At 37.2% G+C, this 144,179-nt stretch overlaps 6 protein-coding genes and 8 pseudogenes across 6 annotated transcripts in view; 2 read left to right on the top strand and 12 right to left on the bottom strand.

Annotated features, from left to right (window-relative positions):
* LOC113355483 (BAG family molecular chaperone regulator 7-like) overlaps nucleotides 1-2,215 on the top strand; it is a 3,518-nt gene extending 1,303 nt beyond the window's left edge. The window contains exon 3 of the mRNA XM_026598352.1: nucleotides 1,744-2,215. Coding sequence (XP_026454137.1) covers nucleotides 1,744-1,974 — 231 coding nt within the window. The 3' untranslated portion in view covers nucleotides 1,975-2,215. The remainder of the gene's footprint in view (nucleotides 1-1,743) is intronic.
* Nucleotides 2,216-3,543: 1,328 nt separating this feature from the next.
* On the bottom strand, nucleotides 3,544-4,950 carry LOC113361008. The gene is made up of 2 exons (XM_026604402.1): nucleotides 4,401-4,950; nucleotides 3,544-4,305 (listed from the first exon to the last, which is right to left on the bottom strand). Exons 1-2 carry the CDS (start codon nucleotides 4,680-4,682, stop codon nucleotides 3,778-3,780), a joined length of 810 nt encoding a protein of 269 aa, XP_026460187.1. The 5' UTR covers nucleotides 4,683-4,950; the 3' UTR covers nucleotides 3,544-3,777.
* Nucleotides 4,951-27,945: 22,995 nt separating this feature from the next.
* LOC113361007 lies at nucleotides 27,946-31,057 on the bottom strand (annotated as a pseudogene).
* A 3,928-nt stretch (nucleotides 31,058-34,985) lies between these two features.
* LOC113359127 lies at nucleotides 34,986-36,935 on the bottom strand (annotated as a pseudogene).
* Nucleotides 36,936-43,710: 6,775 nt separating this feature from the next.
* Nucleotides 43,711-52,593, bottom strand: LOC113355482 (annotated as a pseudogene).
* Nucleotides 52,594-56,814: 4,221 nt separating this feature from the next.
* LOC113359126 lies at nucleotides 56,815-65,915 on the bottom strand (annotated as a pseudogene).
* Nucleotides 65,916-69,916: 4,001 nt separating this feature from the next.
* On the bottom strand, nucleotides 69,917-78,783 carry LOC113355479 (annotated as a pseudogene).
* Nucleotides 75,573-77,404, bottom strand: LOC113355480 (protein DETOXIFICATION 16-like). Its single transcript, XM_026598351.1, has 4 exons — nucleotides 77,119-77,404; nucleotides 76,548-76,786; nucleotides 76,004-76,464; nucleotides 75,573-75,902 (listed from the first exon to the last, which is right to left on the bottom strand). The coding sequence occupies exons 1-3, from the start codon at nucleotides 77,148-77,150 to the stop codon at nucleotides 76,274-76,276; spliced, it is 462 nt and encodes a 153-aa protein (XP_026454136.1). The 5' UTR covers nucleotides 77,151-77,404; the 3' UTR covers nucleotides 75,573-75,902; nucleotides 76,004-76,273.
* A 4,244-nt stretch (nucleotides 78,784-83,027) lies between the features above and the next one.
* Nucleotides 83,028-91,806, bottom strand: LOC113355477 (annotated as a pseudogene).
* LOC113355478 (protein DETOXIFICATION 16-like) lies at nucleotides 89,288-90,587 on the bottom strand. The gene is made up of 3 exons (XM_026598350.1): nucleotides 90,225-90,587; nucleotides 89,656-89,894; nucleotides 89,288-89,572 (listed from the first exon to the last, which is right to left on the bottom strand). Exons 1-3 carry the CDS (start codon nucleotides 90,254-90,256, stop codon nucleotides 89,382-89,384), a joined length of 462 nt encoding a protein of 153 aa, XP_026454135.1. The 5' UTR covers nucleotides 90,257-90,587; the 3' UTR covers nucleotides 89,288-89,381.
* Nucleotides 91,807-96,132: 4,326 nt separating the features above from the next.
* On the bottom strand, nucleotides 96,133-103,534 carry LOC113359123 (annotated as a pseudogene).
* Nucleotides 100,513-102,111, bottom strand: LOC113361006 (protein DETOXIFICATION 16-like). Its single transcript, XM_026604401.1, has 3 exons — nucleotides 101,896-102,111; nucleotides 101,325-101,563; nucleotides 100,513-101,241 (listed from the first exon to the last, which is right to left on the bottom strand). Exons 1-3 carry the CDS (start codon nucleotides 101,925-101,927, stop codon nucleotides 101,051-101,053), a joined length of 462 nt encoding a protein of 153 aa, XP_026460186.1. The 5' UTR covers nucleotides 101,928-102,111; the 3' UTR covers nucleotides 100,513-101,050.
* Nucleotides 103,535-107,650: 4,116 nt separating the features above from the next.
* Nucleotides 107,651-110,084, bottom strand: LOC113361005 (annotated as a pseudogene).
* A 29,388-nt stretch (nucleotides 110,085-139,472) lies between these two features.
* LOC113355476 (3-oxoacyl-[acyl-carrier-protein] synthase 3 A, chloroplastic-like) overlaps nucleotides 139,473-144,179 on the top strand; it is a 4,815-nt gene continuing 108 nt past the window's right edge. Inside the window, exons 1-8 of the mRNA XM_026598349.1 lie at nucleotides 139,473-140,113; nucleotides 141,088-141,236; nucleotides 141,597-141,733; nucleotides 142,080-142,185; nucleotides 142,290-142,408; nucleotides 143,047-143,111; nucleotides 143,194-143,419; nucleotides 143,827-144,179. The exon at nucleotides 143,827-144,179 is cut by the window's right edge and continues 108 nt beyond it. Of these exons, the coding sequence (XP_026454134.1) occupies nucleotides 139,902-140,113; nucleotides 141,088-141,236; nucleotides 141,597-141,733; nucleotides 142,080-142,185; nucleotides 142,290-142,408; nucleotides 143,047-143,111; nucleotides 143,194-143,419; nucleotides 143,827-144,048 (1,236 nt within the window). The 5' untranslated portion in view covers nucleotides 139,473-139,901 and the 3' untranslated portion in view covers nucleotides 144,049-144,179. The remainder of the gene's footprint in view (nucleotides 140,114-141,087; nucleotides 141,237-141,596; nucleotides 141,734-142,079; nucleotides 142,186-142,289; nucleotides 142,409-143,046; nucleotides 143,112-143,193; nucleotides 143,420-143,826) is intronic.

Here is a 144,179-nt window from a genome sequence, read left to right as displayed (position 1 = left end):
GAATAAAATTGGTGTTTTAGTATGGCAATGATTAGTTGTCATAGGAATGCTTGCCGATTGATATGCATGGGTTTACAACTTTGCTTAGTTGGTTGCATTTTGTCACTATTGGTAGCTACAACGCGGCTAGTTTGGTCATGTTTGGTGTATCCTCAAGTCAGCGATAAAATGAGGTAGAGCAGGCCTTGCCGCCTAGTGTAGGTTTATGCGGTCAAATGTATGATATGTGGTTAGTATGCTTACTGAGTTGTTGGCTGTAGCATTAGCATCATTGGCTCTTAAGTGTCGGATAGCTATGTTGGCCAATACCTAGAGCTTACAGCTATATTTGTTCAATACAGAAACGATGTGTCCGTTAATCTGAGTACATTAGCTCTACCTTGTGTTGCTGAATAAACTACCTCAAGCATGTGCAGGGGTGCAGTTTTTCACAGCCTTACCTATAGCACAGTCAACATCAGCATGTATTAACCTTCAAAACCTGCCAGGACTTGGATCGTTGGAAAAATGGAATAGTCCAACCTTTAAAAAATGAAATGTTAGCAAGCACGTATTATGTCATTTTAAGGCAGTACATCATTAGACATTGATATTGCATTAAGAAATCATTGTTCTCAAACAATAGGCACTACTGCCTAAATTTGAATTGTGTAATGTCAAATGAACTAGTTTATGTGGGCTTTTATTTTGGCGCACAAACTGCCCTTTCATAGCCTTCTAAAAGTTATTTAGAGCTTTGTTAATAGAGCCTCCCGTTTTTCTCATGTAGCGCTCAGCTTTCCTTCTCATTGGAAGGTTTTCTGCATGAATCTGTTCTTGTATAGTTTGTTTTTTAATTTTGTTATGTATTTCAATTTTCGTTCCACAACTAATAGCGTCAGTATGTGTCTCGAGCTTTGTTTTTGATATTTCTCCTACTGTCATTATGTTGTTTCTTAACTTCATGGGGTTGAACCTTTCTTGCCTATCACTCATATGATTAGTCACAAAATAATGGTACATCAGCTGAAACTGAAAGGTGTAGAAGTGTTTGAACAAGCCTACAAACAAGACACACCAGTTCACAATTTTTCTTAGACAACTCTTATAAGTTCATCAAACTTTTATATGTAGATTGGTGCTTTTGACATTTCGGACATTCTGATTATATTGGCATTCACTCTAGCCTAAAGTTACTTTGAGATTAATAACGTCTCAGAGACAGACGTTGGTTGGTTCTTTATATATGCTTAGGGCACGAACCTTGTTGTTGTTGTTTTTTCAACTGTGTACAATGACACCTTGTTTTCAAGATTTTTGCCATGTCCTCAGGTACTGCCACTTGTTAATTTTAGTGAATAACATTAACCTCTTTTGTGTCCCTGTAATTAGTATATGCTCGTAATTTGTCATTGTTACAAGACTGGAATGCGGATCTAATACTTGTGGATACAACCGAAGATATTTAGGGAAGCCAGATAGGTCTGGTGGTTGATTTTAAGATTATCCAGATATGGAAAATAAACTTTCCAATATGACTTATACACGCTATCTTTTTTTTCTTCCTTCTTTTGATTTCACTATCACTAGGTAGGCTTCTGAAACTTGTGATAGAAACAAATATATTTGGAAACTTCGATTTCTTACATCAAAAGGGAACATATTTGTGTTTGTATTTCATATTGTTTTGTTAGTTATGCAACACAAGCATACACCCATTCTTATATGTTCTTCTAATTGTCGCTGCCCTTTGTTGTGTTGCAGGGAGCTGATCTTATGGTTCGAGCAGCAAGGAGGTCAATGGTGGATGAACTGGAAGCAATGCTTGAAGTAGTGGATCCCCAGCCTCCAGGAAAGTTGGGTTCAATGAAAAGGAGAAGGTTTGATCTACCAGAAGGTGGGTTCCAGAAGGAAATTGCAGAGGGTGTGGCGGAGGTTGTACACATGCTCAACCAAGAAGAAAGGAATGGTGGAACCTTTGAAGTGTGCTTGTGAGTAATTAACTTTTTAGAGGCTCCGTTAGGCTGTTGTCCTTCTCCCTTCGTTCCACGTTGTGTTTAACTAGATGTAGCAGGTTGCATGTTTGGCTTCCCCTTGAGTACTGGATGTTTTCTAATTAGCATGGACCTTTAGTTTCTTTGGTATGTCAAGACTTTAATGTTTGTAACTTTGAATAACAGATCCTCATTGACTCTTTCGTAGTCTCTACTTGGAGCTTACTAACCTTTTACTCATAGATGAATGCTGTGATTTTAGGGATTTAGATTAGTTCCTTCTTCCAATCATTTAAACAAGAAAAGCTCAAAAGGAGATTTTTTTTTTTTTTTTTTTCAAAATGCAGCCTTCTCTTCCTCCAATATAGAAGGATCTACATTTTTTGTCTTTCATATTTACAATTGGTGATAAATCCACATTGAAACAGGGACATCAAAAATACAGAGTACCCATATTCCTTCGGCCTAGCCGCAGGCAGCAGTTATGTTCTTTTATTCTCTTGGCCTGGCCTTCTTTGCCTGATAGCTGTCTCATCTATTTTGTAGTTGGAAATAATAATACTCGTAAACAATTCTCTCTTGCTCTGTGGTGGGTGTGGGGGGGTTACTTTCTCTTGTTCTTTGTTGCTGGTGAATACTCCTACTCCTAGTGAGAAACCTTTGGAGTCCAAAGTTCCCATCCTCTCTGTATTGGGATAGAATCCCCTCTAATTTGAACATTTTCCATTCATACTAATTTAACATTGGTCTTCTTCATGCTGTTCCCAATGCCAAAAAGTCCTTCCCAAAACCAAATTTAAAAACTAAGAAAATGACATTCCAAAAAAACAAACTTTTATTGTTGAAAACTTTGATGTTTCTTTCTTTTGTCATTGTTCTAGTTATATCCCTAGGTAGAAACAAAAGCAAAGAGAGGTGGGTCTTCACTCTTCACACAGCTTTCTATAAGATTTCAGAGTCCCAATTTTTCAACCCTTAGCCTGTGATGATGAGAGTGTGTCCCTATTCACAACCTCCCCTCTAGCTTTACAACACCTGTGCCCTAATACCCTTCCAACACCACACGACCAATCCTAAAATCTTTTTTCCCTCCAATTATCCAACCCCTGACAAAACATTCAATTTGCATTTATACATTATTCTTGCCTTCTAAGTTCTAATTTGAAACTTGCATAAATGCTCCTCTTTAATATCATCATCATCATCATCATCATCGTTGCAACACTAAATCCTATGGAGGTCAATAACAGAGATTTAAACTAACATATGTACAGAAATCAACCAACAGTTATGACACTGCATCCAACACACGCAAACGTCCCAAAATTTAATTGACACTGTGACATTGTTAAACTAGTAAGAACCCAATTGTTGCACTCAGAAAATAAAATTAGAGAATTCTGAGACATTAAGACACATTTGAAGCTTGGATATTAGACAGGGTACCCCCAAATTGATGAAACTTAGCTCAATTGAAACTAACTAAAATTTAACAAGTACTGAATGATAAATGAAATTACTGAAAAAATAATAAGAAAGAAAGTTAAAGTTTAAACAGACCCCCCCGCCATGAATTTACTGTTCTCTGCAAACTATATCCACAGAATTGAAAGAGAGAAAAAAGATTGTAATGGCAAAATATGAATCAAACAGGGACCTCAAAACAAAAAAAAAAGTTTCTTCTTCTCTACAAAATTGGAATGGAGGCAGTAATATACTTGAATCTCTCTATTGCTTCCCCCCCATCCAAAAAGAAACCATTAATTGACAAAAGAAACAGAGTAATAATACCAACCAAACATAATTATCCATAGAGAGGAGACCTTTGTGGAATACCCTTCCGACGATTCATAGCAGCAATTTCAGGTGATGAACAGTGATATTGGTTGTTTGAGCTTGAATTACCGGTTTTGCTACTCCTCTTCTTTCTCACAAAATCAGTTGTTGCAGTACTTAAAAGGGTTCTGCAATCGATTCCCAAATTACCACCACTAGCACTAGCAGTACTTGAACCAGAATGGGTACGGGAAGAAAGTAGAGGTGATTCAAGAACAGAATCAGGAGTCATCATACCATTATCATAATCAATTTCATCTTCTTCTTTACCTTCTTCTTCTTCTGATAATGGCAGGAAATCACATTCATAGAGATATCTTGAAACCCCACCTTCTAATTTTACTAGATGTTGAACCTTGCAATACAAAGAACAGAAAAAATATCTCTCTTGCAGACTTCTGTAACAGGTGCTGCACGTATTCCCTGAAACTCTAAATGGTCTTGACTGTGGCCTTTGATTTATGAATATAACCTTTGCACCATTACTTGTATAACTCTGCAAAATCAAAAAACAAAACCAAAAAAAAGAAAAAAAAAAGAGTTAATTTTGAGAAAACAGAGGTGATTCTGATGATTGATAGTACTACTTACTTGAACATGAGAACAATCAATGAGCTTCTGAATATCATCAAGCCTGAGAACATCTTTGTAAATATATCTTCTAACTTGTAAAAGCCGATGAGAATCATGAATAGAAGGACAACAATGAGTACAAACACTAGTACAACAATCTAAACAGAACACATTCTTTTCGTTCTTCCTTGCATCTTCATGAATGTAACATGGAACAAAAAACTTCTCATCAAGTAGTGATTCTAACCACTGTGGTAAACAAGCATAATACTCATGATGATGATGATCATCCTGCTCCATTATCTTGAATTTTCAGTAGAGACAGAGAAAGGGAGTTCACGGTTTAATTATACAGAGCAGAGCAGTGATGAAAGAAACAAAGAAAGAAAGGCAGACAGGGTTCAATCTCCATCAGGGGATATATTTTCTTTGTGCTTTAAATTCTTGTGGAGATAGAGAGAGATGGATAGGAAGAAACAAATGAGGAAAGGTGATGGGGAGTGAAGAGTGCAAGAAAAGGGAAACGGCGCCTGCTACTCGGCTGTCTGCCTGCAAACTGCTGCTGCTGTTGCAGCTGTGCTGACTGTTGGTTGTAGCAGTGAACCAAACAAACAGTACTTCATTTAAAGAAATGAAAAGAATGGATTACTGTTTTTTGAAAACTGAATTACCCAAAACCACAAGTTATTTATTTACACGGAAATGTAAAAACAATAAGAATTTACTAGAGGTGAATGATATATCCAAGTCTGCTGTCAGTCTACCAAAAAAGTCCACTGCCAGACTACCAAAAAGAAAAGAAAAAAAGACGAGAAGTTGGTTTGAATTTTTTTTTTTTTTTTTTTTTTTTGAGCTTCAAATTAATTTGGGTGTATAGGCACCACTACCTATAAATAGCACCACCCCCAAAACAATTATAATGAAAGTAAAATTAAAATTATGTTTGGAGGGATTAATGAGAAAAATACATAGGTTACTTCACTCACGTATGTGAGTCACCACTTAACTCTCTTCTTAGCGTAAGTATGACCATTTTGTTAATAGATTGTAGCAGTAGGATGGTTTTGTGAACCGCGTCCTAATACTATGACCATTTTGTGGATTTTCAAAAAATTAATTTGGGAACTCAAAAATCAAAATTAAGTGATTTAAGTATGCGATTTTTTCCTCCCTTTCTACTTCCTCTCCAAAAACATAAACGCCCTACTGATGTGTTTGGATGTCAGAAGTCAAAAGCAAAACATTTTGCTTTACAAGAAGTCGATTTTTGTTTCTTTTAGAAGTCATTCAAAAATTGTGTACACAAACTAACTTCGGACTACTTTGCTTCCAAAAATCAAAAATAACTTATAGAATGATATCCAAACAGGCTATAAAATTATAAGGGGCTAATCTGACTTCTGAGTAGAATCAATCTTCATCTCAAAATCTTTAGATTATCCGCTTTAACCTATGCAAATCTAGCTAGTTCTTGATTTCAACCTTTTTTTTCTTTAATCTTCATTTTTTTCTTCGAGTTTGTTTGATATAGTCTTTGGTTGTTTATTTAGGTATGGGTTGTGACCGGATGAATAGAAGACGTCAAGGCGTACAAGTAATTTCGTCCCTAACCTCCAAACTAGTCCCTACAATATATTCTTCTATGGTATCTCTGCGCATCTTAGTGTCTATCAGGCTACAAACGTTCTCTAACTCCTTTCCTTGGGTTGTTTAATGTCGGAAGTGCTATTCGTCCCCCACTATCATCCACCATTATCATCCCCCATTAGGTGGCATGATTTAGGCCATTAGATTCTGTCAAAATGTTTCAATAGAGATAGCAGGGGGTCCATTTAAAGAAATTGAGTCAATAATTAAGTGACACGTAATGGGGGATAGCTTTTGTGGACAATTATGGGGGACATGAAGCATTTTCGATAGTTATAGTCGGATCAAGTCTCTTTTTTGTTGTTGTTTCTAGTTTTTACGTTTTTTTTTGTTTATGTCTTCATTTTCATGTACGGGTTCTTTGATCAATTTATGCTTCAAGTTTGGTGATGCCTCTCCCTGGCAGATACATGGTCTTGATGAAGTTTGGATCCAAGTCTACTATCTAGGGAGATTTGTTACCCCATCTCTGATATTTTCCTTCTCAGTTAGGTTCATGAACACAGATAATTCTCCAGCGAGTTTTGAGTTTATCAACCAGGGAAGATTTTATCAGTTTAGGTTTTTTAGCACTTTTTCCGTGGAAACAAAGGAAACAACATTAATATCATCGACAAGTTTATCACCTGCAGTGACTTCAATGTCGATTCAGGCAGTTTCATCCTGACCCATACCTCAAGAAACCCGTTCTGAAAACCTCTGATAGTTAAGCTATAATTATATAAGACTTTGTTATTTAATTTTAGATGTAACAAATTGTTATTATGGAAACCTTAGTTCATGTAAACTAGATTTACACGTTCTTGAAAGCACAGGGTTAGATTTGATCCAAACACTACTATGTGCATCAGAAAAATTAGTTTCGTTTCAAAACTAGTTAGGCCATGTGATATAAATTAGCCCTATGAGAATTCTGAAACGTTTTTTAAGTACATAAAATTAGGATGGATAGTCAAGAGATGGTGGAAATACTATAAAATATAAATCTTATGATAGTGTAATGATTTTGAAAAATCCTGTAATTATTTCGATTTTCGAAATCGATCATCTTCATATATATCATTCCGAAGGTGTTCCTCTTTTACTAAAAAAAAGGATCACAAGGAACAAAAAAAAATCTATGAGTAAAAACGTTCCACTTTTTGTGAAGAAAATTATTGTTTAGGGTGTTTGGGTACACCTTACAAATTTCCTTTTTCGACTCGATTAAGTCGAAAAGTCATAATTTAGTTTGGAGACACCATTTCGAAATGACTTCAAGAAGTAAAAACTTAAATTTTTGTTAAGCTAAAAAATAATTATGCTTATAACTTCTGAAATTAACTTATTAAATACCCATTTTCCAAAATTTGTCCCTAAATTTTCGTCCTAACTATGCATAAATTAGCCATAAATTTTGTATGAGACTCATTGTTCCTAAAAGGATTCACCATTCATATGTCTAGTTTGGAGAAACTTTATATAAATTTTAAAGGAAAACTTTGAAGGTAACAAATAGAAATGAAAAAATATATCGGAGTTAATATGTTATTTAGACTATTATTTTATGGTTTTTAATTATGAAAAAAATATTTGACTTGAAATGAAAAAATGGTTAAAAGGCGGTAGGGCTGGCAATGGATAACCGATATCCGATATCCATTTACGAAATCCGACATCCTATAGGATTTAATCCGACATATCGGATAATGGATATCGGAATCCGATATGCTATCGGATATTTCCTCTTAACGATATCGATATCGGAATAGGCTGTTTCCGTTAGGTTAATATCCGATATCCGATAGTTTAGGGGTGTACTTGTAATTTCCTACCCCTAGGTATATGTGTCGCATGTCGGGAGAGAATAACCCATTTCATTCATTCTACCAAAAGTCCGTTTTTTCTCATTCTCTAACAGTGATTCACTGGTTCGTTATTTGATCGAGAGAGGGGGACTGAGCGATCGATTTTATCGTGATTTGGTCGAGAATATTGATGATTAGAGACTCTCAATCAAGAAGTAAGTCATTTTTTGTGTTTTCTATTATTGTTTCGAACTTTAGGTTTTTTTTCCCCAAATCGATTGCGTATTTAATTGTTTTTGTTGTCTATTATTGTTGCGAATAGCGGATTGTAGGTGGGTTTGATGTATATTTTGAATTATAAAATTGTATGATGTTTAATTTTTATTTTAGAGAGTTAGGGTTTGTGATGTTCTTCCCTAAATTAGAAATTAGGGTTTATAAGAAAAACTTAGAAGGGAAATAACTTTTTGATTTTCTATTGGATTTATATGAATTTGAAATTCTTTGTTGTATGGTATCAAAAAATCAAAATTAACATAGAGTATACAAAATTAACCAAAGCATCACAAGTTGGGAAGATAGTACTTTTGAGTATGTCAGAGAAATGGGGTTGAAAATGAGAGAAAAGTTTAATGCATACTGGAGTGAAAGTAACTTGATTATGAGCATTGGAGTGGTTTTAGATCCAAGATATAAGGCAAAATGGGTTAGGTTCACATATAAGATAATTTTTGGGGATAATGAACGTGCATCAGTTGAGTATGAGAAGTTCAGAATAGACTTGACCAAAATTTTCAAGGCATATGAATCTCAAAACAACACTTCAGCTCCTGCTTTCTTTAGCAACTCTGTCTCTCGCATGGATGTAAGAGTCCCAGGTACAACTAACCCAGATTATGCTACTTTTCTGTTGGAAAATGATGAATATGATGTTCAAAAATCTGAGTTAGAGACGTACTTAGAAGAACCAATTCTTCCAACTGTGTCACCCCAAGATGAATACAATTTTGATATATTGAGTTGGTGGAAGCTAAGTGCCGCTAAGTACCCAATTCTATCAAAGATAGCAAGGGATGTGTTGGCTGTTCCGGTGACCAGTGTAGCATCAGAGTCCATGTTCAGCGATGGTGGAAGGGTTCTAACAACACACAGAGCTTCATTAAGTCCAGAATTAGTCCAAGCACTTCTATGCTTAAGTGATTGGCTGCCAGGCTCCTTTGATGCAGGTAAATCTTCTTTTACTTTGCTTAGTTCTTTTCCTTTGCTTTTCTGTGATGCATCATGTACCATTAGCTGATCGAACAACAATTGAATCTTTCATTTTCTGCAACAACCAAGGAAAGCATAACCATGAGCATGACATGAGTACTGAGTAGCATGAGTATGGACAAACATGTATAAACCCTGTTGCTAGTATAACTCCACCTGCAAATGCGCTTTTATCATATTGTTTCGTTTGTTTCGTTTTGTTTCGCTTAAACCCTGTTGCTAGTATAAACCATGTTTGCTTCTCTTTTGTTTCGTTTGTGAATGCAGATATGGAAGTCATCGACTGAAGTTGATGCAATGATGCAACATATAACCAGGCATCCAAGGAAGATCATCACTAGCAAGTTGTTTGACATTATTGTTAAGTCTATGTACAAGAAGATATGGTTTTTTGTCTTTTGCTGTTGTGTACTTTAGTTTGCAGACTGTTTGGTTGGGTGTTTGTAGTTTTTTTCTTCATGTGTGATGTGACTGAGACACTGGAGTAGTGTTTGTGTGGGTTTTTCTGTCTTTCAGTTAAGCTAAATACTTGAAAATTCTGTTAAATTTCAGATTTTGCTTCTGTCCAACAAAACCGGATATTAACGGATAAAAATCCGATATCCGATAGGTTAACCTTAACCTTATCGAATTGGATTTTTGATATCCGTCGGATGTTATCGGATATCGGATATCCGATAACCCTTAACCTTAACCTTATCGGTATGGCCAATATCCGGCGGATATTTATCCATTGCCAGCCCTAAAAGGCGGCCACCGGGAATGAGTGGATTACATCAAGATGAAAACAAATCAAACAAATTGTTAAGAGAAAGGGCTATGAAGTAAGAGCTCTCACTCAATATGGAGAACATATATCAAATATGATCAATTTAGGTGCTAATATGGGTAGTGTGGATATGTCCGCTGTCACCCAATCCAAGTGAAAGAGTGTCCAACAGTCGAAATTAAGAGGTTGATTTCAGTCGCTTGAAAAAAACCCTGAAGCTATTGACGTTTAGCCGCTCAAACACTTTTTTCACTTTTTTTATTTATCTTAAACTGTTTGATGCCGCTCCCATGTTAATGTTATTATTAAAAAAAGTACATACATGGGAGGCACGTGATTCTCTCCGTGCGGCTGAACATCAGCCTTCTAGTCTTTTACTTTGTTATCCTACGGTCAGAAAATCACTCTTTCTCATAATCCCTCACTCGATTTGATAGTGAACAAATGTTTTTTACACTCATTCTACAGTCCATGCTCTAAGAATATTTTACAGTTAAATCCAATTTACAAACTAAAGTTGACATGGGAAAACGATCAAAATTTAGAGTGTGCAAAGCCCAATTAAAGAAGGTGCATTGGACTGCCACTATGAGTTGATTGATATTTTTTTAACCTGTTTGTTAAAGGATTGCTCGGTTAAATCCACCAAGCGTTGGTATGTCAAGTTTGGTTGTTACATTTTAGCTCCAAAACTCGAAGTTGCTTGATTATATCACTAGAGTCAACTTTGTTATATTAGACTAGGAATATTTAAAATATGGAGACTTGCACATGTTACTATAAAGAACCTGAAGAAGTATCAGCATCAAAGAATGCATCACCCTCCTCTTCAAGGTTAGTATTAAAAAATTGACTTGTTTCCATTTCTATCTATGTTTTTTTTTTCAAGTCGTTTAGATTGAAAACATAATATACGACGTTATTATATGTATCTCTAATATTAGTAACTTGATCATTCCATTATGATCAAAGTGTCAAGGAAGTATATACTAGTGTTTTACACAACTTTGGTATATTGAATTACGAAATACAACGTTTATGTTTTGAATTTCATAAACTTGACATGACACTGTCTTTGTAAATCGTTACTAGTTAGTAATTTGAACTTTGGGTTGATTCAATGCTTATAAAACTAAGTTTAACTACATGAGTTTAAGGAAGTAGACTTGCAAAACTTGTTTCATATTTAAAATAAATCAAATGGTCTATTCTAGGACAGATCCCTTAAACAAGGATCTTTACTAAGACCGATCCATATGATCTCTAGTAGGACCGATCCCTTAAACAAGGATCTATACTAGGAATTGTCTCAAGGATCTATTGCAGTTGCGATCCCTCCATAAATATCTCTGGCTAATCCCTTGATTAACCAATAAAGTGTTTTTTCGATTTCGGCTATAAACTTAGGGTTTGGATAGCTATCAGAAATACAGTTTGGTTAATATGGGAAGTTCATAATGTTGACATAATAGTTTGAACATGTGCTAAACTATTATCACTTAACCTTCAAGTATTTTCCTTGATACTCAAGGTGAGATCTAATTCAAAAGATGATCATGTGAAAATTACCTTTCGTTGGCAGTGGCGCCTTTAACGCGCGCCAGCGACATTGCGGCATGGCTGTAATAGCTCGTGCATGCCATTGGCACGGTGGCATGTCCAAAGATAGGATTTGGTGTCGTGGCCAAATTAGGGTTTGGCAGCACAACCAAAGGATTTGGCGTCGTGGCCAAATTAGGGTCTGGCGACCTGGCTGGCATGGCTCGTGCATGCCAGTGGCGCAACTGGCGCCTGGCGTGGCCAAGGCCACTAGATTTTGGTGGCTGGTTGTCTAAAAGTTTCCACAAGTATGTTAGTTTGGTGGCGAACTTGGATGGCTGAGATTGCATCTAAGGAGGAAGGGTAGCCGTTGATTATGGCTACCTTCTGTTGGCAGTGGCGCCTTTAACGCACGCCAGCGGCATGGCTCGTGCATGCCATTGGCGCGGTGGCATGGCCAAAGTTGGGATTTGGCGCCGTGGCCAAATTAGGGTTTGGTGTCGTGACCAAAAGAATTGGCATCGTGGCCAAATTAGGTTTAAGAGACCTGGCTGGCATGGCTCGTGCATGTCAGTGACGCAGTGGTGCAAGTGGAGCCTGGCGTGACCATGGCCACTGGATTTTGGCGGCTGGTCGCCTAAAAGTTTCCACAAGTCTGTTAGTTTGGCGGCGAACTTGGATGGATGAAATTGCATCTCAGGGGGAATGATAGCCGTTGATTATGGCTACCTTCTGTTGGCAGTTGGAAACTTTGTCTAAATTAGGGTTTGGCATGCTGAAACCCTAATTAGCATCCCTTAATAAAATCGTTGTAGAATTCTCGTACGAACTCGAATTTGATGGTACGCCCCTCCATTCTGATTGGAAAAGAATTTTCTATCTCCCACCCGGGAATATTTAGGTTTTGAGCTCGTTTAGTAGGTGAAAACAGCCCGAAAGTAAAACTCAGAAAGAATTCAGGAGGGATGTTGCGGGCCCGAGGTGGCATAGTTCGTGCCATGATTATAAATTAGGGTTTTGTCCACCGCCACTAGAGCATGACCGCGCCTAGGGTTCAGGCTAGCCAGGTTTAAAGTCCACTGTGAAGATGGTCACGCACGGAGAGTGGGCTGGCAAGTTTTGGCACGCTGACGCGGTATGTGGCGCATGTTTGGCATGCGCGATTGGCATGTGCGCCTGGTATGTGCGTTTGGAATGTTTGGCATGCTCGATTGGCATGTGCGCCTGGTATGTGCGTTTGGCATGTTTGGCATGCTCGATTGGCATGTGCGCCTGGCATGTTTGGCATGCAGTTTGGCATGTGCGCCTGGTATGCGCGTCCGACATATTTGGGAAGCCGACTTAGTAGGGCAACCTTTTGACACGATTTCCACCTCTTTCGAGGCTGCGGCATGTTTGGAGTAACCTGGTCGGTCAATGAAAGTAGGGGCCAGCCAAGCATGCTCGTGGCAGGTTTAATGCGACTTGATTGGTCGATAGGGAATAGGGCCAGTTAGGTAGCACGGGGGTGTGGCCAAGCGGCGCCGGCTGGCCTATGTCATAGCTGCGCCTTTGCTCCTACTCTGCGACTCCATTTTTTCTGATTTTGGATTAGTTGCGTAGTTGCTTTAAGCGTAATTTCGACCAACGGGGTCTAATATGCTGCGCAGGGCGCAAAAACCCCAATTTCTACAAATTAGTCATGTTTATGAGTTTTTGTGAGTTATCCAAGTAATTGATTGGATTTGGTATGCTGCCACACAAGAAATCCTTATTTTACAGAATGCAGTGTGATTTCCGTCTGAGCATTTTGTGCAATGGCCCTAATTTTTGGGTACTTGGAGGTCCATGCTAATCTGCTGCGAGTGAACATAAATCCGTCATGCCATACCGATATTAAGGGTTCTGTCGGAGGACGTAGCATAGGAAAAGTACTCAATGAGTCTTGTATTGGCGAGGTGCCGAAATTTACAGAGTATTTGGGATAGTTGCTGCATCCGCGAGTCTGGGTAAATTTCACGTAGACATATTGAACGACCTAATAAATGTGCTAGTGGAGAGGTTGGCACTCATGGATCCCGTTTCCTTACCGAGTAACGTCACATCAGATATAAGGTTTTACAATTTTAACCCTAATCTAAAAACCACCATCAACATTAAGTCCCCTGCTTAGCTCGGAACAACGGCGTTGTTGCGAGGTAAGCATGAGATGGTGACATACAAGGATAAAATCGAAACGGGAAGTCATGAAGAGATTGTCAGGAAGATTTGGCTAACCTTTTTCAGGAGGTAAGGAGAATCTGTGACTCTTGCATTGGTGGCTTCGCGTAAATTTGGCCTGGCCATGGGATGTTGGCATCAGTGATGCATCTTTGGCTACTGGTTGGCAGAGGTGGCATTGTAATTTGGTCCGCAAAACGGTACTCTGGATGGCTATGGAAAGGTGGATGGCGCTGCTTTTACTGGCTAAGGAATGGCCCATGGCGCTGCTGGCTAGGACACGGAGCGGCAGAGATGGTTGCTGGCTGGGACGAGGACTGTTGGCGTCGGCTTGGCCGTGGCGCTATTGGCGTCGGTTTGGACGTGGATCCATTAGCGTTGGCTTGGACATGGATCCATTGGCGTCATCTTGGAGCGGTGGAAACTGGCTTCAGTCCGCGGAATGGTGGAAACTGGCTTCAGTCCGCGGAATGGTGGAAACTGGCTTCAGTTCCGCGGAATGGTGGATACTGGCTTCAGTTCCGCGGAATGACGACAACTGGCTTCAGTTCCGTATAAATATGGCAACTGGCTTCAGTTCCGTGGAAGGATGACGAATGGCTTCAGTCCGCGGAATGGTGGAAACTGGCTTCAGTTCCGGGGTGGGATGACGACTGGCTTCAGTTTCGTGGAAAAATTGGAGATGACGCTGCAACTTTGGCCATGGACCAACGATGTTGGCGCTGCAACTTTGGCCACGGAGCGCTGATGATGGTGCTGCAATTTCGGCCACGAAATGTTGATGTTTGGCGCTCGGAGCGTTGACGCTGGATTGACCAAGGAGTGTTGCAGGTTGAGGGGTTGGTGTTCCTCGTGTTGGCGCGCTGCTGGTTCGGTCATGGATCATGAGTGTGGCGCACCCAGTCATTTATTCCCGTTCATGGATCAAGAAGAAATCCTTATTCTTTTCAAACTCTAGAAACTCCGTCCGGATGAAAAGAGGTATCGACCCTCTTCTGTTTTTTGTTGCTCGTCTGGATTCGTGCTTTCGTCTGCGGATTCTGGCTCCTCTTTGTCATTTTTTAGCGGCGGTAGAGTGAGTATTAACGGCAACAAACCAATCTCCAATAGTTATAATCAGCAACAAGATGGTCCAGGAGAACTCAAGGTAGATGCTCTCGCATGTAGCCACCCAATAGTAGCGTCGATATTCTCTAGAATGTGTAATAAGGTTCCGACTCCAGAAGAATGAGTATCTAACCTCTCCAGTGAATTTCGAAATTTACCAAACTCCATTGCACTTTTGGGATGGATGGCTGAAATAATGTAAGGGCTAATCTTGGAGATCGTGGTTGCGTTGTTGGTCCATCCTTAGCTTTAGGTTATTTGGTGTCTAGACTTTCTGATCGCTATGATGATATGCAGTGGATGCTTGTATGGTCGAAATCTTCATTGAGTAAAGTAGACGAGTTGAGAGACGTTCCGTTACCGATGTGCTGCTATCAAGTCTTCAAGGATTTCGTTCCAAGCGACATCCTTTGAACCCTCTTCTGAATCTTGGACTATTGTATGAAATGGAATGCGGTGAGCAGTCCCCAGTTATACTTGTATTAGATACGATGGCGTGGCCGGATATGTGAATGTGTCTCTGTGGGGTGCTTTTGGAGTCTTTGATGCACGCGTACGGCTTTAACTTGGTTGAGGGGACTGAAAGCATCCCATGCTGGTAGTCCCCATGGACGAAATATTCTGGACGATGAAGAGGTAGAAGTGAGAGTAATATGTTGTTAATCGTGGATTCCTCTGTTTCTTCAAGAAAATGTTTCAGCCGCGTCTCTGGAGTTATCTCATGAATCTTTGATGGTTGCCAGGATAGACTGCGATGAGCAGTCTCCAGTCGCACTTATCTTTAGTTTCTGAAGTTGTTTTCTCTGAGCAGGCTTGGGATACGCCACGGCCTTGTAAAGTGTTACAGGCGCCTTCTAGACAGAGAGGTGATGATATCCTTATGCTACACCCTTGATGAGTAGATGACCTTGTAGTGGCTATGACCTTTTGGTTGACTGTGTCTTCTAAACTTTGACAGTGAAGGAATTCCGTGTAGAGCCTCAGTACCCAAGTGTAGTTTACATATTTCTATCTTGTATGGTCGGTGAGTTGACCATGATAAATATATCACCATATTGATTTTGCACTGGTGACTTTGTTACTTCTTCCACGTGAAACTAAAATATGAAGGAGTACAAGTTACCTTTGTAGTGATTGTTGCTATGGTGAAGCTCTGGCTGGTATCAACAAACGAGCGGAAACAGTTATTGGCAGAAGATGTGATCGGGAGAGACTACATTATCATGGGAACAAAGTATGTTGGCTAGAATTGTATGGGCGTCCATGGAAGCAAAGGGATTGGCTGGATGCGTAAGCGAGTAAACTTTCCACGACCACGAGCTTCGGCGGGATGGACCAAAAGGTAGCCACGACTACCAAAATTGGATGTCTGTGATCATGATCCTTGACATGGGGAGTATGGCGGAACGACCCTTGGAATGAAGGAGTGGCGGCTATGGCACGATCCTTGGAAATAAGGAGTGGCGGCTACGACACGATCTTTGGAAGGAATGAGCGGCAGCTACGGGCACGAACCTTGGAAGGAAGGAGGAGTTGAAGCGGCTTCGTCTCTTGGAGAGGACGTTGAAATAGAGCGGCTGCTGGAAGCGAACGTTGAAGCAGAGCGACTTCCGGAGAGAACGTTGAAGCGGCTCCCGGAGAGGAACGTCGAAGCGGCTCCTAGATAGGAACGTCGAAGCGGCTCCTAGATAGGAACATCGAAGCGGCTATTGGATAAAAATCCAATGAGGGCGCTATTAACACTTGACTTCGAAAAACGACTTGATACGATATGGTATATGGGAAGACGATACAAATAGTGCTGGTCGGAAAGTCGTGTTTTCTCTCATGGGAAAGAATACGCTTCTTCTGTTTGATTTCCCTTGCAACTCTTAGAGACTCGATGGTTACAATGTTGAAGTTGGAGGCCGTGTCAATCAGCGTGCTGTCAAACTCGACATCCTTCAAGTGAACAGTGGTTAGGAGTCCCCAGTTCCATCTATCAATCGTGCTTTCCAGGAGAGGTTGGGGTTTGGGAACGGCTTCTCTGGATGAAAACAACTGCTTTCTTGATGAAGTGCGGTTGAGGGATGCAAATATGTCTTGACACTGCGCCTTGGGGAAATATAGAATCTCACGTAAATGCTTCATTATAGACTGCACGATTTTTTGGGTCAAGTCCTCAGAAATCATGCAGCTCCTGACGTGAAGAAGGTCTTTGTGAACTCACGAGGGTTGCTGATTTTTTCTTCCTCGATTTTGGAGAAGTCGTTCCTGATCTTCACATGTGATGAAATTGGATTGCTGATTCCCGTCTACTGGGTGTTCAAGAGCAACGCGAGCCTTTTCATCTATAAACGCGCGTCCTGCAGAAGTGCCTGCACCGGATGTTAAAAGTATTCCTTGTCAGCTCCATCTGGGGTTGACGTGACTCTTGTGGTGGCCGTTTCATTAGTGTCTTGCGGAAAATAGGTATCTCTTTCCGAGTTGTAGCCATGTCTGTCTGAGACTTACGAGAACCTTTTGTCTTTCCATCAAATCAAAAGTGGTAAGAGGAGGTCGGCTTATTCTGGCTCCTCCAGCCTCTCGTCCTGATGGTGGAGTAGCAGCAGCTCTGGTGACGGTAGGAGCTGTCACACTTGAATAAACGTTGGGGGGGGGGGGGGGGCGGAAGCAGCTCTGGCTCTGGTGATCCGAGGTGTAGCGCCTGAAGGGAAATTTTCCGCGTCGTCGGTGTTAGAAGGTGGAGCATTAATGCCATTGGAAGAAACGTTAACATCGAAGATGATTTCAACGCTAGTGTTTTCAAGGTTTGTTGCTGATCCGGACCTGAGTTCTATCATCTTGAGATCGGAATTGAAAAATGAAATTAAGAATTGGAAATTGGAAATTGATTTTTCAACCGAGAGATTAATCTCCCACTGTGGTCGCTAATTATTTGTGGGTGAAAACGGTTTCTACTGGTTTTGGTAAATTCGTGTGTGGATGAGAAACGAGTCTAAACCCTAAACAATGTACTGCACGAGAGTAATTTTGATTCGAGAGATCAATCTGTACAAATCCGGCCTAAACCAAGAAATGGTCGTTCCGGACTTGCTTCGGCAACAAAGTGAAGGAGAAGGGTTGGTATTAGGGAGGGAAGCGAAGAAAGTGTTGAGAACAAAATAGTTGATTCGGAAGGTGTGGTTATTATACGACTTGTATCAGAAAGTGAAACTGGCTAGCAGAATGGAAAGCTACCAGGTGATTTCTGAATGTTGTGGTGTTCTCCTGACCAAAAACTTGTTTTTGGTGGAAATAAGTGAGACATATTTATACAAGTCGCAACAAAACGTACCGGGTCTCGTAGGAAGTGGAAACGATTGAGTGGTGGAAGAAGGGAGTAACGGGCAATGCCTGGAATTGATGTTTGCATAATGAAATATACGTTTCACCAATACTTTTTGCCATTAATAATCGCCCCGCTTTATGACACTTTATTGTAACGGGCGTATTGTACGCCGCACGCTGTACACCGCCAGACCAATACCCTGATGAGTATCCCCCAGTTTGTGACATGTTTTGATGTCTCGAGTGTTTTCGTGGAAAACAATAGAACTTTGCTACGTGTGGAAAGTTGAAATTGAGAGGCTTGCCGCAGGTAAATAGTATGTGATGCTATTAGGCTCGTCTTGGCTGGTCGCCTAAAACTTGCCACAAGCTCACCGGCTTGGTGGCGAACTTCGACGGCTGGGTTCGCATCTTATGAAATAAGGGTAGTCGTGGATTGTGGATACCTTGTGTTGGCGTCTGGTAATGGTGTAGTGGAGTTCTGGTGTACACCAGTCGCATTGTAGCATGGCTCGTGCATGCCAGTGGCACGGTGGCGCTTGGCGTATCCATGACCACTGGATTTAAGCGGCTGTTCGCCTAAAAGTTTCCACAAGTCTATCAGTTTGGTGGAAAACTTGGACGATTGAGATTGCATCTCAGAAGGAAGGGTAGTCATCGATTATGGATACCTTCCGTTGGCAGTGGCGCCTTTAACGCGCGCCAGCGGCATTGCGACATGTCTGGCATGGCTCGTGCATGCCATTGGCACAGTGGCATGGACAAAGCTGGGATTTGGCGTCGTGGCCAAATTAGGGTTTGGCGACTTGGCTAGCATGGCTCGTGCATGCCAGTGCTGCAAGTGGCGCCTGGCGTGTCCATGGCCACTGGATTTTGGCGGCTGGTCGCCTAAAAGTTGCCACAAGTCTGTTAGTTTGGTGGCGAACTTGCATGGCTGAGATTGCATCTCAGGAGGAAGGGTAGCCGTTGATTATGGCTACCTTCTGTTGGAAGTGGCGCCTTTAAAGCGTGTCAGCAGCATTGTTCGTGCATGCCATTGGCGCAGTGGCATGGTCAAAGCTGGGATTTGGAGCCGTGGTCAAATTAGGGTTTGGTGTTGTGACCAAAAGAATTGGCATCGTGGCCAAATTAGGGTTTGGTGGCACAGCCAAAGGATTTGGTGTCGTGGCCAAATTAGGGTTTGGCGACCTGGCTGGCATGGCTCGTGCATGCCAGTGGCGTAGTGGTGCAAGTGGCGCCTGGCGTGGCCACTGGATTTTGGCGGCTGGTCACCTAAAAGTTACCACAAGTCTGTTAGTTTGGTGGCGAACTTGGATTGTTGAGACTGCATCTCAGGGGGAAGGGTAGCCGTTGATTATGGATACCTTCTGTTGGCAGTTGACAACTTTGTCTAAATTAGGGTTTGGCATGCTGAAACCCTAATTAGCGCCCTTACTAAAATCGTTGTAGAATTCTCGTATGAACTCAGATTTTGATGGTACGCCCCTCCATTCTGATCGAAAAGATTTTCCTATTTATCTACGCGGGAATATTTAGGTTTTGAGCTCGTTTAGGAGGTGAAAACAACCCGACAGTAAAACTCAAGAAGAATCACGAGGGATGTTGCGGGCCCGAGGTGGCATAGTTCGTGCCATGATTAGAAATTAGGGTTTTGTCCACCGCCACTAGATCATGGACGCGCTTAGGGGTCAGGCTAGTCGGGTTTAAAGTCTATTGTGAAGCTGGTCACTCACGGAGAGTGGGCTGGCAAGTTTTGGCACGCTGTCGCGGTATGTGGCGTGTTTGGCATGCGCGATTGGCATGTGCGCCTGGTATGTGCGTTTGGCATGTTTGGAATGCGCGATTGGCATGTGCGCCTGGCATGTTTAGCATGACGTTTGGCATGTGCGTCTGTATGCGCGTCATGCATGTTTGGGAAGCCGACTTAGTAGGGCAACCTTTTGACACGATTCCCACCTCTTTCGAGGATGCGACAGGTTTGAAGTGACCTGATCGGTCAATGAAAGTAGGGAGCCATCCAAGCATGGGCGTGGCTACGTACCCTTTTAGAGCGCGTGTCGGGTTTGACTTGACTTGATTGGTCGATAGGGAATATGGTCGGTTAGGTAGCACGGGGACGTGGCCAAGCGGCGCCGGCTGGCCTGTGTCATAGCCGCGCCTTTGCTCCTACTCCGCGACTCTGTTTTTTCTGATTTTGGATCAGTTGCGTAGTTGCTTTAAGCGTAATTTCGACCAATGGGGTCTAATATGCTGCGCAGGGTGCAAAAACCCTAATTTATGCAAATTAGTCAGGTTTATGAGTTTTTGTGAGTTATCACAGTATTTGATTGGATTTTGTATGCTGTCACACAAGAAATCCTTATTTTACAGAATACAGTGTGCTTTCCGTCTGAGCATTTTGTGCAATGACCTTAACTTTTTGGTACTTGGAGGTCCATGCTACTCTTCTGCGAGTGAACATAAATCCGTCATGACATACCGATATTAAGGGTTCTGCCGGAGAACGTAGCACAGGGAAAGTACTCAGTGAGTCTTGTATTGGCGAGGTGCCGAAATTTACAGAGTGTTTGGGATGGTTGCTGCATCCGCGAGTCTGGGTAAATTTTACGTAGACATATTGAACGACTCAATAAATGTGATAGTGGATATCTTGGAACTCATGGCTCTGTTTCCTTACCGAGTGACGTCACATCATATGCAAGGTTTTACAATTTTAACCCTAATCTAAAAAACACCATCAACAGTAGCGAAACAAGATATTGTGGAATCACAAAAGATGAAACGAAGATGTTTGTGACTACTTTTTATCTTGCCTACCGGAGATTAAATCTCGAGCAAATCTTAGAGAAGATAGTAATCAATACGATAGAATAAAGCAAGGTCAGAACATCCAATTACATAGAAAATAGTTGGGTCTGGCCTCACAATCCCAATGAAGTCTTCAAGTTGTTAACTTACATGGTTTTGGAAAAAACCTAAGGTTAAAGGAGAATCGACTCTAGTCGCAACTAGTATCACATAGGAGGTGTGGGGATTCGGTTTCCCAGTTGCTAGAGTCTCCCTCATATAGTTTTCAAATCAGGGTTTGCAATCAATGTTACCTTGGTAACAAAGCATTCAATATTTACTGTTAGATGAAAACCTGATTAGACTCAAGCTAATATCTTTCAATCATTAGATCAAACTTAGCTTGTTACACACAAATGTAAAGTGACTTCATATATATATGAGTAACCATACCTAAATGTGTACCCCTTGTTGGCTCAACAATAGTTAACCAAAGTTATCCATATGAACACTTTCATATCAACCTTATACATCTTAACGATAACTAGTTCAAATGACTCAAATGAAACTAGTTCTAGAGTTGTTCAATTGTGTATATTCTCGTAGAAGTATACAAGACACAAATGAAACAAAATCGATTTTGTTTCACTCGAACCAATTAATGAATATTATATCCACGGTTTGCAAAAGATTGCATTCTTTAATATATAAATGTATTATTTAATGAACAAACCGATTTTAGAATATAACCTACTCAAGTATGCAAATGGGTACACATACCTAAGTGGCCGGACTTAGTTTGGGTTCGCTAGTGCGCGAACGGGTACGCATACCTCCAAATTCAGTTGAATTTCTAGACATGAACTTTACGCCAATATGCATACGGGTATGCATACTAAGTTCGCAGACATTCATTAAACCAACCAGTACACATAGGGTATGCATACTATGGTTCCCGGACTTGGAATACCATGCAACAATTTAACATACAAGTACACATACTATGTTATATCCAATCATGGTTAATTTTTCTAAACTCCCATTATAATCATTGAAACTTTCTTAGAAGACGACAATTGCCGTCTCACACAAACTATTAGCTTCAAAGCAATTTTAAAGTGATCAAATGATCAATTAGCTTCAAAGCATCTTACATGATTTGTATGAGACAGTCATTTGATGTAGATTCGGAATTTTCAAGTGATCAAATGATCAATACGAAACATTTTGAATCTACATCAAATGACTGTCTCATACAAATCATGTAAGATGTTACCAGGCGATTTTCACATGATCATCTTTTGTCTTTCGTCAAGAATATAAGATGAACTTGGTTAAGCGAAAGCTTACCAACACATATTTCGAGAAATATGTAAGCGAGTTAAACTCAGCTCGAAATATCAAATATGTATAATCGAAGTCTATATAGCTATATGACTTTTGTCTCAAATAGGAGATATAGTAGATAGACGTTTGAGTGATAGATGAGTTCAAGTATCCACATATCTTTTGTTGATGAAGTTCCACAAGCTCCCCTTAGTAGTTCTGCGTCTTCAATCGATGAACGCCGTGAAGCCTAATGCTTAAATACACTTACTATCCTAATCAGAGACTTAGCTATAAGTAAACTAGAAATCAAGACTTATAGTTTTGGAAATTAAACTTGACAACAAGTTTGAGATAGCAACGCCTGCGAGTTCGACCGAGTAGTGCTCTAAAAAAATGTGAAGAAGTAACGACTAAAATGACGACTTCATCCTTCCACTTGAGGTTAGTAATACTGCCTTGAAATTGTTTCAAATTCTAACGTATTTTTCAAGTCGTTCTATATTGAAAACATAATTGTGAAGCTGTATATATTGTATATTATACTCTAATAGAGAGACATGATCATAACAGTATGATCATAGTATTAAGGAATTAGACTATGAAGTATAGCGCTTATCTTTTGAACTTCGTAGATATGAAGTCGACATAATCTTGTATATAGTTTTATGATTATGTGTGAATGGTTGTATGGTGAAGATTTCATCATAGGAAACAATGTTTTACATTTGTTTAAAGAAAGTATATTCATGAAATTGTTTCGTGAATCAAAAGAGAAACCAATAGGTTTACTAGTCTTGTTATTCATTGCATATTCTTTGGTGACCAATATGTGTGAGTTGGTAGAACCGATCTTAACTCCGGTTATGTATCTTGGTATAACCGATCGTATACCTAGACTTATGATTTGGTATGACCGGTCCTGGTAATTGGTGTAACCGATCCCAAGTAATCACCATGTGTTGGTATGATCAATCGTTGTAATTGGTGTGACCGATCATAAGTGGAGTGTGACCGATCCTTGTAATTTATGTAACCTACTCTAGTGACTGGTGTAACCGATCATAAGTATATACCATATATAGGTAGAAACGATCCGAACCCATGTATGTGAATTGGTAGGACTGATCACAACTAATCATTGTGACTTGGTACGACCGATCACATAGTAGTCTTGAAAGTACGGTTGAACCAATTCTAAACTTGTTTGGAAGTGTGGTACAACCGATTTCAAGATGAAAATCCATGTACATATGAAATAAGGATTTGTAGTGTAAAAATGTCAACACATTTTGAACACGAGCAGTAACTATTATCATTTATTGTTCAAAGATATTCCTTGGTATTCAATGAGATCCTGTGCCGAAATATATTAAGAATCTTTTAATTAAGATTTTTGATTTTATATACTTTAAATACTAATAATTAATGCATAGCTCTAGAGAATAAAAATTAGTAATGTGCATTTAGTAATTGGAGATTTTCTATTAAGAGATTTCAAAAATATTGGACAAGCATTTATTAGAAAAACCGAATTTTGCCATTCATTGCATATCTTGAGAATATTTTCGGTTTTGGAAATTCCTTGGTGTTCAAACATCCTTGGTCTATAAATACCTAAGTTTGCATTTCTAGCACACTATCCTAAGAGCCAGAGAAACTTCATTTTTGGAGTTGCCTAATCGGAGAGGAAAGTATCCTAATTAGGTGAAATCTCTTACGATCGCTCGTTTAAAGATTTTTGTGGGATCAAGAAGCTCTACGAGTACCATTGGTGGAAAACTAGATAATTGAAGTTTAATTAGTTTTCGGTTTGATTTGATTGAATAACGGTTGTTGAAACTTTAATTGCACCTTGTTTGTTTATTTTTGAGAATCTTCTCTTCCGATATAAGATTCTCAAACTAGATCGAAGTGTCGACATGATATTTAGAAATGTTTTTAGATCAAAATACATCTTGTGATAATCCATTATTAACAGACTCCGTTATGTGCGTGATTGATCACAAGAGATTCTACTGGTATTGTGTCGGTATTTGAAGGCAATAAAAGATTTGAAGACAAATAAGAGTTCTTATTGGTTTTAGTATCTTGTGGATTTAGTGCACAAACCTTGATCGGATGAGATCCAACTAGAATCGATATATCTTTGATAGATCTGATTGATTAGTTACATGAGATCGGCATTCTCTATATTTCTCTTTGAGGTCTATATCGATTGAGTGTGAATCTAAACTTGACTATTTTGGTAGCTATTGGATAGATTGATCTAACCAAACAAAAGACTTTATTAGATTAAACATAAAATACTTTGTCAACAACTCATTATATCTTCAAGCAAGATTGATTAAAGCGATCACCAAACAGATTATTCCTTTACTGTTTGGAATACGATTCAAAGGAACTTTCTATTCACGTGCATGAATCTAGAAGTCGAACGCGCAGGGATTCGAGGAAACTAAGTAGCTAGGGGTAGTCTATTTGGTCTCAACTATACGAAGTTGGTATTAGATTTTGTATAGCGGCTTAATTCTGATAGCATACAAAACTGGACTAGGTCCCGGGGTTTTTCTGTATTTGCGGATTCTTTTTTAACAAAATCTTGCTGTGTCTTTTACTTTGTTTTATGCATTATAATTGTTATTATAATTAAGTAAAATACACAAGTGTGTTAGCTTCATAACACTTGATATTCATCATGTAGAGTTCAGGTTATTACCGAACCTATTACCAAGTGCACTCCTTGTTGTCGTACTGTCTCGATCTCGTATCCATAGACAATCACACAAGGTGTGGAACCGAATTGTTGTACTGTCTCGACTTTGTCCGTAGACGATCACATTCGGAAGAGGACTTATAGGTTGAAACAAAAATATTGTGGTGTATTTGGGTACCCTCATCTTTTCATCTATATTTAATTAAGTGGAATGATCAGTATCAGGTCTAGTAAAAATAGTAAGACTAGTAGTGGCTTCAATTTCAGTGGAGTAGACTGTATTGGTATAATTTGAGCATTGATCTCTGTGATATGTTTGTGAGTGATGAGCTCTAAGCAATGAGACATGAGCGACGAGAATTAAGGGATGATATCTAAGCGACAAGCTGTAAGTAGTGAGTTTTGAACGATGAGCTCATTCCGGCCGCTGGCATTTGAGTAAGATGGGCACTCAATAGTATGAATTTCCAGTGGTGTTATTTTAGGTGATCTCAGCTAAAAGAATTATAAAATACTTATGACTCAGGTCATTAAAAGAGTGATCCAAGCAAGTCTACGATTTCACAATTTTTACTTCCAAATAATTTGAAAAGAATGGGAAATATCAAGTGGTATTTTTTTGGTTCATTAATCCAAATTTCTCCATTCTCTCTCTCTTCATACTCAAGCGATTTCCGACGAGTATTATCCGCTTAGATCTGCTCCACTTAGAGTAGATCTGGGAATTATTAGTTTTCATCTACTGTTTCCATAGACTAGAGAGTTAACGTTCAAGTTTTTTTAGTTTTTCGGTGTCGTCTCCGACGCTTTTCGTTGTTGTCAGACCTTTTAGTCGTGTCTTCATGACGTTTCTTGTGACGTGTTTCCCACGCTACTTCCTTGCATTTATGGAGATTCAACTTTGGTTGTTTGGTCTTGTAAGTATTTGGAGTTGAACTCTAGTCACTGGAATCTAGATTCTTCTGATCAAAAATTAGGCAGAAAACTCCTGATTTGAAATATCTCTTTTCAAAGAAGATTCAATATTAAATGATAAGACTATGTCTAGAAACTATCTCTTCCTATTTAATCGTCACTCTCATACTTGCATAGTTTATCGTTTCCTTATATGATCATTTTCTTTCTGTTGTCGGAATATCCGACTATATATTTTGTACAATATGTTCTTCATGTTTAAACAATAGTTTCTTGATGAACTTAATCACCTTATAATAGAGATTCATGATTAATGAAATGGAATCCTTTGATTAAAAAAAAAATTTCTCCATTGATGCTATAAATAAATGTTTTTCAAATATTTATACAACAAATTCACCGAAAAGTAATTTACCCTTATATTAATGGCTAGTCACCAAACAAATTATTCCTTTACTGTTTGGAATACCGAAAAGTATTTGGACGTTGAGCTCCGGTCACTAGAATCTGGATTCTTCTGATAAAAGATTAGGCAGAAAACTCCTGATCTGGATTATCTCTTTTCAAAGAAGATTGAATATCAAATGATAAGACTATGTTTAAAAACCATCTCTTCCTATTTAATCGGCACTTTTATACTTGCATAGTTTATCGTTTCCATGTATTCCTTTTCTTTATGTTATGGAAATATACGACTATATATTTTGTACAATAAGCTTTTCATGTTTAAACAATATAGTTTCTTGATGTACTTAATCACCTTATAATCAAGGTTCACGATTAATGAAATGGAATCCTTTCATTAAAAAAAATAAATCTTTCTCCATTAATGCTATAAATGTTTCTCAAATATTTATACAACGAATTCAGTGAAATGTAATTTACCCTTACATTAATGGCTAGTCATCCTTGACAAATCATTGCTAATAATTCACTCAGAAAGTTGGACGTTAAATAGAAAAAGATAAAACTATCATCTATTTTAGTTCAAAAATGAATGTACTCCAATAAAATTGTATTGAAAGAGTATTGCAATGGCTTAGCTTGAACCGGCTCATACACCTTCATTAAATTCTTTAGTGTACTTACAACCATGGAAGGGGTCGGGTATTAAGATCCTTAACCTCGTGGAGTTTGAAATTCTCCTATAGCAGCCTTGCATTCAAATTCAGTGCACAGAGTCGCAAAATCTAACTGCTGATAAGAAATAGGAGGTCTAATGATCTAACGGATAATAACAATAGTTCTGACATAATTCTATTTGTGAGATCCAACGATGGAATTTTAAAGTTTGGAGATCCAACGGTTATATCTACTTGAATTTTGTAATCCCTTATTACCGTTAAAAGGGGAGAGATGGAAGGGGCCGGGCAATGAGATCGCTAACCTCGTGGAGTTTGAACATCTCCTAGAGGGCCTTGCATTCAAAATTCAGTGCACTGAGTCGCAAAGACATGGAGATAACACTTATCATCTTTACCAGGGGATTTCTCCATGTGATGAGAAAGTCACAACACAGAGAGGATATGTCCAAACTTTAAATTTGTTTGCTTGAAGAATGTCCAAATCACAAATATACTCCGTATCCTAAAAATATCCAAATAAGTTTTTGAGTTTGATAGGCGGCTACGCGCCTACCACATAACGGACTCTCAACGGCTTGGCTACTCTGTCGGGATTAAATCATGGATTTGTGTTGCAAAAATGTGGACTATGATGATATTGCAGCAAACATAAAGCCCAAGTAACAGAGAATGAAACAAGAGTAACCAACAAAAATCAAGGTTCAAATTGTTCCAAACTCTGAAATAAAGAGGTTAAAACATGTTTTATTTGTTGCTCCCAGTCTATGCGTATAGTGATGACACGAAGCGAAAAACCTTGAACACCAAGTGTGCATACCATCCCAACACAAAGTCCCTGTTTGCGAATTAGCCTGGCAATATTATAGCAGGCGACGGTAAAATTAAAATCTAACGTCGCGTCCTTTCGTACAGTAGCGCTTTCCTTTGGGTTGGCGGGCTAGGCTGGAAATTGGGCCGGTCCACGTGACTGGGCCCCACCAGGGAAAAAAACAATAAAACAATACTTGAATTTAGTTTACAGGGGTGCTAAACTAGGTGATGATTATTAATTAGCTAAAGTCCACCCTCTAACACGTTAACCAATTTTATGTAATTTGTATTCCTTGGAGGATTGTAATTTTATTACTAAATAATACAAGATTGATCTTATGTTTGCATCCCTTGGAGGCGGAGAACTAAATCTCTTTCAGGCGATATTACTAATCTATCATGTAAATCATCGAAGAAATTTTTACACGAATAACTGCCGAAAATTCAAGTGCTTTATGACACCACAGTTACAGGAATTGCAGCATCATAAACTCTTTCTGACGCCCGTTTTTCCTGAATATACCAAAATGAGACAAGGAACCAGTCAGACAACAAAAACCAAGAAATTAATTGTTAAAAGATTTTTAAACAGAGAGGGTCAAGAATTGTTTTACTTCTTTCTCCCAGTCCGCGCGTATAGTGATGATAATAAGCAAAAAGCCTTGAACAAAAAGTGCGCATACCATCCCAACCCAAAGTCCCTATATGCGCAATTCCACATCAAGAAAACATCACCATCAGTCAATGTTGTGAAACGCGATCTAGGCGCACGAGTCGCGCAGGGGGGAGCATAGCTAATAGAACGTTTAAGGCGCCAAAATGTGAGCCATTAGTATTTTTTTTCTAGGCATGCCGGCCTAGGCGCCTCGTTTCACCTAACGCCTCACACAACTGGCATCAATATTGAAGTGATATTCATAATTTGACCAAGTATAATAGTGAAGAACGTTCTAACCATTCCTCCCACGTGTAGAACAAAAGCTAATAGAACGGCACAAGGAATTCCGACAAGGTAATAAGATCCCAGATTGACATAAGCTCCAATCTTTTGCCAACCACATCCTCTAGCCGTACCTGAAAGGACGACTTGGTAAATATTTCAAGCTGATAAATTGACACATAATTTACTGTTTAGCACTATTGATCGCAAAAAGAACCTGAAAGAACGTATTGAAGTCCGTAGACGAAGTTGGAGATGGAAAGTATTGGCATCATGACAGCTACATAGTGCACCACCTCTTTCTCATTGCTATAAGCACTGCCCCAAATATGGCGTACCAAAATCATGATTGTGCCTATTAGAATTCCCTGTGTGGATGCCAAAACAAACAAAACTTGTACTTCTAAACACGCAGCTTGAGGATGATCTGCTCCTAGCTCATTTGAAACTCTTGTGCTGTGAAATTTTAGAAAAACTTTACTGTAAGAGCTTTATACAATCATCCAGCATAATCATTTTTAGTTTGTTCTTTTGATTGTTTGTTTCAATGTTGTGTGAGGCGCTAGGCGGGGCGCCAAGCCCTTCACCTCGCCTAGCACCTAGGTGCCCTAAGGCGCCCAAGGGGACCAGAAAAATAAAATGAAAAAGGTAATGACTCACGTTTATGGCACCTGGGGCGCTTTATTAGCTAGGCGCGCCCTGTATGCCTTGGGCGCCTAGGCGAGCGCCTAGCACAACATAGGTTTGTTTTACAATGAAGCGAAAATGGTAATTCAGGGCAACTGACCTTACTGCACCACTGAGTCCAGATGAGATCATTGAGACTAATGAACCGGTGTTTCAGCTAAAAAATATGAAGGATTTAGCAAACAGAAAAGATAATTAATTTTTTTCTTTAGTTTTCCATAACGAGAGTACAAAATTACAGCGTTGTTGTTTGCATTTTGAAAACATTCATCAAGCCAGTTATGAAACAAGTATGGGAAAGGAGTTTACGAGATCGATAGCACCGAAGTTTCTAGCTTTGGGTTGGGAAGCAAACCCGATAGCAGAACCACCAGCTCAAAATACCACACTTCTAAGCTGTTCCAGTTGATGAAGTTAGACAATTGCTAAAATTATACAATAAGTCACTTAGGAAAGCAGGACTTACCAGACCATGATAGCAGAAGGAACTGCGAGTCTTATAAAGTTAAGAATGTCATGGAGTACTTCCTTTGAGAAACCAGTCCAAGTCCTTTCACATTTACCAGAGTACTTAACATAAAGTACGAGAAATGTCAGATTGATCCAACAAGATATGGAAGTCGCTATTGCAGCACCTTTATTTCCTAGGCCAGCTTTAAAAACCAGAACCCAAAACACAACAAAGTGCAGTAACGCCGTCATTGTCGAACTTATCATCATTGGGAAAACTATGTTTTGTGTCTGTAAAAACCTGACATAACACTGAAGAAGGGATCATATAACGAGCATAAACTCCTGCTTCGGCTGATATTTCAGGATCTTGTCCCACGGTTATGAGAATACGGCATGTGTTTGCCAAGACGAAAGCTACAGGAATGCTAACTAGTAAAAGAATAAACATTCCTCTTTGCATATGTATGCCCAACATATGATACTGTTTTGCTCCGTAAGATTGGCCTCATAGAGTGTCTAATGCACTTGCCATTCCCATCTAGTCCAAAAGATCAGAATGAACCATAATTAGATATGAACAACAAAAATCATATTAGTTCGATATCAAAAGAGGGTTTACTCTGAATGAAAAAAATTAATCATGGAACCATATTCGGGTTCTCCCATGGATTAAAATCAAATCTAACAAATACATAATACTCCATTTTCCAGTGTTACATATTCCGTCACCAAGGCACGCGGCACAAAACTAACAATTATCTTAAAAATGAATTAATTATCTCGACTTCTGAGTGGATTATCACACGCATGAGTGCACAGTGAGCACACACCTTTAAGCCATCAAATTTACTATATAGTATCACGTAAAGGCACATAAATAGATGTGAAATCTGACCACGACTTAGAGGAAGCAGCCATTGAAGCTGAAAATCGAATGTAATGGTAGAAATTAAGAAGAAGTTAACGATGAAAGTTGATTACCAGTAAGCTGAAACCAGTAACAGTTGCAAAAGAAGTAGCCATTGAAGCACCAGAAAGTGACAGTTCACCAAGATGACCAACAAACATAACTGAAATTAACTGTATACAAAACTGAAGGAGATTAACTGTTATTAGAGGTCCAGATAACCATAATTGTTTCTTCACTTCTTCAATAATGATCTCCGAATAACTACTATTCTTGTTATTTTCTTCTTCTTCTCTATTTCGTGATATTAATGGAGAATTCAAACTGCATTTTTATTCCTTTCTCTCCATCATTTCTGTGTTTTCTCTCAGAACACACACTGAGAGTACTCACTCACTCTAGTTGGAAAGAAAGAGACTCAAGAACTAGTGGGAGATTGACACCCTTCAACTATTTTCTTTTACGATTCAATAATTGTATCGCTAGGAAATCACCGTACTTTAACGCTTTTCTCAAAAGAGAAAGAATCCTTTTGGGATGAACGGTTGGCAAGAACCGAGGGCGACCGATCATATTCATGACTAATAGTTTCAAGTACGTACTTTTTGTTTTTCTTGGTTTGGACTGTTGACAGAGGCATTGCTGATTTAAAATAAGACAGATAAGGCTAAGTCCTTTTGTCCACTGGTGTCGTGTGGAACAGGCTTTCGTCATGCGCCTTTAGTGAACCAAACACACCGTGTAGATAGATGCATGGCTTTCGTCTACGCGAAACATTATAATCTAGACTCAAAAATAACCTCCACATGAAGAAAAAGATATGCAAATTTCTAGTGAGAGAATTACCAACTGTGAAAATAATGATAATTACCAACCGTGAACTGATAATGCAAATCTTTAGACTGTTAGGCTGTCAATGGATATCCGTTGTTATCCGTTAGCCGAATCCGATTATCCGGAATCCGTTAGGTTAAGTTCCGTTATATCGGTAATCGGATATCCGTATCTGATAATTTAATGGATATTTTTATCCTACCGTAAGGGTACCGGTTAAGGCTATTTCCGTTATCCTTATTTCCGGTAACGTGTGTTTAGCACGTGTAAATTCTTAAACCTAGGTAAATATACTTCGATTCATTCATTCTTCTTCAGTTTCAGTCGACCCAAAACAGAGAACAAAATAGAAGAAAAACTCACTCACCTCCTCTTCAGTTTCAGTTCGTGAAAAATCATCTTCTTATCTATACAAATAATGTGTGATTACTGATTAGAAAACTAGGGTTATCTTCTTCTGTTTCTTTTGAGTTTAATTTAAATCCTAAAAACTCAATTTTCAATTTAGGGTTTCTGAAATTAGGGTTTTCAAAACAGATTGAGATTTGTGAAATTAATCATGTCTCAAAGAGAAAGAGGAGCATCCAATCATGTTGGTTCATCAAGCAATCCCTCACCCTCACTTTCAGTTGCATCAAACCAAGTTTAAGGTTCAGGAAGTCATTCAACACCTGCTGCTGTTACACCTGCGGTTCATCCCAGAGAAGAAGCAGAAGATGAAATAGAAGTAGATGAAGATCCAATTATAGCTAAAAAAAAAAGAAAAAACTACATTCAATTAGGTCTGACGCATGAAATGATTTTGAAAGGTCAATTGGAAAGAAGATAGTAAAACGGAAGCAGGTTGGGATAATTTTAGCTCACTGCAACCATTGTAAGAAGAAATTTGAAGCACCAAGGAACCAGCCGCTTGCATCACCATGCTAAAAAGAAAATCCTGAGAATGAGAAAGGACAAAGAAAGATTACAACAATTAAAACAAGTAATGCACAAACTAAGTTAGCTAATTGGAAGTATGATGCTGATGCTACTAGGATACTTGTTGCTAAGATGATTGCTAAGCATGGTTATCCAATCACTATAGTTGAGCATCCATATTTTAGAGAGTCTGTTAAGTCTCTGAATCCTGCTCCTAAGCTTTACACTAGAAATACAGTTAGGGAAGATATCATGAAACTAACAACTGAGTTCAAACTGCAATTACAAGAACAATTTGACACAATTACATCTAAATGTAGTTTAACAACAGATATGTAGACATGTAAGCATACAAAAGATGGTTATTATTGTGTGACAATTCATTACATGGATGATGAGTGGAAACTGGTTAAGAAAACACTAGCATACACTTTAGTGCCATCACCACATTCTGGATAAGTTCTAACATTTGTAGTGAAATCAGTAGCTCTAGATTGGAACATAGATTGTAAGCTTTTTGCTATAGCTGCTGACAATGCTAGCTCAAACAATGTTATGATGGAAAATCTGAAGTCATGGCTTGATAGCAAAGATTGTCTAGTTCTTAATGGGGATTAGTTCCAAATGAGGTGTAGTAATCATGTATTGTACTTGATTGTGGGGTGTGGAATGAGAGTAGTTGCTCCATTTATAGATGAAGTTAGAGAGTGTGTGAAATATGTCAAGTCAAGTCAGGCTAGAAAAGAGAGATTTGAATGTGTTATTTTCCAAGTTAAGCTTCCTGCTTCAAGGTCTGTTGGTTTAGATGTGGATACCAGGTGGAACTCCACCTTTAAGATGCTTAACGATGCAATTTTTTTGAGACAAGCTTTTGTTAGGCTAGATGATTTGGACAATGACTTCAAGATACTACCAACTTCTCAGGAGTGGCAACAAGGAGTACATATATGTGAATGTTTGGAATTATTTGATGTGATTTCAACCAAATTTGTCGGGATTAAGTATCCCACAACAAATTTGTATTGTAATGGGTTAAAGAAGTTAATAGATGCATTAAGATCTGGGAATTAAGTGAGCATGAGTATATCAGAGACATGGCCAAGAATATGAGGACAAAATTTAATAGCTACTGGAAATAAAGTAACACTTTGATGGTCATTGGAGTTGGTTTAGATCCTAGGTATAAGGCTAGATGGGTGGAGTTTGTTATGAAGAGAGTATATGGTGTGCAAAACTATCAAACTCACTATAACAAATTTGAGCTTTCACTCAATGCTCTTTACTGTGCTTATGAAACCAACACTATAACTCCAGATTATTTTGATAGTGGAATGAATTCAGCTGGAATTGAGATCTGTGCAGCTACAACAACATCATATGAATTTGGTTATGATGATTTTATTATGGAAAACAATGTGTCTGAGGTTGAGAAATCAGAATTGGAGACATACTTAGAAGAATCAGTTCTTCCTAAAGGCACATCCACTGAAGAAATGAGGTTTGATATCTTAAGTTGGTGGAATCATGATCCTAAGTACCCAACTCTCACAAGGATTTCAAGAGATGTATTGGCTGTTCCAGTGACAAGTGTAGCATCAGAATCAATGTTTAATATTGGTGGCAGGGTTCTCACATCTCATAGGAGTTCATTAGCTCTAGAACTTGTTGAAGCATTGCTTTGTTTGGGTGATTGGCTGCCAGATCTCAGTCTCAGTGACAGTGATAGTTGTATTACTGGTAACTTTCCTCACATCTTGATATTTTATTTGCTTTTATATTTATTGGCTTATTGCACTGACATTGCAAACTTAACTAACACTTTTGATTTTCCTTTAAAAATGCAGAAGTTCAGGACTAAGGAGGAATACATTTGCAGTGCAGTTGGCAGTGGAGATGGAGGAATGCATTTGCAGTTGTTGCAACATATGGAGATAAAGTTCCTTTCATCCTTTGTCTTTTCTTTTGCAAGAACATGGTTTTTTTTTGCTAGAAGTCTAGAACATCTGAACATGTAATTTGGTGGCGTGGATTTAGAACATGAACATCTGTATGTTTTTTTTATGCGGCATGGATTTAGAACTGGTTTTCTTGGATTTAGAACTGCTCTGTGTTTGTTCTGTGAAAATATCGGATGGTATCGGAAAAATATCTGATATCCAGTAAGTCCGACGTAACGGTAATGAAATTGAATTTTAAATTTCCGTCGGAACTTAACGGATATCGATATCCGATAATTTTAATGGCAACGAAAGCGGCAGAACCAATATCCGTTACGTTTAGTGCCGTTGACAGCCCTATCTTTGTGTTTCTTTAGGTCAAACTGTGATATTGCAGCAAACATCAAGCCCAACAAGATTATGGTTGGTTGCAAAGTACCGTTCATATTTGTGATGTTGTATGCTCAGAAGTGCGAGCAATTTTTGTTTTCAGGTAAAACACTTTGTCACTTAATAAATTTGGTTAGGGAAGCAACCATTTTCTCAAACTTGCAGGCATCATTTCTTTCAAAATTAAAATTTTTGTGTTTCTAATTCTAGGATATAAGGATTACACAATCTACTACTATATCTAATGTAAATCATCCGGAAATACAAGTACTTTATGACACCACAGTTACAGGAATTGCAGCATCATAAACTCTTTCTGACGCCTGTTTTGCCCGAAATATGCCAAGTTACCGAAAATTAGACAAGAATGAATAACCAGCAAAACCAAGAAATTGTCGAAGACTCTGAAATAAAGAGGGTAAAAATTGTTTTACTTCTAGGGTAAAAATCATAAACTCTTTCTGACGCCTGTTTTGCCTGAAATATGCCAAGTTTTTTCATATAGAAATTGTTACACGAACAACTGCAGAGAATTCTTCTGTGCTTTATGACACCATAGTCACAGGAATTGCAGCATCGTAAACTCTTTCCGACGCCTGTTTGCCTAAATATGCCAAGTTACAGAAAGTAATCAGTTAGATTCATAACCAAGAAATTGTTTAAAAGATTGTGAAATAAAGACGGTAAAAATTGTTTTACTTCTAGCTCCCAGTTGGTGCGTATAGTGATGATAAGAAGCGAAAAACCTTGAACAGAAAGTGTGCATACCACCCAATCTAAAGTCCCTTATGGGAAATTTCGCATTTACAAAAGCATCATTATCCGTACTTAGTAATCTTGCAAAATTTACCAAGTATGATAAGAGAAAAACCATCTAACCTTTCCTCCCACATGTAGAACAAAAGCTAGCAGAACCGCACAAGGAATTCCGACAAGGTAATAAGATCCCAGATTGACATAAGCACCAATCTTTTGCCAACCACATCCTCTAGCCGTACCTGAAAGAACGACTCGGTAAATATTTCAAGCCGATATATTGACACATAATTTACTGTTTAGCACTGAAAGAACCTGAAAGAACGGATTGAAGTCCGTCAATGAAGTTGGAGACGGCAAGTATTGGCATCATCACTGCAACATAATCCACCACCTCTTTCTCATTGCTATAAGCACTGCCCCAAATATGGCGTATCAAAATCATGATTATGCCTATTATAATTCCCTCTGTGGCAGCCAAAACAAACACAACTTGCACAGCTAAACGTGCAGCTTGAGGATGGCCTGCTCCTAGCATTGGAAACTCTTGTGCTGTGGATTTTTAGAAATATCTTTATGTAAGAGCTTTATACAGAGTACCTGACAAAGCTACATTACATAATATAAAGCGAAAAACACAATTAAGCATAATCATAAATAATTCAGAAAAACTAATACATTTAGCGCAACTGACCTTACATCCCCACCCAGTCCAGATGGGATCATCCAGACCAATGCACATGTGTTAAGGCTGAAAAACATGAAGGATTTAGCAAACAAGAGTTCTTATTGGTTTTAGTATCTTGTGGATTTAGTGCACAAACCTTGATCGGCTGGGATCCAACTAGAATCGATATATCTATGATTGATCTGATTGATTAGTTACATGAGATCGGCATTCTCTATATTTCTCTTTGAGGTCTATATCGATTGAGTGTGAATCTAAACTTGACTATTTTGGTAGATATTCTATAGATTGATCTAACCAAACAAAAGAGTTTATTAGATTAAACATAAAAGACTTTGTCAACAACTCATTATATCTTCAAGCAAGATTGATTAGAGCGGTCACCAAACAGATTATTACTTTACTGTTTGGAATACGATCCAAATGAATCTAGAAGTCGAAGGCGCAGGGATTCGAGGAAAGTAAGTAGCTAGGGGTAGTTTATTTGGTCTCAACTATACGAAGTTGGTATTAGATTTTGTATAGCGGCTTAATTCTGAGAGTATACAAAACTGGACTAGGTCCCGGGGTTTTTCTGTATTTGCGGTTTCCTTGTTAATAAAATCTTGCTGTGTCTTTTACTTTATTTTATGCATTACAATTGTTATTATAATTAAGTAAAATACACAAGTGTGTTAGCTCCATAACACTTGATATTCATCATGTAGAGTGCCGGTTATTACCGAACCTATTACCAAGTGCACTCCTTGTTGTCGTAATGTCTCAATCTCGTATCCATAGACAATCACACAAGGTGTGGAACCGAATTGTTGTACTGTCTCGACTCTGTCCGTAGACGATCACATTCGGAAGAGGACTTATAGGTTGAAACAAAAATATTGTGGTGTATTTGGGTACCCTCATCTTTTCATCTATATTTAATTAAGTGGACTGATCAGTATCAGGTCTAGTAAAAATAGTAAGACTAGTAGTGGCTTCAATTTCAGTAAGACTTGGAGTAGACTGTATTGGTATAATTTGAGCATTGACCTCTGTGATATGTTTGTGAGTGGTGAGCTCTAAGCAATGAGACATGAGCGACGAGAACTAGGGGATGAGATCTAAGCGACAAGTTGTAATTAGTGAGTTTTGAGCGATGAGCTCATTCCGGCCGATGGCATTTGAGTAAGATGGGCACTCAATAGTATGAATTTCCAGTGGTGTTATTTTAGGTGATCTCAATTGAAAGAATTATAAAATACTTATGACTCAGGGCATTAAAAGAGTGATCCAAGCAAGTCTACGATTTCACAATTTTTACTTCCAAATAATTTGAAAAGAATGGGAAATATCAAGTGGTATTTTTTTTCATTCATTAATCCAGATCTCTCCATTCTCTCTCTCTTCATACTCAAGCGATTTCCGTCGAGTATTATCCGCTTAGATCTGCTCCACTTAGAGTAGATCTGGGAAGTATTAGTTTTCATCTACTGTTTCCATAGACTAGAGTTAACGTTCAAGTTTTTTTAGTTTTTCGGTGTCGTCTCCGACGCTTTTCGTTGTTGTCAGACCTTTTAGTCGTGTCTTCATGACGTTTCTTGTGACGTGTTTCCCACGCTACTTCCTTGCATTTATGGAGATTCAACTTTGGTTGTTTGGTCTTGTAAGTATTTGGAGTTGAACTCTAGTCACTGGAATCTAGATTCTTCTGATCAAAAATTAGCCAGAAAAATCCTTATTTGAAATATCTCTTTTCAAAGAAGATTCAATATTAAATGATAAGACTATGTCTAGAAACTATCTCTTCCTATTTAATCGTCACTCTCATACTTGCATAGTTTATCGTTTCCTTATATGATCATTTTCTTTCTATTGTCGGAATATCCGACTATATATTTTGTACAGTATGTTCTTCATGTTTAAACAATAGTTTCTTGATGAACTTAATCACCTTATAATCAAGATTCATGATTAATGAAATGGAATCCTTTGATTAAAAAAAAATCTTTCTACATTGATGCTATAAATAAATGTTTCTCAAATATTTATACAACAAATTCACCGAAAAGTAATTTACCCTTACATTAATGGCTAGTCACCAAACAGATTATTCCTTTACTGTTTGGAATACCGAAAAGTATTTGTACGTTGAGCTCCGGTCACTAGAATCTGGATTCTTCCGATAAAAAATTAGGCAGAAAACTCCTGATTTGGATTATCTCTTTTCAAAGAAGATTGAATATCAAATGATAAGACTATGTTTAAAAACCATCTCTTCCTATTTAATCGGCATTTTTATACTTGCATAGTTTATCGTTTCCTTGTATTCCTTTTCTTTATGTTATGGAAATATCCGACTATATATTTTGTACATAACATTTCATGTTTAAACAATATAGTTTCTTGATGTACTTAATCACCTTATAATCAAGGTTCACGATTAATGAAATGGAATCCTTTCATTAAAAAAAATAAATCTTTCTCCATTAATGCTATAAATGTTTCTCAAATATTTATACAACGAATTCAGTGAAATGTAATTTACCCTTACATTAATGGCTAGTCATCCTTGACAAATCATTGCTAATAATTCACTCAGAAAGTTGGACGTTAAATAAAAAGATAAAACTTATCTATTTTAGTTCAAAAATGAATGTACTCCAATAAAATTGTATTGAAAGAGTATTGCAATGGCTTAGCTTGAACCGGCTCATACACCTTCATTAAATTCTTTAGTGTACTTACAACCATGGAAGGGGTCGGGTATTAAGATCCTTAACCTCGTGGAGTTTGAAATTTCCTATAGCAGCCTTGCATTCAAATTCAGTGCACAGAGTCGCAAAATCTAACGGCTGATAAGAATAGGAGGTCTAATGATCTAACGGATAAAAATAGTTCTGACAGAATTCTATTTGTGAGATCCAACGATGGAATTTTAAAGTTTGGAGATCCAACGGTTATATCTACTTGATTTTGTAATCCCTTATTACCGTTAAAAGGGGAGAGATGGAAGGGGCCGGGCAATGAGATCGCTAACCTCGTGGAGTTTGAACATCTCCTAGAGGGCCTTGCATTCAAAATTCAGTGCACTGAGTCGCAAAGACATGGAGATAACACTTATCATCTTTACCAGGGGCTTTCTCCATGTGATGAGAAAGTCACAACACAGAGAGGATATGTCCAAACTTTAAATTTGTTTGCTTGAAGAATGTCCAAATCACAAATATACTCCGTATCCTAAAAATATCCAAATAAGTTTTTGAGTTTGATAGGCGGCTACGCGCCTACCACATAACGGACTCTCAACGGCTTGGCTACTCTGTCGGGATTAAATCATGGATTTGTGTTGCAAAAATGTGGACTATGATGATATTGCAGCAAACATAAAGCCCAAGTAACAGAGAATGAAACGAGTAACCAACAAAAATCAAGGTTCAAATTGTTCCAAACTCTGAAATAAAGAGGCTAAAACATGTTTTATTTGTTGCTCCCAGTCTATGCGTATAGTGATGACACGAAGCGAAAAACCTTGAACACCAAGTGCGCATACCATCCCAACACAAAGTCCCTGTTTGCGAATTAGCCTGGCAATATTATACCAGGCGACGGTAAAATTAAAATCTAACGTCGCGTCCTTTCGTACAGTAGCGCTTTCCTTTGGGTTGGCGGGCTAGGCTGGAAATTGGGCCGGTCCACGTGACTGGGCCCCACCAGGGAAAAAAACAAATAAAACAATACTTGAATTTAGTTTACAGGGGTGCTAAACTAGGTGATGATTATTAATTAGCTAAAGTCCACTCTCTAACACGTTAATGATCTACAATTATTGGATTAAACATTTTGTTAAAGTCCACTCTCTAATAACTTATATTCGTCGGAACTTATCAGGAAACTTCAAATGATAGTTACTACTGGTAGTACATAATGATCCATCAGAAGAAAGAGTTGACCTCCCAAACACTTGTGTTGGCAAACTATAAATAACAACAACAAAAAGAAACATCAGACTAAGTTAATTTCAGCAAAGTAAAGATATGAAGAGCAAAACACTCATGAATTTGTTCACTGTGTTTGCTATGGTTTTGCCAATCTTCTTAGCTTCGGTTAGCGCATGTTCTCAAGTCGGGGAACCTTGTGGAATAATATCACTATGGGACGCTGACATCCGTGTATGCTGTGGAGTTGGTGTTCTTTGCAATGATATTTATGTTTTGGGGCGTTTTTCGGGGATTTGTATCGATTGCGCCCAGGAAAATTGTTCCGAAAATTACCGTGCACCTTGTTGTGCAGTATAATGACCATACGGTGATTCAGCTTTGATATGAAGATCTATACCGATAACATTTGTGAAATTAATCGATTTGTTTAGTGCACTCTTTTGTGTTTTGCTTCACTTAATAACATCTTTGAGCTGCTATGATTAGCTAGCTAGCTAGGCACATGGTCAAGCGCGGCCGTTTCTAGTACTTAATCGATCAAATGCTCGCTCTTAGATCATTTCGATGATTGTGTGTTTTGCTTCGTAATGTTAATTTGTATGGAAAATGGGTCATTTGTCCAAATATTTTTAAAACATGGTTCAAATGGACGAGTAAAAATTAGTATGGATGAAATGGACACAAAAAAAAATAGCAAGGAGGAAACTGAATTTTTCCTGACTTAAACTTAAATAATAGTAAGGATGAAACTGGATGCATCCTGATGTAAATAAGAAAAAGTATTTAAAAATGGGTAGGATGAAACTGTTTACATCCTGGCTATTTTTACATTTTTGTCCATTTAAACAGTATCAATTTCTAAATGTCATTTTCACTCAGAAATTGTTGATTGCTAAGCATGGTTATCCAATCACTATAGTTGAGCATCCATATTTTAGAGAGTTTGTTAAGTCTCTGAATCCTGCTCCTAAGCTTTACACTAGAAATACAGTTAGGGAAGATATCATGAAACTAAGAACTGAGTTCAAACTGCAATTACAAGAACAATTTGAAACAATTACATCTAAATGTAGTTTAACAACAGATATGTGGACATGTAAGCATACAAAAGATGGTTATTATTCTGTGACAATTCATTACATGGATGATGAGTGGAAACTGGTTAAAAAAACACTAGCATACACTTTAGTGCCATCACCACATTCTGGATAAGTTCTAACATTTGTAGTGAAATCAGTAGCTCTAGATTGGAACATATATTGTAAGCTTTTTGCTATAGCTGCTGACAATGCTAGCTCAAACAATGTTATGATGGAAAATCTGAAGTCATGGCTTGATAGCAAAGATTGTCTAGTTCTTAATGGGGATTAGTTCCAAATGAGGTGTAGTAATCATGTATTGTACTTGATTGTGGGGTGTGGAATGAGAGTAGTTGCTCCATTTATAGATGAAGTTAGAGAGTGTGTGAAATATGTCAAGTCAAGTCAGGCTAGAAAAGAGAGATTTGAATGTGTTATTTTCCAAGTTAAGCTTCCTGCTTCAAGGTCTGTTGGTTTAGATGTGGATACCAGGTGGAACTCCACCTTTAAGATGCTTAACGATGCAAATTTTTTGAGACAAGCTTTTGTTAGGCTAGATGATTTGGACAATGACTTCAAGATACTACCAACTTCTCAGGAGTGGCAACAAGGAGTACATATATGTGAATGTTTGGAATTATTTGATGTGATTTCAACCAAATTTGGGATTAAGTATCCCACAACAAATTTGTATTGTAATGGGGTTAAAGAAGTTAATAGATGCATTAAGATCTGGGAATTAAGTGAGCATGAGTATATCAGAGACATGGCCAAGAATATGAGGACAAAATTTAATAGCTACTGGAAATAAAGTAACACTTTGATGGTCATTGGAGTTGGTTTAGATCCTAGGTATAAGGCTAGATGGGTGGAGTTTGTTATGAAGAGAGTATATGGTGTGCAAAACTATCAAACTCATATAACAAATTTGAGCTTTCACTCAATGCTCTTTACTGTGCTTATGAAACCAAACACTATAACTCCAGATTATTTTGATAGTGGAATGAATTCAGCTGGAATTGAGATCTGTGCAGCTACAACAACATCATATGAATTTGGTTATGATGATTTTATTATGGAAAACAATGTGTTTGAGGTTGAGAAATCAGAATTGGAGACATACTTAGCAGCAGAAACAGTTCTTCCTAAAGGCACATCCACTGAAGAAATGAGGTTTGATATCTTAAGTTGGTGGAATCATGATCCTAAGTACCCAACTCTCTCAAGGATTTCAAGAGATGTATTGGCTGTTCCAGTGACAAGTGTAGCATCAGAATCAATGTTTAATATTGGTGGCAGGGTTCTCACATCTCATAGGAGTTCATTAGCTCCAGAACTTGTTGAAGCATTGCTTTGTTTGGGTGATTGGCTGCCAGATCTCAGTCTCAGTGACAGTGATAGTTGTATTACTGGTAACTTTCCTCACATCTTGATATTTTATTTGCTTTTATATTTATTGGCTTATTGCACTGACATTGCAAACTTAACTAACACTTTTGATTTTCCTTTAAAAATGCAGAAGTTCAGGACTAAGGAGGAATACATTTGCAGATGCAGTTGGCAGTGGAGATGGAGGAATGCATTTGCAATTGTTGCAACATATGGAGATAAAGTTCCTTTCATCCTTTGTCTTTTCTTTTGCAAGAACATGGTTTTTTATTTTGCTAGAAGTCTAGAACATCTGAACATGTAATTTGGTGGCGTGGATTTAGAACATGAACATCTGTATGTTTTTTTTTATGCGGCATGGATTTAGAACCGGTTTTCTTGGATTTAGAACCTGCTCTGTGTTTGTTCTGTGAAAATATCGGATGGTATCGGAAAAATATCTGATATCCAGTAAGTCCGACGTAACGGTAATGAAATTGAATTTTAAATTTCCGTCGGAACTTAACGGATATCGGATATCCGATAATTTTAATGGCAACGAAAGCGGCAGAGCCAATATCCGTTACGTTTAGTGCCGTTGACAGCCCTATCTTTGTGTTTCTTTAGGTCAAACTGTGATATTGCAGCAAACATCAAGCCCAACAAGATTATGGTTGGTTGCAAAGTACCGTTCATATTTTGTGATGCTGTATGCTCAGACAAGTGCGAGCAATTTTTGTTTTCAGGTAAAACACTTTGTCACTTGATAAATTTGGTTAGGGAAGCAACCATTTTCTCAAACTTGCAGGCATCATTTCTTTCAAAATTACAAATTTTTGTGTTTCTAATTCTAGGATATAAGGATTACACAATCTAATACTATATCTAATGTAAATCATCCGGAAATACAAGTACTTATGACACCACAGTTACAGTAATTGCAGCATCATAAACTCTTTCTGACGCCTGTTTTGCCCGAAATATGCCAAGTTACCGAAAATTAGACAAGAATGAATAACCAGCAAAACCAAGAAATTGTCGAAGACTCTGAAATAAAGAGGGTAAAATTTTTTTTACTTCTAGGGTAAAAATCATAAACTCTTTCTGACGCCTGTTTTGCCTGAAATATGCCAAGTTTTTTCTTATAGGAAACTGTTACACGAACAACTGCAGAGAATTCTTCTGTGCTTTATGACACCATAGTCACAGGAATTGCAGCATCGTAACCTCTTTCCGACGCCTGTTTTGCCTAAATATGCCAAGTTACAGAAAGTAAGCAGTTAGATTCATAACCAAGAAATTGTTTAAAAGATTGTGAAATAAAGACGGTAAAAATTGTTTTACTTCTAGCTCCCAGTTGGTGCGTATAGTGATGATAAGAAGCGAAAAACCTTGAACAGAAAGTGTGCATACCAACCCAATCTAAAGTCCCTGTTTGGGCAATTTCGCATTTACAAAAGCATCATTATCCGTACTTAGTAATCTTGCAAAATTTACTAAGTATGATAAGAGAAAAACCATCTAACCTTTCCTCCCACATGTAGAACAAAAGCTAGCAGAACCGCACAAGGAATTCCGACAAGGTAATAAGATCCCAGATTGACATAAGCACCAATCTTTTGCCAACCACATCCTCTAGCCGTACCTGAAAGAACGACTCGGTAAATATTTCAAGCCGATATATTGACACATAATTTACTGTTTAGCACTGAAAGAACCTGAAAGAACGGATTGAAGTCCGTCAATGAAGTTGGAGACGGCAAGTATTGGTATCATCACTGCAACATAATCCACCACCTCTTTCTCATTGCTATAAGCACTGCCCCAAATATGGCGTATCAAAATCATGATTATGCCTATTATAATTCCCTCTGTGGCAGCCAAAACAAACACAACTTGCACAGCTAAACGTGCAGCTTGAGGATGGCCTGCTCCTAGCGCATTGGAAACTCTTGTGCTGTGGATTTTTTAGAAATATCTTTACTGTAAGAGCTTTCTACAGAGTACCTGACAAAGCTACATTACATAATATAAAGCGAAAAACACAATTAAGCATAATCATAAATAATTCAGAAAAACTAATACATTTAGCGCAACTGACCTTACATCCCCACCCAGTCCAGATGGGATCATCCAGACCAATGCACCTGTGTTAAGGCTGAAAAACATGAAGGATTTAGCAAACAAGAGTTTTTATTGGTTTTAGTATCTTGTGGATTTAGTGCACAAACCTTGATCGGCTGGGATCCAACTAGAATCGATATATCTATGATTGATCTGATTGATTAGTTACATGAGATCGGCATTCTCTATATTTCTCTTTGAGGTCTATATCGATTGAGTGTGAATCTAAACTTGACTATTTTGGTAGCTATTCGATAGATTGATCTAACCAAACAAAAGAGTTTATTAGATTAAACTTAAAAGACTTTGTCAACAACTCATTATATCTTCAAGCAAGATTGATTAGAGCGGTCACCAAACAGATTATTCCTTTACTGTTTGGAATACGATCCAAAGGAACTTTCTATTCACGTGCATGAATCTAGAAGTCGAAGGCGCAGGGATTCGAGGAAAGTAAGTAGCTAGAGGTAGTCTATTTGGTCTCAACTATACGAAGTTGGTATTAGATTTTGTATAGCGGCTTAATTCTGAGAGTATACAAGACTGGACTAGGTCCCGGGGTTTTTCTGTATTTGCGGTTTCCTTGTTAACAAAATCTTGCTGTGTCTTTTACATTGTTTTATGCATTATAATTGTTATTATAATTAAGTAAAATACACAAGTGTGTTAGCTCCATAACACTTGATATTCATCATGTATAGTTCCGGTTATTACCGAACCTATTACCAAGTGCACTCCTTGTTGTCGTAATGTCTCAATCTCGTATCCATAGACAATCACACAAGGTGTGGAACCGAATTGTTGTATTGTCTCGACTCTGTCCGTAGACGATCACATTCGGAAGAGGACTTATAGATTGAAACAAAAATATTGTGGTGTATTTGGGTACCCTCATCTTTTCATCTATATTTAATTAAGTGGACTAATCAGTATCAGGTCTAGTAAAAATAGTAAGACTAGTAGTGGCTTCAATTTCAGTAAGACTTGGAGTAGACTGTATTGGTATAATTTGAGCATTGACCTCTGTGATATGTTTGTGAGTGGTGAGCTCTAAGCAATGAGACATGAGCGACGAGAACTAGGGGATGAGATCTAAGCGAGAAGTTGTAATTAGTGAGTTTTGAGCTATGAGCTCATTCCGGCCGCCGGCATTTGAGTAAGATGGGCACTCAATAGTATGAATTTCCATCTCAATTGAAAGAATTATAAAATACTTATGACTCAGGGCATTAAAAGAGTGATCCAAGCAAGTCTACGATTTCACAATTTTTACTTCCAAATAATTTGAAAAGAATGGGAAATATCAAGTGGTATTTTTTTTCATTCATTAATCCAGATCTCTCCATTCTCTCTCTCTTCATACTCAAGCGATTTCCGTCGAGTATTATCCGCTTAAATCTGCTCCACTTAGAGTAGATCTGGGAAGTTTTAGTTTTCATCTACTGTTTCCATAGACTAGAGAGTTAACGTTCAAGTTTTTTTAGTTTTTCGGTGTCGTCTCCGACGCTTTTCGTTGTTGTCAGACCTTTTAGTCGTGTCTTCATGACGTTTCTTGTGACGTGTTTCCCACGCTACTTCCTTGCATTTATGGAGATTCAACTTTGGTTGTTTGGTCTTGTAAGTATTTGGAGTTGAACTCTAGTCACTGAAATCTAGATTCTTCTGATCAAAAATTAGGCAGAAAGCTCCTGATTTGGAATATCTTTTTTCAAAGAAGATTCAATATTAAATGATAAGACTATGTCTAGAAACCATCTCTTCCTATTTAATCGTCACTCTCATACTTGCATAGTTTATCGTTTCCTTATATGATCATTTTCTTTCTGTTGTCGGAATATCGGACTATATATTTTGTACACTATGTTCTTCATGTTTAAACAATAGCTTCTTGATGTACTTAATCACCTTATAATCAAGGTTCATGATTAATGAAATGGAATCCTTTCATTAAAAAAAATCTTTCTCCATTAATGTTATAAATAAATGTTTCTCAAATATTTATACAACAAATTCACCGAAAAGTAATTTACCCTTACATTAATGGCTAGTCACCAAACAGATTATTCTTTTACTGTTTGGAATACCGAAAAGTATTTGGACGTTGAGCTCCGGTCACTAGAATCTGGATTCTTCTGATAAAAAATTAGGCAGAAAACTCCTGATTTGGATTATCTCTTTTCAAAGAAGATTGAATATCAAATGATAAGACTATGTTTAAAAACTATCTCTTCCTATTTAATCGGCACTTTTATACTTGCATAGTTTATCGTTTCCTTGTATTCCTTTTCTTTATGTTATGGAAATATCCGACTATATATTTTGTACAGTAAGCATTTCATGTTTAAGCAATATAGTTTCTTGATGTACTTAATCACCTTATAATCAAGGTTCACGATTAATGAAATGGAATCCTTTCATTAAAAAAAATAAATCTTTCTCCATTAATGCTATAAATGTTTCTCAAATATTTATACAACGAATTCAGGGAAATCTAATTTACCCTTACATTAATGGCTAGTCATCCTTGAAAAATCATTGCTAATAATTCACTCAGAAAGTTGGACGTTAAATAGAAAAAGATAAAACTATCATCTATTTTAGTTCAAAAATGAATGTACTCCAATAAAATTGTATTGAAAGAGTATTGCAATGGCTTAACTTGAACCGGCTCATACACCTTCATTAAATTCTTTAGTGTACTTACAACCATGGAAGGGGTCGGGTATTAAGATCCTTAACCTCGTGGAGTTTGAAATTCTCCTATAGCAGCCTTGCATTCAAATTCAGTGCACAGAGTCGCAAAATCTAACGGCTGATAAGAAATAGGAGGTCTAATGATCTAGCGGATAATAACAATAGTTCTGACAGAATTCTATTTGTGAGATCCAATGATGGAATTTTAAAGTTTGGAGATCCAACGGTTATATCTACTTGAATTTTGTAATCCCTTATTACCATTAAAAGGGGAGAGATGGAAGGGGTCGGGCAATGAGATCGCTAACCTCGTGGAGTTTGAACATCTCCTAGAGGGCCTTGCATTCAAAATTCAGTGCACTGAGTCGCAAAGACATGGAGATAACACTTATCATCTTTACCAGGGGCTTTCTCCATGTGATGAGAAAGTCACAACACAGAGAGGATATGTCCAAACTTCAAATTTGTTTGCTTGAAGAATGTCCAAATCACAAATATACTCCGTATCCTAAAAATATCCAAATAATTTTTTGAGTTTGATAGGCGGCTACGCGCCTACCACATAACGGACTCTCAACGGCTTGGCTACTCTGTCGGGATTAAATCATGGATTTGTGTTGCAAAAATGTGGACTATGATGATATTGCAGCAAACATAAAGCCCAAGTAACAGAGAATGAAACAAGAGTAACCAACAAAAATCAAGGTTCAAATTGTTCCAAACTCTGAAATAAAGAGGCTAAAACATGTTTTATTTGTTGCTCCCAGTCTATGCGTATAGTGATGACACGAAGCGAAAAACCTTGAACACCAAGTGCGCATACCATCCCAACACAAAGTCCCTGTTTGCGAATTAGCCTGGCAATATTATACCAGGCGACGGTAAAATTAAAATCTAACGTCGCGTCCTTTCGTACAGTAGCGCTTTCCTTTGGGTTGGCGGGCTAGGCTGGAAATTGGGCCGGTCCACGTGACTGGGCCCCACCAGGGAAAAAAACAATAAAACAATACTTGAATTTAGTTTACAGGGGTGCTAAACTAGGTGATGATTATTAATTAGCTAAAGTCCACTCTCTAACACGTTAATGATCTACAATTATTGGATTAAACATTTTGTTAAAGTCCACTCTCTAATAACTTATATTCGTCGGAACTTATCAGGAAACTTCAAATGATAGTTACTACTGGTAGTACATAATGATCCATCAGAAGAAAGAGTTGACCTCCCAAACACTTGTGTTGGCAAACTATAAATAACAACAACAAAAAGAAACATCAGACTACAAGTTAATTTCAGCAAAGTAAAGATATGAAGAGCAAAACACTCATGAATTTGTTCACTGTGTTTGCTATGGTTTTGCCAATCTTCTTAGCTTCGGTTAGCGCATGTTCTCAAGTCGGGGAACCTTGTGGAATAATATCACTATGGGACGCTGACATCCGTGTATGCTGTGGAGTTGGTGTTCTTTGCAATGATAGTTATGTTTTGGGGCGTTTTTCGGGGATTTGTATCGATTGCGCCCAGGAAAATTGTTCCGAAAATTACCGTGCACCTTGTTGTGCAGTATAATGACCATACGGTGATTCAGCTTTGATATGAAGATCTATACCGATAACATTTGTGAAATTAATCGATTTGTTTAGTGCACTCTTTTGTGTTTTGCTTCACTTAATAACATCTTTGAGCTGCTATTGATTAGCTAGCTAGGCACATGGTCAAGCGCGGCCGTTTCTAGTACTTAATCGATCAAATGCTCGCTCTTAGATCATTTCGATGATTGTGTGTTTTGCTTCGTAATGTTAATTTGTATGGAAAATGGGTCATTTGTCCAAATATTTTTAAAACATGGTTCAAATGGACGAGTAAAAATTAGTATGGATGAAATGGACACAAAAAAAAATAGCAAGGATGAAACTGAATTTTTCCGGACTTAAACTTAAATAATAGTAAGGATGAAACTGGATGCATCCTGATGTAAATAAGAAAAAGTATTTAAAAATGGGTAGGATGAAACTGTTTACATCCTGACTATTTTTACATTTTTGTCCATTTAAACAGTATCAATTTCTAAATGTCATTTTCACTCAGAAATTGTTGATTTTGGCCTTTTTAACCAATTTTATGTAATTTGTATTCCTTGGAGGATTGTAATTTTATTACTAAATAATACAAGATTGATCTTATGTTTGCATCCCTTGGAGGCGGAGAACTAAATCTCTTTCAGGCGATAGTACTAATCTATCATGTAAATCATCGAAGAAATTTTTACACGAATAACTGCCGGAAATTCAAGTGCTTTATGACACCACAATTACATGAATTGCAGCATCATAAACTCTTTCTGACGCCCGTTTTTCCTGAATATACCAAAATGAGACAAGGAACCAGTCAGACAACAAAAACCAAGAAATTAATTGTTAAAAGATTTTTAAACAGAGAGGGTCAAGAATTGTTTTACTTCTTTCTCCCAGTCCGCGCGTATAGTGATGATAATAAGCAAAAAGCCTTGAACAAAAAGTGCGCATACCATCCCAACCCAAAGTCCCTATTTACGCAATTCCACATCAAGAAAACATCACCATCAGTCAATGTTGTGAAACGCGAGCTAGGCGCACGAGTCGCGCAGGGGGGAGCATAGCTAATAGAACGTTTAAGGCGCCAAAATGTGAGCCATTAGTATTTTTTTCTAGGCATGCCGGCCTAGGCGCCTCGTTTCACCTAACGCCTCACACAACTGGCATCAGTATTGAAGTGATATTCATAATTTGACCAAGTATAATAGAGAAGAACGTTCTAACCATTCCTCCCACGCGTAGAACAAAAGCTAATAGAACGGCACAAGGAATTCCGACAAGGTAATAAGATCCCAGATTGACATAAGCTCCAATCTTTTGCCAACCACATCCTCTAGCCGTACCTGAAAGGACGACTTGGTAAATATTTCAAGCTGATAAATTGACACATAATTTACTATTTAGCACCATTGATTGCAAAAAGAACCTGAAAGAACGTATTGAAGTCCGTAGACGAAGTTGGAGATGGCAAGTATTGGCATCATGACAACTACATAGTGCACCACCTCTTTCTCATTGCTATAAGCACTGCCCCAAATATGGCGTACCAAAATCATGATTGTGCCTATTAGAATTCCCTGTGTGGATGCCAAAACAAACACAACTTGTACTGCTAAACGCGCAGCTTGAGGATGATCTGCTCCTAGTTCATTTGAAACTCTTGTGCTGTGAAATTTTAGAAAAACTTTACTGTAAGAGCTTTATACATTCATCCAGCATAATCATTTTTAGTTTGTTCTTTTGATTGTTTGTTTCAATGTTGTGTGAGGCGCTAGGCGGGGCGCCAAGCCCTTCACCTCGCCTAGCGCCTAGGTGCCCCTAAGGCGCCCAAGGGGACCAGAAAAATAAAATGAAAAAGGTAATGACTCACGTTTATGGCACCTGGGGCGCTTTATTAGCTAGGCGCGCCATGTATGCCTTGGGAGCCTAGGCGAGCGCCTAGCACAACATAGGTTTGTTTTACAATGAAGCGAAAATGGCAATTCAGGGCAACTGACCTTACTGCACCACTGAGTCCAGATGAGATCATTGAGACTAATGAACCGGTGTTTAAGCTGAAAAATATGAAGGATTTAGCAAACAGAAAAGATAATTAATTTTTGTCTTTAGTTTTCCATAACGAGAGTACAAAATTACAGCGTTGTTGTTTGCATTTTGAAAACATTCATCAAGCCAGTTATGAAACAAGTATGAGAAAGGAGTTTACGAGATCGATATCATCGAAGTTTCTAGCTTTGGGTTGGGAAGCAAACCCGATAGCAGAACCACCAGCTCAAAAGACCACACTTCTAAGTTGTTCCAGTTGATGAAGTTAGACAATTGCTAAAATTATACAATAAGTCACTTAGGAAAGCAGGACTTACCAGACCATGATGGCAGAAGGAACTGCGAGTCTTATAAAGTTAAGAATGTCATGGAGTACTTCCTTTGAGAAACCAGTCCAAGTCCTTTCACATTTACCAGAGTACTTAACATAAAGTACGAGAAATGTCAGATTGATCCAACAAGATATGGAAGTCGCTATTGCAGCACCTTTATTTCCTAGGCCAGCTTTAAAAACCAGAACCCAAAACACAACAAAGTGCAGTAACGCCGTCATTGTCGAACTTATCATCATTGGGAAAACTATGTTTTGTGTCTGTAAAAACCTGACATAACACTGAAGAAGGGATCATATAACGAGCATAAACTCCTGCTTCGGCTGATATTTCAGGATCTTGTCCCACGGTTATGAGAATACGGCATGTGTTTGCCAAGACGAAAGCTACAGGAATGCTAACTAGTAAAAGAATAAACATTCCTCTTTGCATATGTATGCCCAACATATGATACTGTTTTGCTCCGTAAGATTGGCCTCATAGAGTGTCTAATGCACTTGCCATTCCCATCTAGTCCAAAAGATCAGAATGAACCATAATTAGATATGAACAACAAAAATCATATTAGTTCGATATCAAAAGAGGGTTTACTCTGAATGAAAAAAATTAATCATGGAACCATATTCGGGTTCTCCCATGGATTAAAATCAAATCTAACAAATACATAATACTCCATTTTCCAGTGTTACATATTCCGTCACCAAGGCACGCGGCACAAAACTAACAATTATCTTAAAAATGAATTAATTATCTCGACTTCTGAGTGGATTATCACACGCATGAGTGCACAGTGAGCACACACCTTTAAGCCATCAAATTTACTATATAGTATCACGTAAAGGCACATAAATAGATGTGAAATCTGACCACGACTTAGAGGAAGCAGCCATTGAAGCTGAAAATCGAATGTAATGGTAGAAATTAAGAAGAAGTTAACGATGAAAGTTGATTACCAGTAAGCTGAAACCAGTAACAGTTGCAAAAGAAGTAGCCATTGAAGCACCAGAAAGTGACAGTTCACCAAGATGACCAACAAACATAACTGAAATTAACTGTATACAAAACTGAAGGAGATTAACTGTTATTAGAGGTCCAGATAACCATAATTGTTTCTTCACTTCTTCAATAATGATCTCCGAATAACTACTATTCTTGTTATTTTCTTCTTCTTCTCTATTTCGTGATATTAATGGAGAATTCAAACTGCATTTTTATTCCTTTCTCTCCATCATTTCTGTGTTTTCTCTCAGAACACACACTGAGAGTACTCACTCACTCTAGTTGGAAAGAAAGAGACTCAAGAACTAGTGGGAGATTGACACCCTTCAACTATTTTCTTTTACGATTCAATAATTGTATCGCTAGGAAATCACCGTACTTTAACGCTTTTCTCAAAAGAGAAAGAATCCTTTTGGGATGAACGGTTGGCAAGAACCGAGGGCGACCGATCATATTCATGACTAATAGTTTCAAGTACGTACTTTTTGTTTTTCTTGGTTTGGACTGTTGACAGAGGCATTTCTGATTTAAAAGAAGACAGATAAGGCTAAGTCCTTTTGTCCACTGGTGTCGTGTGGAACAGGCTTTCGTCATGCGCCTTTAGTGAACCAAACACACCGTGTAGATAGATGCATGGATTTCTTCTAAGCGAAACATTATAATCTAGACTCAAAAATAACCTCCACATGAAGAAAAAGACATGCAAATTTCTAGTAAGAGAATTACCAACTGTGAAAATAATGATAATTACCAACCGTGAACTGATAATGCAAATCTTTAGACTGTTAGGCTGTCAATGGATATCCGTTGTTATCCGTTAGCCGAATCCGATTATCCGGAATCCTTTAGGTTAAGTTCCGTTATATCGGTAATCGGATATCCGTAGCTGATAACTTAATGGATATTTTTATCCTACCGTAAGGGTACCGGTTAAGGCTATTTCCGTTATCCTTATTTCCGATAACGTGTGTTTAGCACGTGTAAATTCTTAAACCTAGGTAAATATACTTCGATTCATTCATTCTTCTTCAGTTTCAGTCGACCCAAAACAGAGAAAAAAATAGAAGAAAAACTCACTCACCTCCTCTTCAGTTTCAATTCGTGAAAAATCATCTTCTTATCTATACAATAATGTGTGATTACTGATTAGAAAACTAGGGTTATCTTCTTCTGTTTCTTTTGAGTTTAATTTAAATCCTAAAAACTCAATTTTCAATTTAGGGTTTCTGAAATTAGGGTTTTCAAAACAGATTGATATTCGTGAAATTAATCATGTCTCAAAGCGAAAGAGGAGCATCCAATCATGTTGGTTCATCAAGCAATCCCTCACCCTCACTTTCAGTTGCATCACAATTACCTGCTGCATCAAACCAAGTTCAAGGTTCAGGAATTCATTCAACACCTGCTGCTGTTACACCTGCGGTTCGTCCCAGAGAAGAAGCAGAAGATGAAATAGAAGTAGATGAAGATCCAATTATAGCTAAAAAAAAAAAGAAAAAACTACATTCAATTAGGTCTGACGCATGGAATGATTTTGAAAGGTCAATTGGAAAGAAGATAGTAAAACGGAAGCAGGTTGGGATAATTTTAGCTCACTGCAAACATTGTAAGAAGAAATTTGAAGCACCAAGGAACCAGCCGCTTGCATCACCATGCTAAAAAGAAAAGCCTGAGAATGAGAAAGGACAAAGAAAGATTACAACAATTAAAACAGGTAATGCACAAACTAAGTTAGCTAATTGGAAGTATGATGCTGATGCTACTAGGATACTTGTTGCTAAGATGATTGCTAAGCATGGTTATCCAATCACTATAGTTGAGCATCCATATTTTAGAGAGTTTGTTAAGTCTCTGAATCCTGCTCCTAAGCTTTACACTAGAAATACAGTTAGGGAAGATATCATGAAACTAAGAACTGAGTTCAAACTGCAATTACAAGAACAATTTGAAACAATTACATCTAAATGTAGTTTAACAACAGATATGTGGACATGTAAGCATACAAAAGATGGTTATTATTGTGTGACAATTCATTACATGGATGATGAGTGGAAACTGGTTAAAAAAACACTAGCATACACTTTAGTGCCATCACCACATTCTGGATAAGTTCTAACATTTGTAGTGAAATCAGTAGCTCTAGATTGGAACATATTGTAAGCTTTTTGCTATAGCTGCTGACAATGCTAGCTCAAACAATGTTATGATGGAAAATCTGAAGTCATGGCTTGATAGCAAAGATTGTCTAGTTCTTAATGGGGATTAGTTCCAAATGAGGTGTAGTAATCATGTATTGTACTTGATTGTGGGGTGTGGAATGAGAGTAGTTGCTCCATTTATAGATGAAGTTAGAGAGTGTGTGAAATATGTCAAGTCAAGTCAGGCTAGAAAAGAGAGATTTGAATGTGTTATTTTCCAAGTTAAGCTTCCTGCTTCAAGGTCTGTTGGTTTAGATGTGGATACCAGGTGGAACTCCACCTTTAAGATGCTTAACGATGCAAATTTTTTGAGACAAGCTTTTGTTAGGCTAGATGATTTGGACAATGACTTCAAGATACTACCAACTTCTCAGGAGTGGCAACAAGGAGTACATATATGTGAATGTTTGGAATTATTTGATGTGATTTCAACCAAATTTGTCGGGATTAAGTATCCCACAACAAATTTGTATTGTAATGGGGTTAAAGAAGTTAATAGATGCATTAAGATCTGGGAATTAAGTGAGCATGAGTATATCAGAGACATGGCCAAGAATATGAGGACAAAATTTAATAGCTACTGGAAATAAAGTAACACTTTGATGGTCATTGGAGTTGGTTTAGATCCTAGGTATAAGGCTAGATGGGTGGAGTTTGTTATGAAGAGAGTATATGGTGTGCAAAACTATCAAACTCAATATAACAAATTTGAGCTTTCACTCAATGCTCTTTACTGTGCTTATGAAACCAACACTATAACTCCAGATTATTTTGATAGTGGAATGAATTCAGCTGGAATTGAGATCTGTGCAGCTACAACAACATCATATGAATTTGGTTATGATGATTTTATTATGGAAAACAATGTGTTGAGGTTGAGAAATCAGAATTGGAGACATACTTAGCAGAAACAGTTCTTCCTAAGGCACATCCACTGAAGAAATGAGGTTTGATATCTTAAGTTGGTGGAATCATGATCCTAAGTACCCAACTCTCTCAAGGATTTCAAGAGATGTATTGGCTGTTCCAGTGACAAGTGTAGCATCAGAATCAATGTTTAATATTGGTGGCAGGGTTCTCACATCTCATAGGAGTTCATTAGCTCCAGAACTTGTTGAAGCATTGCTTTGTTTGGGTGATTGGCTGCCAGATCTCAGTCTCAGTGACAGTGATAGTTGTATTACTGGTAACTTTCCTCACATCTTGATATTTTATTTGCTTTTATATTTATTGGCTTATTGCACTGACATTGCAAACTTAACTAACACTTTTGATTTTCCTTTAAAAATGCAGAAGTTCAGGACTAAGGAGGAATACATTTGCAGATGCAGTTGGCAGTGGAGATGGAGGAATGCATTTGCAGTTGTTGCAACATATGGAGATAAAGTTCCTTTCATCCTTTGTCTTTTCTTTTGCAAGAACATGGTTTTTTATTTGCTAGAAGTCTAGAACATCTGAACATGTAATTTGGTGGCGTGGATTTAGAACATGAACATCTGTATGTTTTTTTTATGCGGCATGGATTTAGAACTGGTTTTCTTGGATTTAGAACTTGCTCTGTTTGTTCTGTGAAAATATCGGATGGTATCGGAAAAATATCTGATATCCAGTAAGTCCGACGTAACGGTAATGAAATTGAATTTTAAATTTCCGTCGGAACTTAACGGATATCCGATATCCGATAATTTTAATGGCAACGAAAGCGGCAGAACCAATATCCGTTACGTTTAGTGTCGTTGACAGCCCTATCTTTGTGTTCTTTAGGTCAAACTGTGATATTGCAGCAAACATCAAGCCCAACAAGATTATGGTTGGTTGCAAAGTACCGTTCATATTTTGTGATGCTGTATGCTCAGACAAGTGCGAGCAATTTTTGTTTTCAGGTAAAACACTTTGTCACTTAATAAATTTGGTTAGGGAAGCAACCATTTTCTCAAACTTGCAGGCATCATTTCTTTCAAAATTAAAAATTTTGTGTTTCTAATTCTAGGATATAAGGATTACACAATCTACTACTATATCTAATGTAAATCATCCGGAAATACAAGTACTTTATGACACCACAGTTACAGGAATTGCAGCATCATAAACTCTTTCTGACGCCTGTTTTGCCCGAAATATGCCAAGTTACCGAAAATTAGACAAGAATGAATAACCAGCAAAACCAAGAAATTGTCGAAGACTCTGAAATAAAGAGGGTAAAAATTGTTTTACTTCTAGGGTAAAAATCATAAACTCTTTCTGACGCCTGTTTTGCCTGAAATATGCCAAGTTTTTTCATATAAGAAATTGTTACACGAACAACTGCAGAGAATTCTTCTGTGCTTTATGACACCATAGTCACAGGAATTGCAGCAACGTAAACTCTTTCCGACGCCTGTTTTGCCTAAGTATGCCAAGTTACAGAAAGTAATCAGTTAGATTCATAACCAAGAAATTGTTTAAAAGATTGTGAAATAAAGACGGTAAAAATTGTTTTACTTCTAGCTCCCAGTTGGTGCGTATAGTGATGATAAGAAGCGAAAAACCTTGAACAGAAAGTGTGCATACCAACCCAATCTAAAGTCCCTGTATGGGCAATTTCGCATTTACAAAAGCATCATTATCCGTACTTAGTAATCTTGCAAAATTTACCAAGTATGATAAGAGAAAAACCATCTAACCTTTCCTCCCACATGTAGAACAAAAGCTAGTAGAACCGCACAAGGAATTCCGACAAGGTAATAAGATCCCAGATTGACATAAGCACCAATCTTTTGCCAACCACATCCTCTAGCCGTACCTGAAAGAACGACTCGGTAAATATTTCAAGCCGATATATTGACACATAATTTACTGTTTAGCACTGAAAGAACCTGAAAGAACGGATTGAAGTCCGTCAATGAAGTTGGAGACGGCAAGTATTGGCATCATCACTGCAACATAATCCACCACCTCTTTCTCATTGCTATAAGCACTGCCCCAAATATGGCGTATCAAAATCATGATTATGCCTATTATAATTCCCTCTGTGGCAGCCAAAACAACACAACTTGCACAGCTAAACGTGCAGCTTGAGGATGGCCTGCTCCTAGCGCATTGGAAACTCTTGTGCTGTGGATTTTTTAGAAATATCTTTACTGTAAGAGCTTTATACAGTACCTGACAAAGCTACATTACATAATATAAAGCGAAAAACACAATTAAGCATAATCATAAATAATTCAGAAAAACTAATACATTTAGCGCAACTGACCTTACAGCCCCACCCAGTCCAGATGGGATCATCCAGACCAATGCACCTGTGTTAAGGCTGAAAAACATGAAGGATTTAGCAAACAAGAGTTTTATTGGTTTTAGTATCTTGTGGATTTAGTGCACAAACCTTGATCGGCTGGGATCCAACTAGAATCGATATATCTATGATTGATCTGATTGATTAGTTACATGAGATCGGCATTCTCTATATTTCTCTTTGAGGTCTATATCGATTGAGTGTGAATCTAAACTTGACTATTTTGGTAGCTATTCGATAGATTGATCTAACCAAACAAAAGAGTTTATTAGATTAAACTTAAAAGACTTTGTCAACAACTCATTATATCTTCAAGCAAGATTGATTAGAGCGGTCACCAAACAGATTATTCCTTTACTGTTTGGAATACGATCCAAAGGAACTTTCTATTCACGTGCATGAATCTAGAAGTCGAAGGCGCAGGGATTCGAGGAAAGTAAGTAGCTAGGGGTAGTCTATTTGGTCTCAACTATACGAAGTTGGTATTAGATTTTGTATAGCGGCTTAATTCTGAGAGTATACAAAACTGGACTAGGTCCCGGGGTTTTTCTGTATTTGCGGTTTCCTTGTTAACAAAATCTTGCTGTGTCTTTTACATTGTTTTATGCATTATAATTGTTATTATAATTAAGTAAAATACACAAGTGTGTTAGCTCCATAACACTTGATATTCATCATGTATAGTTCCGGTTATTACCGAACCTATTACCAAGTGCACTCCTTGTTGTCGTAATGTCTCAATCTCGTATCCATAGACAATCACACAAGGTGTGGAACCGAATTGTTGTATTGTCTCGACTCTGTCCGTAGACGATCACATTCGGAAGAGGACTTATAGGTTGAAACAAAAATATTGTGGTGTATTTGGGTACCCTCATCTTTTCATCTATATTTAATTAAGTGGACTGATCAGTATCAGGTCTAGTAAAAATAGTAAGACTAGTAGTGGCTTCAATTTCAGTGGAGTAGACTGTATTGGTATAATTTGAGCATTGACCTCTGTGATATGTTTGTGAGTGGTGAGCTCTAAGCAATGAGACATGAGCGACGAGAACTAGGGGATGAGCTAAGCGACAAGTTGTAATTAGTGAGTTTTGAGCGATGAGCTCATTCCGGCCGCTGGCATTTGAGTAAGATGGGCACTCAATAGTATGAATTTCCAGTGGTGTTATTTTAGGTGATCTCAATTGAAAGAATTATAAAATACTTATGACTCAGGGCATTAAAAGAGTGATCCAAGCAAGTCTACGATTTCACAATTTTTACTTCCAAATAATTTGAAAAGAATGGGAAATATCAAGTGGTATTTTTTTTCATTCATTAATCCAGATCTCTCCATTCTCTCTCTCTTCATACTCAAGCGATTTCCGTCGAGTATTATCCGCTTAGATCTGCTCCACTTAGAGTAGATCTGGGAAGTATTAGTTTTCATCTACTGTTTCCATAGACTAGAGAGTTAACGTTCAAGTTTTTTTAGTTTTTCGGTGTCGTCTCCGACGCTTTTCGTTGTTGTCAGACCTTTTAGTCGTGTCTTCATGACGTTTCTTGTGACGTGTTTCCCACGCTACTTCCTTGCATTTATGGAGATTCAACTTTGGTTGTTTGGTCTTGTAAGTATTTGGAGTTGAACTCTAGTCACTGAAATCTAGATTCTTCTGATCAAAAATTAGGCAGAAAACTCCTGATTTGGAATATCTTTTTTCAAAGAAGATTCAATATTAAATGATAAGACTATGTATAGAAACCATCTCTTCCTATTTAATCTTCACTCTCATACTTGCATAGTTTATCGTTTCCTTATATGATCATTTTCTTTCTGTTGTCGGAATATCCGACTATATATTTTGTACAGTATGTTCTTCATGTTTAAACAATAGTTTCTTGATGAACTTAATCACCTTATAATCAAGATTCATGATTAATGAAATGGAATCCTTTGATTAAAAAAATAAAAATTTCTCCATTGATGCTATAAATAAATGTTTCTCAAATATTTATACAACAAATTCACCGAAAAGTAATTTACCCTTACATTAATGGCTAGTCACCAAACAGATTATTCCTTTACTGTTTGGAATACCGAAAAGTATTTGGACGTTGAGCTCCGGTCACTAGAATCTGGATTCTTCTGATAAAAGATTAGGCAGAAAACTCCTGATCTGGATTATCTCTTTTCAAATAAGATTGAATATCAAATGATAAGACTATGTTTAAAAACCATCTCTTCCTATTTAATCGGCACTTTTATACTTGCATAGTTTATCGTTTCCTTGTATTCCTTTTCTTTATGTTATGGAAATATCCGACTATATATTTTGTACAATAAGCATTTCATGTTTAAACAATATAGTTTCTTGATGTACTTAATCACCTTATAATCAAGGTTCACGATTAATGAAATGGAATCCTTTCATTAAAAAAAATAAATCTTTCTCCATTAATGCTATAAATGTTTCTCAAATATTTATACAACGAATTCAGTGAAATGTAATTTACCCTTACATTAATGGCTAGTCATCCTTGACAAATCATTGCTAATAATTCACTCAGAAAGTTGGACGTTAAATAAAAAAGATAAAACTATATCTATTTTAGTTCAAAAATGAATGTACTCCAATAAAATTGTATTGAAAGAGTATTGCAATGGCTTAGCTTGAACCGGCTCATACACCTTCATTAAATTCTTTAGTGTACTTACAACCATGGAAGGGGTCGGGTATTAAGATCCTTAACCTCGTGGAGTTTGAAATTCTCCTATAGCAGCCTTGCATTCAAATTCAGTGCACAGAGTCGCAAAATCTAACGGCTGATAAGAAAAAGAGGTCTAATGATCTAACGGATAATAACAATAGTTCTGACAGAATTCTATTTGTGAGATCCAACGATGGAATTTTAAAGTTTGGAGATCCAACGGTTATATCTACTTGAATTTTGTAATCCCTTATTACCGTTAAAAGGGGAGAGATGGAAGGGGCCGGGCAATGAGATCGCTAACCTCGTGGAGTTTGAACATCTCCTAGAGGGCCTTGCATTCAAAATTCAGTGCACTGAGTCGCAAAGACATGGAGATAACACTTATCATCTTTACCAGGGGCTTTCTCCATGTGATGAGAAAGTCACAACACAGAGAGGATATGTCCAAACTTAAATTTGTTTGCTTGAAGAATGTCCAAATCACAAATATACTCCGTATCCTAAAAATATCCAAATAATTTTTGAGTTTGATAGGCGGCTACGCGCCTACCACATAACGGACTCTCAACGGCTTGGCTACTCTGTCGGGATTAAATCATGGATTTGTGTTGCAAAAATGTGGACTATGATGATATTGCAGCAAACATAAAGCCCAAGTAACAGAGAATGAAACAAGAGTAACCAACAAAAATCAAGGTTCAAATTGTTCCAAACTCTGAAATAAAGAGGCTAAAACATGTTTTATTTGTTGCTCCCAGTCTATGCGTATAGTGATGACACGAAGCGAAAAACCTTGAACACCAAGTGCGCATACCATCCCAACACAAAGTCCCTGTTTGCGAATTAGCCTGGCAATATTATACCAGGCGACGGTAAAATTAAAATCTAACGTCGCGTCCTTTCGTACAGTAGCGCTTTCCTTTGGGTTGGCGGGCTAGGCTGGAAATTGGGCCGGTCCACGTGACTGGGCCCCACCAGGGAAAAAAACAATAAAACAATACTTGAATTTAGTTTACAGGGGTGCTAAACTAGGTGATGATTATTAATTAGCTAAAGTCCACTCTCTAACACGTTAATGATCTACAATTATTGGATTAAACATTTTGTTAAAGTCCACTCTCTAATAACTTATATTCGTCGGAACTTATCAGGAAACTTCAAATGATAGTTACTACTGGTAGTACATAATGATCCATCAGAAGAAAGAGTTGACCTCCCAAACACTTGTGTTGGCAAACTATAAATAACAACAACAAAAAGAAACATCAGACTACAAGTTAATTTCAGCAAAGTAAAGATATGAAGAGCAAAACACTCATGAATTTGTTCACTGTGTTTGCTATGGTTTTGCCAATTTCTTAGCTTCGGTTAGCGCATGTTCTCAAGTCGGGGAACCTTGTGGAATAATATCACTATGGGACGCTGACATCCGTGTATGCTGTGGAGTTGGTGTTCTTTGCAATGATAGTTATGTTTTGGGGCGTTTTCGGGGATTGTATCGATTGCGCCCAGGAAAATTGTTCCGAAAATTACCGTGCACCTTGTTGTGCAGTATAATGACCATACGGTGATTCAGCTTTGATATGAAGATCTATACCGATAACATTTGTGAAATTAATCGATTTGTTTAGTGCACTCTTTTGTGTTTTGCTTCACTTAATAACATCTTTGAGCTGCTATTGATTAGCTAGCTAGGCACATGGTCAAGCGCGGCCGTTTCTAGTACTTAATCGATCAAATGCTCGCTCTTAGATCATTTCGATGATTGTGTGTTTTGCTTCGTAATGTTAATTTGTATGGAAAATGGGTCATTTGTCCAAATATTTTTAAAACATGGTTCAAATGGACGAGTAAAAATTAGTATGGATGAAATGGACACAAAAAAAAATAGCAAGGATGAAACTGAATTTTTCCGGACTTAAACTTAAATAATAGTAAGGATGAAACTGGATGCATCCTGATGTAAATAAGAAAAAGTATTTAAAAATGGGTAGGATGAAACTGTTTACATCCTGACTATTTTTACATTTTTGTCCATTTAAACAGTATCAATTTCTAAATGTCATTTTCACTCAGAAATTGTTGATTTTGGCCTTTTTAACCAATTTTATGTAATTTGTATTCCTTGGAGGATTGTAATTTTATTACTAAATAATACAAGATTGATCTTATGTTTGCATCCCTTGGAGGCGGAGAACTAAATCTCTTTCAGGCGATAGTACTAATCTATCATGTAAATCATCGAAGAAATTTTTTACACGAATAACTGCCGGAAATTCAAGTGCTTTATGACACCACAGTTACATGAATTGCAGCATCATAAACTCTTTCTGACGCCTGTTTTCCTGAATATACCAAAATGAGACAAGGAACCAGTCAGACAACAAAAACCAAGAAATTTTGTTAAAATATTTTTAAACAGAGAGGGTCAAGAATTGTTTTTACTTCTTTCTCCCAGTCCGCGCGTATAGTGATGATAATAAGCAAAAAGCCTTGAACAAAAGTGTTCATACCATCCCAACCCAAAGTCCCTATTTACGCAATTCCACATCAAGAAAACATCACCATCAGTCAATGTTGTGAAACGCGAGCTAGGCGCACGAGTCGCGCAGGGGGGAGCATAGCTAATAGAACGTTTTAAGGCGCCAAAATGTGAGCCATTAGTATTTTTTTTCTAGGCATGCCGGCCTAGGCGCCTCGTTTCACCTAACGCCTCACACAACTGGCATCAGTATTGAAGTGATATTCATAATTTGACCAAGTATAATAGAGAAGAAGAACGTTCTAACCATTCCTCCCACGTGTAGAACAAAAGCTAATAGAACGGCACAAGGAATTCCGACAAGGTAATAAGATCCCAGATTGACATAAGCTCCAATCTTTTGCCCAACCACATCCTCTAGCCGTACCTGAAAGGACGACTTGGTAAATATTTCAAGCTGATAAATTGACACATAATTTACTATTTAGCACCATTGATTGCAAAAGAACCTGAAAGAACGTATTGAAGTCCGTAGACGAAGTTGGAGATGGCAAGTATTGGCATCATGACAACTACATAGTGCACCACCTCTTTCTCATTGCTATAAGCACTGCCCCAAATATGGCGTACCAAAATCATGATTGTGCCTATTAGAATTCCCTGTGTGGATGCCAAAACAAACACAACTTGTACTGCTAAACGCGCAGCTTGAGGATGATCTGCTCCTAGTTCATTTGAAACTTGTGTGCTGTGAAATTTTAGAAAAACTTTACTGTAAGAGCTTTATACAATCATCCAGCTTAATCATTTTTAGTTTGTTCTTTTGATTGTTTGTTTCAATGTTGTGTGAGGCGCTAGGCGGGGCGCCAAGCCCTTCACCTCGCCTAGCGCCTAGGTGCCCCTAAGGCGCCCAAGGGGACCAGAAAAATAAAATGAAAAAGGTAATGACTCACGTTTATGGCACCTGGGGCGCTTTATTAGCTAGGCGCGCCCTGTATGCCTTGGGCGCCTAGGGGAGCGCCTAGCACAACATAGGTTTGTTTTACAATGAAGCGAAAATGGCAATTCAGGGCAACTGACCTTACTGCACCACTGAGTCCAGATGAGATCATTGAGACTAATGAACCGGTGTTTAAGCTGAAAAATATGAAGGATTTTGCAAACAGAAAAGATAATTAATTTTTGTCTTTAGTTTTCCATAACGAGAGTACAAAATTACAGCGTTGTTGTTTGCATTTTGAAAACATTCATCAAGCCAGTTATGAAACAAGTAGAAAGGAGTTTACGAGATCGATATCATCGAAGTTTCTAGCTTTGGGTTGGGAAGCAAACCCGATAGCAGAACCACCAGCTCAAAAGACCACACTTCTAAGCTGTTCCAGTTGATGAAGTTAGACAATTGCTAAAATTATACAATAAGTCACTTAGGAAAGCAGGACTACCAGACCATGATGGCAGAAGGAACTGCGAGTCTTATAAAGTTAAGAATGTCATGGAGTACTTCCTTTGAGAAAACCAGTCCAAGTCCTTTCACATTTACCAGAGTACTTAACATAAAGTACGAGAAATGTCAGATTGATCCAACAAGATATGGAAGTCGCTATTGCAGCACCTTTATTTCCTAGGCCAGCTTTAAAAACCAGAACCCAAAAACACAACAAAGTGCAGTAACGCCGTCATTGCAGAACTTATCATCATTGGGAAAACTATGTTTTGTGTCTGTAAAAACCTGACATAACACTGAAGAAGGGATCATATAACGAGCATAAACTCCTGCTTCGGCTGATTTCAGGATCTTGTCCCACGGTTATGAGATATGAGAATACGGCGTGTGTTTGCCAAGACGAAAGTTACAGGAATGCTAACTAGTAAAAGAATAAACATTCCTCTTTGCATATGTATGCCCAACAATGATACTGTTTTGCTCCGTAAGATTGGCCGCCATAGAGTGTCTAATGCACTTGCCATTCCCATCTAGTCCAAAAGATCAGAATGAACCATAATTAGAATGAACAACCAAAAATCATATTAGTTCGATATCAAAGAGGGTTTACTCTGAAGAATGAAAAAATTAATCATGGACCATTCGGGTTCTCCCATGGATTTAAATCAAATCTAACAAATACATAATACTCCATTTTCCGTTGTTACATATTCCGTCACCAAGGCACGCGGCACAAAACTAACAATTATCTTAAAAATGAATTAATTATCTCGACTTCTGAGTGGATTATCACACGCATGAGTGCACAGTGAGCACACACCTTTAAGCCATCAAATTTACTATATAGTATCACGTAAAGGCACATAAATAGATGTGAAATCTGACCACGACTTAGAGGAAGCAGCCATTGAAGCTGAAAATCGAATGTAATGGTAGAAATTAAGAAGAAGTTAACGATGAAAGTTGATTACCAGTAAGCTGAAACCAGTAACAGTTGCAAAAGAAGCCATTGAAGCACCAGAAAGTGACAGTTCACCAAGATGACCAACAAACATAACTGAAATTAACTGTATACAAAACTGAAGGAGATTAACTGTTATTAGAGGTCCAGATAACCATAATTGTTTCTTCACTTCTTCAATAATGATCTCCGAATAACTACTATTCTTGTTATTTTCTTCTTCTTCTCTATTTCGTGATATTAATGGAGAATTCAAACTGCATTTTATTCCTTTCTCTCCATCATTTCTGTGTTTTCTCTCAGAACACACACTGAGAGTACTCACTCACTCTAGTTGGAAAGAAAGAGACTCAAGAACTAGTGGGAGATTGACACCCTTCAACTATTTTCTTTTACGATTCAATAATTGTATCGCTAGGAAATCACCGTACTTTAACGCTTTTCTCAAAAGAGAAAGAATCCTTTTGGGATGAACGGTTGGCAAGAACCGAGGGCGACCGATCATATTCATGACTAATAGTTTCAAGTACGTACTTTTTGTTTTTCTTGGTTTGGACTGTTGACAGAGGCATTTCTGATTTAAAAGAAGACAGATAAGGCTAAGTCCTTTTGTCCACTGGTGTCGTGTGGAACAGGCTTTCGTCATGCGCCTTTAGTGAACCAAACACACCGTGTAGATAGATGCATGGATTTCTTCTACGAAACATTATAATCTAGACTCAAAAATAACCTCCACATGAAGAAAAAGACATGCAAATTTCTAGTAAGAGAATTACCAACTGTGAAAATAATGATAATTACCAACCGTGAACTGATAATGCAAATCTTTAGACTGTTAGGCTGTCAATGGATATCCGTTGTTATCCGTTAGCCGAATCCGATTATCCGGAATCCTTTGGTTAAGTTCCGTTATATCGGTAATCGGATATCCGTAGCTGATAACTTAATGGATATTTTTATCCTACCGTAAGGGTACCGGTTAAGGCTATTTCCGTTATCCTTATTTCCGATAACGTGTGTTTAGCACGTGTAAATTCTTAAACCTAGGTAAATATACTTCGATTCATTCATTCTTCTTCAGTTTCAGTCGACCCAAAACAGAGAAAAAATAGAAGAAAAACTCACTCACCTCCTCTTCAGTTTCAATTCGTGAAAAATCATCTTCTTATCTATACATAATGTGTGATTACTGATTAGAAAACTAGGGTTATCTTCTTCTGTTTCTTTTGAGTTTAATTTAAATCCTAAAAACTCAATTTTCAATTTAGGGTTTCTGAAATTAGGGTTTTCAAAACAGATTGATATTCGTGAAATTAATCATGTCTCAAAGCGAAAGAGGAGCATCCAATCATGTTGGTTCATCAAGCAATCCCTCACCCTCACTTTCAGTTGCATCACAATTACCTGCTGCATCAAACCAAGTTCAAGGTTCAGGAATTCATTCAACACCTGCTGCTGTTACACCTGCGGTTCGTCCCAGAGAAGAAGCAGAAGATGAAATAGAAGTAGATGAAGATCCAATTATAGCTAAAAAAAAAAGAAAAAACTACATTCAATTAGGTCTGACGCATGGAATGATTTTGAAAGTCAATTGGAAAGAAGATAGTAAAACGGAAGCAGGTTGGGATAATTTTAGCTCACTGCAAACATTGTAAGAAGAAATTTGAAGCACCAAGGAACCAGCCGCTTGCATCACCATGCTAAAAAGAAAAGCCTGAGAATGAGAAAGGACAAAGAAAGATTACAACAATTAAAACAGGTAATGCACAAACTAAGTTAGCTAATTGGAAGTATGATGCTGATGCTACTAGGATACTTGTTGCTAAGATGATTGCTAAGCATGGTTATCCAATCACTATAGTTGAGCATCCATATTTTAGAGAGTTTGTTAAGTCTCTGAATCCTGCTCCTAAGCTTTACACTAGAAATACAGTTAGGGAAGATATCATGAAACTAAGAACTGAGTTCAAACTGCAATTACAAGAACAATTTGAAACAATTACATCTAAATGTAGTTTAACAACAGATATGTGGACATGTAAGCATACAAAAGATGGTTATTATTGTGTGACAATTCATTACATGGATGATGAGTGGAAACTGGTTAAAAAAACACTAGCATACACTTTAGTGCCATCACCACATTCTGGATAAGTTCTAACATTTGTAGTGAAATCAGTAGCTCTAGATTGGAACATATTGTAAGCTTTTTGCTATAGCTGCTGACAATGCTAGCTCAAACAATGTTATGATGGAAAATCTGAAGTCATGGCTTGATAGCAAAGATTGTCTAGTTCTTAATGGGGATTAGTTCCAAATGAGGTGTAGTAATCATGTATTGTACTTGATTGTGGGGTGTGGAATGAGAGTAGTTGCTCCATTTATAGATGAAGTTAGAGAGTGTGTGAAATATGTCAAGTCAAGTCAGGCTAGAAAAGAGAGATTTGAATGTGTTATTTTCCAAGTTAAGCTTCCTGCTTCAAGGTCTGTTGGTTTAGATGTGGATACCAGGTGGAACTCCACCTTTAAGATGCTTAACGATGCAAATTTTTTGAGACAAGCTTTTGTTAGGCTAGATGATTTGGACAATGACTTCAAGATACTACCAACTTCTCAGGAGTGGCAACAAGGAGTACATATATGTGAATGTTTGGAATTATTTGATGTGATTTCAACCAAATTTGTCGGGATTAAGTATCCCACAACAAATTTGTATTGTAATGGGGTTAAAGAAGTTAATAGATGCATTAAGATCTGGGAATTAAGTGAGCATGAGTATATCAGAGACATGGCCAAGAATATGAGGACAAAATTTAATAGCTACTGGAAATAAAGTAACACTTTGATGGTCATTGGAGTTGGTTTAGATCCTAGGTATAAGGCTAGATGGGTGGAGTTTGTTATGAAGAGAGTATATGGTGTGCAAAACTATCAAACTCAATATAACAAATTTGAGCTTTCACTCAATGCTCTTTACTGTGCTTATGAAACCAACACTATAACTCCAGATTATTTTGATAGTGGAATGAATTCAGCTGGAATTGAGATCTGTGCAGCTACAACAACATCATATGAATTTGGTTATGATGATTTTATTATGGAAAACAATGTGTTTGAGGTTGAGAAATCAGAATTGGAGACATACTTAGCAGAAACAGTTCTTCCTAAGGCACATCCACTGAAGAAATGAGGTTTGATATCTTAAGTTGGTGGAATCATGATCCTAAGTACCCAACTCTCTCAAGGATTTCAAGAGATGTATTGGCTGTTCCAGTGACAAGTGTAGCATCAGAATCAATGTTTAATATTGGTGGCAGGGTTCTCACATCTCATAGGAGTTCATTAGCTCCAGAACTTGTTGAAGCATTGCTTTGTTTGGGTGATTGGCTGCCAGATCTCAGTCTCAGTGACAGTGATAGTTGTATTACTGGTAACTTTCCTCACATCTTGATATTTTATTTGCTTTTATATTTATTGGCTTATTGCACTGACATTGCAAACTTAACTAACACTTTTGATTTTCCTTTAAAAATGCAGAAGTTCAGGACTAAGGAGGAATACATTTGCAGATGCAGTTGGCAGTGGAGATGGAGGAATGCATTTGCAGTTGTTGCAACATATGGAGATAAAGTTCCTTTCATCCTTTGTCTTTTCTTTTGCAAGAACATGGTTTTTTTTTGCTAGAAGTCTAGAACATCTGAACATGTAATTTGGTGGCGTGGATTTAGAACATGAACATCTGTATGTTTTTTTTATGCGGCATGGATTTAGAACTGGTTTTCTTGGATTTAGAACTTGCTCTGTGTTTGTTCTGTGAAAATATCGGATGGTATCGGAAAAATATCTGATATCCAGTAAGTCCGACGTAACGGTAATGAAATTGAATTTTAAATTTCCGTCGGAACTTAACGGATATCCGATATCCGATAATTTTAATGGCAACGAAAGCGGCAGAACCAATATCCGTTACGTTTAGTGTCGTTGACAGCCCTATCTTTGTGTTTCTTTAGGTCAAACTGTGATATTGCAGCAAACATCAAGCCCAACAAGATTATGGTTGGTTGCAAAGTACCGTTCATATTTTGTGATGCTGTATGCTCAGACAAGTGCGAGCAATTTTTGTTTTCAGGTAAAACACTTTGTCACTTAATAAATTTGGTTAGGGAAGCAACCATTTTCTCAAACTTGCAGGCATCATTTCTTTCAAAATTAAAAATTTTTGTGTTTCTAATTCTAGGATATAAGGATTACACAATCTACTACTATATCTAATGTAAATCATCCGGAAATACAAGTACTTTATGACACCACAGTTACAGGAATTGCAGCATCATAAACTCTTTCTGACGCCTGTTTTGCCCGAAATATGCCAAGTTACCGAAAATTAGACAAGAATGAATAACCAGCAAAACCAAGAAATTGTCGAAGACTCTGAAATAAAGAGGGTAAAAATTGTTTTACTTCTAGGGTAAAAATCATAAACTCTTTCTGACGCCTGTTTTGCCTGAAATATGCCAAGTTTTTTCATATAAGAAATTGTTACACGAACAACTGCAGAGAATTCTTCTGTGCTTTATGACACCATAGTCACAGGAATTGCAGCATCGTAAACTCTTTCCGACGCCTGTTTTGCCTAAATATGCCAAGTTACAGAAAGTAATCAGTTAGATTCATAACCAAGAAATTGTTTAAAAGATTGTGAAATAAAGACGGTAAAAATTGTTTTACTTCTAGCTCCCAGTTGGTGCGTATAGTGATGATAAGAAGCGAAAAACCTTGAACAGAAAGTGTGCATACCAACCCAATCTAAAGTCCCTGTATGGGAATTTCGCATTTACAAAAGCATCATTATCCGTACTTAGTAATCTTGCAAAATTTACCAAGTATGATAAGAGAAAAACCATCTAACCTTTCCTCCCACATGTAGAACAAAAGCTAGCAGAACCGCACAAGGAATTCCGACAAGGTAATAAGATCCCAGATTGACATAAGCACCAATCTTTTGCCAACCACATCCTCTAGCCGTACCTGAAAGAACGACTCGGTAAATATTTCAAGCCGATATATTGACACATAATTTACTGTTTAGCACTGAAAGAACCTGAAAGAACGGATTGAAGTCCGTCAATGAAGTTGGAGACGGCAAGTATTGGCATCATCACTGCAACATAATCCACCACCTCTTTCTCATTGCTATAAGCACTGCCCCAAATATGGCGTATCAAAATCATGATTATGCCTATTATAATTCCCTCTGTGGCAGCCAAAACAAACACAACTTGCACAGCTAAACGTGCAGCTTGAGGATGGCCTGCTCCTAGCGCATTGGAAACTCTTGTGCTGTGGATTTTTAGAAATATCTTTATGTAAGAGCTTTATACAGAGTACCTGACAAAGCTACATTACATAATATAAAGCGAAAAACACAATTAAGCATAATCATAAATAATTCAGAAAAACTAATACATTTAGCGCAACTGACCTTACAGCCCCACCCAGTCCAGATGGGATCATCCAGACCAATGCACCTGTGTTAAGGCTGAAAAACATGAAGGATTTAGCAAACAAGAGTTTTATTGGTTTTAGTATCTTGTGGATTTAGTGCACAAACCTTGATCGGCTGGGATCCAACTAGAATCGATATATCTATGATTGATCTGATTGATTAGTTACATGAGATCGGCATTCTCTATATTTCTCTTTGAGGTCTATATCGATTGAGTGTGAATCTAAACTTGACTATTTTGGTAGTATTCGATAGATTGATCTAACCAAACAAAAGAGTTTATTAGATTAAACTTAAAAGACTTTGTCAACAACTCATTATATCTTCAAGCAAGATTGATTAGAGCGGTCACCAAACAGATTATTCCTTTACTGTTTGGAATACGATCCAAAGGAACTTTCTATTCACGTGCATGAATCTAGAAGTCGAAGGCGCAGGGATTCGAGGAAAGTAAGTAGCTAGGGGTAGTCTATTTGGTCTCAACTATACGAAGTTGGTATTAGATTTTGTATAGCGGCTTAATTCTGAGAGTATACAAAACTGGACTAGGTCCCGGGGTTTTTCTGTATTTGCGGTTTCCTTGTTAACAAAATCTTGCTGTGTCTTTTACATTGTTTTATGCATTATAATTGTTATTATAATTAAGTAAAATACACAAGTGTGTTAGCTCCATAACACTTGATATTCATCATGTATAGTTCCGGTTATTACCGAACCTATTACCAAGTGCACTCCTTGTTGTCGTAATGTCTCAATCTCGTATCCATAGACAATCACACAAGGTGTGGAACCGAATTGTTGTATTGTCTCGACTCTGTCCGTAGACGATCACATTCGGAAGAGGACTTATAGGTTGAAACAAAAATATTGTGGTGTATTTGGGTACCCTCATCTTTTCATCTATATTTAATTAAGTGGACTGATCAGTATCAGGTCTAGTAAAAATAGTAAGACTAGTAGTGGCTTCAATTTCAGTGGAGTAGACTGTATTGGTATAATTTGAGCATTGACCTCTGTGATATGTTTGTGAGTGGTGAGCTCTAAGCAATGAGACATGAGCGACGAGAACTAGGGGATGAGATCTTAAGCGACAAGTTGTAATTAGTGAGTTTTGAGCGATGAGCTCATTCCGGCCGCTGGCATTTGAGTAAGATGGGCACTCAATAGTATGAATTTCCAGTGGTGTTATTTTAGGTGATCTCAATTGAAAGAATTATAAAATACTTATGACTCAGGGCATTAAAAGAGTGATCCAAGCAAGTCTACGATTTCACAATTTTTACTTCCAAATAATTTGAAAAGAATGGGAAATATCAAGTGGTATTTTTTTTCATTCATTAATCCAGATCTCTCCATTCTCTCTCTCTTCATACTCAAGCGATTTCCGTCGAGTATTATCCGCTTAGATCTGCTCCACTTAGAGTAGATCTGGGAAGTATTAGTTTTCATCTACTGTTTCCATAGACTAGAGAGTTAACGTTCAAGTTTTTTTAGTTTTTCGGTGTCGTCTCCGACGCTTTTCGTTGTTGTCAGACCTTTTAGTCGTGTCTTCATGACGTTTCTTGTGACGTGTTTCCCACGCTACTTCCTTGCATTTATGGAGATTCAACTTTGGTTGTTTGGTCTTGTAAGTATTTGGAGTTGAACTCTAGTCACTGAAATCTAGATTCTTCTGATCAAAATTAGGCACAGAAAACTCCTGATTTGGAATATCTTTTTCAAAGAAGATTCAATATTAAATGATAAGACTATGTCTAGAAACCATCTCTTCCTATTTAATCGTCACTCTCATACTTGCATAGTTTATCGTTTCCTTATATGATCATTTTCTTTCTGTTGTCGGAATATCCGACTATATATTTTGTACAGTATGTTCTTCATGTTTAAACAATAGTTTCTTGATGAACTTAATCACCTTATAATCAAGATCATGATTAATGAAATGGAATCCTTTGATTAAAAAAAAATCTTCTCCATTGATGCTATAAATAAATGTTTCTCAAATATTTATACAACAAATTCACCGAAAAGTAATTTACCCTTACATTAATGGCTAGTCACCAAACAGATTATTCCTTTACTGTTTGGAATACCGAAAAGTATTTGGACGTTGAGCTCCGGTCACTAGAATCTGGATTCTTCTGATAAAAATTAGGCAGAAAACTCCTGATTTGGATTATCTCTTTTCAAAAGATTGAATATCAAATGATAAGACTATGTTTAAAAACCATCTCTTTCTATTTAATCGGCACTTTTATACTTGCATAGTTTATCGTTTCCTTGTATTCCTTTTCTTTATGTTATGGAAATATCCGACTATATATTTTGTACATAAGCATTTCATGTTTAAACAATATAGTTTCTTGATGTACTTAATCACCTTATAATCAAGGTTCACGATTAATGAAATGGAATCCTTTCATTAAAAAAAATAAATCTTTCTCCATTAATGCTATAAATGTTTCTCAAATATTTATACAACGAATTCAGTGAAATGTAATTTACCCTTACATTAATGGCTAGTCATCCTTGACAAATCATTGCTAATAATTCACTCAGAAAGTTGGACGTTAAATAGAAAAAGATAAAACTATTATCTATTTTAGTTCAAAAATGAATGTACTCCAATAAAATTGTATTGAAAGAGTATTGCAATGGCTTAGCTTGAACCGGCTCATACACCTTCATTAAATTCTTTAGTGTACTTACAACCATGGAAGGGGTCGGGTATTAAGATCCTTAACCTCGTGGAGTTTGAAATTCTCCTATAGCAGCCTTGCATTCAAATTCAGTGCACAGAGTCGCAAAATCTAACGGCTGATAAGAAAGAGAGGTCTAATGATCTAACGGATAATAACATAGTTCTGACAGAATTCTATTTGTGAGATCCAACGATGGAATTTTAAAGTTTGGAGATCCAACGGTTATATCTACTTGAATTTTGTAATCCCTTATTACCGTTAAAAGGGGAGAGATGGAAGGGGCCGGGCAATGAGATCGCTAACCTCGTGGAGTTTGAACATCTCCTAGAGGGCCTTGCATTCAAAATTCAGTGCACTGAGTCGCAAAGACATGGAGATAACACTTATCATCTTTACCAGGGGCTTTCTCCATGTGATGAGAAAGTCACAACACAGAGAGGATATGTCCAAACTTTAAATTTGTTTGCTTGAAGAATGTCCAAATCACAAATATACTCCGTATCCTAAAAATATCCAAATAATTTTTGAGTTTGATAGGCGGCTACGCGCCTACCACATAACGGACTCTCAACGGCTTGGCTACTCTGTCGGGATTAAATCATGGATTTGTGTTGCAAAAATGTGGACTATGATGATATTGCAGCAAACATAAAGCCCAAGTAACAGAGAATGAAACAAGAGTAACCAACAAAAATCAAGGTTCAAATTGTTCCAAACTCTGAAATAAAGAGGCTAAAACATGTTTTATTTGTTGCTCCCAGTCTATGCGTATAGTGATGACACGAAGCGAAAAACCTTGAACACCAAGTGCGCATACCATCCCAACACAAAGTCCCTGTTTGCGAATTAGCCTGGCAATATTATACCAGGCGACGGTAAAATTAAAATCTAACGTCGCGTCCTTTCGTACAGTAGCGCTTTCCTTTGGGTTGGCGGGCTAGGCTGGAAATTGGGCCGGTCCACGTGACTGGGCCCCACCAGGGAAAAAAACAATAAAACAATACTTGAATTTAGTTTACAGGGGTGCTAAACTAGGTGATGATTATTAATTAGCTAAAGTCCACTCTCTAACACGTTAATGATCTACAATTATTGGATTAAACATTTTGTTAAAGTCCACTCTCTAATAACTTATATTCGTCGGAACTTATCAGGAAACTTCAAATGATAGTTACTACTGGTAGTACATAATGATCCATCAGAAGAAAGAGTTGACCTCCCAAACACTTGTGTTGGCAAACTATAAATAACAACAACAAAAAGAAACATCAGACTACAAGTTAATTTCAGCAAAGTAAAGATATGAAGAGCAAAACACTCATGAATTTGTTCACTGTGTTTGCTATGGTTTTGCCAATCTTCTTAGCTTCGGTTAGCGCATGTTCTCAAGTCGGGGAACCTTGTGGAATAATATCACTATGGGACGCTGACATCCGTGTATGCTGTGGAGTTGGTGTTCTTTGCAATGATAGTTTATGTTTGGGGCGTTTTTCGGGGATTTGTATCGATTGCGCCCAGGAAAATTGTTCCGAAAATTACCGTGCACCTTGTTGTGCAGTATAATGACCATACGGTGATTCAGCTTTGATATGAAGATCTATACCGATAACATTTGTGAAATTAATCGATTTGTTTAGTGCACTCTTTTGTGTTTTGCTTCACTTAATAACATCTTTGAGCTGCTATTGATTAGCTAGCTAGGCACATGGTCAAGCGCGGCCGTTTCTAGTACTTAATCGATCAAATGCTCGCTCTTAGATCATTTCGATGATTGTGTGTTTTGCTTCGTAATGTTAATTTGTATGGAAAATGGGTCATTTGTCCAAATATTTTTAAAACATGGTTCAAATGGACGAGTAAAAATTAGTATGGATGAAATGGACACAAAAAAAAATAGCAAGGATGAAACTGAATTTTTCCGGACTTAAACTTAAATAATAGTAAGGATGAAACTGGATGCATCCTGATGTAAATAAGAAAAAGTATTTAAAAATGGGTAGGATGAAACTGTTTACATCCTGACTATTTTTACATTTTTGTCCATTTAAACAGTATCAATTTCTAAATGTCATTTTCACTCAGAAATTGTTGATTTTGGCCTTTTTAACCAATTTTATGTAATTTGTATTCCTTGGAGGATTGTAATTTTATTACTAAATAATACAAGATTGATCTTATGTTTGCATCCCTTGGAGGCGGAGAACTAAATCTCTTTCAGGCGATAGTACTAATCTATCATGTAAATCATCGAAGAAATTTTTACACGAATAACTGCCGGAAATTCAAGTGCTTTATGACACCACAGTTACATGAATTGCAGCATCATAAACTCTTTCTGACGCCTGTTTTTCCTGAATATACCAAAATGAGACAAGGAACCAGTCAGACAACAAAAACCAAGAAATTAATTGTTAAAATATTTTTAAACAGAGAGGGTCAAGAATTGTTTTACTTCTTTCTCCCAGTCCGCGCGTATAGTGATGATAATAAGCAAAAAGCCTTGAACAAAAAGTGTTCATACCATCCCAACCCAAAGTCCCTATTTACGCAATTCCACATCAAGAAAACATCACCATCAGTCAATGTTGTGAAACGCGAGCTAGGCGCACGAGTCGCGCAGGGGGGAGCATAGCTAATAGAACGTTTAAGGCGCCAAAATGTGAGCCATTAGTATTTTTTTTTCTAGGCATGCCGGCCTAGGCGCCTCGTTTCACCTAACGCCTCACACAACTGGCATCAGTATTGAAGTGATATTCATAATTTGACCAAGTATAATAGAGAAGAACGTTCTAACCATTCCTCCCACGTGTAGAACAAAAGCTAATAGAACGGCACAAGGAATTCCGACAAGGTAATAAGATCCCAGATTGACATAAGCTCCAATCTTTTGCCAACCACATCCTCTAGCCGTACCTGAAAGGACGACTTGGTAAATATTTCAAGCTGATAAATTGACACATAATTTACTATTTAGCACCATTGATTGCAAAAAGAACCTGAAAGAACGTATTGAAGTCCGTAGACGAAGTTGGAGATGGCAAGTATTGGCATCATGACAACTACATAGTGCACCACCTCTTTCTCATTGCTATAAGCACTGCCCCAAATATGGCGTACCAAAATCATGATTGTGCCTATTAGAATTCCCTGTGTGGATGCCAAAACAAACACAACTTGTACTGCTAAACGCGCAGCTTGAGGATGATCTGCTCCTAGTTCATTTGAAACTCTTGTGCTGTGAAATTTTAGAAAAACTTTACTGTAAGAGCTTTATACAATCATCCAGCATAATCATTTTTAGTTTGTTCTTTTGATTGTTTGTTTCAATGTTGTGTGAGGCGCTAGGCGGGGCGCCAAGCCCTTCACCTCGCCTAGCGCCTAGGTGCCCCTAAGGCGCCCAAGGGGACCAGAAAAATAAAATGAAAAAGGTAATGACTCACGTTTATGGCACCTGGGGCGCTTTATTAGCTAGGCGCGCCCTGTATGCCTTGGGAGCCTAGGCGAGCGCCTAGCACAACATAGGTTTGTTTTACAATGAAGCGAAAATGGCAATTCAGGGCAACTGACCTTACTGCACCACTGAGTCCAGATGAGATCATTGAGACTAATGAACCGGTGTTTAAGCTGAAAAATATGAAGGATTTAGCAAACAGAAAAGATAATTAATTTTTGTCTTTAGTTTTCCATAACGAGAGTACAAAATTACAGCGTTGTTGTTTGCATTTTGAAAACATTCATCAAGCCAGTTATGAAACAAGTATGAGAAAGGAGTTTACGAGATCGATATCATCGAAGTTTCTAGCTTTGGGTTGGGAAGCAAACCCGATAGCAGAACCACCAGCTCAAAAGACCACACTTCTAAGTGTTCCAGTTGATGAAGTTAGACAATTGCTAAAATTATACAATAAGTCACTTAGGAAAGCAGGACTTACCAGACCATGATGGCAGAAGGAACTGCGAGTCTTATAAAGTTAAGAATGTCATGGAGTACTTCCTTTGAGAAACCAGTCCAAGTCCTTTCACATTTACCAGAGTACTTAACATAAAGTACGAGAAATGTCAGATTGATCCAACAAGATATGGAAGTCGCTATTGCAGCACCTTTATTTCCTAGGCCAGCTTTAAAAACCAGAACCCAAAACACAACAAAGTGCAGTAACGCCGTCATTGTCGAACTTATCATCATTGGGAAAACTATGTTTTGTGTCTGTAAAAACCTGACATAACACTGAAGAAGGGATCATATAACGAGCATAAACTCCTGCTTCGGCTGATATTTCAGGATCTTGTCCCACGGTTATGAGAATACGGCATGTGTTTGCCAAGACGAAAGCTACAGGAATGCTAACTAGTAAAAGAATAAACATTCCTCTTTGCATATGTATGCCCAACATATGATACTGTTTTGCTCCGTAAGATTGGCCTCATAGAGTGTCTAATGCACTTGCCATTCCCATCTAGTCCAAAAGATCAGAATGAACCATAATTAGATATGAACAACAAAAATCATATTAGTTCGATATCAAAAGAGGGTTTACTCTGAATGAAAAAAATTAATCATGGAACCATATTCGGGTTCTCCCATGGATTAAAATCAAATCTAACAAATACATAATACTCCATTTTCCAGTGTTACATATTCCGTCACCAAGGCACGCGGCACAAAACTAACAATTATCTTAAAAATGAATTAATTATCTCGACTTCTGAGTGGATTATCACACGCATGAGTGCACAGTGAGCACACACCTTTAAGCCATCAAATTTACTATATAGTATCACGTAAAGGCACATAAATAGATGTGAAATCTGACCACGACTTAGAGGAAGCAGCCATTGAAGCTGAAAATCGAATGTAATGGTAGAAATTAAGAAGAAGTTAACGATGAAAGTTGATTACCAGTAAGCTGAAACCAGTAACAGTTGCAAAAGAAGTAGCCATTGAAGCACCAGAAAGTGACAGTTCACCAAGATGACCAACAAACATAACTGAAATTAACTGTATACAAAACTGAAGGAGATTAACTGTTATTAGAGGTCCAGATAACCATAATTGTTTCTTCACTTCTTCAATAATGATCTCCGAATAACTACTATTCTTGTTATTTTCTTCTTCTTCTATTTCGTGATATTAATGGAGAATTCAAACTGCATTTTTATTCCTTTCTCTCCATCATTTCTGTGTTTTCTCTCAGAACACACACTGAGAGTACTCACTCACTCTAGTTGGAAAGAAAGAGACTCAAGAACTAGTGGGAGATTGACACCCTTCAACTATTTTCTTTTACGATTCAATAATTGTATCGCTAGGAAATCACCGTACTTTAACGCTTTTCTCAAAAGAGAAAGAATCCTTTTGGGATGAACGGTTGGCAAGAACCGAGGGCGACCGATCATATTCATGACTAATAGTTTCAAGTACGTACTTTTTGTTTTTCTTGGTTTGGACTGTTGACAGAGGCATTTCTGATTTAAAAGAAGACAGATAAGGCTAAGTCCTTTTGTCCACTGGTGTCGTGTGGAACAGGCTTTCGTCATGCGCCTTTAGTGAACCAAACACACCGTGTAGATAGATGCATGGATTTCTTCTAAGCGAAACATTATAATCTAGACTCAAAAATAACCTCCACATGAAGAAAAACATGCAAATTTCTAGTAAGAGAATTACCAACTGTGAAAATAATGATAATTACCAACCGTGAACTGATAATGCAAATCTTTAGACTGTTAGGCTGTCAATGGATATCCGTTGTTATCCGTTAGCCGAATCCGATTATCCGGAATCCTTTAGGTTAAGTTCCGTTATATCGGTAATCGGATATCCGTAGCTGATAACTTAATGGATATTTTTATCCTACCGTAAGGGTACCGGTTAAGGCTATTTCCGTTATCCTTATTTCCGATAACATGTGTTTAGCACGTGTAAATTCTTAAACCTAGGTAAATATACTTCGATTCATTCATTCTTCTTCAGTTTCAGTCGACCCAAAACAGAGAAAAAAATAGAAGAAAAACTCACTCACCTCCTCTTCAGTTTCAATTCGTGAAAAATCATCTTCTTATCTATACAATAATGTGTGATTACTGATTAGCAAAGTAGGGTTATCTTCTTCTGTTTCTTTTGAGTTTAATTTAAATCCTAAAAACTCAATTTTCAATTTAGGGTTTCTGAAATTAGGGTTTTCAAAACAGATTGATATTCGTGAAATTAATCATGTCTCAAAGCGAAAGAGGAGCATCCAATCATGTTGGTTCATCAAGCAATCCCTCACCCTCACTTTCAGTTGCATCACAATTACCTGCTGCATCAAACCAAGTTCAAGGTTCAGGAATTCATTCAACACCTGCTGCTGTTACACCTGCGGTTCGTCCCAGAGAAGAAGCAGAAGATGAAATAGAAGTAGATGAAGATCCAATTATAGCTAAAAGAAAAAAAGAAAAAACTACATTCAATTAGGTCTGACGCATGGAATGATTTTGAAAGGTCAATTGGAAAGAAGATAGTAAAACGGAAGCAGGTTGGGATAATTTTAGCTCACTGCAAACATTGTAAGAAGAAATTTGAAGCACCAAGGAACCAGCCGCTTGCATCACCATGCTAAAAAGAAAAGCCTGAGAATGAGAAAGGACAAAGAAAGATTACAACAATTAAAACAGGTAATGCACAAACTAAGTTAGCTAATTGGAAGTATGATGCTGATGCTACTAGGATACTTGTTGCTAAGATGATTGCTAAGCATGGTTATCCAATCACTATAGTTGAGCATCCATATTTTAGAGAGTTTGTTAAGTCTCTGAATCCTGCTCCTAAGATTTACACTAGAAATACAGTTAGGGAAGATATCATGAAACTAAGAACTGAGTTCAAACTGCAATTACAAGAACAATTTGAAACAATTACATCTAAATGTAGTTTAACAACAGATATGTGGACATGTAAGCATACAAAAGATGGTTATTATTGTGTGACAATTCATTACATGGATGATGAGTGGAAACTGGTTAAAAAAACACTAGCATACACTTTAGTGCCATCACCACATTCTGGATAAGTTCTAACATTTGTAGTAAAATCAGTAGCTCTATATTGGAACATATATTGTAAGCTTTTTGCTATAGCTGCTGACAATGCTAGCTCAAACAATGTTATGATGGAAAATCTGAAGTCATGGCTTGATAGCAAAGATTGTCTAGTTCTTAATGGGGATTAGTTCCAAATGAGGTGTAGTAATCATGTATTGTACTTGATTGTGGGGTGTGGAATGAGAGTAGTTGCTCCATTTATAGATGAAGTTAGAGAGTGTGTGAAATATGTCAAGTCAAGTCAGGCTAGAAAAGAGAGATTTGAATGTGTTATTTTCCAAGTTAAGCTTCCTGCTTCAAGGTCTATTGGTTTAGATGTGGATACCAGGTGGAACTCCACCTTTAAGATGCTTAACGATGCAAATTTTTTGAGACAAGCTTTTGTTAGGCTAGATGATTTGGACAATGACTTCAAGATACTACCAACTTCTCAGGAGTGGCAACAAGGAGTACATATATGTGAATGTTTGGAATTATTTGATGTGATTTCAACCAAATTTGTCGGGATTAAGTATCCCACAACAAATTTGTATTGTAATGGGGTTAAAGAAGTTAATAGATGCATTAAGATCTGGGAATTAAGTGAGCATGAGTATATCAGAGACATGGCCAAGAATATGAGGACAAAATTTAATAGCTACTGGAAATAAAGTAACACTTTGATGGTCATTGGAGTTGGTTTAGATCCTAGGTATAAGGCTAGATGGGTGGAGTTTGTTATGAAGAGAGTATATGGTGTGCAAAACTATCAAACTCAATATAACAAATTTGAGCTTTCACTCAATGCTCTTTACTGTGCTTATGAAACCAACACTATAACTCCAGATTATTTTGATAGTGGAATGAATTCAGCTGGAATTGAGATCTGTGCAGCTACAACAACATCATATGAATTTGGTTATGATGATTTTATTATGGAAAACAATGTGTTTGAGGTTGAGAAATCAGAATTGGAGACATACTTAGCAGAAACAGTTCTTCCTATAGGCACATCCACTGAAGAAATGAGGTTTGATATCTTAAGTTGGTGGAATCATGATCCTAAGTACCCAACTCTCTCAAGGATTTCAAGAGATGTATTGGCTGTTCTAGTGACAAGTGTAGCATCAGAATCAATGTTTAATATTGGTGGCAGGGTTCTCACATCTCATAGGAGTTCATTAGCTCCAGAACTTGTTGAAGCATTGCTTTGTTTGGGTGATTGGCTGCCAGATCTCAGTCTCAGTGACAGTGATAGTTGTATTACTGGTAACTTTCCTCACATCTTGATATTTTATTTGCTTTTATATTTATTGGCTTATTGCACTGACATTGCAAACTTAACTAACACTTTTGATTTTCCTTTAAAAATGCAGAAGTTCAGGACTAAGGAGGAATACATTTGCAGATGCAGTTGGCAGTGGAGATGGAGGAATGCATTTGCAGTTGTTGCAACATATGGAGATAAAGTTCCTTTCATCATTTGTCTTTTCTTTTGCAAGAACATGGTTTTTTATTTTGCTAGAAGTCTAGAACATCTGAACATGTAATTTGGTGGCGTGGATTTAGAACATGAACATCTGTATGTTTTTTTTATGCGGCATGGATTTAGAACTGGTTTTCTTGGATTTAGAACTTGCTCTGTGTTTGTTCTGTGAAAATATCGGATGGTATCGGAAAAATATCTGATATCCAGTAAGTCCGACGTAACGGTAATGAAATTGAATTTTAAATTTCCGTCGGAACTTAACGGATATCCGATATCCGATAATTTTAATGGCAACGAAAGCGGCAGAACCAATATCCGTTACGTTTAGTGTCGTTGACAGCCCTATCTTTGTGTTTCTTTAGGTCAAACTGTGATATTGCAGCAAACATCAAGCCCAACAAGATTATGGTTGGTTGCAAAGTACCGTTCATATTTTGTGATGCTGTATGCTCAGACAAGTGCGAGCAATTTTTGTTTTCAGGTAAAACACTTTGTCACTTAATAAATTTGGTTAGGGAAGCAACCATTTTCTCAAACTTGCAGGCATCATTTCTTTCAAAATTAAAAATTTTTGTGTTTCTAATTCTAGGATATAAGGATTACACAATCTACTACTATATCTAATGTAAATCATCCGGAAATACAAGTACTTTATGACACCACAGTTACAGTAATTGCAGCATCATAAACTCTTTCTGACGCCTGTTTTGCCCGAAATATGCCAAGTTACCGAAAATTAGAAAAGAATGAATAACCAGCAAAACCAAGAAATTGTCGAAGACTCTGAAATAAAGAGGGTAAAAATTGTTTTACTTCTAGGGTAAAAATCATAAACTCTTTCTGACGCCTGTTTTGCCTGAAATATGCCAAGTTTTTTCATATAAGAAATTGTTACACGAACAACTGCAGAGAATTCTTCTGTGCTTTATGACACCATAGTCACAGGAATTGCAGCATCGTAAACTCTTTCCGACGCCTGTTTTGCCTAAATATGCCAAGTTACAGAAAGTAATCAGTTAGATTCATAACCAAGAAATTGTTTAAAAGATTGTGAAATAAAGACGGTAAAAATTGTTTTACTTCTAGCTCCCAGTTGGTGCGTATAGTGATGATAAGAAGCGAAAAACCTTGAACAGAAAGTGTGCATACCAACCCAATCTAAAGTCCCTGTATGGGAAATTTCGCATTTACAAAAGCATCATTATCCGTACTTAGTAATCTTGCAAAATTTACCAAGTATGATAAGAGAAAAACCATCTAACCTTTCCTCCCACATGTAGAACAAAAGCTAGCAGAACCGCACAAGGAATTCCGACAAGGTAATAAGATCCCAGATTGACATAAGCACCAATCTTTTGCCAACCACATCCTCTAGCCGTACCTGAAAGAACGACTCGGTAAATATTTCAAGCCGATATATTGACACATAATTTACTGTTTAGCACTGAAAGAACCTTAAAGAACGGATTGAAGTCCGTCAATGAAGTTGGAGACGGCAAGTATTGGCATCATCACTGCAACATAATCCACCACCTCTTTCTCATTGCTATAAGCACTGCCCCAAATATGGCGTATCAAAATCATGATTATGCCTATTATAATTCCCTCTGTGGCAGCCAAAACAAACACAACTTGCATAGCTAAACGTGCAGCTTGAGGAAGGCCTGCTCCTAGCGCATTGGAAACTCTTGTGTTGTGGATTTTTTAGAAATATCTTTACTGTAAGAGCTTTATACATAGTACCTGACAAAGCTACATTACATAATATAAAGCGAAAAACACAATTAAGCATAATCATAAATAATTCAGAAAAACTAATACATTTAGCGCAACTGACCTTACAGCCCCACCCAGTCCAGATGGGATCATCCAGACCAATGCACCTGTGTTAAGGCTGAAAAACATGAAGGATTTAGCAAACAAGAGTTTTTATTGGTTTTAGTATCTTGTGGATTTAGTGCACAAACCTTGATCGGCTGGGATCCAACTAGAATCGATATATCTATGATTGATCTGATTGATTAGTTACATGAGATCGGCATTCTCTATATTTCTCTTTGAGGTCTATATCGATTGAGTGTGAATCTAAACTTGACTATTTTGGTAGCTATTCGATAGATTGATCTAACCAAACAAAAGAGTTTATTAGATTAAACTTAAAAGACTTTGTCAACAACTCATTATATCTTCAAGCAAGATTGATTAGAGCGGTCACCAAACAGATTATTCCTTTACTGTTTGGAATACGATCCAAAGGAACTTTCTATTCACGTGCATGAATCTAGAAGTCGAAGGCGCAGGGATTCGAGGAAACTAAGTAGCTAGGGGTAGTCTATTTGGTCTCAACTATACGAAGTTGGTATTAGATTTTTATAGCGGCTTAATTCTGAGAGTATACAAAACTGGACTAGGTCCGGGGTTTTTCTGTATTTGCGGTTTCCTTGTTAACAAAATCTTGCTGTGTCTTTTACATTGTTTTATGCATTATAATTGTTATTATAATTAAGTAAAATACACAAGTGTGTTAGCTCCATAACACTTGATATTCATCATGTATAGTTCCGGTTATTACCGAACCTATTACCAAGTGCACTCCTTGTTGTCGTAATGTCTCAATCTCGTATCCATAGACAATCACACAAGGTGTGGAACCGAATTGTTGTATTGTCTCGACTCTGTCCGTAGACGATCACATTCGGAAGAGGACTTATAGGTTGAAACAAAAATATTGTGGTGTATTTGGGTACCCTCATCTTTTCATCTATATTTAATTAAGTGGACTGATCAGTATCAGGTCTAGTAAAAATAGTAAGACTAGTAGTGGCTTCAATTTCAGTGGAGTAGACTGTATTGGTATAATTTGAGCATTGACCTCTGTGATATGTTTGTGAGTGGTGAGCTCTAAGCAATGAGACATGAGCGACGAGAACTAGGGGATGAGATCTAAGCGACAAGTTGTAATTAGTGAGTTTTGAGCGATGAGCTCATTCCGGCCGCTGGCATTTGAGTAAGATGGGCACTCAATAGTATGAATTTCCAGTGGTGTTATTTTAGGTGATCTCAATTGAAAGAATTATAAAATACTTATGACTCAGGGCATTAAAAGAGTGATCCAAGCAAGTCTACGATTTCACAATTTTTACTTCCAAATAATTTGAAAAGAATGGGAAATATCAAGTGGTATTTTTTTTCATTCATTAATCCAGATCTCTCCATTCTCTCTCTCTTCATACTCAAGCGATTTCCGTCGAGTATTATCCGCTTAGATCTGCTCCACTTAGAGTAGATCTGGGAAGTATTAGTTTTCATCTACTGTTTCCATAGACTAGAGAGTTAACGTTCAAGTTTTTTTAGTTTTTCGGTGTCGTCTCCGACGCTTTTCGTTGTTGTCAGACCTTTTAGTCGTGTCTTCATGACGTTTCTTGTGACGTGTTTCCCACGCTACTTCCTTGCATTTATGGAGATTCAACTTTGGTTGTTTGGTCTTGTAAGTATTTGGAGTTGAACTCTGGTCACTGAAATCTAGATTCTTCTGATAAAAAATTAGGCAGAAAACTCCTGATTTGGAATATCTTTTTCAAAGAAGATTCAATATTAAATGATAAGACTGTGTCTAGAAACCATCTCTTCCTATTTAATCGTCACTCTCATACTTGCATAGTTTATCGTTTCCTTATATGATCATTTTCTTTCTGTTGTCGGAATATCGGACTATATATTTTGTACACTATGTTCTTCATGTTTAAACAATAGTTTCTTGATGAACTTAATCACCTTATAATCAAGATTCATGATTAATGAAATGGAATCCTTTGATTAAAAAAAAATTTCTCCATTGATGTATAAATAAATGTTTCTCAAATATTTATACAACAAATTCACCGAAAAGTAATTTACCCTTACATTAATGGCTAGTCACCAAACAGATTATTCTTTACTGTTTGGAATACCGAAAAGTATTTGGACGTTGAGCTCCGGTCACTAGAATCTGGATTCTTCTGATAAAAATTAGGCAGAAAACTCCTGATTTGGATTATCTCTTTTCAAAGAAGATTGAATATCAAATGATAAGACTATGTTTAAAAACCATCTCTTCCTATTTAATCGGCACTTTTATACTTGCATAGTTTATCGTTTCCTTGTATTCCTTTTCTTTATGTTATGGAAATATCCGACTATATATTTTGTACATAAGCATTTCATGTTTAAACAATATAGTTTCTTGATGTACTTAATCACCTTATAATCAAGGTTCACGATTAATGAAATGGAATCCTTTCATTAAAAAAAATAAATCTTTCTCCATTAATGCTATAAATGTTTCTCAAATATTTATACAACGAATTCAGTGAAATGTAATTTACCCTTACATTAATGGCTAGTCATCCTTGACAAATCATTGCTAATAATTCACTCAGAAAGTTGGACGTTAAATACAAAAAGATAAAACTATCATCTATTTTAGTTCAAAAATGAATGTACTCCAATAAAATTGTATTGAAAGAGTATTGCAATGGCTTAGCTTGAACCGGCTCATACACCTTCATTAAATTCTTTAGTGTACTTACAACCATGGAAGGGGTCGGGCATTAAGATCCTTAACCTTGTGGAGTTTGAAATTTTCGTATAGCAGCCTTGCATTCAAATTCGGTGCACAGAGTCGCAAAATCTAACGGCTGATAAGAAAGAAGAGGTCTAATGATCTAACGGATAATAACCATAATTCTGACAGAATTCTATTTGTGAGATCCAACGATGGAATTTTAAAGTTTGGAGATCCAACGGTTATATCTACTTGAGTTTTGTAATCCCTTATTACCGTTAAAAGGGGAGAGATGGAAGGGGCCGGGCAATGAGATCGCTAACCTCGTGGAGTTTGAACATCTCCTAGAGGGCCTTGCATTCAAAATTCAGTGCAATGAGTCGCAAAGACATGGAGATAACACTTATCATCTTTACCAGGGGCTTTCTCCATGTGATGAGAAAGTCACAACACAGAGAGGATATGTCCAAACTTCAAATTTGTTTGCTTGAAGAATGTCCAAATCACAAATATACTCCGTATCCTAAAAATATCCAAATAATTTTTTGAGTTTGATAGGCGGCTACGCGCCTACCACATAACGGACTCTCAACGGCTTGGCTACTCTGTCGGGATTAAATCATGGATTTGTGTTGCAAAAATGTGGACTATGATGATATTGCAGCAAACATAAAGCCCAAGTAACAGAGAATGAAACAAGAGTAACCAACAAAAATCAAGGTTCAAATTGTTCCAAACTCTGAAATAAAGAGGCTAAAACATGTTTTATTTGTTGCTCCCAGTCTATGCGTATAGTGATGACACGAAGCGAAAAACCTTGAACACCAAGTGCGCATACCATCCCAACACAAAGTCCCTGTTTGCGAATTAGCCTGGCAATATATACCAGGCGACGGTAAAATTAAAATCTAACGTCGCGTCCTTTCGTACAGTAGCGCTTTCCTTTGGGTTGGCGGGCTAGGCTGGAAATTGGGCCGGTCCACGTGACTGGGCCCCACCAGGGAAAAAAACAATAAAACAATACTTGAATTTAGTTTACAGGGGTGCTAAACTAGGTGATGATTATTAATTAGCTAAAGTCCACTCTCTAACACGTTAATGATCTACAATTATTGGATTAAACATTTTGTTAAAGTCCACTCTCTAATAACTTATATTCGTCGGAACTTATCAGGAAACTTCAAATGATAGTTACTACTGGTAGTACATAATGATCCATCAGAAGAAAGAGTTGACCTCCCAAACACTTGTGTTGGCAAACTATAAATAACAACAACAAAAAGAAACATCAGACTACAAGTTAATTTCAGCAAAGTAAAGATATGAAGAGCAAAACACATGAATTGTTCACTGTGTTTGCTATGGTTTTGCCAATCTTCTTAGCTTCGGTTAGCGCATGTTCTCAAGTCGGGGAACCTTGTGGAATAATATCACTATGGGACGCTGACATCCGTGTATGCTGTGGAGTTGGTGTTCTTTGCAATGATAGTTATGTTTTTGGGGGCGTTTTTCGGGGATTTGTATCGATTGCGCCCAGAAAATTGTTCCGAAAATTACCGTGCACCTTGTTGTGCAGTATAATGACCATACGGTGATTCAGCTTTGATATGAAGATCTATACCGATAACATTTGTGAAATTAATCGATTTGTTTAGTGCACTCTTTTGTGTTTTGCTTCACTTAATAACATCTTTGAGCTGCTATTGATTAGCTAGCTAGGCACATGGTCAAGCGCGGCCGTTTCTAGTACTTAATCGATCAAATGCTCGCTCTTAGATCATTTCGATGATTGTGTGTTTTGCTTCGTAATGTTAATTTGTATGGAAAATGGGTCATTTGTCCAAATATTTTTAAAACATGGTTCAAATGGACGAGTAAAAATTAGTATGGATGAAATGGACACAAAAAAAAATAGCAAGGATGAAACTGAATTTTTCCGGACTTAAACTTAAATAATAGTAAGGATGAAACTGGATGCATCCTGATGTAAATAAGAAAAAGTATTTAAAAATGGGTAGGATGAAACTGTTTACATCCTGACTATTTTTACATTTTTGTCCATTTAAACAGTATCAATTTCTAAATGTCATTTTCACTCAGAAATTGTTGATTTTGGCCTTTTTAACCAATTTTATGTAATTTGTATTCCTTGGAGGATTGTAATTTTATTACTAAATAATACAAGATTGATCTTATGTTTGCATCCCTTGGAGGCGGAGAACTAAATCTCTTTCAGGCGATAGTACTAATCTATCATGTAAATCATCGAAGAAATTTTTACACGAATAACTGCCGGAAATTCAAGTGCTTTATGACACCACAATTACATGAATTGCAGCATCATAAACTCTTTCTGACGCCTGTTTTCCTGAATATACCAAAATGAGACAAGGAACCAGTCAGACAACAAAAACCAAGAAATTAATTGTTAAAATATTTTTAAACAGAGAGGGTCAAGAATTGTTTTACTTCTTTCTCCCAGTCCGCGCGTATAGTGATGATAATAAGCAAAAAGCCTTGAACAAAAAGTGCATACCATCCCAACCCAAAGTCCCTATTTACGCAATTCCACATCAAGAAAACATCACCATCAGTCAATGTTGTGAAACGCGAGCTAGGCGCACGAGTCGCGCAGGGGGGAGCATAGCTAATAGAACGTTTAAGGCGCCAAAATGTGAGCCATTAGTATTTTTTTTCTAGGCATGCCGGCCTAGGCGCCTCGTTTCACCTAACGCCTCACACAACTGGCATCAGTATTGAAGTGATATTCATAATTTGACCAAGTATAATAGAGAAGAACGTTCTAACCATTCCTCCCACGTGTAGAACAAAAGCTAATAGAACGGCACAAGGAATTCCGACAAGGTAATAAGATCCCAGATTGACATAAGCTCCAATCTTTTGCCAACCACATCCTCTAGCCGTACCTGAAAGGACGACTTGGTAAATATTTCAAGCTGATAAATTGACACATAATTTACTATTTAGCACCATTGATTGCAAAAAGAACCTGAAAGAACGTATTGAAGTCCGTAGACGAAGTTGGAGATGGCAAGTATTGGCATCATGACAACTACATAGTGCACCACCTCTTTCTCATTGCTATAAGCACTGCCCCAAATATGGCGTACCAAAATCATGATTGTGCCTATTAGAATTCCCTGTGTGGATGCCAAAACAAACACAACTTGTACTGCTAAACGCGCAGCTTGAGGATGATCTGCTCCTAGTTCATTTGAAACTCTTGTGCTGTGAAATTTTAGAAAAACTTTACTGTAAGAGCTTTATACAATCATCCAGCTAATCATTTTTAGTTTGTTCTTTTGATTGTTTGTTTCAATGTTGTGTGAGGCGCTAGGCGGGGCGCCAAGCCCTTCACCTCGCCTAGCGCCTAGGTGCCCCTAAGGCGCCCAAGGGGACCAGAAAAATAAAATGAAAAAGGTAATGACTCACGTTTATGGCACCTGGGGCGCTTTATTAGCTAGGCGCGCCCTGTATGCCTTGGGCGCCTAGGGAGCGCCTAGCACAACATAGGTTTGTTTTACAATGAAGCGAAAATGGCAATTCAGGGCAACTGACCTTACTGCACCACTGAGTCCAGATGAGATCATTGAGACTAATGAACCGGTGTTTAAGCTGAAAAATATGAAGGATTTAGCAAACAGAAAAGATAATTAATTTTTGTCTTTAGTTTTCCATAACGAGAGTACAAAATTACAGCGTTGTTGTTTGCATTTTGAAAACATTCATCAAGCCAGTTATGAAACAAGTATGAGAAAGGAGTTTACGAGATCGATATCATCGAAGTTTCTAGCTTTGGGTTGGGAAGCAAACCCGATAGCAGAACCACCAGCTCAAAAGACCACACTTCTAAGCTGTTCCAGTTGATGAAGTTAGACAATTGCTAAAATTATACAATAAGTCACTTAGGAAAGCAGGACTTACCAGACCATGATGGCAGAAGGAACTGCGAGTCTTATAAAGTTAAGAATGTCATGGAGTACTTCCTTTGAGAAACCAGTCCAAGTCCTTTCACATTTACCAGAGTACTTAACATAAAGTACGAGAAATGTCAGATTGATCCAACAAGATATGGAAGTCGCTATTGCAGCACCTTTATTTCCTAGGCCAGCTTTAAAAACCAGAACCCAAAACACAACAAAGTGCAGTAACGCCGTCATTGCAGAACTTATCATCATTGGGAAAACTATGTTTTGTGTCTGTAAAAACCTGACATAACACTGAAGAAGGGATCATATAACGAGCATAAACTCCTGCTTCGGCTGATATTTCAGGATCTTGTCCCACGGTTATGAGAATACGGCATGTGTTTGCCAAGACGAAAGTTACAGGAATGCTAACTAGTAAAAGAATAAACATTCCTCTTTGCATATGTATGCCCAACATATGATACTGTTTTGCTCCGTAAGATTGGCCGCATAGAGTGTCTAATGCACTTGCCATTCCCATCTAGTCCAAAAGATCAGAATGAACCATAATTAGATATGAACAACAAAAATCATATTAGTTCGATATCAAAAGAGGGTTTACTCTGAATGAAAAAAATTAATCATGGAACCATATTCGGGTTCTCCCATGGATTAAAATCAAATCTAACAAATACATAATACTCCATTTTCCAGTGTTACATATTCCGTCACCAAGGCACGCGGCACAAAACTAACAATTATCTTAAAAATGAATTAATTATCTCGACTTCTGAGTGGATTATCACACGCATGAGTGCACAGTGAGCACACACCTTTAAGCCATCAAATTTACTATATAGTATCACGTAAAGGCACATAAATAGATGTGAAATCTGACCACGACTTAGAGGAAGCAGCCATTGAAGCTGAAAATCGAATGTAATGGTAGAAATTAAGAAGAAGTTAACGATGAAAGTTGATTACCAGTAAGCTGAAACCAGTAACAGTTGCAAAAGAAGTAGCCATTGAAGCACCAGAAAGTGACAGTTCACCAAGATGACCAACAAACATAACTGAAATTAACTGTATACAAAACTGAAGGAGATTAACTGTTATTAGAGGTCCAGATAACCATAATTGTTTCTTCACTTCTTCAATAATGATCTCCGAATAACTACTATTCTTGTTATTTTCTTCTTCTTCTCTATTTCGTGATATTAATGGAGAATTCAAACTGCATTTTTATTCCTTTCTCTCCATCATTTCTGTGTTTTCTCTCAGAACACACACTGAGAGTACTCACTCACTCTAGTTGGAAAGAAAGAGACTCAAGAACTAGTGGGAGATTGACACCCTTCAACTATTTTCTTTTACGATTCAATAATTGTATCGCTAGGAAATCACCGTACTTTAACGCTTTTCTCAAAAGAGAAAGAATCCTTTTGGGATGAACGGTTGGCAAGAACCGAGGGCGACCGATCATATTCATGACTAATAGTTTCAAGTACGTACTTTTTGTTTTTCTTGGTTTGGACTGTTGACAGAGGCATTTCTGATTTAAAAGAAGACAGATAAGGCTAAGTCCTTTTGTCCACTGGTGTCGTGTGGAACAGGCTTTCGTCATGCGCCTTTAGTGAACCAAACACACCGTGTAGATAGATGCATGGATTTCTTCTACGCGAAACATTATAATCTAGACTCAAAAATAACCTCCACATGAAGAAAAAGACATGCAAATTTCTAGTAAGAGAATTACCAACTGTGAAAATAATGATAATTACCAACCGTGAACTGATAATGCAAATCTTTAGACTGTTAGGCTGTCAATGGATATCCGTTGTTATCCGTTAGCCGAATCCGATTATCCGGAATCCTTTTGGTTAAGTTCCGTTATATCGGTAATCGGATATCCGTAGCTGATAACTTAATGGATATTTTTATCCTACCGTAAGGGTACCGGTTAAGGCTATTTCCGTTATCCTTATTTCCGATAACGTGTGTTTAGCACGTGTAAATTCTTAAACCTAGGTAAATATACTTCGATTCATTCATTCTTCTTCAGTTTCAGTCGACCCAAAACAGAGAAAAAAATAGAAGAAAAACTCACTCACCTCCTCTTCAGTTTCAATTCGTGAAAAATCATCTTCTTATCTATAGAATAATGTGTGATTACTGATTAGAAAACTAGGGTTATCTTCTTCTGTTTCTTTTGAGTTTAATTTAAATCCTAAAAACTCAATTTTCAATTTAGGGTTTCTGAAATTAGGGTTTTCAAAACAGATTGATATTCGTGAAATTAATCATGTCTCAAAGCGAAAGAGGAGCATCCAATCATGTTGGTTCATCAAGCAATCCCTCACCCTCACTTTCAGTTGCATCACAATTACCTGCTGCATCAAACCAAGTTCAAGGTTCAGGAATTCATTCAACACCTGCTGCTGTTACACCTGCGGTTCGTCCCAGAGAAGAAGCAGAAGATGAAATAGAAGTAGATGAAGATCCAATTATAGCTAAAAAAAAAAAGAAAAAACTACATTCAATTAGGTCTGACGCATGGAATGATTTTGAAAGGTCAATTGGAAAGAAGATAGTAAAACGGAAGCAGGTTGGGATAATTTTAGCTCACTGCAAACATTGTAAGAAGAAATTTGAAGCACCAAGGAACCAGCCGCTTGCATCACCATGCTAAAAAGAAAAGCCTGAGAATGAGAAAGGACAAAGAAAGATTACAACAATTAAAACAGGTAATGCACAAACTAAGTTAGCTAATTGGAAGTATGATGTTGATGCTACTAGGATACTTGTTGCTAAGATGATTGCTAAGCATGGTTATCCAATCACTATAGTTGAGCATCCATATTTTAGAGAGTTTGTTAAGTCTCTGAATCCTGCTCCTAAGCTTTACACTAGAAATACAGTTAGGGAAGATATCATGAAACTAAGAACTGAGTTCAAACTGCAATTACAAGAACAATTTGAAACAATTACATCTAAATGTAGTTTAACAACAGATATGTGGACATGTAAGCATACAAAAGATGGTTATTATTGTGTGACAATTCATTACATGGATGATGAGTGGAAACTGGTAAAAAAAAACACTAGCATACACTTTAGTGCCATCACCACATTCTGGATAAGTTCTAACATTTGTAGTGAAATCAGTAGCTCTAGATTGGAACATATATTGTAAGCTTTTTGCTATAGCTGCTGACAATGCTAGCTCAAACAATGTTATGATGGAAAATCTGAAGTCATGGCTTGATGGCAAAGATTGTCTAGTTCTTAATGGGGATTAGTTCCAAATGAGGTGTAGTAATCATGTATTGTACTTGATTGTGGGGTGTGGAATGAGAGTAGTTGCTCCATTTATAGATGAAGTTAGAGAATGTGTGAAATATGTCAAGTCAAGTCAGGCTAGAAAAGAGAGATTTGAATGTGTTATTTTCCAAGTTAAGCTTCCTGCTTCAAGGTCTGTTGGTTTAGATGTGGATACCAGGTGGAACTCCACCTTTAAGATGCTTAACGATGCAAATTTTTTGAGACAAGCTTTTGTTAGGCTAGATGATTTGGACAATGACTTCAAGATACTACCAACTTCTCAGGAGTGGCAACAAGGAGTACATATATGTGAATGTTTGGAATTATTTGATGTGATTTCAACCAAATTTGTCGGGATTAAGTATCCCACAACAAATTTGTATTGTAATGGGGTTAAAGAAGTTAATAGATGCATTAAGATCTGGGAATTAAGTGAGCATGAGTATATCAGAGACATGGCCAAGAATATGAGGACAAAATTTAATAGCTACTGGAAATAAAGTAACACTTTGATGGTCATTGGAGTTGGTTTAGATCCTAGGTATAAGGCTAGATGGGTGGAGTTTGTTATGAAGAGAGTATATGGTGTGCAAAACTATCAAACTCAATATAACAAATTTGAGCTTTCACTCAATGCTCTTTACTGTGCTTATGAAACCAACACTATAACTCCAGATTATTTTGATAGTGGAATGAATTCAGCTGGAATTGAGATCTGTGCAGCTACAACAACATCATATGAATTTGGTTATGATGATTTTATTATGGAAAACAATGTGTTTGAGGTTGAGAAATCAGAATTGGAGACATACTTAGCAGAAACAGTTCTTCCTAAGGCACATCCACTGAAGAAATGAGGTTTGATATCTTAAGTTGGTGGAATCATGATCCTAAGTACCCAACTCTCTCAAGGATTTCAAGAGATGTATTGGCTGTTCCAGTGACAAGTGTAGCATCAGAATCAATGTTTAATATTGGTGGCAGGGTTCTCACATCTCATAGGAGTTCATTAGCTCCAGAACTTGTTGAAGCATTGCTTTGTTTGGGTGATTGGCTGCCAGATCTCAGTCTCAGTGACAGTGATAGTTGTATTACTGGTAACTTTCCTCACATCTTGATATTTTATTTGCTTTTATATTTATTGGCTTATTGCACTGACATTGCAAACTTAACTAACACTTTTGATTTTCCTTTAAAAATGCAGAAGTTCAGGACTAAGGAGGAATACATTTGCAGATGCAGTTGGCAGTGGAGATGGAGGAATGCATTTGCAGTTGTTGCAACATATGGAGATAAAGTTCCTTTCATCCTTTGTCTTTTCTTTTGCAAGAACATGGTTTTTTTTTGCTAGAAGTCTAGAACATCTGAACATGTAATTTGGTGGCGTGGATTTAGAACATGAACATCTGTATGTTTTTTTTATGCGGCATGGATTTAGAACTGGTTTTCTTGGATTTAGAACTTGCTCTGTGTTTGTTCTGTGAAAATATCGGATGGTATCGGAAAAATATCTGATATCCAGTAAGTCCGACGTAACGGTAATGAAATTGAATTTTAAATTTCCGTCGGAACTTAACGGATATCCGATATCCGATAATTTTAATGGCAACGAAAGCGGCAGAACCAATATCCGTTACGTTTAGTGTCGTTGACAGCCCTATCTTTGTGTTTCTTTAGGTCAAACTGTGATATTGCAGCAAACATCAAGCCCAACAAGATTATGGTTGGTTGCAAAGTACCGTTCATATTTTGTGATGCTGTATGCTCAGACAAGTGCGAGCAATTTTTGTTTTCAGGTAAAACACTTTGTCACTTAATAAATTTGGTTAGGGAAGCAACCATTTTCTCAAACTTGCAGGCATCATTTCTTTCAAAATTAAAATTTTTGTTTCTAATTCTAGGATATAAGGATTACACAATCTACTACTATATCTAATGTAAATCATCCGGAAATACAAGTACTTTATGACACCACAGTTACAGGAATTGCAGCATCATAAACTCTTTCTGACGCCTGTTTTGCCCGAAATATGCCAAGTTACCGAAAATTAGACAAGAATGAATAACCAGCAAAACCAAGAAATTGTCGAAGACTCTGAAATAAAGAGGGTAAAAATTGTTTTACTTCTAGGGTAAAAATCATAAACTCTTTCTGACGCCTGTTTTGCCTGAAATATGCCAAGTTTTTTCATATAAGAAATTGTTACACGAACAACTGCAGAGAATTCTTCTGTGCTTTATGACACCATAGTCACAGGAATTGCAGCATCGTAAACTCTTTCCGACGCCTGTTTTGCCTAAATATGCCAAGTTACAGAAAGTAATCAGTTAGATTCATAACCAAGAAATTGTTTAAAAGATTGTGAAATAAAGACGGTAAAAATTGTTTTACTTCTAGCTCCCAGTTGGTGCGTATAGTGATGATAAGAAGCGAAAAACCTTGAACAGAAAGTGTGCATACCAACCCAATCTAAAGTCCCTGTATGGGAATTTCGCATTTACAAAAGCATCATTATCCGTACTTAGTAATCTTGCAAAATTTACCAAGTATGATAAGAGAAAAACCATCTAACCTTTCCTCCCACATGTAGAACAAAAGCTAGCAGAACCGCACAAGGAATTCCGACAAGGTAATAAGATCCCAGATTGACATAAGCACCAATCTTTTGCCAACCACATCCTCTAGCCGTACCTGAAAGAACGACTCGGTAAATATTCAAGCCGATATATTGACACATAATTTACTGTTTAGCACTGAAAGAACCTGAAAGAACGGATTGAAGTCCGTCAATGAAGTTGGAGACGGCAAGTATTGGCATCATCACTGCAACATAATCCACCACCTCTTTCTCATTGCTATAAGCACTGCCCCAAATATGGCGTATCAAAATCATGATTATGCCTATTATAATTCCCTCTGTGGCAGCCAAAACAAACACAACTTGCACAGCTAAACGTGCAGCTTGAGGATGGCCTGCTCCTAGCGCATTGGAAACTCTTGTGCTGTGGATTTTTTAGAAATATCTTTAGTGTAAGAGCTTTATACAGAGTACCTGACAAAGCTACATTACATAATATAAGCGAAAAACACAATTAAGCATAATCATAAATAATTCAGAAAAACTAATACATTTAGCGCAACTGACCTTACAGCCCCACCCAGTCCAGATGGGATCATCCAGACCAATGCACCTGTGTTAAGGCTGAAAAACATGAAGGATTTAGCAAACAAGAGTTCTTATTGGTTTTAGTATCTTGTGGATTTAGTGCACAAACCTTGATCGGCTGGGATCCAACTAGAATCGATATATCTATGATTGATCTGATTGATTAGTTACATGAGATCGGCATTCTCTATATTTCTCTTTGAGGTCTATATCGATTGAGTGTGAATCTAAACTTGACTATTTTGGTAGTTATTCGATAGATTGATCTAACCAAACAAAAGAGTTTATTAGATTAAACTTAAAAGACTTTGTCAACAACTCATTATATCTTCAAGCAAGATTGATTAGAGCGGTCACCAAACAGATTATTCCTTTACTGTTTGGAATACGATCCAAAGGAACTTTCTATTCACGTGCATGAATCTAGAAGTCGAAGGCGCAGGGATTCGAGGAAAGTAAGTAGCTAGGGGTAGTCTATTTGGTCTCAACTATACGAAGTTGGTATTAGATTTTTATAGCGGCTTAATTCTGAGAGTATACAAAACTGGACTAGGTCCCGGGGTTTTTCTGTATTTGCGGTTTCCTTGTTAACAAAATCTTGCTGTGTCTTTTACATTGTTTTATGCATTATAATTGTTATTATAATTAAGTAAAATACACAAGTGTGTTAGCTCCATAACACTTGATATTCATCATGTATAGTTCCGGTTATTACCGAACCTATTACCAAGTGCACTCCTTGTTGTCGTAATGTCTCAATCTCGTATCCATAGACAATCACACAAGGTGTGGAACCGAATTGTTGTATTGTCTCGACTCTGTCCGTAGACGATCACATTCGGAAGAGGACTTATAGGTTGAAACAAAAATATTGTGGTGTATTTGGGTACCCTCATCTTTTCATCTATATTTAATTAAGTGGACTGATCAGTATCAGGTCTAGTAAAAATAGTAAGACTAGTAGTGGCTTCAATTTCAGTAAGACTTGGAGTAGACTGTATTGGTATAATTTGAGCATTGACCTCTGTGATATGTTTGTGAGTGGTGAGCTCTAAGCAATGAGACATGAGCGACGAGAACTAGGGGATGAGATCTAAGCGACAAGTTGTAATTAGTGAGTTTTGAGCGATGAGCTCATTCCGGCCGCTGGCATTTGAGTAAGATGGGCACTCAATAGTATGAATTTCCAGTGGTGTTATTTTAGGTGATCTCAATTGAAAGAATTATAAAATACTTATGACTCAGGGCATTAAAAGAGTGATCCAAGCAAGTCTACGATTTCACAATTTTTACTTCCAAATAATTTGAAAAGAATGGGAAATATCAAGTGGTATTTTTTTTCATTCATTAATCCAGATCTCTCCATTCTCTCTCTCTTCATACTCAAGCGATTTCCGTCGAGTATTATCCGCTTAGATCTGCTCCACTTAGAGTAGATCTGGGAAGTATTAGTTTTCATCTACTGTTTCCATAGACTAGAAGTTAACGTTCAAGTTTTTTTAGTTTTTCGGTGTCGTCTCCGACGCTTTTCGTTGTTGTCAGACCTTTTAGTCGTGTCTTCATGACGTTTCTTGTGACGTGTTTCCCACGCTACTTCCTTGCATTTATGGAGATTCAACTTTGGTTGTTTGGTCTTGTAAGTATTTGGAGTTGAACTCTAGTCACTGAAATCTAGATTCTTCTGATCAAAAATTAGGCAGAAAACTCCTGATTTGGAATATCTTTTTCAAAGAAGATTCAATATTAAATGATAAGACTGTCTAGAAACCATCTCTTCCTATTTAATCGTCACTCTCATACTTGCATAGTTTATCGTTTCCTTATATGATCATTTTCTTTCTGTTGTCGGAATATCGACTATATATTTTGTACAGTATGTTCTTCATGTTTAAACAATAGTTTTGATGACTTAATCACCTTATAATCAAGATTCATGATTAATGAAATGGAATCCTTTGATTAAAAAAAAATCTTTCTCCATTATGTATAAATAAATGTTTCTCAAATATTTATACAACAAATTCACCGAAAAGTAATTTACCCTTACATTAATGGCTAGTCACCAAACAGATTATTCCTTTACTGTTTGGAATACCGAAAAGTATTTGGACGTTGAGCTCCGGTCACTAGAATCTGGATTCTTCTGATAAAAATTAGGCAGAAAACTCCTGATTTGGATTATCTCTTTCAAAGAAGATTGAATATCAAATGATAAGACTATGTTTAAAAACCATCTCTTCCTATTTAATCGGCACTTTTATACTTGCATAGTTTATCGTTTCCTTGTATTCCTTTTCTTTATGTTATGGAAATATCCGACTATATATTTTGTACATAAGCATTTCATGTTTAAACAATATAGTTTCTTGATGTACTTAATCACCTTATAATCAAGGTTCACGATTAATGAAATGGAATCCTTTCATTAAAAAAAATAAATCTTTCTCCATTAATGCTATAAATGTTTCTCAAATATTTATACAACGAATTCAGTGAAATGTAATTTACCCTTACATTAATGGCTAGTCATCCTTGACAAATCATTGCTAATAATTCACTCAGAAAGTTGGACGTTAAATAAAAAAGATAAAACTATTATCTATTTTAGTTCAAAAATGAATGTACTCCAATAAAATTGTATTGAAAGAGTATTGCAATGGCTTAGCTTGAACCGGCTCATACACCTTCATTAAATTCTTTAGTGTACTTACAACCATGGAAGGGGTCGGGTATTAAGATCCTTAACCTCGTGGAGTTTGAAATTCTCCTATAGCAGCCTTGCATTCAAATTCAGTGCACAGAGTCGCAAAATCTAACGGCTGATAAGAATAGGAGGTCTAATGATCTAACGGATAATAACAATAGTTCTGACAGAATTCTATTTGTGAGATCCAACGATGGAATTTTAAAGTTTGGAGATCCAACGGTTATATCTACTTGAATTTTGTAATCCCTTATTACCATTAAAAGGGGAGAGATGGAAGGGGCCGGGCAATGAGATCGCTAACCTCGTGGAGTTTGAACATCTCCTAGAGGGCCTTGCATTCAAAATTCAGTGCACTGAGTCGCAAAGACATGGAGATAACACTTATCATCTTTACCAGGGGCTTTCTCCATGTGATGAGAAAGTCACAACACAGAGAGGATATGTCCAAACTTTAAATTTGTTTGCTTGAAGAATGTCCAAATCACAAATATACTCCGTATCCTAAAAATATCCAAATAAGTTTTTGAGTTTGATAGGCGGCTACGCGCCTACCACATAACGGACTCTCAACGGCTTGGCTACTCTGTCGGGATTAAATCATGGATTTGTGTTGCAAAAATGTGGACTATGATGATATTGCAGCAAACATAAAGCCCAAGTAACAGAGAATGAAACAAGAGTAACCAACAAAAATCAAGGTTCAAATTGTTCCAAACTCTGAAATAAAGAGGCTAAAATATGTTTTATTTGTTGCTCCCAGTCTATGCGTATAGTGATGACACGAAGCGAAAAACCTTGAACACCAAGTGCGCATACCATCCCAACACAAAGTCCCTGTTTGCGAATTAGTCTGGCAATAGTATACCAGGCAACAGTAAAATTAAAATCTAACGTCGCGTACTTTCGTACAGTAGCGCTTTCCTTTGGGTTGGCGGGCTAGGCTGGAAATAGGGCCGGTCCACGTGACTGGGCCCCACCAGGGAAAAAAACAATAAAACAAAACTTGAATTTAGTTTACAGGGGTGCTAAACTAGGTGATGATTATTAATTAGCTAAAAGCCTTGAACAAAAAGTGCGCATACCATCCTAACCCAAAGTCCCTATTTGCGCAATTCCACATCAAGAAAACATCACCATCAGTCAATGTTGTGAAACCCGAGCTAGGCGCACGAGTCGCGCAGGGGGGAGCATAGCTAATAGAACGTTTAAGGCGCCAAAATGTGAGCCATTAGTATTTTTTTCTAGGCATGCCGGCCTAGGCGCCTCGTTTCACCTAACGCCTCACACAACTGGCATCAGTATTGAAGTGATATTCATAATTTGACCAAGTATAATAGAGAAGAACGTTCTAACCATTCCTCCCACGTGTAGAACAAAAGCTAATAGAACGGCACAAGGAATTCCGACAAGGTAATAAGATCCCAGATTGACATAAGCTCCAATCTTTTGCCAACCACATCCTCTAGCCATACCTGAAAGGACGACTTGGTAAATATTTCAAGCTGATAAATTGACACATAATTTACTATTTAGCACTATTGATCGCAAAAAGAACCTGAAAGAACGTATTGAAGTCCGTTGACGAAGTTGGAGATGGCAAGTATTGGCATCATGACAGCTACATAGTGCACCACCTCTTTCTCATTGCTATAAGCACTTCCCCAAATATGGCGTACCAAAATCATGATTGTGCCTATTAGAATTCCCTGTGTGGCTGCCAAAACAAACACAACTTGTACTGCTAAACGCGCAGCTTGAGGATGATCTGCTCCTAGCTCATTTGAAACTCTTGTGCTGTGAAATTTTAGAAAAACTTTACTGTAAGAGCTTTATACAATCATCCAACATAATCATTTTTAGTTTGTTCTTTTGATTGTTTGTTTCAATGTTGTGTGAGGCGCTAGGCGGAGCGCCAAGCCCTTCACCTCACCTAGCGCCTAGGTGCCCCTAAGGCGCCCAAGGGGACCAGAAAAATAAAATGAAAAAGGTAATGACTCACGTTTATGGCACCTGGGGCGCTTTATTAGCTAGGCGCGCCCTGTATGCCTTGGGCGCCTAGGCGAGCGCCTAGCACAACATAGGTTTGTTTTACAATGAAGCGAAAATGGAAATTCAGGACCACTGACCTTACTGCACCACTGAGTCCAGATGAGATCATTGAGACTAATGAACCGGTGTTTAAGCTGAAAAATATGAAGGATTTAGCAAACAGAAAAGATAATTAATTTTTGTCTTTAGTTTTCCATTACGAGAGTACAAAATTACAGCGTTGTTGTTTGCATTTTGAAAACATTCATCAAGCCAGTTATGAAACAAGTATGGGAAAGGATTTTACGAGATCGATAGCACCGAGGTTTCTATCTTTGGGTTGGGAAGCAAACCCGATAGCAGAACCACCAGCTCAAAAGACCACACTTCTAAGATGTTCCAGTTGATGAAGTTAGACAATTGCTAAAATTATACAATAAGTCACTTAGGAAAGCAGGACTTACCATACCATGATGGCAGAAGGAACTGCGAGTCTTATAAAGTTAAGAATGTCATGGAGTACTTCCTTTGAGAAACCAGTCCAAGTCCTTTCACATTTACCAGAGTACTTAACATAAAGTACGAGAAATGTCAGATTGATCCAACAAGATATGGAAGTCGCTATTGCAGCACCTTTATTTCCTAGGCCAGCTTTAAAAACCAGAACCCAAAACACAACAAAGTGCAGTAACGCCGTCATTGCAGAACTTATCATCATTGGGAAAACTATGTTTTGTGTCTGTAAAAACCTGACATAACACTGAAGAAGGGATCATATAACGAGCATAAACTCCTGCTTCGGCTGATATTTCAGGATCTTGTCCCACAGTTATGAGAATACGGCATGTGTTTGCCAAGACGAAAGCTATAGGAATGCTAACCAGTAAAAGAATAAACATTCCTCTTTGCATATGTATGCCCAACATATGATACTGTTTTGCTCCGTAAGATTGGCCGCATAGAGTGTCTAATGCACTTGCCATTCCCATCTAGTCCAAAGGATCAGAATGAACCATAATTAGATATGAACAACAAAAATCATATTAGTTCGAGATCAAAAGAGGGTTTACTCTGAATGAAAAAAATTAATCATGGAACCATATTCGGGTTCTCCCATGGATTAAAATCAAATGCAACAAAAACATAATACTCCATTTTCCAGTGTTACATATTCCGTCACCAAGGCACGCGGCACAAAACTAACAATTATCTTAAAAATGAATTAATTATCTCGACTTCTGAGTGGATTATCACACGCATGAGTGCACAGTGAGCACACACCTTTAAGCCATCAAATTTACTATATAGTATCACGTAAAGGCACATAAATAGATGTGAAATCTGACCACGACTTAGAGGAAGCATCCATTGAAGCTGAATATCGAATGTAATGGTAGAAATTAAGAAGAAGTTAACGATGAAAGTTGATTACCAGTAAGCTGAAACCAGTAACAGTTGCAAAAGAAGTAGCCATTGAAGCACCAGAAAGTGACAGTTCACCAAGATGACCAACAAACATAACTGAAATTAACTGTATACAAAACTGAAGGAGATTAACTGTTATTAGAGGTCCAGATAACCATAATTGTTTCTTCACTTCTTCAATAATGATCTCCGAATAACTACTATTCTTGTTATTTTCTTCTTCTTCTCTATTTCGTGATATTAATGGAGAATTCAAACTGCATTTTTATTCCTTTTTCTCCATCATTTCTGTGTTTTCTCTCAGAACACACACTGAGAGTACTCACTCACTCTAGTTGGAAAGAAAGAGACTCAAGAACTAGTGGGAGATTGACACCCTTCAACTATTTTCTTTTACGATTCAATAATTGTATCGCTAGGAAATCACCGTACTTTAACGCTTTTCTCAAAAGAGAAAGAATCCTTTTGGGATGAACGGTTGGCAAGAACCGAGGGCGACCGATCATATTCATGACTAATAGTTTCAAGTACGTACTTTTTGTTTTTCTTGGTTTGGACTGTTGACAGAGGCATTTCTGATTTAAAAGAAGACAGATAAGGCTAAGTCCTTTTGTCCACTGGTGTCGTGTGGAACAGGCTTTCGTCATGCGCCTTTAGTGAACCAAACACACCGTGTAGATAGATGCATGGCTTTCTTCTACGCGAAACATTATAATCTAGACTCAAAAATAACCTCCACATGAAGAAAAAGACATGCAAATTTCTAGTAAGAGAATTACCAACTGTGAAAATAATGATAATTACCAACCGTGAACTGATAATGCAAATCTTTAGACTGTTAGGCTGTCAATGGATATCCGTTGTTATCCGTTAGCCGAATCTGATTATCCGGAATCCTTTAGGTTAAGTTCCGTTATATCGGTAATCGGATATCCGTAGCTGATAACTTAATGGATATTTTTATCCTACCGTAAGGGTACCGGTTAAGGCTATTTCCGTTATCCTTATTTCCGATAACGTGTGTTTAGCACGTGTAAATTCTTAAACCTAGGTAAATATACTTCGATTCATTCATTCTTCTTCAGTTTCAGTCGACCCAAAACAGAGAAAAAAATAGAAGAAAAACTCACTCACCTCTTCTTCAGTTTCAATTCGTGAAAAATCATCTTCTTATCTATACAATAATGTGTGATTACTGATTAGAAAACTAGGGTTATCTTCTTCTGTTTCTTTTGAGTTTAATTTAAATCCTAAAAACTCAATTTTCAATTTAGGGTTTCTGAAATTAGGGTTTTCAAAACAGATTGATATTCGTGAAATTAATCATGTCTCAAAGCGAAAGAGGAGCATCCAATCATGTTGGTTCATCAAGCAATCCCTCACCCTCACTTTCAGTTGCATCACAATTACCTGCTGCATCAAACCAAGTTCAAGGTTCAGGAATTCATTCAACACCTGCTGCTGTTACACCTGCGGTTCGTCCCAGAGAAGAAGCAGAAGATGAAATAGAAGTAGATGAAGATCCAATTATAGCTAAAAAAAAAAGAAAAAACTACATTCAATTAGGTCTGACGCATGGAATGATTTTGAAAGGTCAATTGGAAAGAAGATAGTAAAACGGAAGCAGGTTGGGATAATTTTAGCTCACTGCAAACATTGTAAGAAGAAATTTGAAGCACCAAGGAACCAGCCGCTTGCATCACCATGCTAAAAAGAAAAGCCTGAGAATGAGAAAGGACAAAGAAAGATTACAACAATTAAAACAGGTAATGCACAAACTAAGTTAGCTAATTGGAAGTATGATGCTGATGCTACTAGGATACTTGTTGCTAAGATGATTGCTAAGCATGGTTATCCAATCACTATAGTTGAGCATCCATATTTTAGAGAGTTTGTTAAGTCTCTGAATCCTGCTCCTAAGCTTTACACTAGAAATACAGTTAGGGAAGATATCATGAAACTAAGAACTGAGTTCAAACTGCAATTACAAGAACAATTTGAAACAATTACATCTAAATGTAGTTTAACAACAGATATGTGGACATGTAAGCATACAAAAGATGGTTATTATTGTCTGACAATTCATTACATGGATGATGAGTGGAAACTGGTTAAAAAAACACTAGCATACACTTTAGTGCCATCACCACATTCTGGATAAGTTCTAACATTTGTAGTGAAATCAGTAGCTCTAGATTGGAACATATATTGTAAGCTTTTTGCTATAGTTGCTGACAATGCTAGCTCAAACAATGTTATGATGGAAAATCTGAAGTCATGGCTTGATATCAAAGATTGTCTAGTTCTTAATGGGGATTAGTTCCAAATGAGGTGTAGTAATCATGTATTGCACTTGATTGTGGGGTGTGGAATGAGAGTAGTTGCTCCATTTATAGATGCAGCTAGAGAGTGTGTGAAATATGTCAAGTCAAGTCAGGCTAGAAAAGAGAGATTTGAATGTATTATTTTCCAAGTTAAGCTTCCTGCTTCAAGGTATGTTGGTTTAGATGTGGATACCCGGTGGAACTCCACCTTTAAGATGCTTAACGATGCAATTTTTTTGAGACAAGCTTTTGTTAGGCTAGCTGATTTGGACAATGACTTCAAGATACTACCAACTTCTCAGGAGTGGCAACAAGGAGTACATATATGTGAATGTTTGGAATTATTTGATGTGATTTCAACCAAATTTGTCGGGATTAAGTATCCCACAACAAATTTGTATTGTAATGGGGTGAAAGAAGTTAATAGAAGCATTAAGATCTGGGAATTCAGTGAGCATGAGTATATCAGAGACATGGCCAAGAATATGAGGACAAAATTTAATAGCTACTGGAAATAAAGTAACACTTTGATGGGCATTGGAGTTGGTTTAGATCCTAGGTATAAGGCTAGATGGGTGGAGTTTGTTATGAAGAGAGTATATGGTGTGCAAAACTATCAAACTCACTATAACAAATTTGAGCTTTCACTCAATGCTCTTTACTGTGCTTATGAAACCAACACTACAACTCCAGATTATTTTGATAGTGGAATGAATTCAGTTGGAATTGAGATCTGTGCAGCTACAACAACATCATATGAATTTGGTTATGATGATTTTATTATGGAAAACAATGTGTTTAAGGTTGAGAAGTCAGAATTGGAGACATACTTAGCAGAAACAGTTCTTCCTAAAGGCACATCCACTGAAGAAATAAGGTTTGATATCTTAAGTTGGTGGAATCATGATCCTAAGTACCCAACTCTCTCAAGGATTTCAAGAGATGTATTGGATGTTCCAGTGACAAGTGTAGCATCAGAATCAATGTTTAATATTGGTGGCAGGGTTCTCACATCTCATAGGAGTTCATTAGCTCCAGAACTTGTTGAAGCATTGCTTTGTTTGGGTGATTGGATGCCAGATCTCAGTCTCAGTGACAGTGATAGTTGTATTACTGGCAACTTTCCTCACATCTTGATATTTTATTTGCTTTTATATTTATTGGCTTATTGCACTGACATTGCAAACTTAACTAACACTTTTGATTTTCCTTTAAAAATGCAGAAGTTCAGGACTAAGGAGGAATACATTTGCAGATGCAGTTGGCAGTGGAGATGGAGGAATGCATTTGAAGTTGTTGCAACATATGGAGATAAAGTTCCTTTCATCCTTTGTCTTTTCTTTTGCAATAACATGGTTTTTTCTTTTGCTAGAAATCTAGAACATCTGAACATGTAATTTGGTGGCGTGGATTTAGAACATGAACATCTGTATGTTTTTTTTTTATGCGACATGGATTTAGAACTGGTTTTCTTGGATTTGGAACCTGCTCTGTGTTTGTTCTGTGAAAATATCGGATGGTATCATAAAAATATCTGATATCCAATAAGTCCGACGTAACGGTAATGAAATTGAATTTTAAATTTCCGTCGGAACTTAACGGATATCGGATATCCGATAATTTTAATGGCAACGGAAGCGGCAGAGCCAATATCCGTTACGTTTAGTGCCGTTGACAGCCCTATCTTTGTGTTTCTTTAGCTCAAACTGTGATATTGCAGCAAACATCAAGCCCAACAAGATTATGGTTGGTTGCAAAGTACCGTTCATATTTTGTGATGTTGTATGCTCAGAGAAGGGCGGGCAATTTTTGTTTTCAGGTAAAACACTTTGTCACTTAATAAATTTGGTTAGGGAAGCAACAATTTTCTCAAACTTGCAGGCATCATTTCTTTCAAAATTACAAATTTTTGTGTTTTTAATTCTAGGATATAAGGATTACACAATCTACTACTATATCTAATGTAAATCATCCGGAAATACAAGTTCTTTATGACACCACAGTTACAGGAATTGCAGCATCATAAACTCTTTCTGACGCCTGTTTTGCCCGAAATATGCCAAGTTACCGAAAATTAGACAAGAATGAATAACCAGCAAAACCAAGAAATTGTCGAAGACTCTGAAATAAAGAGGGTAAAAATTGTTTTACTTCTAGGGTAAAAATCATAAATTCTTTCTGACGCCTGTTTTGCCTGAAATATGCCAAGTTTTTTCATATAGGAAATTGTTACACGAACAACTGCAGAGAATTCTTCTGTGCTTTATGACACCATAGTCACAGGAATTGCAGCATCGTAAAATCTTTCCGATGCCTGTTTTGCCTAAATATGCCAAGTTACAGAAAGTAATCAGTTAGATTCATAACCAAGAAATTGTTTAAAAGATTGTGAAATAAAGACGGTAAAAATTGTTTTACTTCTAGCTCCCAGTTGGTGCGTATAGTGATGATAAGAAGCGAAAAACCTTGAACAGAAAGTGCGCATACCATCCCAATCCAAAGTCCTTCTTTGGGCAATTTCGCATTTACAAAAGCATCATTATCCGTACTTAGTAATCTTACAAAATTTACCAAGTATGATAAGAGAAAAACCATCTAACCTTTCCTCCCACATGTAGAAAAAAAGCTAGCAGAACCGCACAAGGAATTCCGACAAGGTAATAAGATCCCAGATTGACATAAGCACCAATCTTTTGCCAACCACATCCTCTAGCCGTACCTGAAAGAACGACTCGGTAAATATTTCAAGACGATATATTGACACATAATTTACTGTTTAGCACTGAAAGAACCTGAAAGAATGGATTGAAGTCCGTCAATGAAGTTGGAGACGGAAATTATTGGCATCATCACTGCAACATAATCCACCACCTCTTTCTCATTGCTATAAGCACTGCCCCAAATATGGTGTATCAAAATCATGATTATGCCTATTATAATTCCCTCTGTGGCAGCTAAAACAAACACAACTTGCACAGCTAAACGTGCAGCTTGAGGATGGCCTGCTCCTAGCTCATTGGAAACTCTTGTGCTGTGGATTTTTTAGAAATATCTTTAGTGTAAGAGCTTTATACAGAGTACCTGACAAAGCTACATTACATAATATAAAGCGAAAAACACAATTAAGCATAATCATAAATAATTCAGAAAAACTAATACATTTAGCGCAACTGACCTTACAGACCCACCCAGTCCAGATGGGATCATACAGACCAATGCACCTGTGTTAAGGCTGAAAAACATGAAGGATTTAGCAAATAGAAATGCAGTGTTGTTTGCATTTATCCAGACAGTTATGAAACTCAAAAGAAAATTTTGTGCAAGTATTGGCAAGGAGTTTACCAGGTTGACAGCACCGAAGTTTCTAGCTCTGGGTTGGGAAGCAAACCCGATAGCAAAACCACCAGATTGAAAGACCACATTTCTAAGCTGTTCCAATTGATGAAGTTAGACAATTTCTAAAACAGTACGTGAAGTATAGATGTTAAAATTTAGAAAGCGGTATGTAGTGAGATCTCATAATACCAGACCATAATAGCCGAAGGAACTGCGAGTCTTATAAAGTTAAGAATGTCATGGAGTGCTTCCTTTGAGAAACCATTCCAAGTCCTTTCGCATTTACCAGAGTACTTAACATAAAGTACCAGAAGTATCAAACTGATCCAATAAGATATGGAAGTCGCAATTGCAGCGCCTCTAATTCCTAGGCCAGCTTTGAAAAACAGAACCCAACACACAAGAAAATGCAGCAAGGCCGTCATTGCGAACTTATCATCATTGGGGATACTATGTTTTGTGTTTGTAGAAACCTGATATGGCACTGAAGAAGTCCATACGCGAATAAGGAAGGGATCATGTAACGAGCATAAACTTCGGATTCAGCTGATATTTCAGGATCTTGTCCCACAGCTATGAGAATACGGCCGGTGTTTGCCCAAACAAAATAAAGTGGAACACTAACTAGTAGAAGAACAAACATGCCCCTTTGCATATGTATGCCTAGCTTATGGTACTGTTTTGCGCCGTAAGATTGGCCACACAGAGTATCTAATGCACTTGCCATTCCCATCTAGTCCAAAATATCAGAATGAACCATAATTAGACATGAACAACAAATATCCTATTTTTCGGCCCCAAATGGATTACGAGGCGCATGAGTGCACAATAAACTCGTACCTTTAAGCCATCAGATTTACTACTATAAGGATGAACATAATATCCGTCAGCTTTGCAGAAGTAGCTATTCAAGCTTAAAATTAAATGTAAATATGATAAAAACTAAGAAGTAATGATGAAAGTTAATTACCAGTAAGCTGAAACCAGTAACAGTTGCAAAAGAAGTAGCCATTGAAGCACCAGACAGTGAGAGTTCACCAAGATGACCAACGAACATAACTGAAATTAACTGTTATTAGAGGTCCAGATAACCATAATTGTTTCTTTACTTCTTCAATAATAATCTCTGCCTTGTTTTCTTCTTCTCTATTTCGTAATATTAGTGGAGAATTCAAACTGCTTTTTTCTTCCTTTCTCTCCATTTTCTGTTTTCAGAACACAGTTAATAGTTACTCACTACTCACACTAGTGGGAAAGAATATCAATAATTTTATTTATTTATTGTGATATTTTATGACCATCAATTCAATAATTGAATAACTTTCTTTTTTTATGTTCTATCTATCTAGAAAATCACTGTTATCGAAGGCTTTTCCGAAAAATGAAGAAGCAAGAATCCTTGTGTGAGATGAATGATGGGGAGGAATTGAGAAGCCGATCATGATTATTGACTAGCCATTTGTTTCCACGTACTTTCCCCCATTTGTTCATGCCACTTCATTTTATCTTTGAGTTGAAGCGGATAAGAGGTTAATCACGTCTTATGGGAGACAAGCTAAATCAGGGACTCGAACCTGGGACCTCCTGAAACACATGAAATCTTTGAGAAATGGGGATGACCAGCTGAGCTAGCTACCCGTTTTTCTAAATAATAATAATTATCTATAATAATAAAAAAAATAGAATTACAAAAAGCTACTGAGATGCCTAGTAACAAGTTGGGCACCAACGTCTTTTTGTATAACGATCCCTAGTCTATGAAATAAAAAATTGTTTTTCCTAGCACTAACGTCATTTTTGGATAAATAGTTATCCATCCTCTTCATGAAGTCAATAGCTTTTTCGTCAAGCTCGCCTAGTATCGAAAAGCAAGGGTACCAAAACCATACTCGTGTGATCTGCATTTGTCAAGATATTTGGTATGCTTACGAGAAACTGCATTAGCGATAGCAAGGCCAAGGGGAAAAGTATGAATGCCACCACCAGTAAAAAGAGAGACTCCCCTAATATCAAGGCACACATCACGACCATTGTCCAAATTATATACGAGAATGTCCGTTGGTCGCAATGCCCCCCACTGCTGGAGAGAAAACCATGACCAACCTATTTTCTTGCAGTAGTCCCGGATTGAAAACACATGTCGGGAAAGGTACTACAGACCAAGTCATGACGAAATTTGAGGCCTACCTCATGTACGCAATGTAGAGCGTGGTACCCATAAATGTCCATTTTCCTATCGTAAAAGGGGCAGACAAACACAAAACAGCGCTGAAGTGCCGATGACCAATTTTATGGTTGAGTCTGTCGATGCCGATGACCAATTTTGTGGTTGAGTCTGTCGATAGGGATCGCCAGAAGATAATCTTGTGCATTGCAGATTTTATTGCACTATCATAAAGCCTTGTCTCTATTTGACATAGGGAAGTCATCGTGGATGTTCTTCATAACTACATCGAAGTATTTCACTTCCAGGAAAGACATAGTGTTGGGGGAAGTTTCTCCCATGTAGGTAGCGGGAGCATCCACTCCACAAACATTGGCGTACTAATCCTGATGCATATTAGGGCCAATAGTGGAGAGACGTGTTTTCTGCAAAATCACCTCTTGCAACCCATTGGTCCGTAAACAGGAAGCTAGGAAACAGTAAGACATAGTGTCATCCATGTTAAAAATGTTGGGGAAAATTGGCACCCCTAGCGCGGCGGAAATCAGAATCACAAAGGGTAATTGGTGATTTGAACCAAATGTAGGGCAATTGGTGGTTCACCTTTACAGGCTACATCCACGGCTAACATCACCAGAAAAACTTCCATTAAATCAAAGACCATTACATGTTCTTTCCGCAAACCAAGACAAGACTCAAAGAGTTAACAAGACATACCCGAGAACACCATCGAAGAAACCATAGAAATCAATTCTCTAACCATTCCTCAAACCAGCCTTATGTCTTCTCTTCTACACCTTCTTCACAGCTGCTAACAACAAAGGAGAAACATGGAAACACTGGAAACCTGGTTTCGGGCAAAGCCCCAAACCCTAAACACTAGAACTCCAAAATCCTCTTATTGACCTTCACGGTAGCACACGACCCTCCCTAACAAAGAGACCAAAATCCTACACACAAGAATTTACCACTCTTCTAGGTTGGATTTCTACAAACCTACAATTCTAGTCATATATATAGATAACACAAACTTGGCTACCAAGTATAAACTCTTTCCTAAACTCTGTATGACCTATATTAGGAATCCCACTCAATGGGGAAAAGGACCAAAGATAGGAAACTCACGGTTTTCCTAACAATCTCCACCTCGGATCATACTTTCAAGCATGAGACGATCACAGGAAATTACCTTTATCTCCCATCAAAGTTATTCACCATATCTATATTCCCGTAGAATTACTTTTGAAGCTCATACCTGAACTTCTATCTTCATAGAACCATCTCTTCGATGAAAACACCATGATGTTGATAAAAGTCTTCAAACCATCTTCTTCATGAAGAACACTTGTGAAATAGGCCACGTCTCACAAATACCATGAAGATCTTCTACCACCATCAAAAAAATCCTTGCGCAGACTCTACCATTGATCACCAAGAGAACCATCCATAAGAATCGCCACTAATTAACTCCACCTAACCAGTAAGCTAACAACATATTGAACTCTAATCCAGAAAGGAAGAAGTAGCTTCAATATCATACTCCAGCACATGTCATGATTACCGTGTATCTGAAACAAACCATCATACATCTCCATTGTGATTAACAGGCTTAAACCTTTGAGCAATTAACAAAGTCATCACCAATCTGACATACTTTTTACCACCATCACACCCAACATACTCGCTCAGAATATATACCGTGTGAATGCCCATATTACCGTGGTACATGCTTCCGAGATCAGGTATATTCTTGATATTACGTGCAAGCCATCAAGAATACTTTAACATAGACTTAAGAACATAAATCTATAATATCTCGTGCTTAACTTCGAAGCGTTGTTGGACTTGCTTCTACATGAGACCTCGTATCTCCATCCTTTCTTTAAACTTTGTAACCCATTCTTTACAGTGTATGATTACTAACACTTTTCAAGAAGTATATATGTATTCCACCTAATTCAGCCTTAGTATGCATCCTATACTACATCATAAAACCAAAAGAAGAACATAAATTTCTACCAAGTTGAACCTCCGATTTGCAAATCACATCACAAATACATTCTTGTGCAAATACTGGTTTAAACATTATCTTCAAAACATATTTCTCTATCTGAACAATAAACTATCGTCCAAATCCAGGTTCAATCTGACCAGCCCGTCCTTGCTCTAATACCAACTGTTGGGAAAACTGGCACCCTAGCACAGCGGAACACAGGATCACAAAGGGCAATTGGTTATTTGAACCAAATATGGGAGAAATAATAAGAGAGACATAAAATAAAGAAGCACACAACCACAACACAAGATATACGTGGTTCACCTTTACAGGCTACATCCACGGCCAACACCACCAGAAAATTTGTATTAAATCAAAGACCATTACATGCTCTTTCCGCAACCCAAGACAAGACCCGAGGATTTAACAAGACATACCCGAGAACACCATTGAAGAAACCATAGAAACCCACTCTCTAAACCATTCTCCAAACCAGCCTCATGTCTTCTCTTCTACACCGTCTTCATAGTCACTAGTAACAGAGGAGAAACATGGAAACACTAGAAACTTGGTTTAGGGAAAATCCCCAAACCGTAAACACTAGAACACAAAAATCCTCTCTCTACAAGTTTTTCTCTCACACCGATATTGACCTTCACGGTAGCACACGACCCTCCCTAACAAAGAGACCAAAATCCTAAACACAAGGATTTACCATTCTTCTAGGTTGGATTTCTACAAACCTACAATTCTAGTCATATATGTAGATAACACAAACTTGGACACGAAGTATAAACTCTTTCCTAAATTCTATATGACCTATATTAGGAAACCCACTCAATGGGAAAAAGGCCCAAAAATAGGAAATTCACGGTTTTCCTAACAAAAAATGCCAAGTCAACCGAATTTAATTGGAAGTATAACTAGACGTTATTGTAGTGCACCAAATCCAGGGCCATCCGCGGTCACGAGAAGCCTCGTATATGTTAAAAGATGCAAGTCGAAAACTACTTGAGCTTCTTGAACATCAGAAGGTCTGGTCGTCCCATGGTGAAGTATAAATGTGATACTCCAGCACAACACAACAACAAAAGTAACTCGCTTTGGGGATTTTGCAATTTGCGAGCATCGTGGTTTTGTATGCTCTATTCAAGACCATGGTGCTGCAGAATATATGATCGAGGCTAACTAGACCACTTAGAAACTTAACCCCTGTAACTGTCCTGCAAATTTGATGTGGGAAAACCTCTTCCTCAAAGCTAATAGAATCAACTGAATGACAAAATAATTCGGTCTTTGAGACGTCTAAATGGAGACCCATAGCCAGACCCTCAGCCTGTATGATTTGTAAAGCCTTAGACAACCAGTGTATCCCCAATAACAGTGTTGTCATCCGATTACCAAACTTGGAGGTCTAAATCACACTGTCCAGCCAACTTTTTCACCATTGGACTCAAAGTAAGGGAAAATAAGAGACGGCTCAGAGGGTCTCCTTGTTGGACCACTTGCACGGACGAAAGTATAGTGTCTCTGTAGTATAGTCTGGGTGGAGTCAAATAACAAACTCTACCCATCTGGAGATGGATGGACATACCAACTTCACCCGTTGAAGCATGGAAGACTCGTCGACCATGTTGAATGCATTCTGAAAGTCCATCCGGGGCATAGATTTGGAGTCTATGCGCCCCATTTCTTCTAGCATGCGATTAACTGAATGTAGAATTGCTTCCCCACCATAGGGTATACCTACATCAAACTGGTAATCCTTTAAGTAAACAACCACTTCCCTACCAACAGTGCGTGTTTTATTTTTATTTTTATTTTTTTTTATTTTTAATTTGTAATTATATTTTTAATACTTTTTTATTTCTATAAATAAATACATGTAGTAATTAATCGTACAGAATATAGAGTTATTTTTAATAATTCTTTTATTCTAGCTATTTAATTATTTTTTTATTAGGTATTGTTCGACTATGTCTTTTTTCTTTTCATTTTTCTTTCTAGCCGAACCTCAATTTGTTCTTTCTTTCGTATATAACACCAATTGTTGTGTTCGGTTAAGTCGAAACTTTTTTTATCTTAGCCGTACTTTAGTCTGTAAGAAAACAATGTTGAGTTCGGTCAAGTCGATTTTTTTTTCCTCCTAACGAACTTTTTTCTGAAAAACTATGTGTTGAGTTCGGTCAAGTCACAATTCTTTTCTCCTAATCGAACTCTTATCTGAAAACCTATATTTTTGGTTCGATTACGTCGCAGTTTTTTCTCCTAGCCGAATTTTTTTCTTCTGAAAGCCTATATATTGAGTTCGGTTACGTTGAAATTCTTGCTCCTAATCGAAGTCGGCTACGCTGCAAGTCTTTCTTCTTAGCCTATAATTAGTCAATATATTCAATTACGTGGCAATTTTTTCTCCTAACTGAATTTTCTTCAAATTACTTCCAATTCGATAGAAAAAAAGACTAGTCGAACTCTTCTAACAAAAAAATATTCTAACCTAACCAAAGCTAGTAAAAAGAAATTTATAAAAAAAATTAAAAGAAAAAAAAATTGAATGTAGAGAAAAATTGAATAAAAAAAATAGGGCATGGAGTCAGCCCTGCAGGTCACATGAAAGTGATGTAATTTCTACCCCTCTCAATGGTAAGGGGTAGAATTCCTTATCTATGGCATTACTAAACCACATGATAAGGTAAGTCATTGTGTTAACGAAGATAGAAATGATATTGTTCATAGTAAGCTATATCTTGATGTGGACTTATTAGATAGGTATTTCAAGGTCAGTTTCATATTATTAGACATACACCTATCAAATATAGGCTAAGTTTTTCTCGGACTTCCAAACAAAAAATGCACAAAGTTATATTTAATCCTTCAGATATATCTTGCTGGATTAAATTATTACTTTTTCCAATATGTATTTTGAGAAATCATAATCCTATCCTAAATATAAGGCTGAAGAGAGTTCTAGTACGCGTAAGAGGTTGCAAGTTGCTTTTGTAAATCAGGTTTTAGCTAAATGGCGTGGCACAGATGGTTGTTATTCCTTGATTTTGGATCTTCTGGAAGAGCATGATTTCTCTACTAAACATAGGGTTTTAAATCCCAAATATCGATAACCAAGTAGATATCAATCTTAGACTTTGTAAAAGGAAGTTAAGTCAGGGTTCCTGTACTGCTGATATTAGGATCCTTACTCCCAATGGTGTTGCTCCCTTATCTGATAACACTTTGGGATATTTGCATTTTAAACATCCATATGCACCGCCGCCTACTACATCTAATGAGGTTGTTGCAGCAAATGCTAGCGCAGATATTGTTCTCAGCATGATTAGAAGTTTTCCAAAGGGTACTTTATGTGGAAGAAACGGACTCCATGCTCAACATTTTCTCAATGCACTTAATGGGTCTGATGCAGCAGCTATTGATGATGATCTTATAACTTCCATCACTGCTTTTGTTAATCTTCTTTTAGCAAGTAATTCTCCTCCTCATCTTGGTATGTTCATTGCTAGTGCACCTCTTAAACCTTTGCTTAAACCTAGAGGTTGGATTTAACTTATTGATGTCGGTGTACTATATGGAGAAGGTTAGTCTCTAAAGTCGTTGGTTTTTCTATAAGTAAGGATATGACAAGTTATTTGAAGGATTTCCAACTCGGTGTTGGTGTGTCATGTGGAGGGGAAGCTATTTTACATTCTGTAAATCGTATATTACATGAAAAATGTAATCTGAATTCCATGTCTATTCTTATAGTCGCTTTCAGGAACGCTTTTAATCTAGCAGACAGATCAGTCATGTTGTGTGCAATGAGAATTAAATGTCCTACTCTATACATATGGGTTGAATTTTTTACGCTTCCCCTGCTAAGTTGTATTATGGCACTTCTACTTTTTCTTCTGCGTAGGGTGTACATCAAGGAGATCCTTTGGGCCAACCCGGGCGCGGGTTTTTATGGGCCGGTCCAAGCCAACCCGAGGGTTTTGAGCTTGTTTTCCAACTCTAATATTGTTTATGGCTATTATGAATGTTTCAAATTTAAATATGAGATAAACAAACTACTTGGTGCAAAGTGCACATACTTGTATGTATTTATCTAGTCAATCTGAATTTAGAAAATTGTACAGGTTTGCAAACCCCTTATGTCTGAGATCAGAAATGAGGGTAGGTTTGCAAACCCCTATGACCTGACTTCGCAAAAGACCAAAGGTTACAAACCCACTATGTGAACCCGTATGTCCTGACTTCGTGAATTGGCAAAGGTTTGCAAACCTGTTGAGTTCCAGTTTAGAAGAAGGTCATAAACTATCTTACATAACTTTGTTCGCTTTTTCTACAACTCTCATAAACACTTCTTAGACAACTTTATTCAAAAAATTACTTTGGGCTTGTGGATTATTCTTTAGTATTGATTGTTATTGAATATCGTTAAGTTCTTGTAAGTTCAAGGGAACCTTGCCGGTATGGACTATAATTTTTGCACGATTCCAAAACCGGACCATAGTGCATATTCTTATGTGCAATTTTAAGGCGAACTTTAGACATGCTTACATGAATTCCTAATAAGAATTTCATCTAAACTGAGAATTATTTTCTTGAATATCAAGTAACCTTAGCTTGAATTCAGAGTTATCTGTAGCCTTGGAAATCTACAAATTGAGAGACTCTTGCAATTGAATTTCTTAATCCCTGACACTCTTGTATCCTAGTTGCAAAGCTAAAGACGTCTTCTATAACCTAGGTTTTTTTATGAAACTGTGTTCTAGGTTACGACTTTGAAGACTTCACTTAGAGATTGAAGCTCGGTCAGACTATCTTTACTTGATAGTTTTTGTATCCGGATCTTGCTCTACTGGTTATTGAAGTTCACGAACTTTAGATAGGGAACATGATAGATAAAAATCACAAATTTATCTTCATACCAGACTTTGTGATTTCTCAAGATAAATATCTAAACTCTTATTTGATTTGTTTGGGTTGTTTTTGAGAGGTTGTTAGCCATCTGTAATTCTCGGTTAACAGAGTGTAAGTGTTCCGGTTCCGTGAGGTTTGATTGACTTTATCTAATGCAAACGTATTTTCAAACCTAGATTGAAACATATCAAAAGAGAAATCCAACAGGTGTCGTGTTAGAGGCATGATAATATTATTCTTCACATAATACTATGGACCATCTTATAAAGAGAATATGTGTTCTTCTAGAAGATTTACAAGAGAAACTTCTAAAGAGAATTGAGATTTTTTTGGGGAGTTTTACAGGTGCTTGAATACTACTAAAGCATGAAAATTTCGTGAGTATACTTTTTCTACCTACATCCATTCTGAAGTTTTATAATAGGCAAGAGGCGTAACAACTTAAATCAGTCAGTGTTCAATCTGGACTAGGTCCCGGGTTTTTCTAAAAGATTTTAATTTCCTCGTTAATTTTTTTCCTGATGTCTTATATTATTGCTGAAAATACGAGGGTACCCAAATATACCTCAATCTAAAACTTTTCCACCTATAAGTCCTTTCTCTGAAAGTGATTATCTATGGACTGAGTCTAGAGAATACAACTAATCGGTTCACACTTCGTGTGATCGTCTATGGATACGAGATCGAGACAATACAACAACAAAGTATGTTTACTTGATAAGAGGTTCGGAATTAACCAAACACAATAGGATTACTATCAAGTAAATAGGAATTAACGTTCGTGTATTTTACTTCTAATTATAATAAAAAACAATTATAATTACGGAAATAGAAAAGTAAAAGACACATCAAGATTTTATTAACGAGGAAACCGAAAATGCAGAAAAATCCCGGGACCTTGTCCAGAATTGAATACTCTCAGCATTAAGCCGCTATACAAAATCAAACCAACTTCGTATAGTTGAGGCCAGGTAACTAAACCTATAGTTCACCTAGTTACGTCTGTATTCCCACGCCTCCAACTTATAAATAAGTCACGTACTTGGAACAATTCCTTTGGTTCGTATTCCAAACAGCAAAGAAACAACAAATCTGTTTGGTAACAACTATTTTCAACTAAGTGATGTGAGTTCGACAAAAGGCTCTTTCGTTTATACCAATAAACTCCTTTTTCAGGTCCTTAGATCTATTTACTAACAATTATGAAAGTAATCGTTTAGATTTTGCAATCAATACTTTGAATCACAAAGAAACGTATTGATGCTGATCTACTCAACTAATCAATCCAATCTACCACAAGGATAAACCAATTATAGTTGGATCCTCTTTAACCGAAACAAGTATTCTGCATACCAAAGATTATGAACCCAAATCAGAAATCTTCAAAGTCTTCTTTGTCTTCAAATCTTCTAAGATCTTCAAAAACACCTGCACACAATCAACTTGAATCTCTTGTGATCAATCACGCACAGAACCGAGTCTATTAACAAAGGATTATCATAAGACGTCTTTAGATCTAGAAACAGTCTAAAGATCCTCGTCGAAACTTCGATCTAGTTTGAGTAAGTATTATATCATAAGAGAAGATTCACAAGCATAAATAAACTAGGTCCAATCAAAGTTCAACAAACGTTAGCCAATCAAATCAATCGAAAACTAATAATAAACCGCAATTATATAGTTTCCCGTAACTAATAATAACTGAGCGGTCGTAAGAGATTTCGCCTAATTAGGTTACTTTCCTCTCCGAACAGGCGGCTCCACTAGTAACAACACAACTAGGTAGTTTTGCTGGCTCTGAGGATTAGTTTGCTATAAATGCAAACTTTGGTATTTATAGACCAAGGAAGTTTGGACACCAAGGAATTTCCAAAACCGAAAATATTCTCAAGATATGTAATATATTCCAGATTCGGTTCCCATAATTCCTGGAAATGCTTTGTCCAAACATTGACCGAAAATCTCTTAGAAAATCTCCAATTAGTAAATGCACATTACCAATTTTCATTTTTCCAAAAGTAAAATTAAAAACCTTAATTAAAAGATTCTCAACTTATTTTTCGATCCGGGATTCTCCTTTAGCTATTAAGGAATATCTTTGAACAATAAAAGATAAGCGTTACTGCACATGTTCAAAGTATGTCGACATCTTTATTTTGTAAGTCATCTTTCATACTTACAATCTTGAAACCGATTTGCCACACTTCCAAACGAGTTTAGAATTGGTTCATCTGACTTTCAAGAACTATGTGATTGATTAAAAACACTCAATAACAAATCATGGGTTTCACGGTTCTACCAAAACAAGTTTCGGTTCTACCTCCATGTGAGTATTGTGCATAGTTACACTAGCTTTCCAAAAATTCGGTTGACTAGGTACTAGGATCGGTTCCCCGCATATTTATGGTAACTACTTGTATTTGCTGCACATGTCCATAGGATCGGTTCCCCTTTCACTAAAAACTTGTTGCACATGTTCATAGGATCGGTTCCCCCATCTACTAAAAACGTGTTGCGCCTCTTACAAGGATCGATTCCCCTCTTGTGATCGGTTGCACCTCTTCATAGGATCGGTTCCCCTTTGCCTAGAGGTGTTCATACCAATAACACTAAATAGATCATACCATCTCAGGTGATTACTTAAGATCGGTTTCATTAATAAAAGTCATACCAATACAAAAGTCAGGCCTTGTGAATAGTTTTACCAAAAACATAAACAAGTCATGAGCGGTTATACTAATCACACATATTGGTAGTTCAAAAGATATGCAATGAATAACAATACCAGTAAGCCTAGATATTTCCCTTTCGATTCATGAAACAAGTTCATGAATTTACTTCCTTTAAACTAATGTAAAATATTGTTTCCTAGGATGAAATCTTCACCTCATACCCGTACATAATCACAATAGCATTCAAACGATTATGTCGATGTCTAATATACGAAGTTCAAAAGATAGGCGTTATACTTCGTATTGTATTCCTTAATACTACGTCTAACTAGAGTGTAATCATTCATGCTTCGCAGTTATGTTTTCAATATACACGACTTGAAAGATACGTTAGGGAATGAAACTGTTCAAGTCAAATATCACTAACCTCAAGTGGAAGGATGATGTTGTCGTCGTAGCTCTTTACTTTTTCACTTCTTCAAGTCTTCGCAATACTTGTAATGTCTCGTATCCTAATACTTTCAAGCTAACCTATACGAAGTTGACTCTAGTACATAGTCAATTGACTCTTTAAATGAGTTTTGCTTCACTAAAGTATGAAAAACAAACTTGACATACCAACGCTTGGTGGGTTCAACCGAGTTATGCTCTAACAATCTCCCCCTTTGTCAATTTTTGTGACGAAACTCTTACATCATATGGATAAACAAATTACAAGAATTCATTACACATACGCTTGATTCCCAAATTCAACAGCACAATAATATGTATACATTCAATCCATAAATGCTAATGTTGACATTATAATAACAAAGCTAATACTCCCCCTAAAGGTAAGATATGTAGATTTTATCAATCCGCACGTCTTTGTTATTACTTTGTAGTCCATATAACTACAAGTATCATATGATATGCTACTCCCCCTTAGTCTATGATTTACTCTTTCGTTAGATAAACGTTTAGCACCAATGTCCTTTGCCTTAGTGATACCAATCAATATAAATCAATACAAGTATCACTTGTTTACTCCATATATTTCTCCCCTTTTTTCACAAAATGACAAAGGTACGAGCAAATAAAGGACAAACCGAAAGGATCTTACAAATCTCAAAATAGACTTGCAAACCTATAAGAGTTAAGCACGAGGGTTCCACACACCATTTTTGATAACCAATATCAAAATCGAAACTACAAAGTAATTTTGTTTTGATATGTTACCAAGGAAACAGTTGCCCGAAGAAATTTTCCCTAATAGTTTAGCAAACCAAAAATCGACTAAGCACTTTAATTATTTCCTTTGATAAGCCGATTGTACAAATACAATCACTTGTTCGATAAGACCAAACTAAAGATAACTCTACTTTTCTCATAAGGTTCTAATTATCCATATAACTTAGACCTTTCACTTTTAAACAAGATAAGTACTAGGTTAGATAACTAGCATTTGTTGTTAAGGAATTCAATTAGACTTTTATAACCGAAACCTCCACTCTGATAAGTCTAACTAAGATCAGAATTAACTTAGATTTTCTTATCCGGAATTGAATTGGACTAAGCTATTCATCCCATAAACCTTTTCTTTCGTTAATCCATAAACAATTCATACAAACCAAAATAAATCAATTTGCATAATTATTCACCTCAACCGGAAGCAATTGAAATAACATAGACATTAAAGCACCGCAATTGCACCGAAATTTTGTAAGCCTAAACGATTGATAGCAAACAATAAAGCGATATAACAATAGTTTTTCTTAACCAGAAACAATTGAATCACACACACATCCATACAAAAATAATAGAATAAAACATCAAACCGAAATTTTGTTAAGCAAAAGCAATAAATATACGCAATAAACTCAGGCTTTTCTTAAACATGAAAACAATTAACTAACAAAGTCGTTACCTCAAATTTCGCATCCTCTTATCCAATATGTTTGCATCTTCTTCCAGGGAGAATTGATATCGAAATATCATTGTGTTGTCATCCTTTTGCAAAACAAGAGAGTAACAACAACCAACCTTTACCAAAGAAAGGTTGAAAACCGATTTTTAACTATTGCAACCAAAGGTTGAAAACCTCGAAACACATATGCTTTTATGCTAAACCAAATGATTCAACATATTGTGACTTTTTCACATATTGTTTCAATCAGAACCCCTCATGATCCTTTGATAAAGCCTACCAACATGGGCTAGAACTTAATCCTTTAAACCAAAAAGCGACCCAAACCATAAGGGTTCACAACATATGAGATCGAATATCAAGATTAGAAAACCGAAATCAAACATCGCATATACATATATAGAAATAATATAAAACATTCAAGCATAGGATATGTAAACTAAAAACTATGACAAGAAAAATTATAAATCAAATAATTTTATTCATAATAAGATAGTTTTATTCATAATAGACCTTATTGAAGTAAATAAAAACTACTGTCTATTTTTATTTTTCTTTGTAACTCAATCATTGGGAAGAACATTCCTTGGGATCAAGTATTTTTTGTCACTCTTCTTCAATTTTCGATTCTTGGTTCCAAAACTCTGATTCAATATTTTGAATTCCTTTAAGAGTTTCTGGATATTTTCGAGCAATAAATCCCAACTGTTTCTTAGAACAGTCAAGTTGTTTACCAAGATTTTCAAGATGAACAAGAAGATACTTGTTATTGGAATTTGATGAAATTATTTTAACAACTTCATTGCGGGTTTGTCCCCCAATCATTTAACTTATAGTCTTATCAGTCACAGCATTAATGCTCATCATATCATCAAAGTCATCTCCTACGATCAATTCACAAATTTTGGTAATTATACACGGAAAACCGAGATGTCTCTTGATACCAGAAGATGAGATGGAATCTGATATCTTGTTCATTTGGCTGACAATGATTCCACACAGATCTATTTGAGAATCTTTTTTCAACAGAAAATAGACGAATTCAGCAAACGTCTTGTCCCAAACTGACTTATCTCTTGTACTTGCAAATATGGTTGATAAGGAAATTTTATCGAAAACCCTAAGATGAAAAGGTATATCCTTTGTTGGTAATCTATCATTGTCCCAGGTAGCCTTCTTTCTAATGAGACATGTTGAAATGGTATCGTGTTCAATTTCAACTCCAGTAATTAAGTGATTACATTCCACATTGTACTCAATAGCAGTAGAAATTGTCTTACGATCAACATAATAGATTCCTCGACCAACAAGAGTCACAAAGCTGAGTTTTTTGTGATCAACATTGTGTATATTGGCATAGAATACTCTTACCATATCAGGTGAATATTCTTCAAGATTAAAAAGATTTCCCCAGTTCCGATCTTGAACAAACTAAACATAATCCTTATTTTGGACATCAGGATCAAACTTCTTTTCAGTAGTAAATGTCATTCCCTTGAGTGTTTCATATTTTCCAAAGCAAGAGTTGTCGACGAAACGTGCAAATTCATGCTTGTTATCAATACTGTTAGGAAATCTGATCTTATCAATATCATGATATCTGACCCGACCATCAATATATTTGATTCTTGATTTCTCTTTTCTCATACTTGTGAAAATATGAAAAACCCTAGTTACTGTTTTGACCAATCTTCCCCAATATGTTTGAACACATAGCAAGAGGTTATCTTTTATAGGAAGACTTGATATCAAAAACCGGAAATAACTAGTTTTAGGAAATCCTATCAAAATCGGAAACCAAGGCTTGTGGGGAAACAATTCCGATTTTGTATCTAGGTCTTTCTTTTGGAAAACCAGTTTTTCATGGAATGGATGCTTATTTCGGATTGATTCCATGTTTTTGTCCAAAAATCTGTTTACTCTTTTATTACCAGAATTTGATAATATCACTTGAAACTTACTCAATAATTTACTAGAGTATACAGAGGTAAATTTGAATAAAATATGATATTTGTGAAAAAATACCATCAGAATCATTAACCCTGTAGTATTTCAAAAGATCACTTGCTTCATTAAAACAGTTGTGAGGTGTATGAAGCAATCCATTGTTAATAGAGATATTAACTGAAAATGCATTCCTTGTAGGAATATATATTGAGAGGAATCTTATGCATTTTCGAGATACAACATGTCTCATAGAGTATTGTATCATTACTACTAAACATGTTAGTATCCAAGACAATGATATACAATTATATGATATCCCACTGATTATGTAAGTCTTCCAATACATATATATGGACATAATTACAATCCCTAAAACATTTAGGAACAAGAGTATTAAAAACTTCATTGGCGTTTTCCACCACGAATTTTTGAAGTAGTCAAATCATGCCGTTACGTTAACTGAATCGACCATTAGATTCAATTTATTATAGGTTGGATCTCACCAAACACAGATTGTTAGATATTTTCATGTTTGCCTACTCTGATACCAATTGAAAAGACGAGGGTACCCAAATATACCTCAATCTAAAAAAATACCACCTATAAGTCCTTTCTCCGAAAGTGATTGTCTATGGACTGAGTCGAGACAATATAACTAATCGGTTCACACTTCGTATGATCGTCTATGGATACGAGATCGAGACAATACAACAACGAAGTATGCTTACATGATAAGAGGTTCGGACTTAACTGATAGGTGTCTAAAATACCTAATTTTATATCTAGTATTTATGTTTTCTTTGTTATTATTGTGTAAATTATGTATCTTATGTGTGCTTTTGAGTTATTTAGGTACTATGGAGTCATTTGGGAGCAAAAGAAGGAGAAATCATTTATTTGGAGTGGAAAGAGAAAAGTATTAATTCACAGGCGATATTTGGAGCAGACTAATATTGTGCACGAAGGAGCGAAGAATGAATTGTCAGTTTTCTGAGGCTGACATGCCGTATATTAACTGGGGAACCTTTATCCAAGTCACTGGTTGTTAATAACCAGTCCGTACGGACAGACCTACTTAGGTCGAGTGTTTCTCGGACAACTAGTTTGTCTTTCATTAAGAGCAAGTCTTATGATGAAAGAATTTCATCTTCCAAACTATATGCCACCCCAGTATTTGGAGTAGTTCATGGAAGTTCATCTCTAACGGTGGAATCCAAAACAAAAAAAACGCTAATCCTTTTGGCATTTGACTAGTCAACTGTTAAAAGAAAAAAAATCAAACGCTAATCCTTTCTTATCTCACCCACGTGTACAACATGCAAACAGTTAAAGATAAAAATATGAAGCTTTAAAGTTGCTTTCTTTGAAGAAGTATTAGATGTCGTCCATTCCAATAAAGTTGGTATATTTAATTAACTCACAACCGTTGATTAGATTAAGTGGATCTAAACATTTTGAAAAACGTTGTTGAGACTAGCTTTCAGTGCGATTCTTTGTTGCGCTTTTTGTTTTTTTGCGGCAGATTTAACGCGATTGTAAATGGCGTTGAGCGACAATTAGATTAGCGTTTTTATTGGAATGAGCTTCCTTCCATGAAATCGTGGAACATGTCTTGGAAAAAAATGTGGATGACCCCTATTTGGAAGCCATTAGACTTAACATTCCACACTTTTTTCATACTTGGAATAGCTTGGAATCCACCATAAGACTTGTTCTAATACAACACCTGAAATTGAGAGGAGAGATGGCGGCTTTATTCTCCGAGGAAGAAAGAAATCGATGAAGTGATGCAGAGAATAAATGGAATTGAGAGACGAATTATAGGGAAGATTAGGAGTTATTGATGCTATTTCAATCGATCGAGGAATGAATTAGGCCATGGAAGGTTAGGGTTTACTGAAGCTGGATAAATCAGCGATCTCTGTTACTGACGGAGGATTAGAGATGGGATTCGAAGCCGGGGACAGATAGGAGAAAAGGGTTAAACTCGATTCGAGTTTGGTTTGATGTTGGGAGAAGACTATGATCGATCTCAGGAGATTGATGGGTTCTTACCCAGTTCAAGTTTACAGTGATTGAGGTTACAGATGGAGGCAAGAAACCAAATGAGAAGATTGTGGTATTATGGGTCTGAGTTGACAATGGAATTGAACCTGATATGGGCAGAAGGAGATGGTTGGATGTTTGGTTCTGAGTGGGAATTGAAGTTGATGTTGTTGAAGTGGTGGTGGCTAAGTGTTCCATAGAATGAATTGAAGCTTGGAGTTCGTATTTGATTAGTGGTGGTTACAACTGTGATTTGTAGAACCGTGAAATAAGGAGAAGCTTTGAAGCTGATGCCGAGAACTAAAATTGAGCTGAAGGTGATTGTGTATTGAATATGGTGATGATTATTGGCTAAACTGCTAGAAGAGTCGAAGTTTGGAGGCTGGAAAATCAGCTCAATTCAATGTTGTGCCAGTGATGGTCAGTGAACCCAAGAACAGGGAGGAATCGGTGATAGATTACAAATGGGTATGATGCTGTATGGATTTGGTTCGAGCGCGAAAATGGGTTTGTTGTGTTCATTGTTCTGATGATGTTGGTGACAGTAATGCAGGAGATGCAACGGTGGAGTTATAGTTGGATGGCATTGGAGCTGCAATGTGGTAGGATGGTGGTGAGCTGATTACAGAGAAAAAGACCTAGATGAATGTTAGGTTTTGCAGGTTATGGGAATGGCACTGATATCCTAGTTTGCAGCGAGGATTGATCTGAATACAAGGGAAATGAGGATGAACTCATTTAAGTGGTATCGTTGAATGAAGGTTTGAGTTGGAGCTGCTTCCATATACAATACAGGAAAGACTGAGAAGTGGAGTTGCAGCTGCTACAGAAGTTAAAGAAAGAATGGAGTGAGAGATTGCAAGGCTGAGATGGTGTTTGCTGCAGGTTAGATGCAGTTACAATGGCAGTTGTGATATGGAAGAGTCTGTTTGGCGCTATTGAAAGTGTGATAATGCATGGAACTGGTGGTGATTCAAGCTACAAAATGAGCTTAAATGCATGTTAGGAATTGCAGGGAAGTGGCAATGCCTGAACAAGACTGCAGAAGTAGTGCGAAAAGTGAGCGAAAATGGCGAGACGGTGGTACTAGTACCGGTTTCCGGATATCGTAATGGAAAGTAGAAATTGCAAAGTTTCACTGAATCATGAAGGGGGTTCGAATCGGATGCAGGAGTCGACGGTGGGATATATGAGCTACGAGTCACGCTTTTGGGCACGTTTTCGGAAGAACAAGGAATTGGCTTAAGTGGTTCTTTTGTGAATGTGTGGACTGTAGAGATACTGGAAGTGTAGAATTGCCTGGTGATAGTTTCTGATCATTCAGGTGGCCAGAGACAGTTTCTCGATGCCGGATTCCGACGACAGTGACCGGATTCCGGTGATGACGTCAGCAATTCGACGACCCGGAATTTCCAGAAGAGATGTTTTAACACATGGGCTTGGTGGACCAATTGGAGACGGGTTTTGAGAAGACTTGGCCTAGTTTGGAAAGAGTATCCTTTTGGAATTGGAGAAGCATATAAATAGAAAAGTCTTTCTCTAAACCTAGATATATCTCCGTTAGGGAGGCTTCTACTTGTTTTCTAGGGCTTCACATGATAGTTCTTCTTTTCTTTCTATGATGATTTCCAAAAACACAAGTAACTAAGTTTTATTATTGGTTAAAGATGTAGTTGGATTTTGCAACCAAACTATTTGATTTATGAATTAGTTTTCTCTCAAAATCATCGTTCACTTTTTACGGTTTATAATAATTGCATGATTAACGTATTGCAATATGATTGAATGTTTGTTTAGTTAAGTTTAGAATTGATTGAACTCACATCCGTATCTATAGCTAATTTAGGGTTCATCATCGAGCGATGACCTTGAATACGAGTAGCATGATATGAGTACGGTTTGAAGTGATACACTCTTGTAATCATATGTAGGGTTTGACCTTTGTCCGAATTGTCATGCGCAATGTGTGACAATTACATTGATTAGCCTATTTCTGAAACTTAATGCTCATAGGAATTGAACTTAATTAGCGCAAGGCGTTAGGTTATTCTTTAGGTAGAATTCACATACGCAGCTCTAATGTGTGGGTTGGTGACTTAGGAAATTTACAGAGTATTCTTGCAATAAGGTATTCTAGGGATTTTGATGATAGCGAGATTAAATACGAATTCTATCCATATATTCAAAAACTTGTTTACAATTGAAGATGAATCCTTTACCCAATATTTCACATCCTTGATTTGCGTGTTTACTTTTTATTATTTTGCTTTGCTTTTATTTTAGTATACTTTTATAAAAATCTGAAAACCCCCTTGTTACTTATAAGATACCGAAACATATTGACAACCCAAGACTTCTCTGTGGGAACGATCCTTTCTTGCCCTTGTTATATTTTATACTTTGAGTAATGAGAAAGTAATATTATTTTTGATGCACACGACAGCGGTCATTAACCAAACACAATAGGATTACTATCAAGTAAATAGGAATTAACGTTTATGTATTTTACTTCTAGTTATAATAAAAAACAATTATAATTGCGGAAATAGAAAAGTAAAAAACACGGCAAGATTTTGTTAACGGGGAAACCGCAAACGTAGAAAAACTCCGGGACTTTGTCCAGAATTAAATACTCTCAGGATTAAGCATATATACAAAATCAAACCAACTTCGTATAGTTGAGACCAAACAACTAAACCTATAGTTCACCTAGTTCTGTCTGTATTCCAAAGCCTCCAACTTATAAATAAGTCACGTACTTGGAACAATTCATTTGGTTTGTATTCCAAACAGTAAAGGAACAACAAATCTGTTTGGTAACAACTCTTTTCAACCAAGTGATGTGAGTTCGACAAAAGGATCTTCCGTTTATCCCAATAAACTCCTTTGTTTGGTCCTTAGATCTATCTACTAACAATTACGAAAGTAATCGTTTAGATTTTGCAATCAGTACTTTGAATCACAAAGAAACGTATTGATGTCGATCTACTCAACTAATCAATCAAATCTGCCACAAGGATAGACCGATTATAGTTGGATCCTCTTTGACCGAAACAAGTATTGTGCACACCAATGATTATGAACCCAAATCAGAAGTCTTCTTTGTCTTCAAATCTTCTTAGATCTTCAATAAACACCTGCACACAATCAACTTGAATATTTTGTGATCAATCACGCACAGAACATTGTTTGTTAACAATTGATTATCACAAGACGTCTTTAGATCTACAAACAGTCTAAAGATCCTCGTCGAAACTTCGATCTAGTTTGAGTGAATCTTCGATCTAGTTTGAGTGAATATTCGATGAGGCTCATGTCTCTCATTGAAGCATGAAAGCTCATGTCGCAAGAACCTCTGACTGGGAATACTGTCTCTCAGAGCATATGTAGATGTGCAGTCTCTCAACTGAGGCAACGTAATATCTCATGAATACGGAGCAATTTCAGTAATTACTTTTATATAGAATCGAACGATTGGATGGATCCTAGACAGCTTTCCTGCTAGTATAGAGCAATAACGTCTTCAGGATGTAACAATATTTTCCCTGACCATATAAAAGAAATTTGACGCTTCAACAAGCTCATATCACTCCATTCTCAAATAATTAATGCTCCTATACAGCATGTCTGCTAGTATAGAGCCATCAATTAATTATTTATAATCCTTAAATTCATTAACTGAATATTCGGAAATATTCTACGTTCTTCATAATATTTCATTACTTCAATTCATGGTTCTTCCAAGCAGAATTTCATGGGTTAGTGATAAATATTCAACGTACGGGCATCTGAGTTGTTATAGAGTATTCCCCGACCAAAATGGTGCAAGTGTACTCAGCAATAATACACTAACGAGCACCTGAATGCACGAACGAGCATTCAAAAATACGAAGGAACGATGAACCTGTGCAAGATAGGAAGAAAAATGATAATAATAAAATATTAGCTAAGCGCCTTAGCTAATAAAATATTAGCTAAACGCCTTGGCAAAATAGAGGACTGGGCCCACCGGCCGGCCAGTCATGTTGTAGCCAGTCCCACGCCTAGTTATTTATTTTATCATATATTGTTATTTTTCCTTGATCTCATGAAAAATCCTTTATTTGAACAAAACTCCTTCGTTTTAAGGAAACTCCTCAGTTCCATGGTTTTTCCTTTGTATCAAGGAAATAATAAAAATTGGGAAAAGTTCGCGGGACCGGGTTCACTAGCCGGCCGGTCATGCCTTAGTTGTGGCCGGTCCCGCACCTTGCGTTCCTTATTATTTTATTATTATTATTTTCTTCATCCCATAAGATTCCTCAATTTCATGATATTTCCTTCACACCAAGGAAAGGATATAAAATTAGGAAAGGTTCACGGGACCGGGCCACTAGCCGGCCGACCATGCCCTAGCCATGGCCTGTCCCACACGTCCCTTATTTTATTATTATTATTGTTATTATTATTATTATTATTATTATTATTATTATTGTTTCCTTCATCTCATGAAAACTCCTTCACTTCAAGGAAACTCCTTAGTTTGAACAAACTCCTTGATTTCATGATATTTGCTTAAAATCATGAAAATAATATAAAATTAGAAAACATGCCATGGGACCGAGCTTATTGGCCGGCCGACCATGCCTTAGCCATAGCCGATCCCACACTTCATGATTTCTTATTTTATTATTATTATTTCCTTCATCTTATGAAGTTTCCTCAGTTTGAGCAAAAACCTTGATTTCTTCATATTTTCTTAAAATGTTGCTCAAACGCGCATCAGAAAATATCAAAATGCTCAGGATTGAGACACAACACTTTGGTGACATGAGCATATTACCTTGACCGACCAAGGTTGGCTCTTTGGCTTGCAAGAAGACGGTGACCTAATTTGTTCATATTAGGTTCAAACTCTTCCAAACAACTTGGAATTTCATCAAATGATCGTCAATCGATCCCATGCCCAACCAGGGACGGTTCCATGGCTTCTTGGTTGTCCCTCACTCCCTCATAATTAGGTTTTGTCACCTAAGGCTCAGACGAGCATTATTTTATTTTAATGATTAAACCAGCATTTAATCATCCTTTCACCGACTGGTCTTCAAGAGACTTTGGTATTTGCTCACTCGAGCATCTGGGCGCTACATGATCGACTCATCATCCCATGTAGTCGGTCCCTCCTTCACTTCGTGGTTGATTTTCAATAAATCATCAATTGATCGGCAGTTGATCGAAATTAGGGTTTCGAATCCAAGGTTCAAAATTCCAGATTCAAACACTAATAATTTTATGTTGACCCGTAATCAACACTTAAATTATTATACTCGGTTCAGTTGCCAGTATTTTAAGTTAATAATTCATCAAACGAGCAATATTTGCTCAGACTAAGGAATACGGTTCAATTATCAATATTCAATAATTCATCAAATGAACAATATTTGTTCACCTAAACTATCAACATTTATTTGACAATTATACCTCTGTCTCAACAGACACGTTCAATTCTAGAACATTTACAAATCATGTTTAACTCAAGAATACAAAGACTCATCATCTCATCAAGTCAACAACTAACTAATTAAAATCATGAGACAATCGTGTCACATGGGGGATATCAACTAGGGTTTTGGTCTGGCGGTCTACGGAACTTGTGTTCATACACACGATGAGAATGTGAGAAAGTCGTGCAAGTAATTGGAGGAGTTAGCAAAGTAGTGGGTGGAAAATAAACAAAGTCTCTGCACGATGAGCAACTGGTTTTGACACGATTTCCCACTTCTCCACTCTTTGACTCCAACAAATGTCACATTTCATGGGATCAAGGTGACTACAATTCTTGCAATATAAATAAGTCTCTGAATCATGATTGAAGAACAGACAATCTTTCGTAAAACAGACAACAAGAGATTAAGAACTCGACGTCTGAGCAATTACTCTCAACAGAGCAAATTAAATCAATCAGAAATTATCTTATTTCTTCACGCAGAATACACAACACACCTATAATTTCGATCACCATTGATCTCACATATTTCTTAGATTCCCTCCTAGAGATCGACCCATCCTCTCTTGTGACCGAATTGACTCTGGAACGGCCATTGTCTTGGTTTAGGCCGGAGTCAACATTAGACAGTTCGCTCGGTTCAAGGAGTTTCCTCCACATGGTCGTCTCCTCAATTCCTTAAAAACCAGCAACTCGTTTTTTCCCATCTACATTAGGTTACTTTCCTCTCCGAATAGGCGTCTCTACCAGTAACAACACAACTAGGTAGTTTTGCTGGCTCTAAGGATTAGTTTGCTTGAAATGCAAACTTTGGTATTTATAGACCAAAGAAGTTTGGACACCAAAGAATTTCCAAAACCGAAAATATTCTCAAGATATGCAATATATTCCAGATTCGGTTTCCATAATTCCTGGAAATGCTTTGTCCAAACATTGACCGAAAATCTCTTAGAAAATCTACAATTAGTAAATGCACATTACCAATTTTCATTTTCCAAAAATAAAATTAAAAACCTTAATTAAAAGATTCTCAACTTATTTTTCAATCTGGGATTTTCCTTTAGCTATTAAGGAATATCTTTGAACAATAAAATATAAGCGTTACTACACATGTTCAAAGTATGTCAACATCTTTACTTTGTACGTCCTATTTCATACTTACAATCTTGAAACCGATTCGCCACACTTCCAAACGAGTTTAGAATTGGTTCATCTGAATTTCAAGAACTATGTGATTGATTAAGAACACTCAATCACAAATCATGGGTTTCACGGTTCTACCAAAACAAGTTTAGGTTCTACCTCCATGTGAGTATTGTGCATAGTCACACTAGATTTCCAAAAATTAGGTTGACTAGGTACTAGGATCGGTTCCTCACATACTTATGGTAACTACTTGTATTTGCTGAACGTGTCCATGGGATCGGTTCCCCTTTTCACTAAAAACTTGTTGCACATGTTCATAGGATCAGTTCCCCCATCTACTAAAAACGTGATGCACCTATTACAAGGATCGATTCACCTCTTGTGATTGGTTTCACCTCTTCATAGGATCGCTTCCCCTTTGCCTAGAGTTGGTCATACCAATAACACTAAATCGATCATACCATCTCAGGTGATTACTTAATATCGGTTTCACTAATAAAAGTCACACCAATACAAAAATGAGGCCTTGTGAATAGTTTTACCAAGAACATAAACAAGTCATGAGAGGTTATACTAATCACACATATTGGTAGTTCAAAAGATATGCAATGAATAACAATACCAATAATCCTAGCGATTTCCCTTTCGATTTACGAAACAAGTTCATGGATTTACTTCCTTTAAACTAATGTAAAACATTTTTTCTTCACCTCATACCAATACATAATCATAATAGCATTCAAACGATTATGTCGATGTCTTATATATACTACGTCTAACTAGAGTGTAATCATTCATGCTTCGCAGTTATGTTTTCAATATGCACGACTTGAAAGATACGTTAGGGAATGAAACAGTTCAATTCAAATATCACAAACCTCAAGTGGAAGGATGATGTTGTCGTTGTAGCTCCTTACTTATTCACTTTATCAAGTCTTCGCAATACTTGTAATGTCCCATACTAACCTATATGAAGTTGACTCTAGTACATAATCAAGCGACTCTTTAAATGAGTTTTGCTTCACTAAAATATGACAACCAAACTTGACATACCAACGCTTGGTGGGTTCAACCGAGCTATGCTCTAACAATTGCTTTTAGGTGAACTTTGAAGACTTATGAAAGATCGGTTTTCATGGTGATTGGTTACCTGTTTAAATAGTCAAGAACATAATAATTATGCTTAAAACAATTTATGTATGGGTGTATCAATTTATACTAGTTTCATAGACAAAAATTGTATGTGAAAATGAGAAAAATTTGCCAGTTAATTTTCAAACGGTTGAACAAGCCCTTTAACTGTTTTCTTATTTACAATATTGTTATCGTTTAAAACTCGAGATCGACCAAGCCGACTCAGATAGTTTTGAAAGGGAACTGATACCTAGCCGGTTCAGTGGCTGTTTTTGTTTGCATATCCGGTCTATGGTTGGTTTTGGCTAAAAACCAAGCCGAATGACCACCGTGCAACTCTAATTTTCGCAATGAATTCTATCACCACAAAATCAGGTTCGTTGTATGCTAATATAACTTTACAAGTTTGGATGACAACCGATGAACATGCATTAACTGGATACGCTAAAACTTATAACCGATACAATGAACAAACTCATTATACTGTATTCATGTTCCCTATAAAATTAACTTGAAATATATTGCATCCATCCACGACCAGTCCATTTACCCTGCTATTCAATAAATATTTTTTATTTTCTGATACATGACATAGGCTAAGACCTTGCCCGACAGACCCGAAGATACTGAACCTACTCTTCTTAGCGTCGGAGCCGATTCAATATATTTGCATTATCAAATATTTGCTAAGACATTTTAACTCATAAAGTCTGTATTCTTTGGAACATATGGAAACTGAGGAACGACATGGTTTTTTCGGGTGTAAATTTCTCCATTAACCTTGTTTTCTGGAAAGCGTCTCAGGATTTTAGTCTTTGTTCGACTAATAATCTAAATACGACAGATGTGGTGAATGTAAGTCTCTAACAACAACATTGGAATCCTCCTGAAGTAAACTACATTAAGATCAACACTGACGCTGCTTTCATACCCAACAAAAGCGCAGCAGGGGCTGTGGCTCATGATCATAGAGGTGTTTTCATGGGATGTGAGGCTACAACTTTCGATGCTACTTCCTCTGTTCTGGCAGAAGCTATTGCGTGCAAGTTAGGGGTTTCTCTGACAAAAAGCTTGGCAGTGGACAAAGTCATCTTTGAAGGAGATGCTAAAAATGTTACAACTACAATTTTAGGTGATCCGCATGATGTTCCTTGGGGGATACGGTATGTTATTAGGGAAATAAAACAGGAAGCATCTTCCATTGCTGATGCTAAATTTCAGTTTGTTCCAAAAGCTGCTAATAATATGGCACATGTGTTATGCCAATATGCAATGCAAGAAAATGTAAACCATAGGTGGGATTCTTTTTCTCCACCATCTTGTATTTCTTCAAACCTAAATTCAATGAGGTAGTCTAATAAAAGTGTCGGGCTTTCTTAAGCCCGTCTTCCCTTCAAAAAAAAAGATGTGGATGCCAAATTTAAAAGAACGATTTTTTGGGGACTACTCAAAAAAGGTGGGGGACTACTTTGTGATACAAATATCCACCCTACATTATAAGGGGTGTCCTAAAAGATTAGGGAAGACTAATCTTCCCTTATTCTAATTAAGATTATAACTAACCCTAATAACCCACTACCCACTAATCTAGCCCACTAATTAAAACCTAATAAAAACCTAAATTAAAAGAAACAAAATCAGTTTCATTTTGTTTTCTTTTCTTCTTCATCTTCTTCTTCTTCTCCTCTTTTCCTCTTCTTCGTCAACATCGACGTTAATCGTCGATTAGAAAAAATTTCATCCTCGATTAATCAATCGTCATAAGCAATGCGTGCCAAGCAAACACCCAGACTTCCAGGATTGAGTCCGGGACTCCCACGTATAGTGAATCTTCCAAAATAATTGCTAAAATTTAAAGAACTTGAAGCACCGTTGATAGGCAAAATCAATCATCCAACCGCAACAAAGAAGTATGATTCAAGTGAAATGCAAATCCGCGGGTAATTTCTTTTATACCCATTCTTTTCAATTCGTTATTTGTTGAAGAAATCGATTGGAAATCATCAAAACCCATTGAAAATGGTACTTACAGTAGATAGTTCGGCTAGGAGAAATTTGTGTGTAACCCTAGAATTGCTAACCGAACTCTTAAAAATAAGAACAGTTCGGTGTTCTCGTAAAAAATAGAACAATATCTGTTTACCGAACTATATAGTTCGGTATGCTCGCAAAAAAATCTCTGGTAACCGAACTCAATTTTTCCTTTGAAAGAATGAGTTCGGTTTTGTCGATAATTTCTCTTGGTAATCGAACTTTTGAAATAGTTAGTTCGGTGTGCTCGCAAAAAAAACCTTCGTAACCGAACTCAATTTTTCAAAAGTTAAGAATGAGTTCGGTTTTCTCGTTAACTTTTTTGGCTAACCAAACTTTTGAAATATTTAGTTCGGTTTCCTCGCAGTTTTTTTCAGGTAACCGAACTATGGTATGTTAACTTCGAGTGTTGTGTTAAGTTTATTCTTTAGTTCTATTTCATTTGATAACACAATATTCTCTTATGTTTAGCTAATACTTTGGCTTTTGTTCAGAACAAAGGAAAAAGATTGAGACAACAACTAGATGAGGATTTGAAAACCCCACCACTCGTGGAGCAAAACATTTAGATTTCCGAAAGTGTGGTGCCACAAATGCTAAACATGGAGGAGGCTTGTTACCGGAAGTCAACCAAAAAAATGTTCGTGATGTAATTCAAGATGTCAATGAAGAGGTGATGGAGAATGAAATTGATAATGTTATTGAAGAAGAGAATGATGATGAAGAAGATAATTATGGTGAAGAAGAGAATGATGATAAAGAAGAAAATGATGATGAAGAGGTTGAACAACAAAGAGAAGACGTTTAAAATGTAGAGGAAGAAGAACTAGGATCCGGCAGAGAAGGAGAAGGACAAGAGGAGGAAGACAATTGAGAGGAGGAAGACGATGGAGAGGAGGAAGTCAATGAAGAGGAGGAATAAGAGGATGAAGAGGAGGAAGAGGAGGAAGAAGAGGATGAAGAGACTGATGATGAAGAAGAGCAAGAAATTGTTCATGCTAAAGAGAAAAGGAAGCCGAAGCTTCCTAGCAAAAGATACTCACACATTCCCCCTGATAATTTGTGTTTGGATCCAGTGGACCCAACTTATGGTACTCCAAATGATGGAGGGGCAACATTGTTTGGCTACAAACACTCATGGGCTTCGAATATCTATGGGAAAAATTATTGGCTTGCACCTATTCATCAAATTACACCATATATGAAACGTACAAGCATATTATGTGCTAGTGGGAACACTTCCTCTATTGCATTCATTAATGCGACATTATTCCGTCACTATAACCTCGGGGATATCATCACCTCAGAAGATTGTCTTAACTTGTTGTAGTGCCCAAATGTAACTAGGTTATTGCTCATCTCTTAAGAAACAAAACGCCACGGTAAACGGTGACTTTGTCGAAGTACGCCCAATAAAATTCAACAATGGCATCTCATACTTGTTAGTCTTATAAGTGCAATCCATTATTAGAACTTGACGAAAGCATTGATCCAATTGGACACTCGTCGGATGCGCAATAAAGAGTTGTGTCATCTCTCCTTCCGAATCCACATCCTTTTGAACCGCGTAGTTTTTCTCTTGGGCCAAAAGAAACAATTGTTGCATTACTTGTCTATCTCTCCATTCCTTCCTTTTAATTCTCTCAATTGCATTGTAAATGGTAGACAAAGATGAGTGGTTATCGTTGTTATCCTCCTTTAGTATTTGAAGCATTTGAAGCGGTGAAATATTCATTTTCCTCATTTTAGATACCTTGTCCATCTCTTTAAGAGTTAGCTTTTCCTCCATGAAGTGTCCTTTAAGATGATCCGGACGAGGATGATTATGACAACCTTGCATAACCTTGTAGAGAACCCATCCACCCAAATTATTGTTTAAATTAAATTCAAGCTTGAATGGGCATTTAATCTTATTTGAGAAAGTTTTGTTCTTCCTATTTGTCTTTCCTTTATAAACATAACCCTTCTTCTTGTGGCTTTTCTCGGGATCACCGCTTCTCTCACAAACCATTTCAAAGAGAGTTTTGCTTTCTCTCCCATTCAATACCAATACGCACATGTCTTTTTGTGCATGTTTTCTATCCCAACTCTTTGCATCTTCCAGAGTTGTGAATACCAAGTCATTCATGTAGTGATGGGATGTGTCATCGTAAAAAATACCAACCGGGGAAGGTTGGTTTTCCATTGGTTCAATTGGATCACATGGAACCTACAAGTAATTGCACAACGTCAATACCATAAACAATTAACACTTAAAGTTCGGTAATCTAAAAAAATTTATCGACTCAACCGAACAGCAAGTTCGGTTATGTAGTTTCCAGAAGTAAATTTGGGACTTACCGAACTCAATCTTCAGATTTTCTATGTCAAAGTTCGGCCATGAAACTGAAAAACTCGACTAAACCGAACGCATGAGTTCGGTTAGAAACTCCGTATACATATATTCTGCGACAATACCGAACAAGGAGTTCGGTAACAAAAGTATTCATATCGACTAAACCGAACTATTACATGTTTTGGGGATTACATAACCGAACTCTAAAAAACCACCATTAACATGTAGTTCGGTTACCTGCGTGTGCTAAATTTAGTAACCGAACTACACATTAAGAACGGTTCGGTTACCTCGCAAGCTAAATTTGGTAACCGAACTAGGTTGACCTAACCGAAATTTTTCCAGAAATTTTGAGTTTGGCCAAATTTTTGCACAATTTAAGCTACATTAACTAAATATGAGGCATACCTGAGTACCCATAGCTTCATATTCAGGTTGTGGCTGATAAAATCCATCGTATGTTTTGTTAGGTTGAGTTTGGGGCAAAAAACTTTCATCATCTAACAAATAACTCATTTCCGGATCATTAGAAGTATTGAAAAATACACTATGAGGTGAAGGGGGTTCTGATTCTGAGGATGAGGTATCATCACATGAATCACTCAAATCATAATTACTAAACTCAAAAAAAAGATTTTTGGGGTTCACCCATCGTCTTCTTCATATTTCCTTCTTCTTCTTCTTATCTCTCAATAATAATGTTATAACAAAACAATCCCACTAATATAACTCACTAATCACTAATCAGTTATTAATCATTACACTAACACTAATCAATCATCACACTAACTAAGTTTATCATCAAGAGTAAAGTAGGTATTTTAAAAAAAATCAGATAAGGGGTGACTGAAAATTACTACCAATATCCACCCCAAAAACTTGAGAGTAGTCCCCCCATTTTTTGAGTAGTGCCCAAAAAGTCGTCCATTTAAAAACCCAATCATCTGTTGGATCGGATGCGGACTGCAGTCAACATCGAGTTCAAGCCCAATAGATACATCAGGTTTTCTTGCTTATTTAGGTCTGTACTCTCTAGTCCCTCCGACTCCAACTGTAACTCCTCCTAACTTTAATTTTCTTGTTTTCTCCTTCAAACTCTGTTCTCTGTGTAAATCCTATGAGCTCTCTTCATCATCGTCATTCCTGCATTCTTCTTCTTTTCTCTATTATCACCTAAAGAAGATCCTTCCCAACTCCTTGATCAGCTTATCTCTTTCTCTATTATGTATATCTAATATCATCAATGGCGAATGCATCTGGTTTGATTTCTCCTTCAACTTTCACTGTCAAGCAAATCAATAATCACCTGACTCCTCCTCCTTCAACCTTTTTTCAATCTGGGTTTTACTTATTTAACAGAATTTCTGTAAAGGGACTACCTCTTCGCTGTTGCAGCTCTATTCATGGTGGTGGTGGTGCACATAAACATGCCCCTTCACAATCTCCAATACCAAAGTATGTTCTTTTGTCTCTATCATTGTTTCATGTTGTTAGATTGCCACTTTTGATTTCACATGAGCATGCAGAAAGCTTCCGAACTGCATTTTGTTGAATTGCCTCTATTTTGTTTGTTTTATGTTGCAACTGAGCTGTAGTGAACTGAATTCGATTTACTGGGAATTCAATGCTTGAATGTAAGGAAATTTCAGAATTACATAGTGTATAACAGATGACCACTGAAGAAAGGTTCTGAGTTTTATACATTTAGAAAAACCATCATATCTAATACTATGAATTTTGGCCATGTGATAAACAAGACTTATGTATGGAGTGCTTGGTTATAGAACCAAATTGGAGGCATTTCACATGTGACATGGATTTATGACACCCCGATTGCAGCAGATGCCTTTGTTTAGGACCACTGATTCCTTGCTGGAATGAATTAAAAAAAGAAGAAAAAAAAAAAGCCTTGTTTGTGAAAGATAGTCATTGTACCCGTGTGTTTCTCATCACAAGGCAATTAATGATCCAGAAACATATAATTCGTCTTTAGAGAAAGAGAACAGCCATTTGGTTCAAGCCCATGACGAGAAGATCTAGAAGAAATTGGGCACTAGGTACCAGGGTCACAAAATAGGACTCATCTTCTTCTATATAGATCAACGATTGGTGGGTAACCACTGCTTACCTCAGTATTACATTCCACATGTGGAATGCATCATGCTTATACAACTGGCGCATTCAGTCTATATTTTCAATGGAAAAAAACTGTGTATTCTTCATTGTTTACCAAACTTTGAGTGTTCTGAATGTGGAAGTACTATATTGAGCTTCATCAGCTATCTTAGATTCTAGCTCCTTTCTAGTTTTCATTTGTTGGAGTATTCGTAACACATAATTCTAGCATTTTTGAGTTAGATTCCTGGTAGAGTTAGCGACCTGAACATCTTACCTCCGTTCTTTCATTTGATTTTTTGTTTTTTCTGCAGATGGGTTACTCAAGGTTGCAAGCTGGTTGGATGCGGCTCCGCTGTACCAAGTCTAAGTATATCAAATGATGACCTATCAAGCATAGTTGAAACTTCTGATAAATGGATATATGAACGCACTGGAATTCATAACCGGCGAGTTCTTTCAGGTACCCTTGTGACCTCTTGTTCCTCGATATCCTTCCTTAGAATTTGCGTTCTCCCCCTCGCAACTGTTTGTTGAACAACACTCAATTCCTTTCACATGTGCTTTTAAACTCTACTGAGCTCTGCCAAGCTTATTTGCTATAGATGTAGGCTTGGATCGGTTGCATCTCTTGCCATCTCTAGGACTATTAATTTATTTATGGGTGTCACTGTTTGTCTCTTTCTATCAAAACAACAACGAATAGCATGTAATATTAGAAAGTTTAAGAGTAAGAAACCCAATTAGCAAGTTTTTTTATTACCTTTTGGTTGGTAATCATATTATATCCACTTATGGCGTTATTCATCTTATGCATTTGTAGGGAAAGATAGTTTGACCGGATTGTCAGAAATGGCAGCAAGGAGAGCTCTAGAGATGGCTCAAGTTGAACCTGATGATGTGGACCTTATCCTGATGTGCACATCTACTCCAGAGGATCTTTTTGGTAGTGCCCCTCAGGTATAAAATGGAGAAATATGTTATTTGATTGTGCACATGCTAAAATTGAACGAAGTTATTTCAAAACAAAACAAAATAAAACAAAACAAAAACTGCAGTTGTACGTTAAGGAAACTATAAGGACTTCAATCAACTGAAACATGACAAGTTTCTTTCTTTATGCATGATATTGCTTCGTCCAATTGCTACCTTGCAGTTTGTTACTGACTATACTGCCGTTGTCTTCACACATACGCATTGACACATCCATAACCATTTTGCCGTAGTTACTTGAGCTGGAAATTTATACTCAGTTTATTTTCTTGAAATGGAACTTACACGTTGCTTCATCTTTTAATACTATCAGATCCAAAGAGCGTTAGGATGCAAAAATCGTCCATTGTCTTATGACATTACAGCTGCATGTAGTGGGTTTGTTCTTGGATTACTGTCGGCTGCTTGTCATATTAGAGGTAAATCACCCAATGAGAATGAATGGCTATAATGATTTTATTTTTATCTGTTGCTGATAATATCTGATTCATACAACAAACATTTTTTGTGGTCCAAATTACAGGAGGTGGATTCAAGAATGTTCTTGTAATTGGTGCTGATTCTCTTTCTCGGTATGTTGATTGGACGGATAGAAAAACCTGTATCATCTTCGGGGATGCTGCTGGTGCTGTTGTAGTACAGGTACATACTAAATCTCCCCTCTGCTGGTGTCATTAATGTATCAAGGCTAGCTTTGTGCTCATATTATTTTCCTTTTCCAGTAATTTCTTAACTGCCTGTTCTGAACATGGTGATTTCAGTCCCTGAGATTTATCTTTGAACATCGTGAGATTGCATATCTTTGACATTTCGACCAGATCAGTCCCCTGTTCATTATTTAGAAAATCCCTGGGAAAATATCATGTGCATTTCTAAACATGTAACACCATCAGTTGTGGGATGAAAAATCTGTAGCACTTGAGCTACTCCCTTTACCATTAAATTGTACACACTGATGATGTAGTTACAAATTTTAGAAGTAGAAGATTTTTCTAAAGGATGATTTACATGAGGATGGCATTCTCATAAATAAAAATTAGCTCTAGTTCAAAGCCTTATGGGACCTATATTTGAAACAATTAACTTCAAATTTGATTTTGGATTGACTGATTTTTTTATTTTACTTTTTTTCGTAATTGTAAGCAATGTTTTCAACAAAAAGAGTGTATTGCATCCTCAAAAATAGCTGATCTTAAACTGATAATCTTTTGCTATGTCTTAATTTTGATTTGAATTTTAGTGAATTAGAATTTTTATAAATTTTCTGATATTATTTGCAGGCTTGTGATGGTAATGGGGATGGTCTGTTTGGTTTCGATTTTCACAGCGATGGGGAAGGGCAAAAGTACGTTAAATTAGTCTCTCTTACTTAATGTCGCTTGCTTAGTAGAAAAAAAGACCTCAAATTCATCTGCTTACTTTTGCAGGCACCTAAATGCAACAATGAGAGAAGACAATGACCAAGAGGATGTGCTAGGCACCAATGGTTCCGCGGCAGATTTCCCTCCCAAACGATCTTCTTATTCGTGCATCCAAATGAACGGCCAAGAGGTCTTCCGCTTCGCCGTAAAGTGTGTGCCACAATCAATTGAATCCGCCCTGGGAAAAGCCGGTATGACAAGTTCTGATGTCGACTGGCTGCTTCTTCACCAGGTATGAATTAGTTTATACTATCTGTTTTCTTCTGAAAGTCTTGCTCTAGAGAACACCCCTGAACTCAAAACAGAAGATGAATAAAGAAAACTGCGTTTCAATGAAACTGAATAAATTCTCACGGTTACTTAAATTCTAAATTTGCGATAATTTACATACAAGAAACTGTATAATATAATTTTCCTCTGTTAGATTCTAAGAGCATTCGTGCAGTAAAGCAGTCAGTTGCACCTTTTTCGCCTCTTCTATTTCCCCTGCATCAGTAATCAATTTCCTGACTTGAATGATTCTACAAGTTTAGCAGAAACAAACCGCAGACAAAGTAGTACTGCGCCACTGCCACTGCACTGCTTATCTATCTTCAAATGACAACCTTTTCTTACTAATACCTCAATTTCTTAATGCAGGCAAACCAAAGGATAATCGATAAAGTTTCAGAAAAATTGCAGATCCCATCAGAACGAGTAATTTCAAATTTGGCGAATTATGGTAATACAAGTGCTGCATCTATTCCCTTGGCGTTGGATGAAGCCGTCCGGAGTGGGAAGGTCCAACCTGGACATACAATCGCGGCCTCCGGCTTTGGAGCTGGCCTAACGTGGGGTTCAACAATTATGAGATGGGGGTGAAAGAATGATATGGGAACAAAGGATAAAGCCATAAGATGATTGAACATCCCATACCGTCAGAGACTCAGAGCTCCCCTTCAGATACATACAAGGATTCAACAGGTTGTGCATGAGATAATTATTGTATGCCA

Source organism: Papaver somniferum, chromosome 3 (assembly GCF_003573695.1).
Source record: "Papaver somniferum cultivar HN1 chromosome 3, ASM357369v1, whole genome shotgun sequence".
Lineage (NCBI taxonomy): Eukaryota > Viridiplantae > Streptophyta > Magnoliopsida > Ranunculales > Papaveraceae > Papaver > Papaver somniferum.
This window is presented reverse-complemented; position numbering and strand designations above follow the sequence as displayed.

What these genes read in the sequence shown, in the direction of transcription:
- LOC113361006 (XM_026604401.1), bottom strand. Translation starts at nt 101,927, where the DNA reads ATGATCTCATCTGGACTCAGTGGTGCAGTAAG. An exon ending in GGACTCAGTGGTGCAGTAAG is followed by an intron (nt 101,564 to 101,895) that starts GTCAGTGGTCCT and finishes AAAATTTCACAG; the next exon opens with CACAAGAGTTTCAAATGAGC. An exon ending in ACTTCAATACGTTCTTTCAG is followed by an intron (nt 101,242 to 101,324) that starts GTTCTTTTTGCG and finishes TCGTCCTTTCAG; the next exon opens with GTATGGCTAGAGGATGTGGT.
- LOC113361008 (XM_026604402.1), bottom strand. Translation starts at nt 4,682, where the DNA reads ATGGAGCAGGATGATCATCATCATCATGAGTATTATGCTTGTTTACCA. An exon ending in TTGATTGTTCTCATGTTCAA is followed by an intron (nt 4,306 to 4,400) that starts GTAAGTAGTACT and finishes TTGATTTTGCAG; the next exon opens with AGTTATACAAGTAATGGTGC.
- LOC113355480 (XM_026598351.1), bottom strand. Translation starts at nt 77,150, where the DNA reads ATGATCTCATCTGGACTCAGTGGTGCAGTAAG. An exon ending in GGACTCAGTGGTGCAGTAAG is followed by an intron (nt 76,787 to 77,118) that starts GTCAGTTGCCCT and finishes AAAATTTCACAG; the next exon opens with CACAAGAGTTTCAAATGAAC. An exon ending in ACTTCAATACGTTCTTTCAG is followed by an intron (nt 76,465 to 76,547) that starts GTTCTTTTTGCA and finishes TCGTCCTTTCAG; the next exon opens with GTACGGCTAGAGGATGTGGT.
- LOC113355478 (XM_026598350.1), bottom strand. Translation starts at nt 90,256, where the DNA reads ATGATCTCATCTGGACTCAGTGGTGCAGTAAG. An exon ending in GGACTCAGTGGTGCAGTAAG is followed by an intron (nt 89,895 to 90,224) that starts GTCAGTTGCCCT and finishes AAAATTTCACAG; the next exon opens with CACAAGAGTTTCAAATGAAC. An exon ending in ACTTCAATACGTTCTTTCAG is followed by an intron (nt 89,573 to 89,655) that starts GTTCTTTTTGCA and finishes TCGTCCTTTCAG; the next exon opens with GTACGGCTAGAGGATGTGGT.